Below are 144179 nucleotides of genomic sequence, written 5' to 3' on the forward strand. Positions count from 1 at the left end.
TCAAGTCCCGCCGGGGGAAGTAGGTGCCCGCCTCCAACCTCTGAAACAGTCCAGAGTTCCGGAGGATGCGGGCGTCGTGTGCCCGGCCGGACCAGCCGCCGTAGATGTCCAGGAAGCGGCCCCGGTGATCCACGAGGACATGCAGGACGATGGAGCAGTACCCCTTTCTGTTCATAAAGTGGGCTGCTCGATGCTCCGGGGCCCGGATGGCGATGTGGGTGGCGTCCAGGGCTCCCCCGCAGTTGGGGAACCCGAGGGCAGCGAAGCCGGCCATGGTCTCATCGACGTCGCGCAGGCGGATGATTCTTGGCAGCAGGACGTCATTGATGGCGTGGACAACCTGCAGAAGGGTGCAGAGAAACACAAGGGAACACATTACATACAGCCAGGGGTGAGTGTGCGCTCCCTTGGGTCCCCCCCCTTGATTCCCTCTGTCCACACACACACACACACACACACACACACACACACACACACACACCAGGGCCCCCCATGTCCCCCCCCACCAGTGGGCCTGTGCAAGGGAGGGATGGCCGAAACCCCTGGGCGACCCAGCCTGGAGTCTTGGCTGTCCCTGGGCCTGGAGTGGAGCACCCTCCCCCCATCCCACTCCCCCTGGGACTTACCTGGATGACGATCACGCCAACGGTGGATCTTCCCACCCCGAACTGGTGTGCCACCGAGCGGTAGCTGTCCGGTGTGGCCAGCTTCCACAGCGCGATGGCAACCCTCTTGTTGACGGGGATGGGTGCCCGCAGCCGGGTGGCGGTTCTCTGTAGCGCGGGGGTGAGCCAGGTGCACAGGGTCAAGAAGGTCTGTTTTCTCATCCGGAAATTCCGGACCCACTGCTGGTCGTCCCATAGTCCGAGGACCACACGGTCCCACCAGTCGGTGCTGATGTCCAAACTCCAGAGTGGCCGGTATACGGTGGGGTGCTGATGAGACAGAGTTGCCAGGGCCTCCCTGGTGAGGGCGTCCAAGGCGATCTCTGCCTCCTGGTCCATGAACAGCATGGCACCGGCCTGCAGCACGAGCTGCAGCCAGCGGAACAGCACCAAGAGGGGCCCGACCAGGCACATGGCCACCCGTGGCTCCATAGTACACAGAGCTGGGCAAAAAAATAAACCGCAGAGAAAAGCAGTTGGGGGCCAAAGGGGGGGTGTCCCCAAAAGTCAAAGGGCACCCACAGACCTGCGAAGGGTGTCAGTCCCTGGAAGAGGCCCCAAGGCACGGGAGCAGGAGACCAACGGCTGCCCGGCGAGACCCCTTTAAGCACGTGTCTGAACGGCGCTCTGGCCCCACCCCCGGAAAGGGCTGGTGGCCTTTGCCCTCTTCAAAATGGCTCCGGGCTTTCTGCTTTTCCGGAAAAGCGCGCCGCCAATGTAGACGCGCTTTTCCAGAAAAGCGCATCGTTATCGCGGAAACTCCGTGGCCAATGTAGACGCTCCTTTTCCGGAAAAGCTGAAAACGGAATGTATTCCGTTTTAAGCATTTCCGGAAATTCATGCCAGTGTAGACGTAGCCTTCGTGTGTGAGCTATGAAAATGTGTATTCATGAGGAAAAGATATTGAGCACTTATAAAAATGGAATATTTGGCTTGGAGGACACTTCATGTGACAAACACAAAATTTACAATAGAAACTAAAGTTATTTTATTTGGAGCATATTGTATCTAAATATTTAATTACAGAGGAATGTAATGATTATCAACTTGTTGAATGAAATTTGTTTCCATTTCTCTGCTCTGTCAATTCCAAACATCATTCAAACTGCCTTGCTGTTAATAACATAAGTGCCACATTCTGTAAGTGATGAAAAATGAAGCATTCCAACACTGAAAGGCACCTCAATTAACAAAGCTTGTTATATTTTTTTTATTTACAAGACATCACTTGCACAGAAGATTCGGTGTGAAGTGAGAATGAGGAGCACACAGTGAATACACTCATCAACATACAAATAATTATTAAAAAGAAAAGAAAATGATGAATCTGACATATGACAGTTAAGAAACATGGTAAATTCATGATCAACCCATTTCCTCTCATTTTCCAGCTCTGTAGAAAAAGCCAGCATCCTTCCATCAAGTGCTAAGAAGTCATCTTTATGAGCATTTTAGAAACTGCTTAACCAAGCAGAGTATCTTCTCCACATGGATAATCACAGGCCATATGAATTGTTTCTTACCAAGACAACCTTTCCAGCCCTTGATTGTGTGTGGTTTTTATTAGCCACCGAGACAATGTCCCTCAGCAACCTCCATGTTAAGTTCCTCTGGTGACAAACTTCCATTCAAGTCACAAGGCTCACAAAAGAAAACCTCAAGTGTCCAGCATAGAATTTTCAAAAGAGCCCCACTGTAAATATTACAAATTAGTCCCTCATTGTGTGCATACGTACGCATAGTAGAAAACTAGGCTTACTGACAAGTTTAATTTTTGGTAAGAAACTTTACTTCTGCTGTGGTTAGCAGGTTATTTTGCCATCATAAGTCTCCCACTAGCTAGAACTGATTGTGAATTCCATTACACATTAACCATGGGCATCAGTTTTGATGGGGAAAATGATGTCTTTGCATACACAATGAAAACTTTTATTGGAGAAGCATTGACTTTAGATAGATGCAGAATACTTCTCTGAAGATAGGACAGTATTCTCCCTTAGGACCTGACAGGTTAGAACTCTTCAGATCTGATATTTCCAATTCTTCTTCTTTTCTTTACAAAAAAATTAGTGCAGAATGGGTTGAGAAAAGCCAGCAGAATGGCTTACACTAGAATGTCACTTCTCTTACTGCACCACACCACCACAGTTATCATGGCAATCATCAACAATACTGGGATTAAGATCAGAGTCATGAGAATTTCATCCGGAGGATCTTCCCAGTGAACCTTTTCTGAAGTACAGTTTGAAAAGAATTGTTTATGAATTCCAGTGATGAAGCCCTGTGCGAGTGAGTTTGGCCAAAAGCAACTTGCAGCGTTGGCTTCCCGTTCTGTGCAGATACTGAAATTGTTGTAATACCTAGGGAGAAAGACAAGAAAATGGAAGTAAGTCTGAATAAAAATTATTTTGTTTTTCTTTAAAAAAAAAAAGTCTGCTCCCATTTTGCTTTTTTAGATATTTCAGATAGTTGTAAACAGATCATCCATCCCCTTGTCTCTTGTTTTTTCACCCGATACAAAAACTTCTGGAATCCCGGGGGGTTGGGGGGAGGTGGTTGTTGTTCTAAAGCATGGCTTATCAAATAGTAATTTTATTTCAGTAACTACAGGCAAAATTTTGGCATTTGCAATAAAGCATTTTTGAGATTGCCTTTTTATAGGCTCTTTGACAATCTGTTCACCCTCATGGTGTTTTTCATTTGATTTATGCAGTTTTAGTAGAATTGACAACAGTTATCATGTGTCTAATCTATACAGTTGCACCAGTGCTGAAGGAAATACATTGCCCTGAGTGTTCAGCACCTTGGAAAAGCAAGCAGTGTCCGACATGTCTGAGATGACACAGTGAGTCAGATGCAGTGTAGTTGTAGCAATGTTGTTCCCAGGATATTAGAGAAACCCCACGTACCTTGTCACAATGAGTCATAAGCAGAATTAAGAATACACTATTCCTAACTCCTAGACATCTGGTCAGGCTTCTAAACAGGCTCAGTAAAATCCTGGCTCCACTGAAGTTAATGGCAAAGCTCCCAGTGATTTTAATGTGGCCTGTAGTTCACCCTCTCATTTTAACTCATGTAGCATTAGACTGCACTTCCCTTGGCAGAGGTATCAACAATACCCATAAAAATCAAATGTGGCAACTGCAACAAACTGCAAGTGAATTATAAGTAATTCATGCATAGTCTGTTGCCAGGCGGGAGGCTGAGGCCAAGTGCAGTCTCAGCATGAGATCATGAACTGCTGAATAACAATTTCAGTCCTGCTGTGTGCGGACGCAACAATCAGAGAAAGAGCCAATAAAAATGAAATAAAGCCTTGAGATTTTTTTTGAAATCTTAACCTTTCCCACATCAGAGTTAGACTGTAATGCTTGTCTACACCCTTTGGAGAGATCTACTATACCCAGGGACACACGAAACTTAATTTCAGCTCAGTAGAGCATACAGAAAGATGTATATAATGTTTGAAAGTTAACCAAAGTTGGTATTTCTGAATGCAGGCTATGCTCAGAGCAAGGAAACAATAGACCTAATTGAATAATTTGATGGATTGTTGTGATGGGATCATGAGATAAGGGGATTTGAAAAGGAATAGAATGGTGAGAGGTAAGAGGAAATTAGGATGTTGAATTGTGTCTGGACAGCACATAGAGAGGAGAAGGAATGAGGAAACTGAATAATTGTCTGTTGTACTTTCCCATGTACCCTTCAATGATGGGTGACTTAGTAAAATTGTTTCTAAGGGAATGAAACACTACTTGATGCCTTCAGTGACAGCATGCTGCACTATTGTCTGTGAAGCCCTGCTCCTACCCAATATACAAGCACAGTAATTGCCTTTGAATGACACATTTCCTGCAATAGAAAAATAATGTCCCTGGGAACTGATGGTGACTCAATCGTTGGTTGTGTGGGAGCAAAGCTGAACCACTCAGCATCAGAGGCAAAGACTGCAGTCCACTGTATAAGAACAGACATTGCCTCTGAGGACATTGCCTGCCATGCTACTGTTATGCAGGCACAGAACACTGCATCGATAAGGTCTATGGTTACCGTCTTAAAGTCATGTGCATAAGAGAAAACAGCAGCCTGGTAAAAAGACACAGGTCAAAGCCTCAACCTCTTCTCCTTCCCGTTGGAGTTGGCACAGTTTTTAAAACTTTGCTTATAGCTTCCTATACAAATACTAGGTCATCTAAGGCCAAGATGTGCTGGCACATCACCAACTAGCATGAGAATGGAGAGCAGTGGTTCTCCAGCTGTTGAGACACCAAAGTGGGTTGCAACTCCATTTCAATGGGGTCACCAGAGACAACATGAGACTCGCTGAAGCCTGAGAGCCTGAGCTTGGGGAAGCAGAACTCTGGGCCCAAATCTTCAGAGGCCTTATGTTGCTGTGTATTATGCGTATAGGTAAAAATGGCTCTGCCTTGGGGAATTAGGCACCTAGGGGATTAGGCAGCATCTGAGCTGTGGTTTTGAAAATGTTAATGGCAACTTAATGGAGGAATAAGGTGTTTAATGAGGCAGAATAGTGGCTAAATACTTTGAAAGATTTGGGTCCCAAGCCATATGCATTGGGCTACACTCTGTCTTCTGCTAGACAGTACAACTTACTAATAATCGAGGTACGTGTGAATATAAATTACTCTATAAATCTAGAGTACTATATTCCTACCATCAAATTCATCAAGGTGGCTTACAAATTCTGTAGAAAAAATAACATTCTTTTAAGTTCTATAAGAGTTTTTCAGTGCTGTTGGCTGATTTCAGCAAAACAGTTACCCATTGCTTTTGTATCTAAGTCTAATATAGTCCAAAGAAATAGAACCAAACAGCTGCCAAGTTCCCCCACATAGAAAGATAAAAATAATTAGGTTTGTTGTAGTGTGTTCAAAAGACTGAATCCCTAAAAGCCAATCCACACCTACACATGTAATCTTAAGTAGAATTCTGCAGAACATTCACTTAAAACCTCAGACCTCAAAATACTAATGTTTTGCCTACATTATAACTGCATTTTAAAAACACAGTTTTGAAATACAATATACTTCTGATATCCCGAAATAGTGCTGCAATATAGATGTAGCTTTACTGCCTAACTAGAGTTCCCATTTAAAAAAAAAATCTCTATTACCTCAACCTGCAAATTAGACACTTTAGAAGATTTCAGTTGAATTCTGGTTATTAAAATGTGAGATTTCTTTATATGACCAATTGGTTTATAAGTATTTTTGAGAAAGTGGAGAGTATTAATTAATTAAGGAATGTTTAATTCTTACTCAAATTCTTACTCAAATTCTTATTCCCTTTGGGTATGTCTACACTACAGCATTATTTTGAAATATATTATTTCGAAATAGTTAATTCAAAATAAGATATTTTGAACTAAGCATCTACACAGCGCTTATTTCAATTTAGCTATTTCAAATTTGGCATTATTCCTCGTGGAATGAGGTTTACCAAATTCAAAATAAGTGCTCTGCTATTTTGATTTAATTTTGAAATAGTGGTCTGGCTGTGTAGATGCTAGTAAAGTTATTTCTAAATAACGGCTGTTATATTCTTTGTTTTGATTGTGAACTCTTTATGCCAAGAACTGACTTTGTGTTCTGTGTTAGTACAGCACAATGAGGTCCTGATTCATAAAATATGATTTCTATAATGAGGACACTGGTTTACTGTGGACCTGACTCTATAACTCTGATATAAGTAGTTGTACTGAAATCAAAGTGTCCAAATACATTTAGCTGAGAGCTACAACACACTTCACAGAGACTGACAAACCAAATTTACCAGAGCTCCAAAATCAAATTCTGCATTTCTTGTTTTGTGCTAAATACTTCCCACTGTTATATTCACGAGAATTTGTGTATGCTTTCATTAGAAACTGCATATTTTGTCACATTTGAAATTATTGCTGATACATGTTAGCAAATAGCTTTGCACAGCATGAAAAATGGCCAAATTCCTCCTTGGAACAAATTACAAGTTTTCATACATTTGCTATATTCGCAAAACAGTGGTATTGTTTTCAGAGCACAAATAGTTTTTCTTTCCCTGCACTTGAAGTGTTCTAGAAAATAAAGAATAATTCAGAACACAACTGTAATGTTCTTTACTTTTTGAAAGACATGTAAAAATACAGTTTTGCAGTGATTTTTGCCTGTGGTGAAATTGTAATGAATATTTTTACCTGCAGTCCCAGATTGCCATTTAACTTATTTTCCTTGGTGCTGAAATGTGTATTTGTCCTGATTAGTGTGGTCTGGGATATCCATCCAAAGAAATAGAAGATTAGGATGTGTATGTACAGTACTGTGTGTCAAGCCACATCAGAAAAATCCATACATTCACTTGATGGAAATACTGAACAAACTAGTAGAGAAATCCAATAATAAAATTCTACCACACATGCAGCATGTGTGCAGTTAGCTACCCTCTATGGAGTTTTCCCATATTTGTGACCACGGTATGCATCTCAGACACTTTGCAATAAGCTTAAGAAAGTGCTTTGTCCTACTTGGATAAGGTATTTTAAAATCTTTCACCACAATGTCACAATCTACCTTTCTACAATTAACTTAATTATTATGTTATGCCCTAAGCTCCTGGGCAGTCTTTAAATCAAGGCACTGAAATTAGATAGTAAAATACATAAACCATGAATTTATTGATTATATTTTCACTTGAATATTCACACATCACAGACCAAACTTCCAAAGTCCTGTCCCAGGATTCTTGAGGTTTAATCTAACTATTGCAATGGATTCTCTAGAGACAGTATCTTTCTTTTGTTGTTCTAAAGTGACTCATGTAGCAATTTTAAATTAATAGAGAAAGAAAATCCCTTCTTTGTATTCCTCTTGGGAGGGGGGGACAAGCCTCCTTATTCAAATAACCTTCAATTTACAGTATATAGTAATAGGAATAGTAGTAAGAATATTGTAGCGCCTCAGAGCCCCAGTCATGTGCAATAGTAAATATTACATCCTGAACCAAAGGCAATAGGATAACCTATAGGATAACCCCAACCAAGGCTATCTGTATCTCTAAAAACAGCAGCTTGAAATTTTAATTACTGCATTGATTATTATGGACCAACTTTCTTAATTAATCCAAACACTTCATGCTTCTCAACTAACAGTATCTGTTGCTCAGATATATGAGTAGAACCCTGAATGGATACAAAATGTTTTATCTGCATCTGCAATCTGTATCCACAAAAATGAATTAGAACTACCCACATCTATATCCACAGATGCAGATAGCCACAGCTATAAAGCGGATAACTGCAAATTTGCAGAGTTCAAGACACAAAATTTATATCCTCATCTGCATCTATATCTGCAAAAAATGAGATGCGGATTTGCAGGGCTGTAGATGTGAGTATCCATGTCAGAATCACAGTGCCTACCAGAAATGTCATTCTTACATGTCACATAACGAAAAATGGATTTCAGATCAGATGATCAGGTGACATGGCGCACATGTATGTCTGTTTTAACTCTTATTTGCTGCAGTGGAATTACATCAGGAATGAATTTGTGCAATAGTGTAACTTTTCACTTGGCACCATGGGAGAAATTAATTCAATCAAGAAATACAAGTATAAAATAAATGGCTAGTGGAATGATGTCAACTTGCTTTCTAGAAAAAGTTTGAGATTATCAGAATAAAATAGCTCTTTTGTTTCAAGACACTAACTCAATCATAGAAATTGCTAAACCAGTCTGAAAAAAATAACATCCCTTCAAAACAATATTTAGATAAAAATCTTACTTTTTATTCTTTCATTTTTGCACCTCTCTGCACTATGCATCCCTGTCAGAACTAGAACCAGAAGTGCTGAAATAATAATAACTATAAATATCGTACCATGAGACAGGCTGGTCTCATGTTATTTCCACTGCAGTGGAAGCAGGAAGTACCAAAAAAGCCCTCACAAAAAATCTTCTTATGTGATTTCCAGCCAAATTTTGCTGATTTAAAGGGTGTGAATACTTTGAGTAAACTCTAAATTAAGGATCCAGCCTTTTTGCTGATTATCTCCGAAGATATCCCCACCACTGCTCAAGGGAAGTTTAATTTTCTATTTAACATTTCCACAGATTTATGGGACAAAGAAGACACTATAAAGTGGGAGAATGCTTCTCTGCCTTTCATATGAACCATTAGCCAAGTGAACTTATGACTGCAAATGAAATGATTCCTTTTGGCCAAAAGGTGTGACCTCATACACAAATCCAGATCACTTGCTGGGCACTTCACATCCTTGTCTGTGCCTCGATTTCTCCATCTGTAATAATCCTGATCTTCTTTCAAAGGCACTTTGAGCTCTACAGTTCAAAAGTGTTATTGAAGAGCAAGATAACATTATTAGACTGTATTTCCCTGATTAAATCATATTTTCCATTTTGTATCATGGACACAGAATTCAGCAGGAAGAAAAATAAAACTCCATACAGCATAGGGAAGGAAATTACCATGAAAGTAAAAAACAGCCGAGATAGTGAGACAATCATAAATTATAATTTACTGCTATTCTGTTGAATTATGGATGACGTTATGACAGATTTACACGCTGAAAATAATAAATATCCTTTTGAGACTTTTTCAGAACTTTGAGTTGAGGTTTAGGTGAACAGGCTGCTAGGAAATGAAAAATGGTTGGATAAACCTATCTGAGAATCCTAATATATAAAATTTAGAACCAAACTATTATTGGGTACCTAATGATAAAGGGGAATATGTAAATATAGAAAGAAACTCTTCATTTATGCAACATCTCTGATCCCAAGTGCCCAATGTCTGTTGAACAGGAGCACCAGTATTCAGCTAAGGGTAGAATCAGGAAGGAAAATGTTGGATACTAGTTAAGTATGATGTACAGACCCACCGATGGGGGAGGAAAAGGGGGCATTTGCCCCGGGGCTTAGTGATTCCAAGGGATCCAGAGCTCCCGGCTGTCACCACTGCTACTGTGGTGGTGGTGGCTGAAGACTTAGGCCCTTTAAATCACTGCCAAAATGTATGTAAAGGAATTAACTTCAAGCCAGGGATGGTGGCTGGCAGTACCCAGTCCCCCAGTCTCCTTCAATTCCTATGGATATGTCTACATCACAATTGTAACTAATTTGCATTCTTGTTGGCAGGGATAGTACACATGGGTGGAATGGAAGACTGGCCTGTCCTCTCCCCCAAGATATGGTTCCTTATAGTATATGTGTATATGATGTGCTGAAGTCCTGCTACAGCTTTCATTCATTCACAGAAGGGTTTTTCCATTGCTGTAGTTAATCCAGATCTCTGAGATGCTAGACTAAGGGAAACATATTTCTATTGGCCTATCTGCATCTACAGTGGGAGCTACTTCAACTTAACTACAGCACTGGGGCAAGAATTTTTTTCACAGCTAGGCCAATTTCACTAAGTGTAGACTAGGCCTGTATGTGCTATACTATAGACAGACACTTGGTCATCTGGGGGCCAAATTACAGACATGTCTTTTGGGGGGGGTGTAAACTCTGCTCCCTTCCACTCTCCCCCTCCCCTCCCCCCAAATGCAGGTCTATTCCTGTCTAGCACCACAACAGGCACTAGCCGTCCAAAACAGGGCAGGGACGATCTGGCTGGCTGACTACAGAGGAGTAAGCAAGCTGCACCAATCTAAGGAGTGACAGAGTAGCAATACTGGCCAGGACCTTACAGTATCTTATGCCCAGTCCTCTCTGGGTCAGGCTTCCATTCTGCCCCTTGCAGTTTCATACCACCCACCACTCAGTCCCATACGTCAATGGCAAAACGAGTCCCTAGGGCTACGTCTAAACTGGCCCCTTTTCCGGAAGGGGCATGTAAATTTCACTAGTCGTCGTAGGGAAATCCGCGGGGGATTTAAATATCCCCCGCGGCATTTAAATAAAAATGTCCGCCGCTTTTTTCCGGCTTTTAAAAAAGCCGGAAAAGAGCGTCTAGACTGGCCCCGATCCTCCGGAAAAAGTGCCCTTTTCCGGAGGCTCTTATTCTTACTTCAAAGTAAGAGCCAGTCTAGAATAAGAGCCAGAATAAGAGCCTCCGGAAAAGGGCACTTTTTCCGGAGGATCGGGGCCAGTCTAGACGCTCTTTTCCGGCTTTTTTAAAAGCCGGAAAAAAGCGGCGGACATTTTTATTTAAATGCCGCGGGGGATATTTAAATCCCCCGCGGATTTCCCTACGACGACTAGTGAAATTTACATGCCCCTTCCGGAAAAGGGGCCAGTGTAGACGTAGCCCAGGTGACACAACGTTATTTCTTTTCAACAAAATGTTGGAATTAAAGAATATACAAAAATACTTTTGATGGCCTGGAATGACAAGCATAGCTGGTAAATCCCATTCCCTTGCCTTCCAGATCAAGGCTTGTTGTGCTTCTTGGGGCTGAGTCATGAGGTTATAACACTGCAGTGCTACAAATGCACTCCCCCTCCTTGCTTTACAATGATCCTATCTCAAAAGCTTAAGAGGCAATAGATTGATCTAGTTTGAATAAACAATTATTTTCTAAATTATTATCCAAAATATTTCTCTATCATAAGACACAAAGATTGATCATTAATTCTGCAGGGGTACAAATAATCCAAAGGAAGAAGTGAGTTGAGCTCTCTCATAAAAAACAATCTGGGGTTATTTTTTTAGGAGAAAAAACAAATCAAGAGAGAAATATGTAAAATATACTGTTTCAAGGCACTCACTTGTCAATAAATGAATTTGGAAAGCTTTATACCTTTCTCCCTAATGATGATATAGCCTGATGAGAAAATCAATACTCAGAAAAAAACCTATAAATAAAGATTCTGTGACTCAAGAAAGCCAAGTGATGATATTTTTTCTAGTCTATTTCAATTAAAAATACTTACTGGTGCTTGAAAACATTAATTTTCAGATACAGTGGTTTGCTGAATTCACTGTTGATACTTCAGGTATCAATAATTGTGGCCAGTTCACCTCTGCGTATCCTAAAAATAATATTTTCAAGGAAGTATTTTTTAATTTCTTAAAAAAAGAAATTAAAAGTCATCTGATTTCTCAGAGCGATTAAATCTTGATATAGATAAAACTACTTTAATTGAGTAGCAAGTGTCTTGACAATTTATATAAAACTATGTAAATATTTTTTACAATTTATTTATATAGTTAGTTACTTTATGTAACAATGCTCCTGGTCAAGTTGCCTGTGAGCTCAGAGCCATGACTCCTGGATCTAAAATCAGTATCCTGCGTTGCTTGAGATAAAAGGGCCAGGACCATTAGTTTAGAGACAGTTGCAGAGTTAAAAACTTGTGTATGTGGTCCTGCCAGCAGAGGGAAATAAGAAACACACTGTGTCAGCATGGGTTATGTGTGTGATGATTCAACATAAACACTATAGAGGTCTTTCACTGCTGAAACAGGGCAAATAATAGTTTCTCCTAAACAAGACATTTCAGCTTCCACATGCTCTATGCCAACATAAGGAGAAGACTAAGCTTGATGCTAGTTTTAAGTCATGATTTCCTGGGAATCGATGCTTTAAATACAGGAGAATGAAATCAAATAGCTTACAGATCATCAGTGTTCGCTTTCAAAACAAACTCTTTTGAAAGTTCATCTGAAATACCATTTTTAATGACAGAGCAGCCACTAGTGAACCTGTAGTTAAAATTACAATTAAGTTTCTGTTTCAAACTTCATTAATGTTGCATAAATTTCTGGTTTCGTCCCCTTGGAGGCTAGTCTGATTTACCCCAAGAAGAGAGTCACACTTTCAGGCTGGGTCCAACTCAAGTTTATTGGTTGCAACCAAGGTACGGCTAAGGAACTCAATGTTCAAAGCAGAGCCGACCCTGAGCATAGGCTAAGCATCCTTTTTATACTTTCTTTAACTTTCTTATCTAACTTGGCACGTCTTGATTTGTTACCTTAGCTTCGTGTTGCCGCGTTATTGGTTAGCATATTTCAACTCTATTCCATTCAGTAACAACCACCAGTATAGCTTACTTAAGCAATAGCAATTAGCAAATTTCCCTAACTCAAGTAATACGTGTACTCCAGTCCTTGAGAAATGGGTCTAAACAGCTAGTTCCCCTTTTTACTACAGCTTCTAAAACATGCGCAATTAGCTAAATGATATGTGCTGTTTCAAGCTTAAGTAATGGAAGGGGGAAGAAGCACACATAGTCTTTACTATATTTTACTACATTAACACTCTGAGGGATATTAATGCTGTTTTTTAACCAAGATCATCTGTAATCAAATACCCTATCCTACAGCAACATTCCTGCTCTCTGAATTTAGAAAGAACTTAACATTTAAGATTAAAGATAGGATTGAGGGGGCTGTAGTGAGTACTATTTAAGAAAGTCTGTTCTGATTCTTTGAGGGACAATATCAAAGTAATACTAGCATTTGACAAAGCACAGAATGCATGGCACTGAGAAGCGAGTGTTATTCAACTTAAAGTTGAAAGAAAGTAGAATCGTTTAAACAGACTTAAGATTTCAGACTAAAAAAAGAGTTCAAATTCTGGAACCTTGACCAGAAAACTGAATACAAAATCTGAAGACAGTTGAGAAAGGAGAGAGAGAGGTGAAGAGGAGGACAAGGATTCATTTAAAACTAAAAGAAAGCTGTCTGCTAAATCACATTTTTACCTGTTGAGAAAAACATTAGCCAATCAGAATGGCAGTAATTCTGTTCCTTTTCCATCTTGGAATCCCCTTGCAGATGAATTACTTGGGGATTGTTTGTTGTGGTTGGTTTTTTATATTGCGTATCACCAGAGTTACCAACAGAATTGCTGGGCCCCTAGGAGACTCTGGCTCTGGGCCCTTTGGCCCTTTCAAATCACCAGGCCCCAGGGCAGCTGTCCTCTTTTCCCCCTGCCTCTGTCAGCAGCCCTGCACAGCTCTTACATAAGCTGCAGGACTGCCAGTCCTAAAAAATTGAGCCTTCCATTTATGTACAAAACAACTTGCCCCCACACTGTCCACTTCTGGTCCCCAGCTTTAGCCTCAGCATAACACTTTCAGGAATAAGCATGGCTCAAATTCCACGGCTTAATCAATTTATCCTCTCTGTTCAGGCTGCCAATTAGCTCCTTTTATAGCAAGGCCGCCACAATTGTCTATTTGGAACTGAATGCAAATCACTGAACTACTTTTCCACAGGCCATTTCCATCTGAAGGCTGAAAATGGTAAATAATTTTCAGTGTAAAAGGAGAATTGTTCTATATTTGGAGCAGAGCTGGCTTTGAACTGACCCATCTCAAGCCTGACTCAGCAGGGTGTTGAGTGCCCTCACTTCTCATTGAAGTTAGTGGAAGCTGAAAGTACCTCTAGGAGTTGTGGTGCACCTTGCAGGAACAAGTGCCCAAGGAGAAAGGCTTAGACAATTACTGCATGCCAACATCATCTTTCTTTATTATTTCGTTAATCATGAAAGTTCTGAGCTGTTTATAGAATAAATACAGTACATCCTACACTGAAAGCCTGATCCTCAGCCCACTGAAGTCAAATGGACTCTTTTCATTTATTTCACTGGACTTTGGATCAGGCCTTTAAAGAACCTGATTACAAAGAGAACGCTAAATTGTGTCATTGCATTTCAGTGGACTTGCACTCTTCCATTCATGAAGTTTTGTCTTGTCTGTAGCAAAGATGCTTGCCTTTGCTACTATAACTGAATTCCACTCTGCTACTCCTCTGGGGAACATCATGTACAAGGGAGTAATCATCACCTGCTCCATTCTAGGTGGACAGAGAATGGGGTAGGCAGAATGCTTGGCTATTAGTAGCAGAGTAGAGAGGAAGGTGAAGTAATAACAGTGCTCACCTGGGACTCAAGATATTTGGGCTCCACCACAGACTCTCTGTATGATGTAGGTTCCATGCAGATTTTGTGAGCAAGTCACTTAAGGCTAGACTCTAAAACGTATTCTAGGGACTGAACATACAGATAGGTGCCCAAGTGCTTATGCATTTGCTCAACTACCACTGAAATGTATGAGGCACTTAGGGTATGTCTACACAGAAAAGTTATTTTGGAATAATGGCCATTATTCTGAAATAACTATATGAGCATCTACACAGCCATTCTGTTATTTTGAAATATTTTTGAAATAATGGGCGGCTTATTCAGAAATCTGCAAACCTCATTCTATGAGGAATAACGCCTATTCTGAAATAGCTATTTCAGAATAAGGCATATGTAGTTGCTCCATTGCTGCTATTTCGAAATAGCCCCTCACAAGGGCTATTGTAAGTTATTCCTTCATAGTGCCTCCTGGGGCTCTAAACTGAGATAGCACTTCTACATTAGGGAAGCCTGCCTTGGCCTAATTTTGAGGCTTACCTGTAGTATAGATGTGCTATTTCAAAATAAGTTATTTTGGAATAACTATTCTGTAATAGCTTATTTCATACTTGATGTGCAGTGTAGACGTAGCCATAGATACTTCTGAAAATTCTATTTGGTGCCTACCAATTCCTGTCTGAATTGGTAGCATCAACTTCCAGCCACTGGACTGTTATATCTTTCTCTCTGCTAGACTGAAGAGCCCAATGCTAAATATTTGTTCCATGTAGGTACCTTTAGACTGTAGTCAAGTCATCCCTTAACCTTCTTTTTGTTAAACTAAAGAGACAGACTTAAGAAGTGTAAGCAGGGGCTGAACTGCTGCTTGCTATCAGCAAGCTAAAAGGAGGAGTGGGTGTGCCCACTACAGTTGTTTAGCTCTACAAGGTAATTAACTGTTAACTGTTGACATGTAAATACTGCTCAGGAGAGAATCCAAGGTGTGGCTATGTAAATCCCATTCAGCCAGGGCTGATGGAGGGTCAGTGTTGGAATGGAATGTGGAGAATTGTATATAATTTGGGACTGTTGTGGGAGTAACTAATCATGCTACCCCTAAATGTGGGAACTGTAAAACATGCCATCAGTGCTTGCAGGAGAGACACCACCATCATGGTTAGAGGTCTTGGAAGAACAAGCCTCCCCCCTTCCAGAGTTGAGTGAACAGAGCTGGGGAAAAGGGTTAAAGGACTTGAGTCAGCCTGCTTCACACCTGCTAGGTCTGAGCTATAAGACTGGCCTAGCCTGCACCTTTCCCCCTTTGTTTTAACTCCCTGAGGAGTCTTTTCCTTTGCTAGTCCAGTGAAAGCTGGATTCATTTGGCAGCCCAGCTGGTGGCTAAAGAGTTGAAATCACTGAGAGCTGAAATCACTGGTTTGGCTGAGAGTTAAAATCACTGAGCTGAAATCATTGGTTTGGCTGAGAGCCAGACCTATTGCAGCCAGTGAAGTGGCGGCGACGCGTGGCGTGGAGCGGCAGCAGGCGAGGAGAGGCCATCAGCGATGTGGTGTGGAGTGGCGGCGGGCGAGGAGTGGTCATCAGCGGTGTGACGTGGAGCGGCGGTAGGCGAGGAGCGGCCATCAGCGGTGTGGCGTGGAGCGGCGGCAGGCGAGAAGCAGCGACCAGTGGCGGCAGCAGACGAGGAGCGGTGACAGGTGCCCAGCGGAGCATCCAGAGGTGTGGGACGAGACAGCTGGTGAAGCGTGGCAGAGTTTCGTATAAGGTGCCCCCTAACTATCCCCTCCACCCCCATTTCTACCCAGGTTGGGAGGTGAAACCCTGCGGGTGAACTTTGGGACTCTGGGTGGCACGGACCAGGGACAGAGACTTTTGGGGAGTCGGACTCTGTGGACTTCGGGCGATTCTTGGCTGGGGTAGGGGCTTGGCTCATGTTTGGGTTATGAACTCTGTGGTGTTTTCCCCAAGCTAATGCCGTATGAATTCTCTCTCTGTTTCATTAAATGTTTTTTTCCTACACTCAGACTCAGTGCTTGCGAGTGGGGAAGCATTGCCTCTCAGAGGCGCCCAGGAGTGTGTGAATTTCCCAGATCACTGGGTGGGGGCTCGAGCTGGTTCTTTGTGAGACTGACCCCAAGATATTGAACCCAGCCCTGGTTACTGCCAGGCCTACCCGGCAGAAGGGTTACAGAAGCTCAGTGGGTACAAGACATGTTTTTCAATCCTTTAGCCATTTTTGTGGCTATTCTTTGAACCCTCTCCAATTTATCACTGTGGGATCTGAGTGCTTCACAAATGTTGATAGTTAGCATCTACCAAAGGATCTTTTTTCTCACAGCTCCCCATTCTGTGCTGCACAAACTACAGGTAACAGGTTAAGCATGAAAACATGTAAGGTAGTCAGTACAGAAAACAAAGAAAGAGCTATCTCTTGCAGCTTTTACTATAAAAGGCACAGATTCAGATTAATGTTTGTATTGCTTCACCACAAAACTGTACTTAACAACCCACACATCTAAACATCCCCACACAGCATGAGAGACCAGACACTATTAAAGGAAGAAGAAATAAATAAAAACAGCTGTGGGGACTGAAGAGCTTTCAAAGATTCCCAGTTTCAAGTGTCTCCTTAGTTAAAACAAAATCAGACTGGGGAAATATGTTATGTAATAGCACACAAATGGTACAAGTTCCATCTCCCTGGTCTGGCATCCTTGGGACATGACTGGTCCCAGATGAGGGATTTTTCCAGTAGAGGAGGTTATTTCAACCCCTCTTTCCCCTCTCCCATTTCCTGGAGCTCCCCTGCAGCCCGACTGAGCTGTGCACCAGCTCCTGGAGCTCCCACGCAGCCCAGCTGAGCCGCACTCAGGCTTCCTCCCTGCCCCTCCAGCTGAGCCACTCACCAGTCCGGCTCCCCCCTCACAGCCCAACCAAGTTGCACACCGGAGCCAGAGCCCGAGCCCCCATTCACCTGCAGCACTCCAGGTCCTGGAACATCTGTGGTCCAGAATCCTGGATTTTAGAGGTATAACCTGTATTTCAGAATGTTACCTTTATAGCCACCATTACAATAGCCAATGTAATTTGTGTTTGTATGTAAATAAAATAAAACATAAATAATAAAATAGTAATCATGCCTAGCTCTTATAGAGCACTTACTATTCATAGCTCTCAAAGCAGCAGGTCAGTGTCATACCCCTTTTTACAGGTGGAAAAATTGAGGCTGAGAGAGATAAAGCAATTTACCAAAGGTTTAAGGTTACCCAGAAGACGAGAACCCATATTTCCAGAGTCCTACTCCACTGCTTCATCCACTATACCCGTGATCACCAACCGGTAGATCGCGATCTACCGGTCGATCTCAGAGGTTCTAAGAGTCGCTCTTGAGCCCTCTCTGAACTGCGCGCCTGCGCAGTACATTTAAATTTGATTTCCTCATTTGAGGAGCAGCTACTCACCTATCAACAACACAGATGAGTAGCTGCGCGGAATGGTGAGAGCTGGGAGATCGGGAGGGCTAAAACACCCTGGCTAGCTGGCTGTGGCTTTCAGCTGAAAGAGGCTGCCCCACGCTCCAGCTGATCGAGCAGCTTCTCCTCTACGCCTGCCCACGTGGAGAATGGGGCACCCTGGCTGAGCGCCATGGCCAACTGGCCATGGTGCTCAGCTAGGATGTACCACGCTCCATGGGCAGGCGCAGAGGAGAAGCTGCCCGATCAGCTGGAGCGCGGTTCAGCCTCCTCAGGGCTGAACACCACAGCCAGCTGGCCAGGCAGCTTCCCCTCTGCACCAGCCCACGTGGAGCATAGTGCACCTTGGCTGAGCGCCATGGCCAGCTGGCTGGGCAACCGCTTATCTTTGCTCCAGCCCGGCTGCCCTGTGCTCAGCCCAGGGAGGCTGCACCTAGCTCCAGCTGTGCTGGAGCAAGCTTCCCGGGCTGAGCGCAGGGCAGCCGGGCTGGAGTGAAGAGAAGCGGATTCAACCGAAGCAGCTTAAAACAACAGAATTAGTCACCATCAGGTATACCCTGGCAATGTGATGAGCTACAAGATGTTCAACCAAGACAAAAAAACTGCACATCCAAGCAAAAGAAATCAAGCCTTTGAACCAGCCTTTCTAACATGATCAGAAGATCATATATCGCTATTTCATGATACCATTTCAGCAAAGCCAGGCTCTGGAAGTCCATGCAAAGGTAATGAGTGCAAGCAAGGACAATCCATAAAGAGAAGCCACCCCTAGAACACAGGAAGGAGAAGCAAACGGGTCACTTCTGAGGCTGGGACTCTCGCCTGCTGACACCTGAACTCAACCACAGAATGAAGGCTATACTAAGCTAGCATATTTATTATTTATATATTAATCCCATCATGGTGCTTAGCATTATACAAAAAAGAGTCAGACAGGATCCTAGTCCTAAAAAGCTTAATAACATCACCATGTTCCGTTCATACTCCACAAAACATTATGGCTGAACCTTGAATCTGTGTCTATTCAGATTCTCTTATTCTTAATTACAGCAACAGCCAAGCTCTCTGCTTATATAATACAAATTAGCTTTCAACATGCGTGGTTAAGATTTTAAAAGAAAAAGCATCTGTAAACCCTTAGCAATTACGTGTTACATAAAACCTGAAATCGTGACTGCTTTCAAGTAGGAATAAGAAATCCTCCGGAAAAGGGCTTATTTTCTGGAGAATCACGTCTAGACTGGCGCTTTTCTCCGGCTTATCCCCAAGCCGGAAAAAAGCGGCAGCCATGTAAATGCAAATGCCGCGGGGGATATTTAAATCCCCCGTGGAATTTGCAATTCCGAAGTCTACATTAGCATCCCTTTTCCGGAAAGGGGTGCCAATGTAGATGTAGCCATCAAGTTTGATGCATTTTTCACCTAAAACCAGAAGTCATCTTAGACTCACACAAAAACCCAGCCCAAACTCAATGAATAGGTTATAAATCAGCAGTGAATTTAGTGTTTCATTGTAATTTTTGCCCAACTCCAGTTGGAAGACTGCTACTTCCCAAGACTCTCCACTGCATCATGGGATTAACATTGTGTATGTGTCGTATAGAATGAAAGTTATAAATAATTTTAAAAAAAACTGCACCCAAAACTCTCTGTTGAAAGAATCTCTCGTTTCTACTGCCATGTTTTCTTCCATGGTCCAAAAAATGGGGAAAAGTCTACAAAAATTAAGTGTATATTAAATAATCCTTGAGCATTTTGATTACATGAAATCATGATCATCTGTCAAAAAGAAGGCAGGAAAGGCAACCAGTTAAAGCAAATTTAACAATTAGTCATCCTAACACAGCTGTTTAAAACTCAAGTTTTCCCCATGTATTTTTTTCTCCTCTACCCCAGAACATATTGTAAAAAATGAACTTTGATGACTCGAAAAATGTATGGTATATAATAAAAGAAACAATTCAAAGAAACAATATACCAAACCTTTGAATTCAGTCACATCGAAGGAAGTGTACATGATTTCTGTATATGTGGGGTCATGAAAGTTTTTATCTAGATGGAAACCTATCAGTGTGCATCATCTCTTCAAAAAGTGGGTGGAAAATTTCAATTTATAATCAGGATACACACAGGTAGTCACAAAAAGAAGGAAGCTGGGGCTTGAAAAATATTACTGGTGAAAGTCTTACTGTTATCATGCTGAGTGGAAAGTCTAGCTTCAAGCATCACACTCCTGAAGATCAAGTTTTATCACCACCTAAAAGACACGGCCATGGAGTGGTGTCATGAGACATTCTACCCTTCTCTCAGTATGACAATATAAAGCCTGATGTTCCAAAAGAAAACATCCTCCTTAATAAATGGAGGTTAGGCCTTTTAGTTAAATAACTATCTTGTTTGTGAGATGGTATGCATTTGAAAGCACCTGGGTTTATCCAACTATTCATATTTTGCAGACATGTTTCAGTATAAGATATACTGTATAATGTTTCAGGGTATGTCTACATTACAGAGCTCTTTTGGAAAAAGGCATGTGTGGATGGGGAAGAGGGAGTTCTTTCAAAAGAAGAGGAAAGAGGAAAAAGCACAGGTGCCCACTCCATCCATAGTAATCACAGCTGAAATGCAAGATAGCATCCATTAGGTGTGGACACTATCTTTCTATATGCTTTTCCAGTGTGGACGCTCTCTTTTGGAAGACATTTTTTAGGAAGATCTCTTCCGGAAAAGCTTCTTCTGAAAGAAGCCTGCAGTCTAGACATAGCCTCAAAGAGGCATCACTAAGTTAGACAGTTGCACACAGCCTTCCTGTTGCTTTTCTTTACAGTGGAATAAGTTTTGACTCTTGAGAAGACATGTTGTGTTGTGTTAGTTTTAGGTGATGTAAGGCTTGTGGCCATGCAGTTTCAATGGAGCAAGGGAGTTGTGTGAGCAGCAAGAGAAATTGCTCTCTGCCTTGGGTCTCATTAGAGTCTATTCTTCAAGCATTTCTGCTGGACTGAATTCCTGAAAGAAGGAATAGCCCTGTATGCTATATGCCCATTGTATTTCATTACTGTTATATGTGATAAAAAAACAAATCACACTATAAAAGTGAGTTGATTGCGATATACAAATACCTTCACAGGGAGGAAATACTAAGTAACAAAGGGCTCTTTAGTCTAATGGGGAAAGGTATAACAAGAACCAACAGCAAGAAGTTAAAACCAGACAAATTGAATTAGGGAATGAGGCAAGCATTTATAACAGCGAGGATGATTAAGCATTGGAACAAGCTACCTAGATGCATGGTGGATCCTCCATCTCTTGATGTCATTTGATCCTGGCTGGAGGCTTTGTGAAAGATATGCAATGAAAGTATATCAGGAGTCCATGCTTATGGTCCACTGAACAGTTCTTTAATCTAATAGGTACCTTATTTTCAGACTGTGAGACTTCTGCTCCTACTGCAGTTTGAATCAGTAACACAACTAAATGAGCTAGATGATAGTTTCCACATGGCTGCACTACTAAAATCCTACTATAGCCACCAGAGATCACCACAATTTATTGGTAAAATATTCATTCATTCATTCTATTTTCAGTCTTCTGAAGACTGAGCAAGTAGGACTTCAGCAACTTCAGCATGGCTGATGCAGTACTCTGTCAATCTCATCCTCTTCCAAATGTATTCCAAGCAACGCTACTGAAAGCCTGAGAAATGCCTTAGCAGCATTTGCCCAGTATTAATACGCTGCATTGTTACAAGGATATCTTTTGTCTCATTGCTGCTTGCATACCAGCACATCTGAAAGTAAATGAAAATTAACAACAAGAGGAAGAGGGGTCTGACATATTTGTTGACGACATCTCCCAATCAGCAGGGTCAGATAGAACAAAACTGAGGGAACCCAAACAATGTGCATGAAGGCTAAATGTTGAGTTCTTATTGTTCCAATATATATGTTTTCCTTCCTGGTTAATTGGTGAATGTGCTAACTGCACAGAATGTTATCTGTAAAAGGAAAACATTCTACATAAAGATTGCAATGCAGCTGCTGACTGAATTCTCAAGAACCCTACCCAAATATGAAATAACGTATACACTTATCATTTTTCCCTGTTTGCCATGCTTTTTCTTTCTGAGATAAATGCAAAAACAGATGGCTATGTTGCAGAAGTAACATTTGCAGTTACATGTGCATAAACAGGTATTTGTTTACACAAACCTGTTTTGCCCATGCATGCAATTATATTTTACAGGTATTATACCAGATACCTCTCATCTTACATGTGAATCTGGTACCTTTTTTTCCAATATGGCCTTTTATATTTAAGAATAATATTAGGCAGCCTTTTAGACAAACTCATTGAAAGATTACAAAGAGGGAGAGTTTTTAGGAGCTGTAAAGGAGTAACAGAATCAAGTCAGCAAGGGACCTGATCATCTCAGACGACACAAAAATGTTTCATGGTATTAACTCTCAAAAAACAAGAATATTTTAATTGCTCATGATAATACAAAATAAGTGTTAAAAACAGCTTCCATCTATGGCCAACAAACGCTATCTCTTCAGATATATATTTGTTAACTACAAAAGCCAGGTCTGGGTCTAGACCAAATTGTAGCCCAGGTGGGAAGCATATTCAGTGCCACCCCCACTTGTTAAATTTTTGAATAATTGCTCTGGTATAGTGCGCCCCAAGCCCAGTATCCCAGGCAGTCACCTGTGTAGCCTGCTCCTAAATCCACTCTGACAAAGGCCTTAACCCTGCAAGCATTCCTGGGTTATAGCTATGCACATGAGTAGTGTTATTAAAGTCAATACTTAAGATTAAGCATGCACTCAGGTGTCTAAAGAATTTTGGCCTAAATTCCATTGTAAGTTCACTAGATACTGGGTGGTGTTTTTATACAATAGTATATCATGCTAATTAATATTGTCCCTTTGTTTCCTTGTACTCCTCCATCCATCTCTGCCTGTTGTCTCACGTTTTATACTTTGATTATAAGCTCTCTGAAGCAGGGGCCATGTTTTCGGTAATGTGTTTGTACCGTGCCTACCACAATGGGGTCTTAGTCAATGACCAGGACACCTATGATAATGCAAATAAATAACAACAATGTACATTTAACTTGTATGGAGTACTTGCTGCAAGCTATCCCAAAACACTTTAGAACGCAATACCAAACATCAAAAACTGAGGTATAAATTAAGCAATGAGTACTTTATAGCCAATACGTTAAAAAATAAGGATTGAATTCTGTTTTGGTTTGCTGTGGCACATTTGCAAACACACACAAACACACCAAGAGGGTGCATCTAGACTGGCAAGATTTTGCGCAAAAGCACCTGCTTTTGCACAAAAACTTGCCAGCTGCCTACACTGGCCGCTTGAATTTGCGCAAGAGCACTGGCGTTCTAATGTAAGAATTCAGTGCTTCTTGCACAAATACTTTGACGCTCCCGCTCAGGGATAAGCCCTCTTGCGCAAGAATACTTGCGCAAGAGGGCCAGTGTAGACAGGCACCTTAATTTTTTGCGCAAGAAAGCCCGATGGCTAAAATGGCCATAGGAGCTTTCTTGAGCAAAAGCACTTTTTGCGCAAAAGCATCCGTGCCAATCTAGACGCTCTTTTGCGGAAATACTTTTAACGGAAAAACTTATCCGTTAAAAGTATTTCTGCAAAATCATGCCAGTCTAGATGCAGCCAGAGAGTATAGTACTGAGCTGATAGCACAGAGGCTTACTGGTCAGTGGAGAATGAAAATATCACCTGAGGGAGAGGTGAGAATTTGCAGAGAAGAAATACTGTCATGGAGCATACAACATGCCATGAACCAGGAATGGACAACGAGAACAATCGCAGGGATCTCTGAAAGTGTTGGGTAGACAATATAAGTGCACGGTGTTGAGATGTCTTAGAAAACAGACAATGTAATGGCAATATTTTCTCTCCCCCCATTTCCCATATCAGTGAAATGAGTAAATGTCCGAGTTCAGGCTTGAAGCATGTGAGTTCTGCACTAGTGCTTAATGCCAAAGGTAATTTATAAGATTATTGGAAATAAACTGTTTTGTAAGTAAGTTGATCTGCACAGGATCTTGTTTGTGAGAAAAAGAAGCATTTCTCATGGACAATTATCTCTAAAAAACAATGTTCTAATACTTCTTTGCTCTCTCTGGGAGGGGAAGATTTTGCCACTAGCAAAATCTTAGATGAACCGTGAACAGAATTAATTTGCAGCCTGGCAGCAAGGTGATCTGCTAAGATCCAATTAACACTTTTTAAATCTATCATGTGCTATAATTTGTTATATCTGCTTTAAGAAATACAAAATCATACTACAGGCATTACAGCTGTCAACAGCCAGAACAGGTTTATCAGAAAGAGGTCCTACAAGTATCCTTATTAATTGCAAAAGCCTATTCTGTCTCCTAACTTTCGAAAGCCTCCTAGTACAGAATACACTTTCACATAGATCAGATTATACATCATCACCAAATCTGTCAAGCTTTAACATAAAAGCCCTAGTTCAAAACCTAACACCAGTCCTCTCCCAACCTGTCAGAGAAAAGTGATTTCCAACCATCCACAAGTAAACATTTTTCCAACTGAAGTAGCCTCTGAAGAGACCGCAGCTAGAAAGCGCCTACTGTTTACAAGATCTATTAGCCCATGAACCCCTTCCCCGGAGGTCAGGAATAAAACATTTTGCTTCAAACAATAGTGAATATCCCAAATGAAATTTAAAAGATAAAAAAGGCTTGTTGGGGTTGCAAGAAGTCTGATCAAGGTGCACATCTGGACTCATAATATTTTTTAGTCTGTTTTCTGGAGCTTTGGGGGGAAAAAGCTTTTACAATCAGAGCAGCCATCAGGGTTTCCTGTTTATCAGCTCACGGATATCTTCTTTGTGGGCAACAAAGGAGGGAAGCAACTGTGTCTCCTTGCTGCTCTCCATGCAGACCAGCTCTAAATCACTTCCAATATGCCTTATAAACCTCCGCAGAAAAATCACCGGTGCCAGGAGAGTCTCCAGCAGCTGGCGCACAAAGGGCTGCTCTCAGTTCTACTTGCAAAGTTGAGATCCTCAAGAAACTGCTAGACTTAGACTGATACATGCCTTTGCAGAGGCCAAGTCCAAATACTCTGAATGCTAATCTCTGGATCAAGGGCGCCATTTCAGAGGGTTTAGGGGGCTATAGCCCCCCTTCCTGAGTTTGAACCCCTGGATTTCATGCTTGGGGTCAGCTTAAAGCCAGGGGAGGCCCATGAGCCTAGGTGAACTAGGCAGTTGCCTAGAGCACCGCTGGCCCAGGCGCCCGATGATGACATCACGGCCATTGACAGCCGTGCAGGGGGGGCGCCAATTGCACCGCCCACCTGCAGCGCCAGCTGCCACAGCCGGCCTCAGGCCACTCCTCCTTAAAGCCCATGCCCTGACTCTAGAGGCAGTTCTTAAATGCAACAGTTCAGGCTGCTTGCAGCTTTGCCTTTGGGGCAGGGAGTTTGTTTTAAAAAGGAGAGGGAGGGGGATTAAGAATAACAAAAGGCTGGTTATTCAAGTAGTAGAATAATCTTTAGATCAGTGATCTCCAAACTTTTTACACCGAAGATCACTTTTTAAATGTCAGAACAAGCCAGTATTTCCCACCCCCATCCTTTCCCCAAGATCCCATTCCTTCCTTGAAGCCCCGCCCTCTCTGTTCTCTTCCTCTCCATCACTAGCTATCCCCAGCCCTTATACATTCTGGCTACGTCTAGACTACATCCCTTTTTCAGAAAAGGGATGTAAATTAGACGTATCACAATTGCTAATGAAGCGGGGATTTAAATCTCCCACGCTTCATTAGCATAAAAATGGCTGCCGCTTTTTTTCGGCACGGAGCTTTGCCAGAGAAAAGCGCCAGTCTAGACTCTGATCTTTCGGAAAATAAAGCCTTTTCTGAAAGATCCCTTATCCCTTATTTCAAGAGGGATAAGGGATCTTTCGGAAAAGGCTTTATTTTTCGAAAGATCAGCTTGTACTGAGCATGCTCCGCAACACTTCTGAAGCCACTGTCCTCAGTCTGCCTCCCCCTCTGCTCTCACTTCCCCTCCCTCCATCATGGCATTCACAGGTCCACCCTGTCCCTTCCAAAATCTGAAATGGCATCCCTGCTCTGGATCCTCACTGGTTCAATTAGCTCTGGTTCCAAAGGTACAGCTTTCACATGGCTAGTTATCTGCTACTCTGCATTTTTTTCTGGCCCCTAGAAATATTGAGTTCATGTTTCAACATCCTTAATACTGAGCTCTGTCCTGAGCACCCTGGTCCATGCTATCCAACATCTATTTCTCACATTTCAGGCATTCAACAGGTGCCTTTTCTGTCTCTGTTATTTAATTCTCCCTAGCCCAGACCTGTCAGATCTTTAGGCTTGTCTATTTGAACCCAGAGTCCATGTTATGAGGGTGTGAGTTGTAAAATGCACTATTGTGGTTAACTCTAGCTCCCCCCCCCCCTTGCAGAGCCTGCTAGTGTGCACTGATATAGTCCTGTTTAAAACAGGACCACATCATCGTACACTAAAGGTACACGTAGTATGTGCCAGCAGAGTCTACATGCAAAAGAGTACAACACACTGGTGTGCTTTACAGATCAAACACCCAAAAGTCAGACTTCAGTGTAGCAATCCAGCAAACTCTCACATACGGGGTAAAATCACTTAGTTGTGTTTCAGGTATGCTAGAGAGGTATAAGTCTAGCTTATGTTTGCCAGCTGGAAAGCACATACCCCAACCACGCAAGTCAGAGAAAAGGGAACTTCAAATAAGTCAAAGGATGAATGTCTATTGTGGCCAAACAGATAGAAACAAGCAGGGATACACTAGCTTCTACCTTTCCCTTCTTTCCATTGTTTGGTGTTATTGTTTTTAATTCAGCTTCTGACAAAGTAGTCACCGTCTCTTTATCAAAGAAGAGGAAGACTAATCAGGAGTACAACATGTTTAAAGAGAAACAGAGAATTTCATATTTCTGTATGAACATGAAAGGAAAGTCCATATGCCTGATTTGTAAGCAACAGGTAGCTGTGGTAAAAGAATGCTGAATTGAAAGACACTATGAAGCAAGCTGTGGTGAGAAATGTGAGAAGTGCACAGGAAAGTTAAACAAAGACAAATATACTGAATTACCACAGTCACTGAAAAAAGCAACAATCGGTGTTTTTTAAAGCTCATCACGTAAGTAATATTGCTGTTAAAGTGAGATGAGTGAATGTCCATGACATAGCTGTGTCATCAAAATTACTATCTGAGGCAGTGTTTTTTAAATACTGTAGGCTAAAAGTTGCAGAAATAGCTTGTCCAGAGAAGTGGCAAGTTTTTGCAAACATCAGCCTATCAAGAAACACAGTTACTGAGAGAATCTATGATATAGCTGACAATTTGAACAGTCAGCTCCAAGAATAAGCAGAGTGCTTTGCTGCTTGCTTTAGCTGTTACTGGTGAAAGTTCAGATGTAAATAACATGTCTCAACTAGCAGTGTTCATTCATGGAGTTGATGAGAACATGTGCATAGCAAAGGCGCTCATAGAATTGGTGTTGATGAAAGATGCAACAGCAAATACAACAGCAAATGACCTCTTCAATGACTTAGTGGAAGCCCTGAACAAACTGGATACAGACGGGAGAAGATCTGTGTGCCTGGCCACTTTCAATGGTGGACAAGAAAGTTGGGTTTGTGACAAAAGTGAAGGCCACATTGCAAAGTAGCAACCATAACTACCAGTTTAGAATGCATTTTACATTGAAAAGCTCTCTAAAGTAGAAAATTTTTCATCACATTAAAACTGAGAATTTTATTTGAGCTCAAGGTCTTTACCCCCACCAGTGCAGACAGCTGTCAGAGAAATGTGACATTAATCAAGAACTGTTAAAACACACTGAAATTCAGTGGCTAAGCCAGGGAATTGTGTTGAAATACTTTTTGAATTGTATAGTGAGATCCAACTTTTGATGGATCAGAAAGAGAAAGATGTCACCTCATTACAGGACAATGGCTTCCAGACTTTGCTTTCATGGCAGAGATTATAGAGCAGCTAAAATCACTCAAAATAAGATTGTAGAGGTACAACTAAGAAGTGACAGAATACTGTATATGACATCTGAAATTAAGTTTCAGCAGTGAAAGAGGCATAACCTGGCACATTTTCCCATCTTGAAATCACTATGCAACACTGTTAAAACAGTGTGATGAAACTACATGAAGGGACATGGGAAACATTGATGAACTGGGAAAGAACTTTTAAGTTTCTGATTTCAGGAACCAGAGTTTGTAATTTTCAGCATGCCATTTTTGTCAGTCTCAGAGGAGTAGTCATGTTAGTCTGTATCTGCAAAAACAACAAAGAGTCTCATGGCACCTTAGAGACTAACAGACTGATTAGGGCACAAGCTTACATGGGTAAATCCCACTTCATCAGATCAATTGGAACGGAAGTTAGAGGCAGGGGTATATATCAGGAAGGAGTTACTTTGTGATTGGTTTTTGAAATTCTTTTGTAGAAAGATGACAACTTTCAAAATCATTAATGAATGTCCGGGGTAAACACATTACAAATGTGTTTTACCATTCCTGATATCTGATTTCTGTCCATTTATCCTTTGGCATACAGATAAAAAAAAATCCAAATTCAACGGGTTTTAATCTAATCCTATAACATCTGTGGGAAAGCTGCAATGGGAAGAGAGGGGATTTGATCTCCACCCCTAATGACTGTTCCGGCTGAGTCCGTCATTTCTCAGATGTTTTTCATATCACCGCTGCAGCTCTGTATGTTTTCTTTCTATCTAGGTTGGCAGAACTGACAGTCAAACAGAGAGAGAGTTTGGCTTGGATTCAGATCAGTACTGCATAGCTGGATCTCCAGCTCTGAAGCCACCTGTGAACTCAATCATTGATCTGACCCAGAGGCAACAATACAGAGGGAGCCAATGATTAATAGTATTCATTTTAGCTATCATCCACAAATACACATTTTCAGATCTCCTTTAAAAAAAAAGACATTAAAGTGTTATCTGTTGAGAACATAGCTGTCATTACACTTCACTTAGTCCTGGCTATCACAAGTAATGAAGCTGTAAAGTTTTGTCAGTGGAAACAATGAAGAAACTGGGTGATGATATCCAGTGGTAGAACATAAATTATGGGTCAGCCAGGTATAGGCTTTGAGAAATATCTCTGCTGGAGTGATGAACAGAGAGAAAAAAAATCTTCCACCAACTGTGTGTGTGTGTGCGTGTGTGTGTGTGTGTGTGTGTGTGTGTGTGTGTGTTTTGTTTGCCTGTACATGACAAATGAATTTCAGGCTTGTAGCCAGAATTAATTTTATCTCAAAATGTAATTAAATTTGGGGTGAGGCAGAAGTGGTTATTTATATGAATGTTGTCATCCCATTAGGGAACAAAGATAATGCAGTCTGAGAATCAGATGACTAAACATACACCTTGAATATTAAATCACAAATATTGTCTACTCAAAACTTAAAAAGGAAAGTTCATGAGCAACACACGTGCCTAAATTTGTTTATACAAAATCTTCTTACATTGTTGAATAACTAATTTTTAAAAAATTGCAACCTGCTCATTAATAAAGAGGAAAAAGGGCAATATCTACCTGCAAAAGTTCAGGTTTAAAGAAACAGGATCATTACAGAAAAGGGGTTTAAAGGACATTATGAAAATCCCAGGGGGGAACAACTGAATATGGGGGGAAAGTGCTTATTTTTTTCAAATGTATATTAAGTTGTTGTGAAGTTGTAGGCCATACACTTTGCAGAATATGAGTGTGGCTCTCTCCTCTCCACTGTTGTATGCTAGCTGTATGGATAGACAGTAAAACCTCAGCGTTACCAACTGACTGGTCAACCACACACCTCACTTGAAATCAAAAGTGCACAATCAGGCAGCAGAGACCAAAAAAAGCAAAAACCGCACAAAACAGTATTGTGTTAAGTGTAAACTACTAAAAAGAAAGGAAAAGTTTCAAACAAAGATTTGACAAGGAAAGAAAACTTTATGCACTTGTTTCATTTAAATTAAGATGGTTCAAAGCAGCATTTTTCTTTTGCTCAGTAAAGTTTCAAAACTGTATGTTCAGGTGTAAACTTTTGAAAGTACAACCATAATGTTTTGTTCACAGTTATGAACATTTCATTTACCAGCAACCTCCATTCCCATAGTGTTTGAGGTGCTACTGTATGTAAATAAAGTTGCTGTTGCTGGATTGGTCCCAGGATATTGGAGACACAAGGCAGGTGGAGTAATTTATTTTATTGGCCAACTTTTGTTGGTGAAAGAAACAAGATTTTGAGATACACAGAGCTCTTCTTCAGGTCTGACCTGAAGTTGGTTCAGCAAAGACCTCACTCACTTTGTTTCTCTATGTGTAAATAGATAGTTGATTGAGGTAGTATTAAGAACTATTAACTATCACTCCAGTTTCCCCATCACCTCTTATTTCCCTTCCTATTTTTTCTAGAACCAAGAACATGCATTCTTCATTTTCCCCACTCAGTGCAGTAGAGATACATTCCCTTATTTCCCACACTGATACACTGCTGTGTTGAGTGACTGCTGTATTCTGATCTGACAGATATCTCTGGGGCTCAGTGCATAGTAGCTGAAGTAGGCAGATGAGCTAGTAGATGTTATTTAATACTATTTGTATGACCCTAGTGCCTAGGAACACTAGGAACATGGACCCAGATCCTATTGTGCTAGGTACAGCACAAACACAGAACAAAACCGTACCAGTCCTGAAGAATTGGCAAACTGAATGGACAAGACAACCCCCACGTGGGAGAACAGGTAGAACACACAAGCAGAGTGAACAATGTGAGGACAGCAAACAGAATTTTAGCCCCCTTGGCTATAGATATACATGATATATAAGTGGGTTTAGTTGGCAGAGGATCAGATAAAGGCAAAGGTGAGAGGACACAGAAGAGAATGGCAGGGTGATGATGGGAACAAGGATAGAGACAAGAAGGGAGGACATGGAAGTGAAGAGACAGAGGAAGAAGGGGAGGGTTGAAGCAAACAGCCAATCAGTACTGGGCAAATAAAAGGGGAAGGTACTCTCCCAGTCACATTTTGGGTCCAGAAGAGTGCTTTATGAAGGGTGTCCCCAGATGGCCCCAATTCTCCCCTAAACAGCAGTCCCTGCTTTCATGACTTCTTCCCCTACAGATTATAGTCTCCTACTCATTTCACATGCTCATTTGTGATAGACATGAATAGGGCCCTACCAAATTCACAGTCCATTTTTATCAATTTGATCATCATAGGATTTTAAAAAACAGTAAATTTCATGATTTCAGATACTTACATTTGACATTTCATGGTGTTATAATTGTATGGGTCCTGACCCAAAAAGGGACTGTTGAGGGATCACAAAGTTATTGTAGGGGAGGTAGCAGCACTGTTCCCCTTACAGCTGCACTGTTGGTGGTGGTGGTCCTGCTTTCAGATGTGGATAGCTAGAGAGCAGTGACTGCTGGCCAGGAGTCCAGCTCTGAAGGCAGAACTGCTGCCTATAGCACCACAGAAAGAATGATGTCATGATATGGTTTGGCCACCTTTACTTCTGCACTGCTGCCTACAGCAGGGGTTCTCAAACTTTGTGATACTGCGTCTCCCCTCTAAGTTGCTCGCAACCCCCCTATAAGTTGCTCGTGACCCCCTAGGGGGGTCGAGACCCACAGTTTGAGAAATGCGGGCCTACAGAGATGGGTGCCCGGCCACCATTCTCCAACTGCCCAGCTCCAAAGGCAGCACAGAAATAAGGCTGGTAATACTGCAACCCTCCTAAAATAACCTTGTGACCCCCCCTGCAACTCCTTAAGACCAGATTTCATGGGGGGGAAACAGATTTCATGGTCTTTGACATGTTCTTCATAGCTAGGAACTTAGTAGGGCCCTAGACATGAGGGTTACTTAAGAGACCACTAATGACTTTGGTAATTTTTAATCACTGATCACTCTAGTAACTTTTTTTATTGTTCTCTAATTCCAAGTCAGATGATGTAAACACTAAAATTGCCTCAATTCCATCATGAATATGTGAATATGAACCTTCCTGAATGTAGATAATTGACAGGGAAGCAGAAGCACGTTCAGCTGTATTGCCTAAAATACATACATACACTTATTTTGAACCATCATCATATAGTAGCCCAATATCTGTGACTCTGTAATGCTGAAATGCTGGCTGTTCCCTCTGGGTGGTGCGGTTGCCTCCCACCGTGGTGCTCGGCTGACTTCTGCACTGCTCAGCCAGGCCGCTGCGTGGGACCAAGCGGCTCAAGCAGCCGTTTGAGGTCTGCGCTCCCCATGCAGCATCCCCAGGCTGCATGGGGAGTGCGGCCCCCGAATGGCCGCTCATGCTGCTTGCTCCCACGTGGTGGCCCGGCTGAGTGGTGCAGAAGTCAGCCGAGCACCTCGGCGGGAGGCAACAGCACCACCCAGAGGGAACAGCCCGGGGACAGGGCCTGGATGAGAGTGCGTCTCTGACGTCAGGAAAGGGCGCCAGATTCAAAAGGAGGAAAGTGGAGCAGACACAAAGGATGCGGAGGAGACAGAGAGGAGAACGGAGGAGGTGGAAGACAGCGAGAGAGAGCATGAGAGAGATGCAGCAGGAGAAGGAGAAGAGAAACACAGAGTGAGAGGCAGGAGGGGGAGAAGAGAAAGAGAGAGAGATGGACAGAGAGGCAGAAGGTGAACAAGAGCAGAGAGAGAGGGGGAGGCAGGAAGAGGAGGAGAGAGAGAGAGAGAGACGGAGTGAGAGACTGGAGGCTCAGGAGAGAAGATCGACATGGAGGAGAGACCTGAAAATCACGTCTTATAGCGGGCTAATTGGCTAGTTTATAATAATACTGAATAGTAATCTTACATACATACAGTATTTCTCAGCCCAAAGAATCCCAAAGCCCTATGCACATACATTATTACTTGATCTACACTTAAACATTACATTGACATAAATATTTTTGTGAGGGGTATGAAAAAATGGCATCTTCAACCCATATGTACACAGCTGTGTTGATGGAAGAATGGTTATGTCAATGTAGCTACTATGAAGATTGCATTTACACTATGGGGTTACGTGGGCATAGCTTTGCCAATATATGTGTTGTCTCCATTGTGCGGGCATATTCAAAAGCCTCACAAATGTGATGGGAACATGTAGTAATTAAAAAATGTAATAAACTATTGATTGTGTGATGGCATGATCTATTTATCTATACCACTTCACTGGCTCTCTGCCTATTCATTTATTTCCCCAGGGGAAAAAAATCAAGATAAATGACTAACGCAATGTCTCACAGAATCTATGACAGAGCGAGAAATAGAAACCATATCTTCTTAATATCACAAAACCATTCATTTCCCTTCAAAATCCACCCTATAGAATGTTATAAAATGATGCTGGCTTTAAATGGTATAGAATGCACCGCTTTGCAGTCTGTCCATAGCCAATGAAATGTGTGCAATATAAAAAAGCATTTATAGACTCATAGGACTAGAAGGATCTTGAGAGGTTATCAAGTCCAGTCTCCCACACTTATAACAAGACTAAGTATTATTTAGAGCATCCCTGACAGGTATTTGCCCAATTTGCTCTTAAATAGGAATCTCAAGACTTCTCCACATATGAAGCTGAAAAGCATGCAAATTGGAGTCAGATAAAAAACTGTGGTAAGGCATAGCAAATCCGTGCTGCATCTAGATCTACAATATGCTGCAGAACTGAGCAATAGTCTCAGAGTTTATACCAACTGCTCTTCAAGTTTCATGAAACTTCTGAAATGACAATGAAGAACAATGCCTGCACCATTATAAAATAGATTCAACAAGTGTATTGCTGTCTTCTACATCTTGTCAAGTTAAAGCAGAGGACAGGACTTAGGAAAGAAGTGACCTATAACTTTACTTATTTGACAATATTAGTAATTAGTTTTAGGACTTTTATATGCTTACACAATTACACCATATGGAAATATAAAATATGGATTCCATTTCTATGACAAATACATCTATGGAAGTTTAAAATATAATCCAAGTTTTTTTTAGATCTAGCCTTCTCTTGACATGGAGGGCCACTAATGGCAACTGGCAAAAGGTTCACTGTTCTTTTCAAACAACTCCTGTCTAAAACCTGACCAACTCACTAAATCTAACCCACCTTCCTGAGTTTTATCCATAAAAAGCAGCATGTCCTTCAGCAAGAGATGTCACATCTCAGAAGAGAGGTTGCAAGTAGGGGTACATCTACACTGCAAGGCTATTTTGGTATACCAGAGGTATCCCTACATCTGATGCTACCCTGCATCTTTTGAACATGTCCACTACAAGCATTCCCCGGTTACGTACAAGATAGGGACTGTAGGTTTGTTCTTAAGTTGAATCTGTATGTAAGTCGGAACTGGCGTCCAGATTCAGCCGCTGCTGAAACTGACCAGTGGCTGACTACAGGAAGCCCAGGCAGAGTTGCTCTGCCCCGGGCTTCCTGGAATCAGCCTCTGATCAGTTTCAACAGGCTGAATCTGGACACCAGTTCCGACTTACATACAGATTCAACTTAAGAACCCCAGGCGTCCCCAAGTCAGCTGCTGCTGAAACTGATCAGCGGCTGATTCCAGGAAGCCTGGGGCAGAGCAACTCTGCCTCGGGCTTCCTGTAGTCAGCGCTGGTCAGTTTCAGCAGCGGCTGACTTGGGGACGCCTGGGGCAGAGCAGCTGGGGTGCTGCTGGGTTGCTCCAGTAGCGCCGCTCCTCGGCGCTACTGGACCAATCCACCAGCACCCCAGCTGCTCTGCCCCAGGCGTCCTGATTCAGCCGCTGCTGAAACTGACCAGCAGCGGCTGAATCAGGACGCCTGGGGCAGAGCAGCTGGGGTGCTGCTGGGTTGGTCCAGTAGCGCCCAGAGTGGCGCTGCGGGACCAACCAGCAGCGCCCCAGCTGCTCTACCACAGGCGTCCGGAGAAAAGCCTGGACTGCTGGGATGGGGGGCGTACTAGCTGCGCCCCCCTCCCCAGCAGACCAGGGAGACGCGGGCGGGGGACCGAGACGCACCACAGTCCCGCCGCTCGGGTCCTCCATGGCTTGCTCCACATCTCCCTGGTCTGCTGGTATGCTGGAGACCAGCAGACCAGGGGGACGGGGAGCAAAGCCACGGAGCATGCTGGCAGCGGGACAGCCACGGCGCGTCTGGGCTGTCCGCTGCCCGCGTGCTCCCCGGCTTTGCTCCCCGTCTCCCTGGTCTGGGGAGACGGGGAGCAAAGCCGGGGAGCACGCGGGCAGTGGACAGCCCGGATGCGCCACGGCTGTCCCGCTGCCAGCGTCCTCAGAGTCTTTGCTTCCCGTCTCCCTGGTCTGATGGTCTCCAGCAGACCAGGGAGACAGGCAGCAAACCCCGTTCGTAACTGCGGATCCGGCATAAGTCAGATCCGCGTAACTCGGGGACTGCCTGTATTGCGAAATATAGCAGACCTTCTATTTCAGCATCCCTGTAAACCTCATTCCACAAGGGATAAGGAATGTCTTGAAATAGTGTGTTATTTTGAAATTTGGCACTTTGTAGATGTGCCAAATTTCAAAATAGTCTATTTTGAAATAGAATTGAAATAAGGTACACAATTTGCATAGCGCAAATTGCATAGCTTATTTCGAGCTAAGGATGAAGCGTAGATGCACCCTAGCTGACTGCTGGTGGTGTTGGACAGCTAACACCTACCAATCCCAGGCAATATTCCTTCTCAATGGACATGGGAGGTAACAGAGTCACTCAGGGTGTATCTAGACTACATCTCTCTTTCGACAGAGGGATGTAAATTAGGCACTTCGAAACTGCAAATGAAGCCAGGATTTCAATTTCCCACACTTCATTTGCATAATCGCATCATGGCGCTCTTTCAAAAAAAGTGCTATTTCGAAAGTAAATCCAAAATCTAGACATGCTTTGAAAAAAGGAAGCCTTTTTCGAAAGATCCTGTAAACCTCATTTTTTGATTTACATCCCTCTGTCAAAAGAGGGATGTAGTCTAGACACAAACTCAGAGTATATCTACACAGCAACATTTCGAAATAACTAGTGTTATTTAGAAATAACTTAGTCCGCATCTACACAGCAGGCAGTTATTTCAAAATAATGTCGAAATACCATCAAGCTGGAGTACTTCTTACTCCAACTCCTGTAACCTTCATTGTATGATGAGTAAATTGGAGGAAGAGACCTCTATTTTAAAGTAAGTGCTGTGTAGATGATCCCATTTCGTAATAAGTTACGCAACTGACGTAGCTCAATTTGCATAGCTTATTTTGAGTTAAGCCCTGCTGTGTTGACATGTCCTCACAGAGTCTTGGGTACCGCAACAAGCATGACACCTAATAAAATTAAAATAGAACCAAATAATCAATGGGACCCTACAGTGAGTGGAGCGTTATTTAGAGTAACAGAATAGATAACTAAAAAGAGTGATCTGGTCACCTCCAGACATTGCATCACAATTTGAAAACATATCAACATGAAGCATCATGAATATATGGCATTGCTACAATCACAAAAGGAACACAGGAAGCTAGCTACCTACATAATTCATTTCCAAGATGTGGAACAGACCTGTCAAAATCAGTATTCTTGCATGGAAACCAGATGGGTTTCCAATTCTAGTTTATGAAAAATTCTGCTGCCTACCCAGATTCCTATATTCACTTACACTGCACATTTGTCCAATATTGCAGTCATGGTTCAATTGTATTACAGCACATTTTCCTTTTGCCAATGCAGACAGAAATAAATCATAACCGTGTTTAGGAGCCATAGTTCAGCCTTTGTTTCTATGAGGATGAAAGCAATAATGTGCTTTATTTTCTGTTTACATAGGCAAGAAAAGAATCCTCACCTGGGAGAAGTAAAGAAGTTAGTGTGATATTCAGAGACTGGACTGAGTCTCTTGAGCCAACAGTTAGAGGGGAAAATATTCTTACTTGTAAACTAAGCATATTTTATGTGGAAATAATTGAGAAAAATAAAAAATGGAACTTCATCATAGAATTTTCATACAGTCCCCTTTCAGAGTATAGCTGCATTTTAGGAATGTGTCCTCATGTGTTTCTCAGTTAGAATGGCTCATTCTATACAGCATTTATTGGGGGAGTGGGGTTTATCCACAGATAGAACTTAGAGTCATTTCAAGGCACAGAATTAAAATCTCGTGAGATTTTATAAGATATAGGACTCTTTTGTTTGTTTTTAAATTACACATTTCTAAGACTGTCATGCAGAGGGACTTTTGTGACAGAGAATTGGGTTTTGTCAGCAGCCAGCATGGTGTGAGCATGACTGCCCAAAAATTAAACTCATTGTCTAATAAAATAAATGATCAGTATTATTATCGCCCTTGCCTAACTGATTTGTAAACTGGTTTTCTTCACTTTGGAAAGCAAACACATGAATTGCAAAAGGAAAGTAATAGGGATTTGGTGGTAATTAGTAATTGCCACAATTGTATAATTGATGTAATGGCTTCCAGGATGTTCAGCAGGATTTTTTTAAATGTCCATGAGTTTTGACATCTGTAAAGGGAAGACGGGAGGACACAGGGTGAGACATGAACTTTAAAAGTTCATCTGGAGAAAGCATGTAGCTGCATGGCAGTCAGGTGGGCAGAGGTAATCAGTCCCAACACTGACACAAAGATCAGTGAGTGGATTCACAGAGTTAGAACCGTAATTCCCTAATTCAGCGTCAGGCTTGGCATGTTCAAGTTAACCCAGTTGGTTTCACAGCACCTGGAAGTCGGGCTGTCTATCCATGTCCTCCCCAGGATGTTACTGAAAAAGCATTGACTTCTGTTGCAATCACTTCTGCCCCCTTGCTCCTGTCTGCGTGCACCTAGCATGACCCATACCACCAGAACAGTATCAACCTACTAAAAAGAGGGGAAGATGCCAACACCATGGTCGTCTCTAATTGTTAATATCTGAGCATCAAACATTTCATTGCAAATGTATTGAACATACATGGGACTATATAATATGCAGCAACCTTTTGAACATCCACCTAATGGACACTCACATGGTTAAGAATATTCCTGCAGGGAGTTTCAGTCACATGGGCCATAGTTTCTGATTTGTAACATTTTTATCAGGATTTGATCTAAGGTTTCACACACCAACAACACATGTAGCTATATTTCTAATCTTCAAGGGTGTGTCTAGACTACATGCCTCCTTCGACGGAGGCATGTAGATTAGCCAGATCGGAAGAGGGAAATGAAGCCGCGATTAAAATAATCGCGGCTTCATTTAAATTTAAATGGCTGCCCCGATCTGCCGATCAGCTGTTTGTCGGCAGATCGGGGGAGTCTGGACGCGATGCCCCGACAAAGAAGCCTTTCTTCATCGACACAGGTAAGCCTCGTGAAACCAGGCTTACCTGTGTCGATGAAGAAAGGCTTCTTTGTCGGGGCATCACGTCCAGACTCCCCCGATCTGCCGACAAACAGCTGATCGGCAGATCGGGGCAGCCATTTAAATTTAAATGAAGCCGCGATTATTTTAATCGCGGCTTCATTTCCCTCTTCCGATCTGGCTAATCTACATGCCTCCGTCGAAGGAGGCATGTAGTCTAGACACACCCATAGATACTCACACAGATAACTGGTTAGAGGCATAAGAAGACTAAGCAATTTCCTATTAATTAATAGTATGCATTGGGGGAGCAAAAAAAAATCATGCTTAGGGTTTCCAATAAGCTAGCATGGCATTGTTCAAGGACATGCAAACGATGAGTGTGATTTCCTTTGCTCTATACTTCTGTACAAAATAATCGAGTGAAAGTCACTTAGGAAAACCAGTTAACCAGTGGCCTGGCCAGGCTGAAACAGCCATCCCCACCTACAGTGTGATGGTCCCAGCCTGGCCAGAGCAGCCCCTGCTCATGTCAGATGGGAGGAGCTCCAGCCCAGCCAGATAGCAAAAATAAGAACTTTTCTTGAGTTTCATTGCTAGTTATTGCATGCTTAGTTGTCTCCATCTTTTGTCTTTACTTCCTAGTCAACTATGTTCTTCTGAAAATCAGTCATTTTTTAATAAACTGCACCAGCTATAAGCCAGATGCTAAATTCTTACTTAGATTAAACACAGGCACAACTTTAATTGACTCTTAGGCTGTGTCCAGACTCCATGCCTCCGTCGACGGAGGCATGTAGATTAGCGAGATCGGAAGAGGGAAATGAAGCCGCGATTAAAATAATCGCGGCTTCATTTAAATTTAAATGGCTGCCCCGATCTGCCGATCAGCTGTTTGTCGGCAGATCGGGAGAGTCTGGACGCGATGCCCCGACAAAGAAGCCTTTCTTCATCGACACAGGTAAACCTGGTTTCACGAGGCTTACCTGTGTCGATGAAGAAAGGCTTCTTTTTCGGGGCATCGCGTCCAGACTCTCCCGATCTGCCGACAAACAGCTGATCGGCAGATCGGGGCAGCCATTTAAATTTAAATGAAGCCGCGATTATTTTAATCGCGGCTTCATTTCCCTCTTCCGATCTCGCTAATCTACATGCCTCCGTCGACGGAGGCATGGAGTCTGGACACAGCCTTAGTCTTAGGGGCAGAGATACTAAAATGAATTTGAACAGCTACCACAACAGAATCACAATTTGGCTTCAAGAACCTCACACTACTATAATGCAAATAATAATTCAAGTATTCTGATTCTTTGGTGATTGCTATTTTTTCCAACTCCTGATTCCTTCCAACTGTGAATGCAAGGTTAACTCATGCATGGTATCTGCTTTAGTGGCTTTATTAATCTCTTGTTACTCTCAAATTCTCAAAGGCACATAGGATAGCACTGGAGGTGCATTTTGTCCAACAATATGCCTAATACTTTCAGCAGCTTAAATCATCTTGTGTATTTAAATTCTGCAACTACAATTATAACACGGACTAAATAATGTAATCACAATTTCCCCACTTCTGTCTGACCTGTACTGGCTTCAGGTTTGACAGCCCATTAACTCTGAATTTCCCCTGAATACCTGTAAGCATTTGAATAGTTTATTCCAAGAATGGGACAATCCAATAGAGTTCAGAGGTATGCAGACCTTTCAAACACATTTTCAATTTACACACTTACTAAGAGTTCCCTTGCTGTGTAAAGTCAATCACATTTTTTCCCAAGCGGAAAGCAATAAAAATGCACCACTTATTTTGTTTCTAGTGAACTGGAATCATTTGCTATGTATCAGTGATGAAAGAACCACATGTTCCCCACCAGAAATTAAGCAATGTAAGTTATCCCATATACAATATATCTGCAATTCAGTCTTTTTCCTCTTTGCTTCTTTTGACCTCCCACAGAAACTCCCTTTATTCATATTTCATTATAGCTGCTCTACACTCAGTATTCACCACATGGTTTTCCCCCCATCTCCACGCTGTTTAAATAACACTAATCAGGGTCATGCCTACCCACGTTGCCCCAAATTTCAGGGTGTTCTATGCAGCTGTGTGCTGCTCATTAGCTCCAGCCACTCCCAGCTGAATCCCCTGGGGGCCTGCCAGCCCCCATCTTAGCCCCAGTCTGTGTAGCCCCCAACTCCATCCCCCAACCCACTACAGGCTCAATGCCAGGGATCTGGCAGCCCCTAAGCCACACCCTCAGGGCTCAGCACCCAGCCCCTGGCTCACGAAGTGGCAGCAAGCAGCACTCACAGGGCAACAGGACTTGGAGCATGAGCAACCACGCAGTGGGCAGCTGAAAAGAAGTGGTTCTTTCATCTCAGAAGCATTGCTTCTTTCCGGCCGAATGCATGACTGCTCCCTGTTCCTCCAGCCTGTGATTCCCTCCCAGCCTGTGACTGCCAACTCTCCTGGACTATACACCATTGCAGTAAATGGCATCCGATCCAGGAGAGTTGGCAATCCCAATCCCCTCAGCTTCAGGCCCCACCCTGTGTGTCGTGGGCACTGGAAGGTGGGGGGAGTACCAATGCCCGTGCTGGACTGCATAATGGATGGGCCTGACAGTAATGTCATGTGCCCCAGGGCGAGGATCCTATTCCACTTCCCTTAGGCTTCTGAAAATGGCATTTTTCTGGACCACAGTGTTTGGTGCTTTTACTTTCACCTGCTGGATCCTCTGCTCTGTGTTTTTTTCTAGGTCAGTGGCAGATAAGGGCAGATTTCCTCCACTGTTTTCAAATTTAATTTATTTAGTTTTTGCTTTTATTTAGCCTTATTGTTTCTCTGTATGAAATATACTTTTATATAAAGTGCTCTGGGGAGTTTAAACTGAGACTACATAGAAAATGAGGTGACTGACCAAAGTAAGCACAAGACTTTGGACCAAATCTTGGTGACAAATAAACCCATCACTCGTATACATACACTTGTGGGGTGAGTGTGACTTCATAACAGTACCAAGCTCAAAGTAATATCCATTCTGCTGGTAGCGAGGGTCCTAAATGAAGTTTAATTCTGCAGAGAGATGAGAATTCTACAGCATCAGTCACGGAGAAGAACCAGAGGCATGATAGTGTAGAAGTCAGTGCATGTGTTGATGATACTACAGTCTCTGTTACAATTCATTCCTTAACTCCCCACTTCAATTGCTCATTTCCTAGGACAGAGACAGAGACCAACAAATAATTTTATACTGAAAACTCAGCTGCTTTCATTGATTCGCTGCTTAAGTATGACTGGATTTGAATGGTTAAACTAAGATCCTGCATTTCATCATCAATACTCTGAGCCAGTCAGTTCCCCAAAAGGCATATTAAAAAAATCAAATGCCAGATTCACCTGCAGAGTACATCACTTTATCACAGAGTACATGCTGAGAGAGCTATGAGTTGGTAGAAATGTTCATGGGACATGAGATTTCAGCAGTTCAACTAATTGCAGTCTTAATAAAGTCGAAGGCCACGCCATAAGTAGGAACAGCCAGAAAAGGAAGAATGACAAGGGTGGACAGGGAATGTCCTAAGTAAGGCCATGTCTAAACAGTACCTTCAGAATACCAGAAGTATCCCAAAATAGCTACTCTGCATCTTTAAACGTGCCCATTATTTCAAAATATATTTCAATATAATGGACATTGTTACCCAGGCTAAGAGAATGTAACATTTCAAAATGGAGTCTGCTGGCCATTATCACCTCAGCAGTTTCTTCCCGCCAAAACCACATGGAGGGACCACCTCAGAAGGCTTTGCACTCTAGCCTGTGCCCATGACTCTAAATCCATGCACTCCTCTCTAATGTAATGTGTACGCATCCAAGTTGTGCACCCGACCCCTTTTTCCCTGGGCACACCGCCCTATTCTGTTGCACCCCTCGTGCTAACCAAGTTTCCCGCCTTAGCGTCTTTATAAACCCTCTCCTGAGAACTGCTCAGGTTGGTTCTCCTTGGTCTGTTTGTAGCTGCCTGTCGTCGTGTTGGTTCTTCATCATCCGTCATCCCTGAGGAGCTCTATCCGCATGTGGTCTGACTGGGATGGCCCGGGTCCAGTACTGACTGTACCCTCCTGAGGTGTGAGGGAAGCCTCCCCTTTAAGGATTTTGGGACCGGTATTGTGGGACTTTGGGACTTTACCATTTACTACTCGTCCATCAGTGGTTCTCCACCAAGCCGAAGGACTGGTGTCAAAGAATCCTGAGTGTGTCAGCCACGTGGAGACAAGGATCCACTTCGAGGATCATTCCAGAGCCCGGGATTGTTTTATCTTCGAGGGATCTCCCTGCTGACCCTCCCCTGCGGCTTCCAATTAGCCAAAGGGTAGCAGGTCGCAGGCACCTATCGCCGCCGCCTCTAAGAGTTTGTAATGTATAACCCTTTTGTATTCAAGAACCTTTCTGTCTTTCTTTCCTTCTGGGTTAGGGTGGGACAATTACAGGTATTGTTCTTTGTTCATGCATGTTCTCATTTTCTAAATTATATGGTTTGGCCCTAAATTTTGTGTGCAGCCTGATTTGTCCAACAGTGATTAGATACGTACCACCAGGTCGAATCTATCTTCCGGGGGGGGGGGGGGGGGGAACAGTCTTAGGCTTTAATTAATTGCTTAGGCTTTACCACAGCAATTGTTTACCTTAGTCTCCCAGGTAACAACATGCTATTCCAGCATCTCTGTAACTCTCGCTCCACAAGGGTTACTGGACTTGTCGGAATAGTGCTTTATTTCAAAATTTGGTGGTGTGTAAACAAATTGCATAGCTTATTTCAAGATAAGGGTGCAGTGTAGATACACCCTAGCAGTCTTCCCCAGCAGAATAAGAATTCTTATACAGACCAACGGTAAAGTAAAGCTGCTCCGACCTGACATATATTCAAGAGGAGGGGGTCAGGGAGAAAAACCTTCTGGAGCATAGGGAGCTTAGTAAGATGTAATTTACAACTTTCTGTGGCCAACTGGTCTGAATCGGACACCAGATTTCTAGGACATGATTAGAAACGATTCCATATGATGAATTTTGATCACACCAAAGTAAAATGTTTTCTAAAACGTAGAAAACATTTATTTTTTCATTTCTATTTCACCAGAGTGCTGGTGTAATTCACACCAAGATTCACTCATTAATCACCGGCTGTGTCTACACTGGGCCACTTATTCCGGAAAATCAGCCGCTTTTCTGGAATAAGATGCGAGCTGTCTACACTGGCCCTTGAATTTCCGGAAAAGCAACGATGCTCTACTGTACAAAATCAGCTGCTATTCCGGAAAAACTATTCTGCTCCCACTTGGGCATAAGTCCTTATTCCGGTACACTGTTCCGGAAAAGGGCCAGTGTAGACAGCCCAGTAGTCTTTTCCGGAAAAAAGCCCCGATCGCGAAAATGGCGATTTGGGCTCTTTTCTGGAAAAGCGCATCTACATTGGCCACAGATGCTTTTCCAGAAAAAGGGCTTTTCCAGAAAAGCAGCCTGCCAATGTAGACGCTCCTTTTCCGGAAAAACTGAAAACGGAATAGTATTCCGTTTTAAGCATTTCCGGAAATTCATGCCAGTGTAGACACAGCCACCATGTAGAGTTAGTCTGCCCAGGAGTGATGCGAACACACCCACCTCCCACCACCCTTCTTAAGCTGGCCTGTGGGAATTACTGTTCATCTCTCCTTTCTCCACAGGGGAAGGCAGGGGCAAATGGCTTGGCTCTAAATATCTAAAGGCTGAGCCATTTCTCTCTTCCCTCCCCCTACCTGATCCTGCTGCTATTCAAGGATGGGGATTGGGGCAGAACAGCTGACTGGTTCCCACCTGCTGAGAAAGAGGGAGGAGAGGATGTTTCTTATGTTGGCAATTTGGCTTTTGTTTAATGTCTCGCCTATACTGAACATACAGGATCTCTTAAGAAGCCAAGTATTAGACCAACTTATGGCCACAATTTAACTGGGGTCTGGATGGGCTTTGCTATATGGCAAACTGACAAATCACTGTCACCTTCTATCCAGCATCAGAAACCCAGTCTAGGGATTTACAGTACATTAATCACAATTTTGTTGAGTTCCAGTGCAGCTGGTTGGCTAAGAACAGGTTTGATGTGAGGTCCAAGTAACCGAATGGGCTTCTTGAGTACAGGGCCTGCATGGTGAGGAGGGTACACCTCAGTGTCTCACACAATGTGGGGCTCATCTCAAATTTCTGATGTCATGAGACCAATGGACCAATCCTACGAGACATAACGGGGAGGTCGATAAAGGGCTTTCAGGTCGGTGTGGGAGCGTCCAGACTAGCGTGCTGAGCCGACAAACAGCTGATCAGCTGTTTGTTGGCTCAGCGCGGCAGCCATTTAAATTTAAATGAAGCCGCGATTATTTAAATCGCGGCTTCATTTCCCTTTGCTGATCAGCCTAATCTACATGGTTCCATTGATGGAGCCATATAGTTTAGACACACCCTAATATGGGAGTCTCATTGCTTCCCTGTCTGCAACAAACACAATTTTTACCCTCAGCCTTCAGGTCTATTGTTATTACCTGGCTGACATACCCAAAGGAAATATCATTTTGGGTTAACAGGTATGTCTGTTATGCTTGCAAGATGACTTTGGCAATAGCAGCACAGGATAGAAATAACAGATAATTATACGTTGCACTGAAATACATAATACCTGATTAAATCAAAAGATAACAACCAAATCCTATGTTCCTGCATTTCAATCCAACAGCAATAAAAATTAGCAAGGCTGACATCTTCCCTGAAGAATTGGTTATTAGACTGAAACACTGGGAATTACACCTCAACACTGTTTGCTGTCTCTTGAATTATTATTACAGGTTGAACATCTCTAGTGCAAAACTTTCTGGGCCAGAAACATGTATCATCTGGAATTATTTTAGTTAGCCGGATGTCCACTTTTCATGGGCATGGGCATGGGCATGGGCCAAATTTCCAGCAGTCCCATAAAGTTTGTTTACATCTACCAGTCCTGGCTCTCAGTGTTCTGTGCTGTTATTTAGCTCTAATTTACCCCTACATTTTCTTTAACTGCCCAGTAAGCAGTGGAAGTGTTGGTAATGCTGCTAGACAATATTGTTCTCCTATTATACGGAAAATTCTCTGGTTCGGAACAGGTCAGGTTCTGAGAGTGCAAGGTTAGACAGGTTCAATCTCACTACTACTGCATTTAGTGACTGCTACTAGAAAACAAGCTCCCATTCTATCTGATTCAATGAAACCTGGATTGGCCTGCCGTCTTCAAAGGGCAAACCCCAACCACATATGGGAATTCAATTAAACAGTTTTAATGGCATGACAAGACACAAAAATGTTACCCAAGTGTATTAAAAGAAAAAGACAGAAGCTGCTGACTGGACATCTTACAGTATTCATATGATCTTGTGATCAGTATTCTCATTATGGAAATAATAGGTAGATGACAATAGAAAAACAATGTATAGACTTCTGAACCCAGAGGTGTTTTTATGGTCAGGGAACAATAAAGGTATTTTGTGCCATAACTTCCCTTTGAACTTCAGTGAGCAACACAATGGTTAAATTATTTCATGTTCCAAAATTATTTGATATTCCAAACTAGCCCCTATACCAAGTAAGAACAGAAAAGTTTGCATTTCACTTTTCAGAATTAGGGATTTTTAGCAAACAGGTGTGCCACAATTTGTTTATATAAAACCAATTGGCAGTATTTTTTTTTTTCGTTCAAAGACTTAAAGTTAAAAGGTTAAAAGTAAAGTTTACTGTAAGTTAAGCAGCCAAATATTGGAGGCTTCCAGAAGACTTTGGATCTGTTTAGTGACATATTTGACTAGTGATATGTAAATAAGTAGATAATTGCTATATCATAGTACTGTGCAAACTATATGAAGACACAAAATAATTTCACAAGCCAACAGAGGTGGGCCAAAATCAGAACCCCAGAAACAAACATTCTCAAACTTTAAATAGGACTCCAAATTTTGCAAGCTCAGAGCCATCCTTACAAGCTTTATGGTGGTTTACTGTTATGGAATATGCAATGCAGCAATATTCCATCAACATGCCTAAAAGAGTCTCTGACATTGGATATACAGTAGTTTCATTCCACTGATCAATGTGATGTGACTCATTTCTACCATTAGAAAGGAGATCTGAAATCAGGCCTCATTAGATATTATAGGCTTATCAGTAAAATGTTTGAGCTACACAAGACCATCACCAGAAATACCATTTCTTCACAATCCTATGCAGCTTCACTCCAAATAAAAAACTGAATATCCTAACTATCATCCAAGGTTTTTCTGTCAGATGAGCTAAATCAGGGACAACAGTTAATGGATGGTTCGATGGTGGCTTTTTCATACCCTCTATAGTGTAAGATCATATCATTCATCAGACTACCAGTTAAATTGCTAAAGCTGAAACTGAATTTGCTATTTCTTCTATGCACTGAAACTTGAAGGAGAGCATTCAGTCTTGACAAGAAATTGCCAATAAATATTTTATCCATCCAATATGATTTTAAAGAGTATTTTTCCACCTTCTTTTTTCTGTAGCTCATACTTGAAATTCTTTCTTACACATTTTTTTTCCTTCTTGCGTATTTTATCATTTTACATCAGAAAAAAACTGATATTTTTCTGACACTGTGTTGTATACCAGCTAAAATGAATACAGCTATTGACAAAGGTAGCGTGTGAAACAAAATTAATCTGATATTGGAAAGAGATATGACATGTTAGAACAAGAGGTTTTCTATGGCAATTAAGCACCCAATACTTACTGAAAGTCAATGTGAATGGAAAGCATGAGTCTCCTTGTAAGAATTCCAGCTAATTTAAGGCAACATAAGAGCATCAGAATGTGATTCAAAGGAGCTTATTTCCTCCTGCAGATCATAACATAGTTATAATTCAGATGATATGCTGGGGGGGAGGGGCAGAATGACAGTGTCTCTTTAAAGATGAAAAATGGCCTGCCTGATGAATTAAAATGCTAAATTATTGCTCTACGCCTTATTTTACAAAAAAAAAAAAATTTGCATATCTACTTTTCTTCTATGGAGGCATCACCCTTAATTTGTTGCTTTTTGTAGCATGCCAGAATGTCCTCATGATAAAATGAGTATTACTGCAAAGTGCTAAGCATCTCTGCAATATCTTAGCCCAGAAGAGACTTTGATAGAAATGTTAATTTTATTGATGCAGAAATTATGCAATTACATGATAAATCAAAAGGATACTTCCTCGCAAAAGTGCATTATCTGTATTAATGGCTCCCGAACATACAGTGTTATGTTCAAAGTTGAAAAACATACTTATCCATACCAATGGTATGCACCCTGTGATCCTGGCAAGCTAGGCTAACTTTCCATGGTAGTAACAGGAACAAGAGACAGAGATCTCCAATGAGGCAGTCTGCCCAATAGCAAATCTTTTCAACACTTGTCCACTTGACAAGCCTGAATCTCAAGGACACCCCAAAGGTTACACCAGAAAGGTACATTCTCCAGAGCTTCCCTTGGAAGGACACAAGGATTCCTCTGTGTATTTAAGACACTTTTCTTCCTTTTTATTTAACGAGGGAAGTTCAGCTAAAGTCAAATTGCAATTTCTTCTATTGCCTTCCGAGCAACTTATTGCCCTCTACATATCCACTGAGAAGACTTGCTCTTTCACATCTTCCACGGGTTTGGCTTCCTTAAGCAAAAGAGCATTTGACCAGTTTCACATCTTCAACCTTTTTCACAATAAAGCCAGCCCAGGGGAATACTTACTCCTTTATTTTTCTCTTCATTTTTTCTATTTTTACATTTTTCAGTTGAGCAGAAAATATAGTGCAGCCATCTAACTGCGTAGTTGTCTCAAACTAAGTGCTCATTTTTAGCCTGGGTACACAGCACATGGAGTATATGTACATCAATGGCTATTAGCCAGGATGGGCAGGAATGGCATCCCTCAGCTCTGTTTGCCAGAAGCTGGAAATAAGCAACAGGGAATGGATCATTCGATGATTCCCCTTTCTGTTCATTCCTTCTGTGGCATCTGCAATTGGCCACCGTCAGAAGATATGATACTGGGCTAAATAGATCTTTGGTCTGAGCCACTATAGCAATTCTTATGTTAGCAGAGGTAAATGAAGAGGCAGGAAAGCCAGAGCAAGAGGTGATTTAAAGTGATCTCAGACCTGGGGGAAATGTTCCATTCCTGTTTAGTTTTTACATTACTGGAGCTAGTTCACCTGAACCTGAAACTTCAAAGATTCTGAGCACTGGCTGTTCCCATCCATTTCAATTGGCTTTAGGGATAGCCCACTGAAATCTCTGTTCATCTTTATGTATAGTGATGACTCACACTGGGCAGAGCCATGAGAGATAATAAAACAAACCCAGGACCTAACTGGGAGAAGCCATGCCTGGCAGCAGGCACCAGGAAGAAACCTTGAGCACTACCTTAGGGCAGGGACTACACAAACAAATGATAACATGAAATACTGCTGTAAATAAAAAGAATGAAGTAGCTGTATTTTAAAAATACACCTTGTATTAATAACTTAATGAGAAAACCAGAGAACATTTGCCTTAAATATGCTGAACTCTGAATTAACTATGGATATAATAGGCAGTTGTTAAATCAATATCAGCAACTACAAGCCTATTCATTAACCTCTATTAATATAGTGTAGAGTGGGTGCTGTTTGAGTCAGAGACTGTGCTTCTTTTACCTTTGTGTGGCTTAAAGCCATCTTCACACACTCACAACCCCACCTACGTAGCTGGTGTGGGGTACATTTATGCACACCCATGCATCATGAGCAGGGAGAAACTAGAATATAGATTGTAATCTTCTGTTACAATCAGGTTCCTGGGACATTCCTGTGACAGGGTAGCCATGGTTTAGTCTATGCAAAAGAGAATCAAGTAAATGGGGTTTCAGTGTGAGACACTATCTAGAATATAAGTAATTTATAAATATTAAAGATATGGTACATCTGCTTTCATCTCATAAACTCATAGACTTTAAGGTCAGAAGGGACCACTATGATCATCTAGTCTGACCCCCTGCACAGTGCAGGCCACAGAATCTCACCCACCCCTCCCAGAATAATCCTCTCACCTATATCTCAGATATTGAAGCCCTCAAATACTTTGAAGACCCCAAGATGCAGAGAATCCTCTAGCTGTGATCTGTACCCCATGCTACAGAGGAAGGTGAAAAACCTCCAGGGTCTCTGCCAATCTACCCTGGAGGAAAATTCCTTCCCGACCCCAAATATGGCGATCAGCTAAACCCTGAGCATGTGGGCAAGACTCATCAGCCAGACACCCAGAAAGTTCTCTATAGTAACTCCTATCATCCCTCCATTAACCTATTCCCACTGATAATGAATGGACAATTAGTTACCAAGATCATGTTATCTCATCAAACCATCCCCTTCATAAACCCATCTAGTTTAATCTTGAAACCAGATAGATCTTTTGCCCCCACTACTTCCCTTGGAAGGCTGTTCCAGAACCTCACTCCTCTAATGGTTAGAAACCTTAATCTAATCTCAAGTCTAAACTTCCTACTAGCCAGCTTATATCCATTTGTTCTTGTGTCCACATTGGTATTAAGCTTAAATAATTCCTCTCCCTCCCTGGTATTTATCCCTCTAATATATTTAAAAAGTGCAATCATGTCCCCCCTCAGCCTTCTTTTGGTCAAGGTAAACAAGCCAAGCTCCTTGAGTCTCCTTTCATAAGACAGGTTTTCCATTCCTCGGATCATCCTAGTGGCCCTTCTTTGTACCTGTTCCAGTTTGAATTCATCCTTCTTAAACATGGGAGACCAGAACTGCACACAGTATTCCAAATGGGGTCTCACCAATGCCTTGTATAATGGCACTAACACCTCCTTATCCCTACTGGAAATACCTCACCTAATACATCCCAAGATCGTATTAGCCTTTTTCACGGCCATGTCACAATGGCGGCTCATAGTCATTTTATAATCAACTAGGACTCCGAGGTCCTTCTCCTCCTCCGTTACTTCCAACTGATGTGTCCCCAGCTTATAACTAAAATTCTTGTTATTAATCCCTAAATGCATAATCTTACACTTCTCACTATTAAATTTCATCCTATTGCTATCACTCCAATTTACAAGATCATCCAGATCTTCCTGTATGATATCCCGATCCTTTTCTGTATTGGCAATAGCTCTCAACTTTGTGTCATCAGCAAATTTTATTAGGACACTTCCACTTTTGGTGCCAAGATCAGCAATAAAAAGATTAAATAAAATTGGCCCCAAAACTGATCCCTGAGGAACTCCGCTAGTAACCTTCCTCCAACCCAACAGTTCACCTTTCAATATGACCCGCTGTAGTCTCCCCTTTAACCAGTTGCTTATCCACCTCTCAACTTTCATATGAATCCCTATCTTTTCCAATTTAACCAATAATTCCCCATGTGGTACTGTATCAAATGCCTTACTAAAGTCGAGGTAGATTAGATCCACTGCATTTCCTTTATCTAAAAAATCTGTTACTTTCTCAAAAAAGGAGACCAGGTTGGTTTGGCACAATCTACCTTTTGTAAAACCATGTTGTAATTTGTCCCAATTGCCATTAGCCTCAATGTCTCTAAGTACTTTCTCCTTCAAAATTTTTTCCAGTATTTTACATACTACAGATGTCAAACTAACAGGCGTATAGTTACCCGGGTCGCTTTTTTTCCCTTTCTTAAAAATCGGAACTATATTAGCAATTCTCCAGTCAAATGGTACAACCCCTGAGTTTAGAGATTTATTAAAAAATTTTGCTAATGGATTTGCAAGTTCATGTGCCAGTTCCTTTAATATTCTTGGATGAAGATTATCTGGGCCCCCCGATTTACTCCCATTAAGCTGTTCAAGTTTGGCTTTTACCTCGGATATGGTAATGCCTACCTCCATATCTTTAGTCCCATTTGTTGTTACCATAATCCCTAAGCGCTTCATTAGCCTCATTAAAGACTGAAGCAAAGTATTTGTTCAAATATTGGGCCATTCCTAGATTATCCTTAACCTCCACTCCATCCTTAGTAATTAGCGGTCCTACTTCTTCTTTTTTTGTTTTTTTCCTATTTATATGGCTATACAGGCAGTCCCCGGGTTACGTACAAGATAGGGACTGTAGGTTTGTTCTTAAGTTGAATCTGTATGTAAGTCGGAACTGGCATCCAGATTCAGCCGCTGCTGAAACTGATCAGTTTCAACAGCGGCTGAATCTGGACGCCAGTTCTCACTTACATACAGATTCAACTTAAGAACCCCAGGCATCCCCAAGTCAGCTGCTGCTGAAACTGATCAGCGGCTGATTCCAGGAAGCCTGGGGCAGGGGCTTCCTGTAGTCAGCCACTGGTCAGTTTCAGCAGCAGCTGACTTGGGGACGCCTGGGGCAGAGCAGCTGGGGTGCTGCTGGGTTGGTCCAGTAGCGCCGCCGCTCCTCGGCACTACTGGACCAACCCAGCAGCACCCAAGCTGCTCTGCCCCAGGCGTCCTGATTCAGCCGCTGCTGAATCTGACCAGCAGTGGCTGAATCAGGACGCCTGGGGCAGAACAGCTGGGGTGCTGCCCGGTTGGTCCAGTAGCGCCCAGAGCAGCGCTACGGGACCAACTGGCAGCGCCCCAGCTGCTGTACCACAGGTGTCCGGAGCAAAGCCACGGAGCACGGGGGCAGCGGGACAGCCCAGACGCGCCGTGGCTGTCCTGCTGCCCTCGGGCTCCGTGGCTTTGCTCTGCTTTGCTCCCCGTCCCCCTGGTCTGCAGACCAGGGGGACGGGGAGCAAAGCGGTGGAACACGCGGGCAGCAGACAGCCCAGACGCATCTGGGCTGTCCGCTGCCCGCGTGCTCTGCGGCTTGGCTCTGCTTTGCCCCCTGTCCCCCTGGTCTGCAGACGAGGGGGACGGGGCGGGATGGGGGCAAAGCAGAGCCAAGCCGCGGAGGACGCGGCCAGCTGACAGCTGTCAGCTGACCGCGCGCTCTGCGGCTTGGCTCTGCTTTGCCCCCCCCCGTCCCCCTGGTCTGCAGACCAGGGGGAGGGGGGGGGCAAAGCAGAGCCAAGCCGCGGAGCGCGCTGCCAGCTGACAGCCCAGACGCGTCTGGGCTGTCAGCTGGCCGGGCGCTCCGCGGCTTGGCTCTGCTTTGCTCTGCTTTGCCCCCCCCCCCGTCCCCCTGGTCTGCAGACCAGGGGGAGGGCGGGGGGGGGGCAAAGCAGAGCCAAGCCGCAACTTTAACTTAAAATAATTCCAGGCCTCCTCCACTTTAAGATCCATAATTATTTAGTCCAATCAACTTCCCTAACTAATTTCCTTAGTTTATTAAAGTTAGCCCTTTTGAAATCAAAAACCCTAGTCTCAGATTTATTTTTGTTTATCCTTCCATTTAATTTGAACTGAATTATCTCATGATCACTCGAGCCAAGGTTGTCTCCTACAACCATTTCATCTATGAGGTCCTCGCTACTCACCAAAACCAAATCTAAAATAACATCCCCCCTTGTTGGTTCAGCAACTACTTGATGAAGGAATTCATCAGCTATCACATCTAGGAAAATCTGAGCCCTATTATTATTACTGGCACTTGTTCTCCAGTCTATATCTGGAAAGTTGAAATCTCCCATGATTACGCAGTTTCCATGAGTATTTACTTCATTAAAAACATTAAAGAGGTCTCTATCCATATCCAAATTGGATCCTGGTGGTCTATAACATACCCCAAGCACTATCCCAGGGGAGGATTTGATAGTTTTCTTTCCCAATGTGATTTTTGCCCAAACAGACTCTGTCTTCTCCATTCCATCACTTTTTATTTCTTTACAAGCTACCTCATCTTTAATATACAATGCGACTCCACCACCTTTACCCTTATTTCTGTCTTTCCTAAACAGCACATACCCTTCAATACCTGTACTCTAATCATGCCTAGTATTCCACCATGTTTCTGTTATTCCTATAATATCTGGTTTCACTTCCTGGACCAATAGCTCTAGTTCCTCCTTTTTGTTCCTAGGCTCCTCGCATTGGTGTACAAACATCTTAATTTTTGCTGTTTGGCCTCATTCACATTCTTTACCCAATTTGGCACGGACGTTATACCTCAAATATGACCTATTAGACTAGTATCCACCCCACCCTTCCTCATGTTCATTCTCCTACCCCCAGTTATGTCCTTTCTTACTTTGTTTTCCTCCCTCTCAGTGTTAAAATCTGGCGTAGAGATTACCTGGGCATCTCCCAACCGTCTCCCCCAAATTCCTAATTTAAAGCTCGTTTAATCAGTTGAGCCAGCCTCCATCCTAGAAGTCTATTTCCCTCCCTACTTAGGTGAAGTCCATCCCTAGAGAACAGTCCTCTGTCCATAAATGCCTCCCAGTGACCATACATCCCAAAGCCCTCCTTATAGCACCACTGCCTAAGCCATCTATTGATCATCATAATCCTGTCACATCTTAGTTGCCCTTCTCTAGGAACAGGCAGAATCCCACTAAAGATCACCTGAGCCTCAATTTCCTTGAGCATCCTCCCCAGCCTAGCATAGTCTCCCTTAATTCGTTCCAGCGAGAATCTAACCGTATCATTTGTTCCTACATGAAGGATGATCAATGGATTCCTTCCTGCTCCCTTAATAATCCTCTTCAACCTCAGTTCCACATCTCGTATCTTAGCACCTGGCAGACAGCACACCCTTCCATTCTCTGGATCATGCCAGATGACATATCCATTAAGTGCTGAATATAAATCTCAGATATCTAAAAGGAGTGGTAAGAGGTGGATTTCAGCAGAAGAGAATAGTAATGGAGCCAGCAGTTTATATAGCCATTTTTCATACTTCTTTGTTGCTGCAATAAAAAAAAATGCAGGATTTGGTTCTTTACTCAGACAGAACTCCAATTAACTTCCAAATGTCATTAGTGCTTTCTTTTGACTTCAGTACAAGCTTTGCCTCCATGCTGCCATCGCATTTTGCAGGATTTGGCCCCAACGATTGACTCCAACAAAATAAACAATCTGGTGTCCAGATTGAATCTAGTAGGGAATCACCACATCTTTGGTAATAATAGAGATGCTCCTGACACTTGATGCAATTTACTTCTTAAAAGACTGACACCCTTAAAAGATAAATAATAAAGACGAGAGCACAAAGCTTACGTGATAAATTCCGTTAGATTGCACCATTTTTTAGAGTCCACTCTCTTCATCATCTCTTCAAAGGATTTTCCACATTTGGGCAACTTTTCTAGCATGAGCGATTCATTGCAAATAATCACGTGTTGATGTGCTCCTAGAACAAGCCAGATAGCACTATAAATCCCAATATACTGAAAATAGTAAGAACATTAAGGTAGAATTATTTTCTGCACAACTCTTTGTACCTACAAAGTACTAATCCTTCTATTCAGGAATCTCAAAGAACTTTACAGGCATGGATGGATTTAACTTCACACATCACCACTCCAGTTTGTTATTTATTCCATTTTGTGAATTAGGAAAATGAGCACAGAGACAGGTAGGACCAAATTCGGATCTGGTGTGAGATGGGAATTTGGAATCACTTATACTATAATGCTCTGAATTGTGCCTCAGGTCACACAAGAAATCTGTGCTAGAACCAATAATAGAATCTGTCTGCTCAGGCTAAAAGTCCTATGCTTTAGCCAATAAAAATCTTACTTATCTGTATTTCAATGTTTTTATATATCGAACCTTTTGTACTCTAGATCAAGGGTCCCTAATTCCTGCCTCCCCAGTAATCCATGTCCTTGTGGGACAGGGTGCCATGGTAACGGACAGGCCCACTGGGGCACCTGGGCCAGATTGCACAATTGCTCTGATAGGGATGGCCCTTGGGCTGGGAGTTTGAGACTCCTGCTCTAGATATATCAAATTATTTTATTAAGGAATTGGTTAGATCTAGTGACTGGGAAGACAAAGGCAGCAGTGGCAATGATCTTGATAATTCACATAACCCTCAGAATTAGAAAAGTTTTTTTTTATTGAGAGGAAGAATTTTGTCCCTGATACACTTGGATTTGGAAAAGTACCATGAGTGCTGCAGTTTCCAGTGGCTGCTAGACAGTGGTGGCCCGTCAATACAGGCAAAGTAGGTGGTCACCTAGGGCGCCAAGATAAACGGGTGCCGATCGCACGTTTCACCTAGGGCACCAGTTGCCGGCAGCTCGTCTAGGGCTGCTCCTGCTGCTAGAGATGGACAGTAAAGTCTCATCTGGAAGCCAACTCTTAATAATGCAATACATTCCTTTCCCTACCCACTTGTATAAAACTATTGGAATAATTAAATATAAAAAGGAATAAATAGTGATTTAAGTGCAATATCATCACTAACTGTGAGGGTAAATCTTGCTGTGGGATTTGAACTCCTGCATGTCCTTTTAGGCTAGAGGTAGACAACTAAGCCACATTATTTTATATTGCCTTATCTTTAGGAACCCTACATAGAGGGAACTATCCTATTGCATTTGCAATCTTATAGTATTTGTAAGCCTTATTGGTGAAGATAAAATGAAGTGATTGACCTCAGACAATGTATTAGAAAAGGCAAGCTTTAACACATTAAACTAACTGTTCTGCTGTAGTCATAAAATAATATTTTTAATTGCAGGAATATTTGAACATCTCATCTACTAAGGACTTGGAAATCAATTTCATAAATAAAAGAATGGTAGAAGCAGATCTAGGGTGGGATAAAAGACTCTTCTCTCCATGGGACTGGTTTAGAGGGATTGTCCAGCATTAGTTGGCACTGATGTTATAAGCACACAGCCATGAAGAAAAGGGAATATTAAACTGGACTTGCAGTTTTGGCAAGCCCTAAAACATCTTTGTTCAGAGTTCATGATCTGTAACTAGGCTATTATATATGAAAGCACTTCTACTTTGCAGAATCTCAAGAGTTTGAAATGCTTAGGCCTTCAGAGCATTAGACAAGTCTTTGAGTGTAGACAAGGGATTAGCAGCTGTCAAGGTCCCAGAAGGCCTATAAGGCAGGTTAGCTGTGGCTACCTAGTGAAAGCCAAGGCCAACAGGAACATGGAATCAGAGAAGCGCCTACGTGGCTGCCATGTGGATGCAGGTAGGGCTTTTCCTACCCAACCCAGTTTATTTGTGTGAAAGAAGCCCAAGGGAAGGACTAGCCAACTGTTGGAGGAAAGTCAGCATTCAGCCTAAGAAGATACTGTTGTCCTGCTTACAAACTCAGAAAAGAGAGGAACTTCAATCTGGACCTGATATGTAAATCAGGAAGTGTAAAACTTTCACACTTGTGCCTTTTTCCTTCTGCAGTCAGAAAAAAAAAGAGTCTTTATTTGGATCCTGTTTACATCACAGGAAGGGAGCAATCCTTTGCATTCTCTTTGTTATTGAGTTACATTTCAGGAATGGGATCCTTACAGTGCTAGGAAGAACCTGCCACCTTGCTCCTGAGAGAGACGCTTTGTCTATGTCTTCAGAGAACCTGAACTCCTGCTTCCCTCGATGGAAAAATTCTTTAATGCTACTAAACCCAGAGTTTCTTAAAGATTGCCTCTAGTTTGGACCTTTCAAATCTCTTTTATCTACAAGTTATTTCAATTACAATTTTTATGTTAACAATCTGGGCCTGTCCCTAAGTATATTTTACCACCAAGTCCAAGTACTTTTTAAATTTAAAAAAAAAAAAGCCCTGTGTATTACTATCTTAGATGCAGCGTCAGACTGGAACATTGCTAAATGAGAATGGCCAAAGTACTGAAGTCTTCAATTGTTGAGACTTTAATCATGGATCCATTTGTAACAGGATGCATAAAATTGAAGGTATAAAGACTAAACAGACTAATTACCACTAAGATGGGGATGAACTTAATTACAAAAAGGAATATCTTCACTGAGAATGAAAAGTATATTTGTGTAATCCCCTGATGTGTGTTATAGGTCCCCCATCCATAGATAATAGGAGGTTGTTACAGTGACAGCTAAAGAGACTGGTTCTTTAGCTTGAATTGTAGCAGTTCATCTTTTTAGCTTTGGGGGCTCCTTGTTCAGTCCCAATGCATCAGCCAAGATGGCAGTATTACATTTGCTTGTAGCACTGCATTGCTTTCCAAGGACTTTCCAACAACAAAAGCCCTGTAGTTCCTATCTTATTTCTTTCACCACCTTCAGTTATCAGCGAGAGATTATTGAGGGTAAGGCTTTGTCTGAATTAGAAAAATTCAAATTCATAATTTATCACTGGTGGTGGTTATTGTAGAAGCTATGAAGTTGAGTTTAGGATTTTGACTCTGTCATATCATTCCACTCTGATTTGGGTTAGACACAATGGTGGTAACAAATGCCTGAGCCTTGTCTACACTTGTATTTACACTGTTCCAGCCATCTGCGGAACAGCACTGGTGGTAAAATGTGCATCAGAATTTTGCTACTGTAAATGAATACTAGCCCGGAGCAAACTCAAACACTGATGTTACAGTATGTGTCTGGCAGCCTAAGACCAGCTGTGATATGTTCACTAAATCTGTGTAGTGGGAAAGTACTAGCAGCAGGTTATTCTAAGTGAGGGGAATTTAACTAGAAAGACAATTCGGTTTTGGCCTGATAAAACTTAAATTTGTTGATTTTTCAGGACACAACACCAAATCTTGCTATTTATTCAGATTCCTAGGCGGAGTGTATAAGCGAGTTCCATTTTTTTTCTTGCGGGGACTAGCATTTTTGATTGCTTTGTTCAGAGAGTAAATATTTTTAAATGTATAATTTAAAGAGAAGTTGAATACAGCCTGATGGGTGCGTATCTTCTAAAACTAATCAGACACAACTCATGAAAGAGTATGATCACACAGTCGTTTCAGTCTGATTCTCTGACCACAGCTTTTTGGTTCCTAAGCTTCTTGGATAAATCAGACCCATAGAGCATTTTAATGTTTTCCTCATCACTATCTGGAAAGGTTAAAAACTAAGACATGTTGACAAACCTGTAGATATATTCCAAATTAAAAGCAAACTGATAATGGATGAAGGGGTCTAGAATTGACTAGATAAATCTACTTGCTTTGTGTTTGTGTATGTATAATATTTTAAAAGCTGTTGTTAACAAAAAAAACTAGTATGTTTGAGTTTTAAAACTTTAAAAAGCTCACCTGTTAATCCAAGTGTCATTAGACCATTAACTAGGAGGGGAAAAGAAAAGAATGATTAGAACTTCTTGATTTTATTCCATCATAATGAAAATTTGTATAGTATTAGATCTAATACACAAGTAATATTGATCACAATTAATGATTCAACAAAACATTCCAAGTCCCTATATAACTTTAGTATGTCATAAGGGTTTATTTTTATTAGAAGTGGGAGGGGAAGATTACCATTTGCTTTACATTTATTAAAAAAGAATCTCCTCTTATCTGTCTTTTGATCTACACAAATCACACATGCATTTTAAAGAACTAAATGATTATTTCCAGGCAAGTGGCTGTATTCTGCTCATATATATACCCTATGCAACATCACTGAAGGCAACTGAATTGCACAGTGTGAGAGAGCAGAATATTCCTCAAATTGCGTAGACACAAACTCTACCTTTGTTGATACCTGCTCAACCCCCAGACCCTTCAATTAGAGTTCTTATGCACACATAGCTAAGAACAATTCAGCCCCTATTATAGAATAATCTTCCTATGGTCAAGTCAGGGAAGGCTCAGAAACCCTGGGAACCTGGCGCAGGCTGCAAATTGTGCTATGTGTGTGGCAAAAGGCTCGTGTTACCCAAGTTGTCACAGCAGTACAAATGCAGAAGTTGGGGGCCCACAAGAACACTTCAAAACCTTGCCTCTACAGGCTCTGGTACAAAAACATCCGTCCCCCAAAAAAATCCTAATACCCAGATTTGGGGGAATCCGCTGCCACCATCAAGTGTTTCTGAATCCACAAATAGGGGTAGACACTTGAAACCAAACCCAGGGTACTCTTTTCTCCAAAAGAGCTTGAAAAAGAAAAGAGAAAAACAAGCTGCAATCTGTGGTAGCTGATCCCTCAGTCAGGCATGCAGATACACACTGACAGACCTTCCAGGACACAAAAATCAACCAATACTGGCTAATTAGAAAAAAGAAACAAACTTTTATTATCAAAACAAAACTACAGGTGAAAGCATATCAAAGTAGATAGATGGAAAGAGCCACCAATTGATATAAATACTCAGGGAAAGTCCTTGGGCTAAAATCTTAGTTACAAAAGAAAAAGACATTATTTCTACATCCCTAAACAAGGAAAATAATAAATCCTGACAGGCTAGCTAGACTTTTCCCTACTTACACTTTGTAAGAAGTCCATTCGTGGAGAGAGAAGCATCTCCCATCTCCCTCAGTACTTGGAAGAAAACGCTCTGCCTCTCAAACACCGAACAGAGAGATTCCTACCTGCATTGTTATTGGCTGACCACCGGATACCTGGCTAGGTACAGGAAATACTAGTTAACCTCTTCGTCACCGGGTACTGGTCAGCACTTCTGATTATGACAAAAGTTATGCTTGAGCCTTGGGTCAAATGCAAACATGGGGGCCAACAGCTTCCACTGGCCCTGGGCAAGGTGGGGGGGCTATTTCCATGCTCCGGGATGGGACAGGACCTTGGTTATAAAGGGGTGGGGCCAGGTCAGCCTGCCTTCCACTCTGCCCGCTGCATGCCATGCTGCCTCCTCTTCCCAGCCAGTCACCCTTACATTTCCTGATTTCCTCTGGAAATTTCTATCAAGGATCTTTAAGTATTTTGTAGCCATAAATGAAATAACTGTCACTGTACCATTGCAAGGTAAGTCAGGACTTAGCTTACGTAAGAAGGAACAGGTATAAGAGGTAAGAATATAGCCACATTTCACATGTGGCCTAATCAAAGCATAGAGAAGTTACTCGACTTTCACAGTGTCACATAGGAAGAACAGGGCAAAACCTTCAATAGAGCATAGCTCCTGGCTCTCAGTCTCATGTTTCAAACACAAGACTATCAGCCAAGTGAAAAGGAATTTTAATAGTATTTTTATCTCAACTGATACTCATAACACCTTTTTGCCTCAGGAGTCAGTATTGTGCAGATCTGCAGCCCTAATGCTCTCTTTGGCTGCTGCCTCTGTGGTTATTCCTACACTGCAGTTCTTTTTCAGAAAAAGGTGCCTTTTCCCAATTCTTTTTTTGGAAGAGGCTTTTCCGACATTTGGCCCATCTACAGGGGACCAAATGTGGGGAAAACCTCCTCTTCTGGAATATCCCTTCTTCCTCATAAAATGAGGAATACGGGGCTTCTGAAAGAACGCGCCCGCTTTTTTGGAAACTGATCTGAAAAAGCAGACGCATTCCCTGGACGCAGCAGTTTTTTTGGGATACCTCCAGTACCCCAAAAAACTCTGTAGTGTAGACATAGCTTGAGCTGAACATACTCATCCTTTGTCTGTGTTCTGTGACCTACTCCTCTAGCCAAGATGCATCTCTGGTCTCATATCCTCCTGAGATATCAAAAGTCCAACATCACAACCTCCAATCAGTCTGTAACAAAAAGGATCTCCTGCCCCTCTCTAGGGATGTGTTAAGATCCCCTCACTTCTTTCATGGTCCTCTATCTCAGGAATTGTCTTACAAGAGCTTCTCTTGCTCCCACCAGGAGAATTGTGGCATCTCTGTAGACTCTCCATCACCTGAGTTCCCTCAGACTCCTTCCAAGGTCCCACTATCTAATGGATTATTACCTACTTCCACCTCTTCTAGCCAGGAGGAAATCAATCAGTCACCCCACAGGTGCAGAGCATGCCTCTGACTGAGGATTTCTCCCCCTTCTCTAGCAAATGACTGGAGAAAACTGACCACAGGCAGGTTTTGAGATGTAAAAGAAAAATGGTATGGAAGGAAGACAGGAGAAAGCAACATGCAATAAGGAAACAAGAGTTCTTTTATTACCACACATTTAAAAATCATATGCCTTAAGGCTTTGTTTTCACTGCCAAACAAAGATTTGTTTTTACTGTGGGAGGAGTGATATGCATCCTACTGTAAAACCCTAGAGGAGACAAGGCACTGTAGTTTTTACAATGATATAAGAGAGATCCCACTAGATCCCACCTCCCCAACTTCTGATTGACCCTCTGATCCATGTAGCTCATAGTAAAACTACAGAGTCTTATCTCTACTAAGGTTTTACAGATAGATGGGCAGCTAATGCACATTAGTTAGCCCCTCACATATCCTCAGCTGCACTGTGGATTTTTACTGCACATGTTGCACTCTGATCTTGTACAGGGAATTTCTACTGATGTCAACAAGAGTTTTACACTGGGATCCAGGCCTATATAGAAATGTAACCGTGTGGCTGCACAAGAGGAGAATTTTTGTCCTGTAATCATGCAAGCGAAGCTGTCATCGCTGGATATTGGTGACATTGATAAATTGCTCATAGTTCATTCTTACAATAAGCTATCACTAGAACTCTTTCATAGGAGTGTGGGTTTTTTCCCCCACAGTATTATTTGCAGAGTACCTCAATTGCCATATAAATTTAAAATAGCATTTGGATTTTATGTCAGTCTCTATTAAAGATGCCCCAAAACACTTTTCAATAATGACTTTCATACCTTTTGAAAGTTCATAAGACAGAAAGTTATTACAGTATTTCCCTCTTGCCTAAATAGTTCTTCAGGAAACTGCAATTTATATCAAGACTCAATGATTTTAGATAATTATAATATTTCCCAAAGGACACGTGAAGTACCTCTTCTTTTATCTGGCTTGCGTATGCACCTCTTTCCTCAATAATGGTAGCACTGTTTAGTGTGTCCTTTGATGTACCCACACTAGTCTTTGAAATTTGTCTTGGCCACTCCAAAAAATTACTTACTCTTTAATCCCATTTTTCATTAGCTGAAAGACAGGAGCAATTTTATTTCTCTATCTTTCTGTTATCACAGAAGTTTTAATATATTGCCATCAGTTCTTATATTTATCCCACTTTAATTCCCAAAAGATTCCAAAGCATTTGAAAGCCACTGATACAAATATATTCTATATCAGATATGTGATATGTGACAGGTTTATCAGTAGTAATGCAGAAAAGGTAGAAGGGTTCAATAAATATTTCTATTCTGTACTGAAAGGAGTCCTGAAAGGAATATTTCCTGAATGTTCTCTTCTGATCTTCTGCAAACATCCAGATAGGGAACAAAATTCACCTTGCAGCCCACTGTGCCAGGGGCTGTAACCAACAGAGAATCATCCCAAGAGAGACAGCAGTGTTCATAACTCTGCCCTCAGCGAGAGTTCTGCCAAGGAAAACAAGCTTCATACCATGACTGGACTCCACAGACACCCCACAGACACCCCTCTAACTTTTTCCATCTCTGTGCAGAATACATTTTGTTTTGTGCACCATGGGATGTGCAGATATGCACCACCACCCTTGTGATGACTTTTCAGATCTGTTTCACACCACCCCCAGACTGTGGCCTGAGTTACATGAGCAACTGGATATAGCCAGTGATTTTACAATGCTTTGCCCTGCTTAATTTTCATTTACCAACAACATGAAGATGTTAAGCTGTAAATGGAGATGCTACACCTGGTAGGACTGAATCATAATTCAGCAAAAGTCTGTTGAATAGATTAGCCCTACAGCCATAGACATGCAACATGCTAAAGAGAAAGCTGAACAGACTCATTGAAATGAAAACTGATGACTGATATTTCCAACATGAGCACCCAACCAGACATCCTAGAAGCAGCTCACCAAAGAGCAAGACCTTTAGGGCTACTAATGACTGCATTGTCATTGCAAATTGGTGTCACCAAGGAGCCCATGAAAAGAAACTTGGCCCTCAGGTTAAAGAACATCTAAGGAGGAGGAATAAGCAATGGCAGGAATAGGGCCTGAGAGAATCAACATGGGGGAAACCTCATTAAGAATTAAACACCTTTTTAAATCACTTTTTGTAACACAGATGGAGCTCAGTGTGAGACAACTCAATATGACAACTGTGGTGTTAAAAGTCACTGCAGGTTGCACGTCCCAAAACTGGAATTCTCTGATCCAGCAACATCGGTGATCCAGCAGGACTACGGTAGCCTAGTAGCAGGAGGGCAATCCAGGACGGGCCAGGGTGAAGCAGCAGGACAGGGCAGGAGCTGGGGCTGGCAGCAGCCCCCAGCAATGAGGCTGGAGCAGGCAGCAGCCCCCAGCAGCTCCCAACAGGCTGCAGCACTGGGACCAGGTCAGGGTAGCCCCCAGCAGTGTAGGATCAGGCCGGCGACAGGCTATGGCTGTGCAGGGCCAGGGCCAGAGAGCCAGACAGCCCATGGAAGTGGGGCCAAGGCCTGCAAGCTGCCACAAGGCTGGGACCAGAGCCCCTGGCAGCCCGACCAGGGCCATAGTCCGCCCCCAGCAGCCCACAGCAGTGTGGACTGCTGGAACCCGGCAGGCAGTCTGGCCGGGGCAGCAGCAGTGGGGCCTGCAACTCAGCAAGCTGCCTAACAGGGGCTGGAGGTAATCTCCTGCCTGCCTCCATTCCCCCACCCCTCCCCGTTAGCTCAGTCAGCAGCTGGGGGCTGTGGCAGCGAAACTTCTCTAGTCGGGCAAATTCCCTGGTTTGGGACCAGTCAGGACCTGAGGGTGCCGGATAGGAGATGCCCAACCTCTAGCGATTTAGCAGGTCTTACCTAAGAACTGTTTAAAGGGCCCTCATTTTCAGAAAGAGCTGAGCTTGCACCTTCTGAAACTCAGACCCCAAACTGTCCAAAGTTGGGTATCCGAAAGCCAACGTACCCAAAATCACTAGTTACTTTGGAGGAGTGGGCGTTACACAAACACACCAGCAGTGGGTTGCACAAACTGTGTTACGGGAGTCTGACCAAAGTTACAAAAATATGTTCCTGTTTGAAACATCACCCTGGTCTAGCAACAACTTCCTCTCCGGTCTTTGGTGATTGGACAACTCTGTGGAAGAGCGAGCGAGTGGTGTCTTAGAATTAGAGTTGGGAATCCAAGAGTCCAACATTAGCTGGACAATTGAATTTTCCATCCCAGAAGCAACTCAAAATGACACTAATGGTTCAGCTGACTAGAAGCACCTAAAAAGAATACCAGCGTGCATTTTACAAAAACATATGATCACAGGGCCTGATGGTAGCTTCAACTTTGGGCCCAATATATCACTAGCCTGCACCTTATTTACAAGAGAACAAAGTGCCCACCCTGAAGAGCTTATACTCTGGAGTCTCAGTCCTGGAGGTTGTTCTGTGGAGGTAGGCACCATTGCATGCATGGTGCAACAGTGTGGGGAAGCCATTGTGTGGATATCACTGAAGAATTAGAGCCTACATTAAAATGAAAGGAAGGGCATGTCTACACTACAAAGTTAATTCGAACTAACAGATGTTAGTTCGAATTAACCCTGATAGGCGCTACACTAGCGCTCCGCTAGTTCGAACTTAATTCGAACTAGCGAAGCGCTTAGTTCGAACTAGGTAAACCTCATTTCACGAGGACTAACGCCTAGTTCGAACTTACTAGTTCGAACTAAGGGCTGTGTAGCCCTTTAGTTCGAACTAGTGGGAGTCTAGCCCTTCCCAGCTTGCCCTGCTGGCCACTCTGGCCAACACCAGGCAAACTCTACTTCCCGCCTCCTGGCCCCAGAGCCCTTAAAGGGCCACGGGCTGGCTACAGTGTTTGTGCCAGTTGCAAGGCTGCCAGCACCGTGCCAGCAGGCCCTGCACCTGACACCCCATGAGCCAGCCACCTGATGCTCCCCAGCCCTCCCCCTCTTGCCGGGACCAGCCTGGCGGCTCCCAGGAGCCTGCCCAGGGACGCAAGAGGAGGGCGCCCCCGTGGTCTAGTGCGGAGATCGTGGACCTCATCCAGGTTTGGGGAGAAGCCTCCAATGTCCACGATCTCCGCTCTAGCCACAGGAACGCGGCCGTCTACGGCCGCATGGCTGCCAGTCTGGCCGCCAGAGGCCACCACCGTAGCAGGGAGCAGGTCCGCTGCAAGATTAAGGACCTGCAGCAGTCCTACTCCCAGGCCTGCCTGCCAGGGGCCGACCCAGAGGCCTGCCCCCACTTTCTGGCTCTGGACCGCATCCTGGAGGCTCATGCCGTTCCTGCCCCCCGGGTGGTGATTGAACCCAGAGCAGAGGGACCACTCCCTGACATGGAGGAGGAGGAGGACGCCGAGAGCCAGGAGCCTAGCGGCAGCCTGCCCAGGACCCCCGAGGCACCCCACTGAGCCGCTCGCCTGTGTCATCCAAGGCCAGAGAGGCCTCCACATGTGAGTACCATCATGCTCCCCTTATGTGTACGGGGGGCTAGAGGAATAGAGAGCACAGGGACCGTGCGCCTGGGCCTTACCCACCACGGAGCAGCAGCTGGGTGTCATGCAGAGGCCCTGGCCTTGCAGAGGGGGGCTGGGTTTCACCCACCTGGGCCCCAGGGAGAATTGACCGCTGCTCTTGTTTCACCACAGCCGCAGCACCTGGGCCTGCAGGGCGCACCACCCCGCCTGCAGCAGCCGCCCGCGCCCGGGCCAGCAGGAGAGCCAGGAACCAGGAGGAGTACCAGCGGCGGCACCTCCGCTTCCTGGATCACCAGCTCCGCACCCAGGACCAGTGGGTCCAGGAGGACCTTCGGCTGCGCCAGCGGAGCTTGGAGGCGCTGGAGGAGCAGGGCCGTGCCCTCAGAGGCCACCTCCAGAGCCTCCTCGACCGGTTCCCGCTTCCTCCTGCTCCTGCTCCCCCTGCTCCTCCTGCTTCCTCCGCAGCCCCCATCCCTCCTGCCCCAACCTCCACACCCATTCCCCCCCCCGAGACCCACCGCACCTGCAGTGCTGCAAGACAGGAGAGGCACGCTGACCCCCACCCCTGAGCTTTCCATTCCCTTCCTCCCTTCCCTCCCCTTCCAGCTCCCTCCTCCCAGGTTTCCCCCTCCCCTCTCCCACCCTCCCACCTCCCTCCCTCCACCCCACTTATGTTAAATAAAAAGAGATTTTTGTTGGCAAAACAGGTGTCTTTATCTGACATTAGGAAGGGGTGTTAGGGAGGGGAAAGGGAAAGGTGGGGAGGGTGGAAGAAGGCCCCATTGGGGCATGCAGGGAGAGTTCAGTCCTCCTCCTCCTCCTCCACCAGGAAGCTCTCCCACAGGGCTTCCCAGATCCGGACAGCCCCCCGGTGGGCTTCCCGGACAGCAGCGGTGCGGGGCTGAGCGTAGTGGCCAGCCATGCGGTCAGCCTCAGCCATCCAGGCTGGCAGGAAAGCCTCCCCCTTTCTCTCACACAAATTGTGCAGCACAGAACATCCTGCCACTACAGGAGGTATATTGTGCTCAGCGAGGTCCAGACGGGTGAGGAGGCATCGAAAGCGGGCTTTCAGTCGCCCGAAGGCCCCCTCCACCACGATGCAGGCCCTGGTGAGCCTGGCATTGAAGGCCTGGCAGGAGGGATTGAGGAGCCCCGTGTAGGGCTTCATCAGCCAGGTCTGTAGGGGGTAGAGCACATCCCCCACCAGGCAGACGGGCATGTCCATGTCCCCGACCCTGATGTGGCGGTTGGGGAAGAAGGTCCCGGCCTGCAGCCGCTGGCACACGGAGGAGTTGCGGTACACCTGGGCGTCGTGTGCCTTGCCAGACCAGCCCACATTAATGTCCGTGAACTGTCCCCGGTGGTCACACACGGCCTGCAGGATCACGGAGAAGTACCCCTTGCGGCTGACGTACCGGAAGGCCTGGTGTTCCAAGGCACGGATGGGGATGTGTGTCCCGTCGATGGCCCCCCCGCAGTTGGGGAAGCCCAGGGCGCCGAAGCCCCAGATGACGGCGTCCGGGTCGGCGAGGTGGACCACCCTGCGGAGCAGCACCCGGTTGATGGCCCTGACCACCTGCGGAGAAACACAGCAAAGCTTGAATCAGTGGGGCACCCGGGTGGCTGGGAGTGTTCGTGCCCTGGCAGTGCCCCGTGCCCCACTCCCGGAAGCAACCCCCCCGGGCGGCGTGTAGTATGGCCAGGAGAGACCGGTGCGGGGCACTTTCGCCTCCTCCCTCCCCCCCCTTTTTCCCTGGGGTGGCCCATCCCCTCCTTGCAGCCCCCCTCCCCCGCTGTCCAGTGGCCGATGAGTGCCGTACCTGCATGAGCACCGCTCCGACGGTGGATCTCCCCATGCCGAACTGGTTCCCGACGGATCGGTAGCTGTCCGGCGTGGAGAGCTTCCAGAGGGCGATGGCCACACGCTTCTGGAGGGGGATGGCGGGCCTCATGCGAGTGTCCCTTCTGCGCAGGGCAGGGGCGAGCCACTTGCAGAGCTCCAGGAAGATGTCCCTCCTCATCCTGAAATTCTGGGTCCACTGTCGGTCTTCCCAGCGCTCCAGGACGATGCGGTCCCACCAGTCACTGCTGGTGTCCAGATGCCAGACGCGGCGGGGCACGCCGGCGTCCGGGCGCCACCGCGGCTCCTCCACGGCCCCCAGGGCGGCCAGGCGGAGAGGCAGGGGGCTGACGTGCACCAGGTGGTGCCAGGCAGCCTCCAGCCATTGCTGGCAGGCTTGCAGCAGCAAGTCCAGAAAGTGCACCAGAAGGTGCAGGGCGAGCTCTGGCTCCATGTTGCCACCTGTGGTGGCATCCCCAAAGGGAAGCACCGACACAGACGGGCACAGAGACCAACGCTTTGCTGTCCCTCGGCGAGGTTGGCAAGCAAGCGGAAAAGCTGAGAACCGGCTGTCCGGGGGGGGGGTCCCTTTAAGCACGAGCCTAAGATAGCCTCAGACAGCAGCCACATAACGCAACTACTGACCTGATGCCCTGCCAGAACCGGTTTCAGCCCCCCTTAAATGTGCCCCTGCGTCCAATCAGTGTGGACGCGCTAGTTCGAATTAGCAAAACGCTAATTCGAACTAGTTTTTAGGTCTAGCTGCGCTAATTCGAATTAGCTTAGTTCGAATTAACTAATTCGAACTAAGTTAGTTCGAATTAGCGCTGTAGTGTAGACATACAAGAACAGAGGTAAAGCAGAGGGTGGCAAGGGTACCCAGTGGGACATTTGCCTGCCTATATGTGCATATATTGAGTATTTGCCCCCCCAAAAACAGGTGAGCACAGGTGAATGTGTACCACTGCATCCACCTCAGCTTTGAAAAACGTGGTCTCTATTTAGTCCTTGTCTGCGTAGTAAGATAAGAAAATATATTGGTGCATGGATGTGGAGGAGAAGAGATGTTCCTAAGGCAACCTACCCTCAAATTAAAAATTAAGATGAAATGTCTTTATTTATGACGTGTATGAAGGTTACAGTAGTGGGAGGGAAAATGACCTCACAACAAAAAAGGTTGCCTCCTGCCTCCCATAGTTTTAATAATCCGAACTATAAGTGCCCATGCATGGTTCAGAAAGTCATCTTTTGTTCACATTGTTACTAATTGTTTGTGCTTTGTAAGAGGAGCAGACTATTGAAAAATAGAGAAGCAAGAGAGAAAACAATCATAATGTACTGTGAAAAAGAACAAAGGAAATGAGGCAAATGAAGCCCAGAGATCTGGGCAATGGAAGGAACACGACACAAAGGAAGGATGCAGGAAACAAACAGAAGCTGTAATAAATATAGCACATGAAAGAAATACCGCAGGCACAATTTAAAATAACTTTGGTGAGGTGGGGTGGAGGAACCTACATCAAGGAATGAATAGGGACAAAATGGAAAAAGGGAAAATAAATCTGTGCAGGCAGGTGTAATGAACTGTGCCCTAAAGGAGATCCCTGCATCTCAGCTGTCCACCACCCCAACTATAAGCTTATATCCACACTAGACTGCAGCTTGGGTTCTGGGAGGGTTACTCTAGCACAGGTTCAAGGGCTGCGCAGGGGAAGCACTAACAGCTGGGAGATAATGAGAAGTTGGTAAGCTGACTCCCCATAGGCTCAGTACTTTAAAGAGGGATCAAGTATTTCTTATAGTGAGTGGTTTGTGCTCACTAGAAGTGGGATTTCTGGGGGAACTTGGCTATTGTCCTACTCTGCTTCGTATAATAAATAAATAATAATAATTAATACCTAGCTGCTGCATAGCTCTTTCATTGATAGAGTCAAAAAGGCTCTACAAATGATGCAGGTCAGCATCATTTATCTCCATTTTACAGACGGGAAAATGAGGGCACGGAGAAGGGAAGTGAGTTAGTGTTAATTGTTTGTAAGCCACATGAAAAGAATGCAGCCAGATATGGTGTTCCCAATTTACTATTTTGGCTAAGTCAAAATCTGGATGGACAGATGGAAGGAAGGAAAGAATTCCTAAAACCCACAAAGAATTTAGTGGAGATCTAGATTTAAATGAAAAACCATTTTGCTTTGACCTTTGCCCTGCTACCTGGCCCTTTCATATACTTCCCCCAGTCAATTTTTGTTCCTGTATGAAAAACAAGCATACTAAGTGATGTTGTTTAATATTTGGCACTAAACGTCCAATGAAGAGCTATACTTTGTCAGAGTTTGAAACACCATTGTCTGGTATTTGAATTGGGAAGGGAATTTAGGCAGGTTAATCCCTGGGCACTGGCATTCTACTTCCACAGAACAAGGAAAGCATAAGGTGAAGTAATTCAGACTTCTCTTATCCATCCATCAGTGCAAATCAACATGGAACACTTCTAATGTTTCCAGTAGCTCAAGTCTCCCCGTCCACTCAGAACTTCCCAACCTTTTCTGAGACTGCCAAGAAGCATGCCACTTATTCTGAAACCTCACTTCAGTTGTGTGATCTGAAAGCCAGCAACACAGCCCTACCTGTGGTAAAGCACTTAACTTGCTGTTGGCAACATATAAAGACTTGACAATTTCTGATTAACCAAAGTCTCTGAAGCTTCAGGAGGTAGGCAAGTTAGTTTGTACAGGATAAATTTAAAAAACAACTAATGGTCTGGTAGCACTTTAAAGACTAACAAACCATATAGATGGTATCATGAGCTTTCGTGGGCACAGCCCAGATCTTCAGATGACCGGAGTCTCTGAGACAGGCTTTCTGCTTCTTGAAACTGTTTTACTTACATCCACCCTGCAATAAAGGATCTTTGGCACAGACACAGAGGGCCAGATCAGCTGACCTGGGGTCATGGGGATTTTGTCTGCAGGGCTAAAAAACTATGGTACAGGCAGTCACCGGGTTACGTACAAGATAGGGACTGTAGGTTTGTTCTTAAGTTGAATCTGTATGTAAGTCGGAACTGGCGTCAGCCGCTGCTGAAACTGATCAGTTTCAACCGCGGCTAGATCTGGACGCCAGTTCTGACTTACATACAGATTCAACTTAAGAAACCCAGGCGTCCCCAAGTCAGCTGCTGCTGAAACTGATCAGCGGCTGATTCCAGGAAGCCCGGGGCAGAGCAACTCTGCCTTGGGCTTCCTGTAGTCAGCTGCTGGTCAGTTTCAGCAGCAGCTGACTTGGGGACGCCTGGGGCAGAGCAGCTGGGGTGCTGCTGGGTTGCTCCAGTAGCGCGGCTCCTCGGCACTACTGGAGCAACCCAGCAGCACCCCAACTGCTCTGCCCCAGGTGTCCTGATTCAGCCGCTGCTGAAACTGACCAGCAGCGGCTGAATCAGGACACCTGGGGCAGAGCAGCTGGGGTGCTGCCGGGTTGGTCCGGAGCGACGCTGCAGGACCAACCCGGCAGTCCCCAGCTGCTCTACCCCAGGGGTAGGCAAGAAAAGCCTGGTCTGCTGGGTGGGGGGCACTAGCTGCACCCCCGCCCCCAGCAGACCAGGGAGACCTGGGAGACGCGGAGCAAAGCCACAGAGCACGCAGGCAGCGGGACAGTCCGGGCGCGCTGTGGCTGCCCCACTGCTGGCGTGCTCCAAGGCTTTGCTCCCCATCTCCCTGGTCTGCTGGTCGGGAGACGGGGAGCAAAGCGGCGGAGCACGCCCGCAGGGGGACAGCTCAAGCGCGCCTGGGCTGTCCCGCTGCGGGCGTGCTCCAAGGCTTTGCTCCCCATCTCCCTGCAGACCAGGGAGACGGGGAGCAGCTTTTCTCGCCCCGGAGGATGGGGGCAGCGGACCGCGGCTCATCTGGGTGTCCCGCCGCTCCCGTCCTCCGGGGCGAGAAAAGCCCCGTTCGTAACTGCGGATCCGACATAAGTCGGATCCACGTAACTCGGGGACTGCCTGTATAGACATTCCAGCTCAGGCTGTATCCCAGATTCTGAAATCCCACGAGGAAAATGGGTCCAAAGACCAGGCTCCTGCAGCCCAAATCCTGTTAGCCCAAATCAATAGTTCTGGACCCTAACTATCTGTGCTGTGGGGGATTTGTCGTAGTGTAGACAAACCCATGGGTTAGACCACCTCCTCCAGCATGGCTATAGTGCCCTCAGCCCCGCCCATGAAGTCAGACACCAGGATCAAAAGCAAATGTCCCTGGCTGCACTAGTTCAGGAGCATACAAGCTGCAAAGCCTGGTTCAAGAGGGTAGAGTGCAGGTGATACACCAATCCCAGAGGATCTCCCTATGCAGGGAAGCTTCAGTGGGCCCTATTGCAAGGTGTGGGGAACTGACTCTGCAACTCCGGAGGGATGGGGACGTGGAAGGGCCAGTGCTGGGGGCAGCCATCCCTTAACGCCACACAGCGTGCAGCATGCCACCCCACCCAATCACCCTCAGCGCCACATGGAATGTGCGGCACAGCACTCTGGCTGTGCACTCTTCAACCATTGCCTAGGCCAGGAGTGGGCAATAATTTTTAAAAGGGAGCCACTTCATAAATTTCTGATGTGGTCCTGAGCTGCCCCAGAAGGGGCAGAGCTTTGGGCAAAAGGGACGGGGCAAGGAGACTTCTTGTCCCCCCATCCATACACACACACAGACCCTGATTGGCCTGGGGAGGGAGAGAGCATGAAGTCTTCTCCCCATCCCCGGCACTTAGAAAGAAATGCAGGCTGTTTTAAAACAGCTGGCATTTCTCTCTAGCCGCTGCACGCCCTGGCAGGGGGCAGAGACTTTGCACATTCTCCTGTCTTCAGGTCTTGATTGACCTGGGAGTGGAGGAGCGACAGGATGGCTGCAGGCCAGATTCCCTGCTTTCACTGCTGTTGTTCCCAGTGTAGCGCCGCAGCCCCTGAAATATCTGCTTTATATCCACAGATATCTACGTGTGGATATAAATTCGGTATCTATGCAGGCCTCTACCCATTCTTACTGTTTCAAGGAGAGACTTTCAAAGGTTACTAGTAAGTTCTAGACACAACATTTCTATCTAGTTTATCATGGAAGCTTTGCACCTACATCTCCAGTTTGGCAACAAAAACCTCAAACAGAGATGTTAAATTAGGGTTCCATCATAACTTTTCTGCCTTATTCAAATTTAGATTGTCATTGTTACAGAAAGATATATAAAGTGGCAGTCTTCACAACACTTAATATACAACTTTGTTAGTCTATAAAGTGCTACCAGACCATTTGTTGTTTTTTAAGTTTATCCTGTACTCGGCTACCCCCTGAAGTTTCTAATTATTTAGTGTCAGTAGCACTTGTGTGAAGTAAACTCACAACATGTTCTTAAATGGATGACACGAACAATTATACAGAGTCATTCTTAGGCAGACATTTCTCCTCCTGAGAACCACAGATCAAATCCTTCCCTGTTACAAAAAGAAAAAAAAGTGTTTGTTGCAAAAGTGTATGTGAGCTTATGGAATCAGGAATTGTTTGTGGCTGACTCCCAGCCTCACACACAGGGAAATCTATGGAGCTCTCTCTCAGGGTGTGTCTAGACTACATGGCTCCATCGACGGAGCCATGTAAAGTAGTTTACTCGGCATAGTCAAAGAAGTGGGGATGTAAATAATCCCTGCTTCATTAAAATATTACTGGCCGCAGCACTATGCCGATGATCAGCTGATCCAGCACAGCGTGGCAGTCTAGATGCGCTGCGGTCAACAAGGAAAGCCTTTGGGGACCGCTCCGGTAAACCTCGTAACACAAGGCATACCGGAGCAGTCGACAAAGGCTTCTCTTGTCAACCGCATCGCATCTACACTGCTGCGCTGTGCCGGATCAACTGATCATCGGCATAGCGCGGCGGCCATTTTTATTTTAATGAAGTGGGGATTATTTAAATCCCCACTTCTTTGACTATGCCGAGTAAACTATTTTACATGGCTCCATTGAAGGAGCCATGAAGTCTAGCCGCCCCCTCAGAGACTACATCAATGCAAGTCTAGCAGTGCAGACTTGCCGAGAACTAAGCTAGTCAGAAGATGATCCAGTATAAACCTCTTAAAGGGCAATCAGAAAAGCTTTTCAAATGCTCCTAAATCACTAATTATTGAATTCACATCTGTGTACAGGTCCCTGCATGCTACACACAAAAAATCATTCAATAAGAGTGCAGAGTGATGTGGAGAACCTTACAGAAGCTCTTAGCACTGAGATGAGTTTTTCTTTAGCAGAAAATATATGTATGCAGGTGAGTGGGGAATTATTCCTTCCTTTGCTTAGCACACGAGACCTGAGATCAATGATCAGTGTTTCTCATAAAATATTCTGGGCTTGATCCTTTGCTTACTGCTGTTTTACCTTGACATACACTGCAGCTGTCTACTGAGCACCATAATCTGCAAGTGGTTGTGTTGCAGGAGAAACTTTAAATCTTAACTTAGATCTTGACTCATCATAAACTCAATTCAGCTTTAAGGGCCATAGAGGAGTTTCTGTCTACATGTCCATGTCTTACCTAGAACAGTAGGGTCCTGCTCCTGATTAGTGCCACTGGATTACAAATACTCTATAATTCTTGAGTGTACATCAAGGGTGGGCAAAAGCCTCTCGGTGAGCTGGATCTGGCCCACCTAGGGCTTTGATCTGGACCACGAGGCCCCACCCCCTAACAAGTGTGCACTGCAGGTGAAGGAGTCAGCCCTGCCTCTCCCCTCCCCCCCGTGCAACCACTGAAGAGGAGGCAGCGCTGAGGTTAAGGCTCCTAAACAGCGCCTCAGCCATGCGGCCTGGGGCTGGCCCAGGAGGCGCTGCTACTGCGGCTACATGGTCCGGGGCCAGCCCTGGAGACTGGAGACACTGCTGTCATGACACCTCCAGCCTTCAGGCCCCAGGCGACGTGGCCACAGTAGCGGCACCTCCAGGGTCAGTCCTAGGTCTCCTGGCTGCAGCAGTGGCACCTCTGCCCTCCAAGGCAGTCTGTGGCCACAGTGCCTCAGGGCCAGCCCTGAACCAAGTGGCTGTGGCAGCAATGTCTCCTGCCTCCATGGCCACATGGCTATAGCAGCGGTGCCTCTGGGGCTGGTCCCGGGCTGTATGACCATGGCAGTGGTGCCTCCAGCCCCAGGATGTGTGGCCACGGTACAGGTGCCTCTGGCCTCCAGGGCTAACCCGCAGTTGCATAGCTGTGGCAATGGTACCTCCAGGCCCAGCCCTGAACTGCGTGGCCACCGTGGAAGCAGGGACTACCTCAGGGGCAGCTGGGACAGTGTGGTTGCAGCCATTGCTGCAAGGGGGCATGAAGCCAGGTCAGGTTCATCCTCATTCCCAGATGCTCCCCACCCCAATCCTGTCACTTCCCTCCCCATCAAGACCGGGAACCCCCATCATGCTCTGACATCCTCCCTTGTTCTTGCACCCTGTCATGGTCATGAGGGATGGCCAACAGCCTGGGGATTAAGGGGTTAACTGTACCTAGCCAGGTAGCAATCAGCCAATAGAAATGCAGATAGGGATTTCAAACTGAGACAAAGGAATTTGGGGGTTTTCCCTTCTTTGTCTCTGTGCCAGTTTGCTCTAGACAGAAGACCTGTCTCTCTCTCCAAGAAAAAGACTCTTCATAACCAACCAATTAGCCCATCATAAGACGGGATTTTTAGGTCTCTCCTCCACGTTGGTCTTCTTTCCTGAGCCTCCGGTCTCTCGCTCCGTCTCTCTCGCTCTCTCTCTCCTCCTCTTACTGCCTCCCTCTCTCTCTCTCACCTCTTCTCCGCCTTCTGCCTCTCTCTCCATCTCTTTCTCTTCTCCCCCTCTGGCCTCTCACTCTTTCTCTGCTCTCCTCTGCCTCCGTCGGGGATGCATAGTCATCCAGGCCTCTCCCGCTGGGTGTGTACATAACTGCCCCACCCCCCTTCGCCTCCTGCCATGGCGCTCGGCTGACTTCTGCGCCGCTCAGCCGGGCCGCCACATGGGAGCAAGCAGCACAAACAGCCTCTCTCTCTTCTCCTCCTACTGCCTCGCCCTCTCTCTCTCTCAGCTCTTGTCCGCCTCCTGCCTCTCTCTCCTTCTCTCTCTCGTTCTCTTCTCTCCCTCCCACCTCTCACTCTGTGTTTCTCTTCTCCTCCTTCTGCTGCGTCTCTCTCACTCTCTCTCTTGCTGTCCTCCACCTCCTCCATTCTCCTCTCTATCTCCTCCGTGTCCTCTGTGTCTGCTCCACTTTCCTCCTTTTGAATCCAGCGCCCTTTCCTGACATCAGAGACACACGCTCATCCAGGCCCCACCCCCTGGCAGTTCCCTCTGGGCAGCACTGTTGCCTCCCGCCGTGGCGCTCGGCTGACTTCTACGTCGCTCAGTCGGGCCGCTGCGCGGGAGCAAGCGGTGCAAGCAGCCGTTTGGGCCCCGCGGTCCCCATGCAGCATCCCCAGGGGTGCTGCATGGGGAGCGCGGGGCCCAAACGGCCGCTTGCGCCGCTTGCTCCCATGCGGCAGCCCGACTGAGCGGCGCAGAAGTCAGCCGAGCGCCACAGCGGGAGGCAACAGTGCTGCCCAGAGGGAACTGCCAGCATTTTAGCGTTACAGAGTCACAGACATTGGGTACAATATATATGATGTGTAAGTAGGGCAAAGTTTAGATAAATCTATTAGGTTTTATTGTTTTCTGTGGTGGGACTTTGGATCTGATGTCTGTGCTGTTACAAATGAGTTTTTCTCTCCTTTGTAACTAAGTTTTGGCCCATGGGAGTCCCCATGAGAATATTAATTGGTGACTTTTTCCATCTAGTCATTATGCTTGTAAGAGGAGTATTGTTTTGATAATAAAAGTACTTTCTTTTTTATTAACCTGGTATTGGTTCGTTCTGTGTCCTGGAAAATCTGTCTGTGGGATCTGCATGCCTCTGACTAGGGGATAGCAGCCACAGACTGCAGTTTGTATTTTCTCTTTCTTTTTCAAGCTCTTTGGTGAAAAGAGCTTGGAGTGCCCTGGGGTTGGTTTCAAGTGTCCACCCGTTTGTGGGTTCAAAAGCACTTGATGGTGGCAGCGGATTTTTATCCCCAAAATCTAGGTTTTTAGGATTTTGGGGGGAAGTTTTATACCAAAGTCTGAAGAGAGGAGGTTTTGGAGTACTTTTGCGGGCCCCCACTTCTGCATTCATTGTGCCAGAGTGGGGAAGCAGCCATGACACACCCTCTCTCCTGGCCACACACTCCACCCTCCCTTGTTCCTGTTCCCTCCACCTGGCCAGGCACCCTACTTCAAGCCTGCTTCTGAACCCCAGCTCCCTCCCAGATTCTGTACCCCATTCCTATCCTACTTGCTGACAGCCCTGTCTCATGCACTGTACCCCTCATTTTTGTCCCTACCCCAGAGCCTAAGGAGGTCCATAAAATCCACTAACTGGGAAGCCCTAAACCTCCATCCCTCCCTTCTCTTCCCTTCACCTCATGAGGCTGGGCCACCAGAGGAGTGAGGTGTTTCAGTTGGGACCACATCAGTGAGCACTGGAGGTTTTTGGAGGATTTTTTTGCTTCTCACTTGTGTGGTCCCAACTGATTTTTCTGTGGGTCAGTGACCCCCAACCCAAAAAGGGTTCCCCACCCCTACCATAAATAAAGAAAACATTGAAATCTTTTGTGTTGGACATAATATTTTACTTTATTTAAAATGAAGTTTGATAAACTAACATGAGAAAGTTAAAACGCTTAATCTGTTTCATAATTTAAATTAAACTGTTCTTACTAGCTGCAGCTGGTTCAGAAAATAAGGCCACCGTACCCAGCAGGGTAGTTCTCAACCCTGCCCCTTTCCTCCCGAGACCCCGCCCCCTTCTGGGTCGGGACATGGCCACTTCCGAAATTTGTGAAGGGGCCCCCCTTCCAAAATTATTGCCTATCCCTGGTATATACCCACCTTATGGAAAATTTCTACAGAATTCAATTGAAATGAGGATTTTCCTATAGGCTTTTTTGGAGCATCCTATCTCTTCCAGCTAATAGTAAAGAATAATTTAAAAACTATAGAAAGAGATTATTTTGTATTAAATTCTATAGGTTTTTAGAATCTTCTAGAGAATTCTATTGGCTTCATCCCTATTATATTCTGTGCAATTTTTTCAATAAGGTATGTCTGCACATTTGATTTTTTTTACACCAAAATGTTCTTTAATAGATCCATTGCTTTAGTTTTATGGTGGCTTTGCAAATTTATAAAATATAGTTTGAATTGGTACAAAAATACCAAAAAATCACTGGACAGTTACATTTTTTGGTAATCTTAACTACCAATTAAATTTTCCGTTTTGTTTTTTGTGACTGGAACACTAAAAGTTGATTATTTTAAGTGCTACCCCTTTAACTATTTCAGCACTGCCTAAGATAGAGATGCATTTTGCCCTATGTGCACCCTCGTCTACATGGAAAATCTTTTCATAGGCCTTTACAGAACACCAATCAATGTAATATCAAGATGCTAAAATCCTCAGTGAGCTGTCACAGCAAGTACGTCCTGCTACAGCAGATGCCAGCAACAAAAAGGTTAAGCAGCACAGTTATATTAAGCCCATACCAATTAGAAGGAAAAAGCCAATGGCTTGAAAAGGCACCATACATTTCTGATATGTTTTTTTCAAGCATTTGAACTTATACATCTTCACCACACCTTGTAAAGTAGTTTTTGTTGTTTCCATTTTACAAGCAGGGAAATGAAGGCAGAATACATTAAGTGATTCACACAAGACCACAGCAGAAAGTCAGTGTCAGGGTTGGGATATTCATTCCTAACATCCAGTTCTGTGCCAGGGCGACTAAATCACAGCTCCCTCTGTCTCCATGAAATAGATTATGGCCAAACGAAGTGTTATAGATGTGAACATCTCTATCTAAAAGATGTACATGAGGTGTGGCTGTGCCACATTATGGCTAAGGTGCAACCAAAAATAAAGGCAAAAGCTAAGGTGGAGTACAAAGAATTTCATCAGCTATTTAAATTATTCCTAGGGAGGTATTGCTTCCAGTTCACTGATTGCAATGGAAGATTATCATTAGACTCTAAGAGAGTATATGACCCTTAGTCTACTAATCTACAATGAATCACATGATTTCCAGGAAGCAAATATTTTTAGCATGTGTGATGCTACATAGTCTTTAGCCAAAGAAACATGAAAACACTAAAGCAAAGGTGATGTGGCATAAAGTTTACTTACAATCAGGAAATATAAAGGTCAACCCAATACTGGCTTAACTCAACATCTAGCCACCTGTGAATGGCAAGTACAGTATGAGTCCCTCAAGGCAAATAAGGACTTTAATCACAGGAACTACAAAGAAGAGCCAAGTGAGCTTACATTTTTTTAAGCCTTGGGAAGGGGAAGTGACCCACTTATGTTTCACACACGAGGGTCACAGCACACTCCCTCCTGAGGAAGTGTTTATAGCACGGGACACTTAAAGACATTTCAAGCTTCTTTTTCCCCTGAGAAGCAGAAACTTTCAATCGAGATCCTGATATCACAGGAGATCAGAGAAATGTTTTTTCCTTGCAACAAAATTACCACCATGATTAACTCACCCAGCCCCACATTACTTGTGCTCTTCTTGCAGCCTGCTCATGCTCACCCGTAACAGGCTAAATGTCCCAATGTCGATGTGACTTCATCTGAATCAATTTTTCAGTAAAGTCCATATTGCCATAAGAGACTAATTGTGCTTGAGGTCCTTTCCAGCCTGAATTCCCGGTTGTCGGTCACAGATGAGTGCATAAGACTTTTTATGGGAGAACAGTACATTCACCCATCCCAGTCACAAACCGGGGTGACAGTACCTTAATTTTTTTTCTGGTACCCTCATATCATAACCCACGATTGGGGTGAGGTGCTCAGGAAAAAGGAATTCAGGTCAAGGTTCCCCGTATACTACAGTAGCAGCTCTCTGCTGAGGACAGAGACTGGGAGAGACTTGCTGCTCTGTCCTCATCTGGGAGCTGCTGCTGCGGTGGAGGGAGAAGTGCCCCTCCCTCAGCCAGGCAGCTCCGTACCCAGAGTCCTGAGTCCCTAGCTGGGCGGGGCTCATTAAGCAGCGGTGAGGCTGTGCTGCCACGCAGCTTAGAAGGAGCCTTGGTTTGGATGGGTTGCAATATGACAGTACCTATAAGAAATGTAAGAGTGGGGTGGAGTGTGGAGGGCTCAGAGCAGGAGGCTGAGGTGTGGTGAGGCTTGGCGCAGGGCCCTAGGTATGTGGGTGGAGGTGCAGGAGTCAGGGCAGGCATCTGGGAGTTTGGGGGACACTCAAGGCATCAGGCTGGGAACATATAGGATGCAAAAGTCAGGGCAGATGGCTGGGGAGGAGTGCAGGGAGTAAGGTAAGGGATGGGGATATAGGGAGGAAGTATGTGGTGAGGCCTGGGGCTGGGTTACCTTACCTGGCGGTTGGATGGATTCCTGCTCCACTTGCACTTGTTCGCTTCCAAGGGAGCTATGGGCTGCCCCATGTGGGGGCACTGATGCAGGCAAACAGGCCGCAGCAATGTGAGAGACCCTGGTCTGCCACTTCCTTCCCCTGGATTCTTCCCAGAGCCCCCCCAGCAGCTGCACATGCCAGGGACTGCACATGCGCTGCCCAGTGTACATCAAGTGAGGGGCAGCAGGACAGCACTGGATGTACCAGGAGCCCAGCTGGGAGTGTGCACGCCTCCCCTACAGTGTGCCCCCAGCCGGCCCCTTTCACACCTGCCTGCCTCACGAGGCTGCCTTCTGCTTCTCATGGTATGTAAGGCCACTAGCTCTAGCCCGTAGCTAGAGACCAGCAGGAGCCTGACAGGGAGAGTGCACCATAAGCCGTACTGCACGCCTTCACCTGCAGCAGAGTACCCCAGCCAGCTCTTACTGGAGCGACTCACTGCAGTGCACTTCCTTATTTTCACCTCTGGTCACAACAGCTGCAAAGTAGCAACAAGATCTCAGACCTTGGCACATACTTTGTTACATTGTAATTTATATAGCCTCACACATTTATATAGGTATGCATGGAACTTGAAAAATAAATAAAATAATGGGTCTCTGCCCCAAGAGAAGAGTTTTGTGTAAACTCAAGATCTTATCTCTCTTGCCAACAGAAGCTGGTGCAATAAAAGATGTTCTCTCATTCACCTTGTCTCTCTGAAGGTACGTCTACACTAGCCCCCTAGATCGATCTAGGGAGGCTAATGAGGGTGACCGGAATTGCAAATCAAGCCCGGGATTTAAATATCCCGCGTTTGATTTGCATGTTCCTGGCCGGTCGCCATTTTAGAAATTGACTAGCCCAAAGTAACTGCCCGCGTCTACACGCGGCAATGAAACGGGATTCCGATTTAAAGCCCCTAATTCGAATTAGCTGTTAAGCCTCATTGCAGAAGGAATACCAGCTAATTCAAGTTAGGGCTTTAAATCGGAATCCCGTTTCACTGCCACATGTAGATGCGGGCAGTTACTTCGGGCTAGTCAATTTCTAAAATGGCGACCGGCCGGGAACATGCAAATCAAGCGCGGGATATTTAAATCCTGGGCTTGATTTGCAATTCTGGTCGCCCTCATTAGCCTCTCTAGATCGATCTGGGGGCTAGTGCAGATGTACCCTGACATATTAAAGTGACATTTGAGGTTGGGGGACTTTGCAACAATTCACATTTGAATCAAAGGGAACGTAAATGCATGAAATGACTTGAGTCCAAATGAAGAATCCAGTTCTGCCCTCAGTTACACTGGTGTCACTCATTAATATCAGTGGAATTGCCACGCGTCTGGCTGAGGGCAGACTGGGGCTAATGGGATTGAGTTTTCCTCTGGAAGGGAAAGTGATGATGTTTTGAGTTTTGTTTTTTTAGATAAGACACAGTTTTGAAGATCTATATTTTCTTTAACTTAAAAAATAACAAGTGGCCTGGTAGCACTTTATAGACATTTTGAACTTCATGATTCATAAAATACCATTAGTTCATTTTAAAAATTCAGTGGTGAAAACATTACAGACAAAGAGAGATTATGTGGAGGATTAATCTTACCACTTTTTTCCTCTCTCTCCCATATTACCTTATGCAAAAGAACTACATTCCAGATTTATTACAGTTATGACTGTAAATAATAAAACCAGGACCATTCACGGTTAAGTGTTCCCTAAAAGTCTTCTAGCATCTAAGTTATACATACAGAAAGAAGATGCATTCATTTGCATTTCACCTTTAAACTGTAGCTTTCTTTGCTTTTTGTCAATTTACCTTTCTGCTGTATTTTATCTCAACGTGTTATTAAGAAAGTATAAGGAAAGTAACATGTACAACACTGCCCAGCCCCAGTGAAAAAGACATTCATTCACTGGAAATTGTGGGAAACAAGGGTTGCATTAGGGGTATGCCACTAAACATGCATGGGAACAACAACAACAACAACAACAAAACCCACCCACACTATATGGGAAACATAGTTCTTCCCTCGGATCCCTGGAAATAATCCAAACTTAGTGAAAGTGTGAATGTGTCCCCAATGCCATATATTCCAGATCCTAAAAATCAAGCTGGAAAACAGAAGTTAATCTGCTGTCAAGAGGCTTGTCTACACTATGGAGAAGATCAACTCCCCGAAGGTCAATGTTCTAATGTTTGAGTTAGCAGATCTAGTGTAGAGCCCCAAATCCAATGCTGAGGTCAGCCCTGTACTCCTCATTCTGTGAGGACTAAGAGAAGCCAATGGGAGTGTATGCGCCCATCAACCTCCCACTGCAGTGGCTTGGGTTAAGGAAAACCGAGAAGCATAGCTGGGTGGTATGTCTTAAACTGACCTGCCTGGTCTACTGTAGACAAGCCCAAGGACAGGCTCCTATGAAAACTTTGAGATGGAGTCTCCTGAGTGCAAAGGTAGCAATATCAGATTGATCCAGAGCAGTATCAGCAAACACCATAGCTACTGAACAGCAAGGCTGTGTCTACATTGGCACCCTTTTCCGGAAAAGAGATGCTAATGAGACAAGTCGGAATTGCAAATGCCACGGGGGATTTAAATATCCCCCGCGGCATTTGCATGAACATGGCTGCTGCTTTTTTCCAGCTCGGGGCTTTGCCAGAGAAAAGCGCCAGTCTAGACGGGATCTTTTGGAAAATAAACCCTTTTCCGGAAGATCCCTTAATCCTCTTAAAATGTCCCTTAGTCCGAACTCCGTGCCCGCGGCTACACGCGACACAGAGTAGGTAGTTCAAATTAGGATCTCTATTTCGAACTACCGGTACACCTCGTTTCACGAGGAGTAACGGTAGTTCGAATTAGACATCCTAATTCGAACTACCTACTCCATTCCACGTGTATCTGCGGGCACGGAGTTTGGACTAAGGGACATTTAAAAATGGTGGCGCCCGGGAAGATGCAAATGAAGCCCGTGATATTTAAATCCTGGGCTTCATCTGCAACTTCGAATGCCTACATTAGCCTCCCTAGTTCAAACTAGGGGGCTAGTGTAGACAAACCCAAACTAAATTTTATACAATATCCATACTGTCTTCAAACATGTTTTCTCCCCAAACTCACAGACAGCACTAATAGGCGTACAAAATCTCAAATTTTAAAAGAAAATGTCTGTCTGATTGTAATAAAATATCTGTTTGTATAGAAGTCAGAAATAAAAATCAGAATTAAGTTTTTTTTTAAAGGAAATATCAGAACTAATTGTTATCCTGTTATTCCTGCCTTCACTTGGAACTTCTATTTTACAGCTGGGCCACAGATAATAGGGTTGGTACCAACTGCTTTGTTTAAAATAGCCAGGAGACTTTTCATAATTCTTTATCAACAGCAATAACTGCATGCGCCTTATTCTAGCCTTGATTGCTTTCTTAATCCATAAACTCTCTGGTCACTTGATTGAATGCAAAGAAGTTTCAGATTGGCAAATGTGATTTAAAATGGAATTGTTGACGCAGCCTGATCCAGGTGTTTATTAGCTCTGTTCACAATGCAAGAGTTTGTTTGATACAAATGCTATCATTAAGGCTGCAAAGCAGTATTTGTAATCTGTGCTTTCACTTGCTCTTCTTGGGCTGCTATTTTCTATGCTTGATCTCAGACAAAAGGTGATATTTTTGGTAGAAGTTTGAAGAAAGCCCTTTTAAGGCTTTGTGGAGTTATATGAGGCTGAAGAATAGGCAGCAAGGTTGCTTCCCCATCCCTCCAGTAAAAATAAATCAACCATATAGATTTGTTGGATCTGGAAGGGCTCTTGAGAGGTCATCTAGTCCAGTTCCTGTGCTGAGGCAGAACTGAGTATACTTAGGCCATCCCTGACAGGTGTTTGTCCAATCTGTCCTTAGAAACCTCCCGTGATAGGGACTCCACAACCTCCCTTAGAAGCCTATTCCAGAGCTTAACTATCCTTGTGGTTAAAAAGTATTTCCTAATATTAACATACATCTCCCTTGCTGTGCATTAAGCTTCCTTCAGTAGACACAGAGAACACTGTTTTCTTTATAACGGCACTTAACAAATTTGAAGACTGTTATCAGGTTCCTCCTTAGTGTATGTCTGCACTGCAATTAAAACCTGCAGTTGGCCCATGCTGGCTGACTGACTCGCAGGGCTCAGGCTGTAGGGATGTTTAATTGCAGTGTCAATTTGCAGGTTCAAGCTGATGCCAAGTTCCAGGACCCTGAGAGGCAGAAGGATCCAAGAGCACAGGTAAGAAACTAAGAAATCTACACAGCAATAAAACAGTCCCTCAACCCAAGTCCCATGAGCCCAAGTCAGCTGGCATGGGCCAACCGTAGTGTCTAACTGCAGTGTAGACATACCCTCAGCCTTCTGTTCTCAAGACTAAGCATGCCCAGGCTTTTCAACCTTTCCTCACAGATCAAATTTTCTAAACCTTTTATTGTTTTTGCCTCTGGACAGTCTCCAACTTGCTCATATCTTCCTAATATGTGGAGCCCAGGGCTGGACACAGTTCTCCAGCTGAGGCTTCACCTGTCCTGAGTGGAGAGGGACAATAACCTCCCATGTCTTACAGAAGATGTTCCCGTTAATACAGCCCCAGAATAAAAGCCCTTTTTTTCGCAACTGAATTGCACTATCAACTCATATTCAATGTGTGGTCCACTGTAACCTCAGACCCTTTCTGGTTCTCTAACCAGCAATCTTCCATTTTCTAGTTATAGGCTTGATTTTTCTTTCCCAAGTGTGGTACTTTGCACTTGTCTTTATTGAATTTTATCTTGTTAATTTCAGATCAATTCTCCAACTTGTCACGGTCATTCTGAATTCTATTCCTGTCCTCCAAAGTGCTTGTAATGCCTCCCAGCTTGGTATTACCGGCAAATTTTATGAGCAGACTCTCCACTAAATTATCCGAGTTACCAATTGTAAGCAGGGGAATGGTCCCACTATTGTGGGGAACTGTCCTGGCTTCTATACCACCCCGGTGAAATGGACCAGCGAAGGGATCTGAGTCCCCGCTCCTACTTCCTTTACCCCACGGCCTCCCTGATCCTGAGGGCTCCCCCTCCACTCTCCTGAGTAGCAGAGCCCTTGAAACCCCAACAAGGCTGGGCCCAGGTTTCCTGGGGCTTAATCCATGACCTTGTAGTCACTTGGGGCAGGGGCTAGGGTGTCCCCACTCCGAGGTGCTCTCTTCACACTGCATGCTTTCTTGGCCCAGTGATCACTTCATAAGGTTCAAAGCAAATACAATTTATTAAATATCAACTGATTCAAGAGAAAAGAATAAGAAAAATGAAAATGGTTAAATGAGAACACACAGTCCTGTTCTGTAGCACGGGGACATCAAAACAGCAGTCTGCAGAGTGTAAGGGCAGTTAACAGTCTCTTCCTTAGAGGCCCCTTAGAGGCCCTGGATGTGCTGCAGGGGGGCTACAGGCTGGACACGCTTGCTCTGCCAGTGACCACACAGCCTCAAGCTCTAAGTGGCCAGACTCCTCTCCCAGTCTGACCTGCTGGGCCTCTTGGCTGGTGATATCTCCCTGCCCAGAGCCTCTCCCCACACTTTGCTGGTCCCAGCTGCTCACCACACCCAGCTGCAGGCTGTGCTGCTCTGCCAGTGTCCAGCTCCTTGCGTTGCTTCTCTGTCCCTTTTGGCTCTCTGAGCGCTGCCAGTCTGCTGCTCAAGACAGGGTCTGCGCTCCTTGGGCTGTATGTGCCTGGCTCTGTTGCTGCAGGACTGCCCCTCAGCACAGCTTGCACTCCTTGGGCTGTGTGTGCCTGGCTCTGTTGCTACAGGACTGCCTCTCCACACAGCTTGCTCCTCTTAGCTGTCTCTCAGCTCTCTCCTTGCTCAGAGAGACCCAGAAAAATCCTAGCTCACAGGGAGGATGGGGCCTGGCCTCTTACTTTCCTCACTGGCCTGCCCAACCTGTCAGTCAGGCCGAGCTGGAGTGTTGGCTGCTTTCCATTGTCTCTGGGATCTGTCAGTCTCATGGACCCTTCCCCTTTTGATACTGGGAGCTGGCGAACCAAAAACTCCCACAGAGTTTTAGTAAGGGGCTAACTATCCCCTTACACAATGAAAATATGGATGAGTAGCAGACCCAGGACATACACCTACAGTAACCCACTAGATTCATACCATAGTTTGAAAGTGCACCATTGATAGCTACTCTTTGAATAGGACCTTTCAACCAGTTTTGCAAACGCTTTATAGTAATTTAATCTAGATCACATTTCCCCAGTTTATTTATGAAAATGTGACATTGGTCTATGTCCCAGCCATAGTAAAATCAAGATCTATCACATCTTCTGCTTTCCCCATCTCAACTATGCCATTGCCTTATTCTCCCCTGTCTTCTAGGCATTGGCAGCAGTGGGGGGAAGTGGAGCAATGTGGATTCATTCCCCTGGCTTCCAGACACATCACTCAGGGAAAGGGCACGACCACCCCTCACACTAACAAGCAAGCAGTGGAGCTGAGGGAGCAGAGCCATGTTGCTCCACTTCCCTACCTCCCCTTTCCCCTCCCCCCACAATTTTGCCGGTGAGTGCGAGAGGTTTGACTGCTGCTTCAGGCACTACACCTCCACTAGTCCCCCAGCCTGCATTGCTCAGGGCAGGGGGCTTGGAGGAAGACAAGAGCAGAGATGGAGCAGGAACAGGCCTGGGATGCAGGGTCATTGTCCCAGCACTCTCCCAGTAGCACAAGGAGGAGTCACATGGCTGGTGTCCCCCTGCCTCCTCCCCCGCGGCCTTCCTCACTAGTCAACCCTGCTTCTAGGGTTGCTGTCTTAAGGCTGGCATAGATACAAACTTGCACTAAAATACCTCAGCCCGTTCTAATTCTCAGACTTTTTTATTTCAGTGCAAGTCTGTATGGACAAACATCTTTCAAAATGAAGTCATATTTTGTAATAAGTGCCTTGTTTTTTTACTGAAATAGAACTCTTATTTTTAAATCAGAGGGCACTCACACACAGACTACCACCAACGGTGTAATTTAAGGGTGGTGGCATTATTATGATAGCAATATGTATGTGGACAAGCACTATAGGGAAAATCAGTTTGCTACAAGAGAGGTGAGATGTAAACAGAGCCACAGATTGGCCACAAAGGGTATTTAGCAAGTGGCCCTATTGCACCACTTTATTTTTTTCTTATTATAGTGGCAGTATTGGAGATTGATTTCCTTAAAACTAGGGCCATCAGTGAATAACCTCTGTGATCAGCATTGAAGTGGCAGAAAGAAACAGCCTCTTAAACAAATAACAGTTTGGCACTGTAATGTAGGAATATGGCTTAAAAGGCAGAACCACCACAGCTAGCACCCTTTTTATTGAGGGCATCCAGTCATACACCAGGAATTCATGCTCAGCAATATTATTGTAAAATTGAGTGTGTGTGTGTGTGTGTGTACGTGTACGAGCATGTATGTGTGTGTGCAAGCATGTGTGTGTGTGTGTGTGTGTGTGTGTGTGCAGTGGGGGGGTTTAAATCACACACACTGGCTGGCTGTGTCTAGACTGACAAGTTTTTCCGCTAAAACTTGAAAGCTATCTACACTGGCCGCTTGAATTTCCACAAGAACACTGACTTCCTACTGTCTGAAATCAGTGCTTCTTGCAGAAATACTATGCTGCTCCCGTTCGGGCAAAAGTCCCTTTTGTTCCCGTTCGGGCAAAGCTTTTGCGCAAAAGAGCCAGTGTAGACAGCTCAGATTTGTTTTGCACAAAAAAGCCCCAATCGCGAAAATGGCGATCGAGGCTTTTTTGCGCAAAAGCGTGTCTAGATTGGCACGGACGCTTTTCTGCAAAAAGTGCTTTTGTGGAAAAGCGTCCGTGACAATCTAGACGCTCTTTTCCACAAATGCTTTTAACGAAAAACTTTTCCATTAAAAAGCATTTGCGGAAAATCATGCCAGTCTAGACATAGCCACTGAGACAGTTTCATATCTATGTAAAGAGAAGAGTCAGAGCCAAGTGCTGCTCTCACTTAAACTGGTGTAAATCAGGAATTCAGTGGAACTTCATCAGAGTAACTGCAATCAGAATCAGGCTGCCAATTTGTGTGTGTCTATCTCCTATCTTTAATCTGCAATGTACCTCTACTCAGTCTTGTAGGTGGTGTCCTTCTTCATTTCTGGGACCAGCATGGTTTTGCTTGAGTATTTGATGCTCTCTGCTGCCACCCACAGCACATGCATGTACATTTCTGAAGAGCTTTCTCTTATGAACGCTACATTTTTTTCTAATCACATTCATTGTATCAAGAATGAGCCTGTACAATGGGATCCGGGCAGGCTGTAGGAATATTCAGGTTACATGGTGGGAGGGAGAGGAAGGAAGATGGCAAGGGTGAAGTATTGTAGGAGCTGTGCCATGATCTAACAAACTTGGAAGCAGGAGCTGCATCAGCATTTGTCTGCTTTGCTTCAAAAGTGATAGCACTCATTTCTGCTGCTTATTTTGTCCCTGTTAATTGCTGTTTGGAAACATGCAGGATCCCTGACAAAGTAGAGCAGTGATTTGGCAGTAGCAGTTGGTCTGGTCTGTTTCAGAATGAGATGTTCTCTTTTTAAAAGTACACACAGACTTGTACTTATGTCTGACTGACACATTGGTCTATTGTATTCAGTGTAGTTCCCAGGCTGATTTTCCCTCCCTTTATCTCAACCCTTCTAGCCACATACAATGGACCAGATTAATCTGTAAGATAATAGGTAACTTTTTTTCAAAGGTAATCCATTTTTTTAAAATCAATTTTTCATCCCTTTATCTTTCTCACTAGAATCCAATATTACAGGGAGTTGAACATGAGGGCACTCTGTATTTACAAAATTCACAAAGTACCTTGCAGGAATGAGTCCTTCTTATATAGCTACAGTAAAAATTAAGTGTGGAGTTGTAATCCAAAGCATAAAATACAAGAGTTGGACCCTAAAGCAATATTCTATTTCCAGATCTGCCACTGATTTGCTGTGCAGCTCTAGCAAAATACTTAGCTTCTCTGTACTACAGTTCCCAAGCTGTAAAATACAGTGATAATGATACTTTCCAATTTTATAGAATGTTTTGAGATCTGGGCATGAAAAGTACTAAAGATCATGATAATTATCACATTTCTACCTTACCATGTTTTGCTGACGCAGATACTAGTACAATTTACAAAAATTAAGTTTCAATATAAATAATAACCTTTTACACACATATATATAGCCCCTTTCATGTTTACATACAGACATAGCACTACTGATAAGCAGCCATCTTTACAGGATGGAGAAAGAGGAGAGGTTTGGCAAAGGAAAACAGAACAATTAATCATATAAAATATGCAGAGTGGTCAATTAAAGGCAATATCCTCACTGATTCTAAGATGCATATATGTATTACTTGTCAGAAGAATCAGTGAAAACTGCAATGGGCTTACACTTGCTACAGTTACTGACTACTATTTATAATAGATTCCTCATTGTGAGTATTTTAGTAATTATAAAGTTTGTTTTAAATCAGGGAATTAGTTCATTCCAATTAGATCTTTCTTGTTCATGCAAAATCCATCCCTTTGCTTCTGATTGAAAGCAAACCATTGTCAACTGTAGACCCCCAGGAAATCAGTTCTTCAGTGAAATTCAGATATGTGAGCAACTTGTCTAGTTTAAAACCTCTAGTCTGTTAGTGCCTCTGGTGAGAACTCTGTGTAATTGTTGAAGATACACAAAAAGTAGTCTTCAGTCTTCATTCTCTGAGAAAAATCCTTAGTAAATATGTTTCACTTGTGAGAGTCATGGCAAATCCTAGGACTGGATGATTCACCTACTCAGAAATAACCGATTATTTCCCTGTTTTCAGCAGTGAAGATATTACCCATTAGGTATCACAAAAGTTTGGATTCTGAAATATATTTGAAATGGAAATGTATACAACATTTGACTTCCTAAATAGATTTCAAACCATTTTAAAAGAACATTGCACCAAAGTGAACATTTTACTTTTTTAAAAACAAAAATAATGTACTATTAGCGAGCCATTGTTCCTGCAAATAGTCTGAATTGGATGTTCCACTTATTTATTGGCCTTTTCATGTAAAGATCCCTAACTTCTGTTCACACATGTTCAGGGCTGTCCTTACCCATACATAGCTAGTAGGGCACCTGAAAATTTGGGGCACCAGTAGGTCTTAATGTCCACCTACCTCATCTTCCTAGCCCTGTTCTGTGACTGCTGCAGCCTGGTAAGTCTAACACGAGAGAAAAGCTAGTTAATGTAAAAATGAAAAAGCCTTCCTGACCTATTAATAGAACACTGATCCTGCAAAAGAGCCATTTAAGTGGCAATGAAGCTATTTAACAGGCATTTGGAACCCTCAGGTATATACTGTCAGTTTCTGAACTTACTCTGTTAATCTGTAGGACCCAAGTTTAAAATTTGCTTTAAAAATATTTCATTAGTGTGTTACTGAAGATTATAAAAATCACATTTCCACAAAATGTCATCCCCTCCCCAGGCTGTTGTCGGGCATAGGGGCACCAGTTTAATAGTATTGTGTAGGGCCCCCAAAATCCTAAGGACAGCCCTACACACGTTTTTATCCCCTATAAAGTACAGTATTTGGAATACCATTTTAAATACTCTGGGCCTGATTCTCCTTGCTTACATCAAGTAACTGCATTGTCATCACCAGAATTATACAGGTGTAAATAAGATCAGAATAAAGACTGTCAGTAACTTTAGATATGACTATAAGGTGTTAAATCCCGAATTCCTAAAGTTAGCTACAGGGGAGAAAATGAAATATCAATGACTAAAAACAAAGTGTAAATTGAAGTTAAAGAATGTGAAAAATCTGAAAGGTATCTTCACACTTTTAAGTAACTGTTGGAGCAAATCCTAAATAGAATCAGCCAGTCTCCTGACTATAAAACTTCCCTGCTTTCCAAAGAGGGCTGGGGGCCCCACACTGAAGCTGGTGTGAAAAGGATGGCTATAATTCAGAAGGTAGTCAATACATTCTGCCTGGAAAGTTAGTACATATAATATTTATTGCTGGACTCATCTCCTGGCAAAACTGGCTTATGAGCTGTTGTCCTGGTGGTCAAAAAGGAAGCCTGAGTTACTAACTTGCAGCTCTCATTCAAGGAAAATGACCACTGTGCCTGAGTAAGGACTTCAGGAATAGATCATAAGTTTGCTCCAAATCTATAAGAAGCCAGCATTCACTTCAAAGGTGATTATTTTGAAAGATTTTACAGAAAAAAATATATGCTACCTTAGCTAAAATCATTGCACAAGGAAGAGGGGCAGGGGAAACATACAATTCCTTTGTACTTCAGTTCAGTTTGTACTTCAGTTCAGTTCTCAATACTTTTCAGGATTTGGCATCTTGTTTTTATATTTATTCACTTTTCTTCACTGGATTTTACTACAGCCATTGGCTGCATGCTTGAGGAGGTGGTTCTGTACCTATCACAGTATCACCCACACCTTGGGTGAAATGTATACATCTCAGACTGTAATTGATACAGCATGTATGGAGAAAATAAGGAGAGGACTAGAGAAACAGTTTCTCCCTTCTCACCAGGATACTACCAGAGATCTTTCCTCACTGCTTGATATCACAGGAAAAGACTCCTGGTCTTACAAAAAAATCCTTTCCCCCAAAAATCTCTTATTTTATTAGTTGCCTTTCTCTAGTCTTTACTTTTAATATACAGCTCCAACAACTGAGGTGAAAAAAGACAAATCAGACTTAATCACACAAAAATGCCTATGACAGCAGTAAAACCACCAAGCTTACCAAACACAGCCCTGCACATCTTCCTTGAGGACAGCCACAAACTCAATAATGCCTTAAGGAAGGGCTTCTTTTCAGGCTGCCTTACTCAGAGTGTTACTGAATAGCTTAGGGGAGGTGGGAGTTAGGAAGGGGAAGGTTATTACGGTTGTGTGTGTGGGGGGGGGGGGTTCCCCTGGCATGTAAGAAACCCTTATGAAATCACCTTTCTGGAAGGGCTGTGCTTCTCCAGCAGAATCAGGATTTCTGGAAAGAGGGACATTTACACTCAGCGAAAGATGCCTGGCAACATCTATTCCTTTCTCTCTGGCAAACCAATACGTTAACCTCTTTTCTCCCTGGGCTGATATAATACATGCTTTGCGTTCTTTAATTCAAAACCCCTTCCGAGGTCAGCAGAGACTCCAAAATGCTAGCAAAATCGGAGCGCTACCAACTTTTCATGGAGCCTTTTGCCCGACATGTCCTGGGCATCATCTTGCAAGCCAACTACTTACCCCACAGCGCAAAAAGGAAAAGTTGCCCTAGCCAGAAAGCATGCGTCTCCATCCCGCAACCAGGACTCAGAGCCTCTAGGGGGAAGCGCCCGCATGGGGAGGAAAGAGGGCGGCAGGTCTGCAGCCACCACAGCCGCCAGCACACACACCGCGGCTCAACCACAAGCTCGCCTATCAGGCGACCCCTCTTCATTCCTTTGCATCAAAGCGGCAGCAACTGGGGGTGGGCGCCCGAGCTCTCCCCTAGCTCCGCTCCTCCTCCCTGCCCTGAGATGCGCTCATCGGCCTCCCCGCACCAATCAGCGCCAGCTTCCCCCCCCCCCCTCCCCGCCAATCCTTCCTCCTCCCCCTTTCCCCGGCGCGCCTTGCATTGGGAAGGAGGAGAAGGATGTTGTGGCTATTCTGGGGGCAGCCGATGGGAAGTTTGGCTGCTGCTGAGAAGGAGCAGCAAGGAGGAGGCCCACCACGGAGGGGGGGCTGCCTGCCCTGCTGGGTGGGAGGAGAGTGAGACTGACCAGCGAGAAGCTTTGCCTGTCTGGGGGTTGTTATCTGAGCCTCCGGAGCGCCTGGGTGTCTGTGTGTGGTTCCTTGGGTGATAATCTGCAGCGCTTCTCTGAGCCAGGCTGGGTCCGGCTGCTGAGGGCTGGGTGGGTCTGTCTCCGCTTGCTTTGTGTGTCCAGCTGTCTCTCTGCACGACTCGTGGCCTCGAGCCAGTCTCCCCTGCCAAATAAAAAGGGGTCGGGGTGCCCATTGATCAGCAAAGGTCAAGGTGCCATAGTCGACAACCTCCCGGGTATAGGGGAAAGTCTCAGAGGGGTAGCCCTGTTAGTCTGCAACTTTTAAAAAAAAGAGTCCTGTGAAAACCTGTCTACACAGCAGGGCAAAAGTTGAATTAAGCTACACAACTTCAGCTACTTCCATTTGAAATAGCTTACTTCCGCCTTTGGCACTGTCTACACAGCAGGAAGTCAAAGGAAGAACACTCTTCCTCTGACTTCCCTTACTCCCTGGCTATGTCCACACTGCAAGATTTTTGCACAAACATGGCCATTTTTGCGCAAAAACCTGCAGAGCATCCACACCTCAAATGTGCTTTTGCGCAAGTAAATCAGCAGTAAAATGGCAGAACAGAGGGCTTTTTCCAGCATAGATAAACCTTTTATGAGGCATAACTCCATTTTTAGCAAGAATTTTTGTGCAAAAAGGCAAGTATGGATGCTCCACAGGGAAAAAACATAGGTGCTCTGATGGCCATTCTGCGAATGGCCATCAGAGCTTTCTTGTGCAAGAGCATCTATGCAGTGTGGATGCTGTCTTGCGCAAAAGCACATTGCTTTTGTGATGTGGTTTGAGGTGTGGACGTGCTCTTGCACAAGAAGTTTTTGCACAAAAAGTCTTGCGCAAAAGGCTTCTTGCGCAAGAAGCCTACAGTGTAGACATAGCCCCTGTGAAATTAGGGCTACAGAAGTCAGAGTAAGAAGTCCTCCATCTTGACATTATTTCAAAATAATGGCTTGCTATGTAGACATATTTTGCTTGCTATGTAGACACAAAATAATGTCAGTTATTCTGAAATAGGCTACATCTACACTGCAGCGCTATTTTGGGATACTGAGGGTATCCTGCAATAGCTATACCGGAGGTGTCCCAAAACAGCTCGCTATTCCAACGTCCCTGTAAACCTTATTCCACGAAGAGCAAGGGACGTTATGGAATAGCGATTTATTTTGAAATAAGTGCTTTGTAGACAGCACCAAATTTTGAAATAATCTACAGGCAGTCCCCGGGTTACGTACAAGATAGGGACTGTAGGTTTGTTCTTAAGTTGAATCTGTATGTAAGTCGGAACTGGCGTCCAGATTCAGCCGCTGCTGAAACTGATCAGTTTCAACAGCGGCTGAATCTGGACGCCAGTTCTGACTTACATACAGATTCAACTTAAGAACCCCAGGCATCCCCAAGTCAGCTGCTGCTGAAACTGATCAGTGGCTGATTCCAGGAAGCCCGGGGCAGGGGCTTCCTGTAGTCAGCCACTGGTCAGTTTCAGCAGCAGCTGACTTGGGGACGCCTGGGGCAGAGCACCCAAGCTGCTCTGCCCCAGGCGTCCTGATTCAGCCGCTGCTGAATCTGACCAGCAGTGGCTGAATCAGGACGCCTGGGGCAGAACAGCTGGGGTGCTGCCCGGTTGGTCCAGTAGCGCCCAGAGCGGCGCTACAGGACCAACTGGCAGCGCCCCAGCTGCTGTACCACAGGTGTCTGGAGCAAAGCCACGGAGCACGGGGGCAGCGGGACAGCCCAGACGCGCCGTGGCTGTCCGCTGCCCGCGTGCTCCGCGGCTTTGCTCTGCTTTGCCCCCCCCCCCCGTCCCCCTGGTCTGCAGGCCAGGGGGATGGAGGGGGGGCAAAGCAGAGCCAAGCCGCGGAGCGCGCGATCAGCTGACAGCCCAGACGCTCTGGGCTGTCAGCTGGCCGGGCGCTCCGGGGCTTGGCTCTGATTGGCCCCCCCCCCCATCCCCTTGGTCTGCAGACCGGGGGGGGGGCAAAGCAGAGCCAAGCCTCGGAGCGCGTGGGCAGCGGACAGCCCTGTCCGCTGCCCACGTGTTCCGCCGCTTTGCCTCCTCTCCCTGGTCTGCTGGAGACCAGGGAGAGGAACCCCGTTCGTAACTGCGGATCCGACTTACTCGGGGACTGCCTGTACGCAATTTGCATAGCTCAAATTGCATAGCTTATTTCAAGCTCCAGGTGCAGTGTAGATGTACCCTTTGAAACATATGGGCTACGTCTACACTGGAATGATTTTCCAAAAATGCTTTTAACGGAAAACTTTTCCGTTAAAAGCATTTTTGGAAAAGCATGTCTAGATTGACAGGATGCTTTTCCGCAAAAGCACTTTCCGCAAAAGCCATCTTCGCGATCGGGGCTTTTTTGCGGAAAACAGTACTATGCAGTCTACACTGGCACTTTTGCGCAAAAGTCTTTCGGAAAAAGACTTTGCCCAAACGGGAGCAGCATAGTATTTCTGGAAAAGCACTGACGATCTTACATTAGATCGTCAGTGCTTTTCCGGAAATTCCAGTGGCCAGTGTAGACAGCTGGCAAGTTTTTCCGCAAAAGCAGATGATTTTGCGGAAAAACTTGCCAGTCTAGACACAGCCATAGTATCAAGATCTTTCTGGGCATAACCCACTTCTTCAGATGAGATGATCTACATAAAGAGGAAAGTTTGGACATTTTCTCTCTTCTTTTTGGCACATCACCCCCAAGCTATTTGGGTCAGGCCTTATGTCAGGGGCCCCTTGTTTGCTGCATAATTGGCATGACCTAAACTTCTGCTCCTGAGAGATCTTCCTCCACACCTCTTCTCATCATGGTTTTGTTTGTTTGTTTGTTTGTTTGTATGTTTGTTGACATCATGAATTATAGCAAATGGTAATGTGCTATTTAACATTTTATAATTATAGATTGGCAGCAGCCCCTATTTGACAAAATATATATGCCAAGACAGAATAGCCGGTAGCCTTAAGCAAGTGTTGAATGTGTTTTAATGCTGCCATTTCATCTCCGCATGACCGTGTCCAAAGGGAAAACCATACATTTTCTCATTTTTTCAGTATTTAAACTCTATGTTACTCAATCCATGAGCATCTGAAGTTGGCTTCCTGATTTAAAACTGCCAGGAGGAGAAGCAACAAGAACCTTCCTGGAGAGATTAGCAAGATGAAAAGCATGTATGCTATTCAGTTTAATACATGGTCAGAAAGTATTGCTAGATAAGCAGAAAGATTGCTTCTAGGGAATTACATTTCAATAGTGCATGAAGTCGCTGGCATTGATAAGGTCAAATTACCCACAGCATTTAGAATTTAAAAAATAAACCCTAATGTTATTATATAGTGTGTATTGTGTGGGTGCCTGTGTATACATTTATTTTTTTATAACGACTATGTGTTTGTAATGTTTCAATTAATTGGAAATGCTGCCAGGGAAACAACATTTCAAAACAATTTGAAGAGCGCAAAACAGTATTTGGAGACATGACAGCATGGTGCTATTCATTGCAGGTGTAAGGCAAAGTGAAATTTGCTATAAACAAAATGCCAAAATTTTATTGTCCAGATTGAGAGAAATGGAAAATGGAAAATGGAAAATGGAAAATGGAAAGAAAGAAAGAAAGAAAGAAAGAAAGAAAGAAAGAAAGAAAGAAAGAAAGAAAGAAAGAAAGAAAGAAAGAAAGAAAGAAAGAAAGAAAGAAAGAAAGAAAGAAAGAAAGAAAGAAATGGTTTCAAATTGAAACATTAAGCAGATGTCCCCCCTTTTCAGGCTTACTTCCTGAGATATCATAGAATCATAGGACTGGAAGGGACCTCGAGAGGTCATCGAGTCCAGCCCCCCGCCCTCAAGGCAGGAGCAAGCTCTGTCTACACCATCCCTGACAGATGTCTATCTAACCTGTTCTTAAATATCTCAAGAGAGGGAGATTCCACCACCTCCCTTGGCAATTTATTCCAATATTTGACCACCCTGACAGTTAGGAATTTTTTCCTAATGTCCAATCTAAACCTCCCTTGCTGCACTTTAAGCCCATTACTCCTTGTCCTGTCCTCAGTAACCAAGAGGAACAAATTTTCTCCTTCCTCCTTGTGACACCCTTTTAGATATTTGAAAACCGCTATCATGTCCCCCCTTAATCTTCTTTTTTCCAAACTAAACAAGCCCAGTTCATGAAGCCTGGCTTCATAGGTCATGTTCTCTAAACCTTTAATCATTCTTGTCGCTCTTCTCTGTACCCTTTCCAATTTCTCCACATCTTTCTTGAAATGTGGCGCCCAGAACTGGACACAGTACTCCAGCTGAGGCCTAACTAGTGCAGAGTAGAGCGGCAGAATGACTTCACGAGTTTTGCTTACAACACACCTGTTGATACAACCTAGAATCATATTTACTTTTTTTGCAACAGCATCACACTGTTGACTCATATTCAACTTGTGGTCCACTATGACCCCTAGATCCCTTTCCGCCATGCTCCTTCCTAGACAGTTGCTTCCCATCTTGTATGTATGGAACTGATTGTTCCTTCCTAAGTGGAGCACTTTGCATTTCTCTTTATTAAACTTCATCCTGTTTACCTCTGACCATTTCTCTAACTTGCTAAGGTCATTTTGAATTATGTCCCTATCCTCCAAAGAAGCTGCAACTCCACCCAGTTTGGTATCATCTGCAAACTTAATAAGCGTACTCTCTATCCCAATATCTACATCATTGATGAAGATATTGAACAGTACGGGTCCTAAAACAGACCCTTGCGGAACTCCACTTGTTATCCCTTTCCAGCAGGATTTAGCACCGTTAACAACAACTCTCTGACTACGGTTATCCAGCCAATTATTCACCCACCTTATCGTGGCCCTATCTAAGTTATATTTGCCTAGTTTATCAATAAGAATATCATGCAAGACCGTATCAAATGCCTTACTAAAGTCTAGGTATATGACATCCACCGCTTCTCCCTTACCACAAGGCTCGTTATCCTATCAAAGAAAGCTATCAGATTAGTTTGGCATGACTTGTTCTTCACAAACCCATGCTGGCTATTCCCTATCACTTTATTACCTTCCAAGTGTTTGCATATGATTTCCTTAATTACCTGCTCCATTATCTTCCCTGAGACAGACGTTAAACTGACCGGTCTGTAGTTTCCTGGGTTGTTCTTATTCCCCTTTTTATAGATGGGCACAATATTTGCCCTTTTCCAGTCTTCTGGAATCTCCCCTGTCTTCCATGATTTTTCAAAGATCATAGGCTAAAGGCTCAGATACCTCCTCTATCAGCTCCATGAGTATCCTGGGATGCATTTCATCAGGACCTGGTGACTTGCTAACATCTAACTTTCCTAAGTGATTTTTAACTTGTTCTTTGTGTATCCTATCTTCTAAACTTACCCTCTCTCTGCTTGTATTCACTACGTTAGGCACACCTCCAGACTTCTCGGTGAAGACCGAAACAAAGAAGTCATTGAGCATCTCTGCCATTTCCAAGTTTCCTGTTACTGCTTGTCCCTCCTCACTGAGCAGTGGGCCTACCCTGTCCTTGGTCTTCCTCTTGCTTCTAATGTATTTATAAAAGGTCTTCTTGTTTCCCTTTATGCCCGTAGCTAGTTTGATCTCATTTTGTGCTTTTGCCTTTCTAATCTTGCCCCTGCATTCCCGTGTTGCTTGCCTATATTCATCCTTTGTTATTTGTCCTAGTTTCCATTTTTTATATTACTCCTTTTTTATTTTGAGATCGTGCAAGATCTACTTGTTATGCCAAGCTGGTCTTTTGCCATATCATAGTGCAAATAAAATCCTATGGTAAAACAGTAGCTCAAATATAGAGGAGGGTATGCTAACTTAGAGGTAGTGAAACTATTTTAAATTCATAAGCTATCTAGCCTAGCTATTTAAACTGACATTTTCAGCAAGTTAAACATAAAGGAGTAATTCTTAGCAGATGTGTTTATGTCTACCTTGTGAGCAAAAAAGCTTTAGGATTAGCATCTTCGATGTGATGTCGTTGTAGGTATAGATGGGCTTATAGTTAAAATCCTGACACTCTCTAATAATGTTTCATGCCCATCAACAACTCAATCAAATTTACCTTTTCAGGAAAACTGAAGTTTATATTTTGCAGTTATGGTTCAGTAACAACATGATAGTAAAATTCTATATTATGCTTTGAATGAGAGATCTTGTAAATGCCAATTATCCATGTATAATTTCATACTCTTTCACTGACAATATGTGATAGCAATGCCCCCCAAAGTACAATTTGTTACAGTTCCCTGAAGCACTGCATTGACAGAACATCACCACATTGTTAGCCATCCGGGATTTTCAAACGCTCCAATAACATTCTGGGAAGTGTAACTTTTAGTCCTATTACTCAATAAAACAATGGTAATGGCATAGCAATTAGGTCGTAGTTCCAATAACAAACTTCCAAGGATCTATTAAGAGTGGGACATATGGAGTCAAATAAATGGCAGGATTTATGTATTTATTTCATGATCACCAGAACACTTGTCACTGTGCCAGGAAAGGTAATGAAATATCATGCTTCGGTGCACAAGGTTAAGCTGATCCATTGTGGAAGGCAGAGAGAAACTGATTATACCTAATATGTTGTAGAAGCCACAGGCTGCCATTCCCTTAGTCAAGCTACTGGCCTCTGAGGCTATGGCTACACTGCTGTTTTTTTGCGGAAGAGGATATGCAAATTGCACTCTCATTTACATAGCTTCTTCCAATTCTTTTTGCGTAAGAGGTTTTGCCGCTAAAAAGCCCCATGTAGACGGGGCCATTTGTCAGAAAAACTCCCTTTTTCGCAAGATCCCTTATTCCTCAAAAATCAAAGTTTACAGAGCACAATTTACATATCCTCTTCCGCAAAAAAATGGCAGTGTAGCCGTAGCCTGAAAGAGCAGTATTGTAAACTAGAAGGATTGGTGATCTCATGTGGTACTTTATGGTAAATTTCACTTCTCTGTACCTTAAGGCCAATATATCAAGGTAAAGTTGACTTGTTTATATCCTAAGGGTCAATATATCATTTTCTTTGTATCCAAAGATACATTGACATTTTTAAGACAGATTTTAATTGGACTACTAATTAGAGTGAGGGCTGGATGACTGGACCTAAGTTCACTTCATAGTTATTTTAACTAAATTAGGTCAGTTTACATAGAACTTCTAAACTTTCAGTTCCTATTTAATGCTTCTGAAAGTATGCCTTTTCTTGTAAACCAAGAGACTCAGGGTACGTCTAGACTGCAGAGTTTTTCCGGGATACCTGAGGTATCCTGGTAAGTTCTGCTGCGTCCAAGGAATGCGTCTGCTTTTCCTAAATACATTTCGGCAAGGCGGACGTGTTTTTTTGGCATCCCTATAAACCTCGTTCTACGAGGAAGAATGGATGTTCTGAAAGAGGTTTTTTCCCAACATTTGGCCCAGTATAGATAGGCCAATTGTCAGAAAAGCCTCTTTCAGAAGAAAAGCGTGAAAAGATATGCAAATTGCGATAGACTTTTTCCAATAGAACTTTGTTGTCTAGACACAGCTATAAATAGGTCATTAAAACTGTGTGCTCCTCTGAACTCTGCGTAATTTAACACAAATGTTTTACCCAAATCTTTTACTCCAGAGAAAGGAAGAGTGTAAAAGCTATAAAAATATCAAACACAATGCTACATAGATTATTTCTATGTCCAAAGACAAAGTCTTTGAAAAATATTTATATGCAGACTGTGACAGCATTTAAAGATTAGGTGAATTTTAAGTAAAACAAATTCTATGGTTCTAAATTCTTCTTTCTTGAATGATTTGGGATGAGCAGAGAGAAAATTAACATGGATTTGTATGTTAATATCTCGATATCCAGATGGGAAACAGAAAAAGACTGGGAAAATACCCACAAATGCTCAAGTCAATTTGGTATCAGATCCTGAAATGAGAAACATGAGAGCATGAGAACATAAGAATGGCCATACTGGGTCAGACCAAAGGTCCATCTAGCCCAGTATCCTGTCTGCCGACAGTGGCCAGTGCCAGATGCCCCAGAGGGGGTGGACCGAAGACAATGATCAAGCAATTTGTCTCCTGCCATCCTTCTCCAACCTTTGACAAACAGAGGCCAGGGGCACCATTCCTTGCCCCTGGCTAATAGTCTTTTATGGACCTAACCTCCATGAATTTATCTAGCTCTTTTTTAAACTCTGTTATAGTCCTAACCTTCACAGTCTCCTCTGGCAAGGAGTTCCACAGGTTGACTGTGCGCTGTGTGAGAAGAAATTTCTTTTATTAGTTTTAAACCTGCTACCCATTAATTTCATTTGGTGTCCTCTAGTTCTTATATTATGGGAACAAGTAAATAACTTTTCTTTATTCACCCTCTCCACACCACTCATGATTTTATATACCTCTGTCATATCCCCCCTCAGTCTCCTCTTTTCCAAACTGAAAAGTCCCAGTTTCTTTAGCTTCTCCTCATATGGGACCTGTTCCAAACCCCTAATCATTTTAGTTGCTCTTTTCTGAACCTTTTCTAATGCCAAAATATCTTTTTTGAAGTGAGGAGACCACATCTGTACACAGATCCCTGCACCTGTGCAAAGTTTCACTAATTTCAGAAGACTCTTGATGCCTAAAGTTGGCTTGTAAATCCAATATGTAAGTAATTATAAAAGAGTCCTGGTTTTCAGTGGTGCTAGTTTGTGAACTCTCGGCACCTGTGAAAAAACAGGCATTTTATTGAAGGTGACAAAAGATGATCTGGCTGCCTAATACTGGCCATAATTTGGAGGAAAAAAACTTATAATATTTTTATTATTTTTGATATCTTGAAAAGTATTGAAACTGATGCTTAAGTGTGCCAGGGCTAAGCCCTGGTACCTCAAGGCTTGGCAGTTGAGTCCCAACACCTCTGGGCTTGCTACATATGTTATGAATGTTAAAATATCACTTGAGCCTCGACACTTCTTTCATTACAAATTAAGCACTGACTAAGGCAAACAATGTTAGAGACATTTAGATGCCAGGCATAATAAAATTAACAACCATGGTTAGTAAAAATGGCTTCACAAATATAACTTCTGATAGAAAAGGAAAACAAAACAGATGGGTGGGGAAAACAAGATGACTTGCACGTCGGAGACAATCAGTAGAGCCGACAGCCTCGTTGGGCCCCTGGGCAAGGCAGGGGGAAGCCCTACTCTGCGTCCCCAGAGAGGGCAAGGTCGTAGGCAGAAGGAGCAGGGTTAGGGCTAGGTAGCCCACAGCACTGCCCGGAGACCACCGCACCTCCCCCAGACAGCCCTAGTGCTTCCCAGAGAATGCCGTATAGCGCTCTGGCAGCAATTTAAAGGCCCCGGGGCTCCTGCCACCGCCGCTGCAGGCCCTTTTGTATCACTGGGCTCCAGGGAAGTTGGCCCCTCCTCTCCCCCCATTGGCAGGCCTTCCAGTAGTAAAAAAAAAGTAACTTGGGAGGCTAGTCAGGTCTTAGCTTGATTGCTCAAACAAGAGGGGAAAGTGTTGCAGTATATTAAGATTTTCCAGCGTATAAAAATGAGCCCATTGTAACTTTTAGGCACATGCAAAAATAATCTTTCAAACCAAATAGATGCATTAATCCTTTCACACAAAAGGTCAACCACTAGTGATTGCAAGGACTCTAAAAACAGCCCCTCTAACCCCTTCCTCATCTACTCCTCTTCAGATCACCTCAGAGGAAGAGTCTAGATATTCTAGGCAAAGAGAGGAGTCCAGCAACATTCCTGAAAGTCAACACATGCAACTTTTGTTTTACCGGGTGAGGGAGTGAATTCCAGAGTCAAGCGCTGTCCAAGGAAAATGTGTGCTCCCAAGCATTCTAATGTAGTTAAGTGAGTGATGGACCATGGCAGCATAGAATATGGGACAGCTCATCAGACAGAATTGTATCTCTTACTCGTCACAGATCACTGTAAAGCTTTGAACAAATTACTTTTCTTCCCTGTGCCTTGCTTTTCTCAAGTCTGTAATGGGAACAGCATCCAACACCATGAAGAGTTTTGAGAACTATAACTGACCAGTATACTAGAAATACTAATTATTACAAGTCTTTGCTGATCTACATTATTTTAAGATATATGCAGTGAAGAGGGTATTTACAGTGCACCTTAGATCTAGAGCATATCAGCTAAGATTTGTAGTTATTTCTCACTGGTTTTTACTCCTGCAGCAAGAAACATCCTACATTTTTTTCTTTTGTATGTGTTATAAGCACCATGATCCTTTCTGCAAGTTGTACAGTTATTCTTCCTTTTGTACATCAGACAGAAACTTTAAAAACAACAACAACAGCAACCACCAACCGTGGCTCTGACATAGAAATCAAATCATGTTTTAATTTTCAAAATGATAGCCTAATGAAATACATTGAATTCTATTTCATCTTCAAACAAATAAATCTAAAATTCATTCATAATTTTTTAAGATAGTGAATAAACTCTTTACTATCACATGTGCTGTAGTTCTTGGACTTTTTAAACAGAAAGTGCATTAAGACCTGTTATAATAGGCTACCAGAAAGCTTTTTGGAATGCCAGTGAGAAATTTGCAAACTGTTTCCGCAAATGATTGACATCTGTTAGAATAAAAGGGAATAAGTCACCAAGGAAAATTGAGGAAGCATGAGGGAAAATGTGTTAACAATAAAAATATTCTGTAATTACACAGTAGCTTTTATCCAAAAGACCTTAAAACAATTCAGTCATCAGACCATCTTGATACCATTGGTAAGGAATATAAAAGGATCATTTCATTGGCTTCTGTAATGCATCTGGCTCTGTGATGAAACACAGTACACAGTAACACTACATGACAACCTAGAATGAAAAATAAAGCCAACCCAAATTCAATATGAACTCAAGATTTCTAACTTCCAATTTGATAGTAACACCATTCTTGCTTCTGAATAATTCTACTTTCCTAAGATCTTACTAAACCATCTTGTTCTGTGATTTTGCTATCAGTTCCTGTATTTACTTATATGAAAATGGACAAATTAGCCTTCTTGGATACATGAAAAACACATTCTCGGGCTGTGAACTAAGCAGGATAAAGCTGCTTTGATGAGAATCTTCCATTAAAAAAGGGAAGAAAGACACGGAACTATGTAAACATAAGGGCATTACCAGTGCAAATAAAGTGATTTGGAAACACAATGTGCAGTGCAAATAGGAAAAAAAGATGCATGTCTACATTAAAGTGATTTCAGCTAGCTATTACATTCACACAGTTGTGATTCTGTGGTAACAAATAATCCTCTTTTTTATCACTAAATCTTTACCTCCTCAAGGCAACAACAATTTGTGCACAATTTACACTTCTTTACTCAAACCAATGAAAACCATCTCAACTTCCCCAGCATTTGCCACAAGATTTCCCTGACATCTTTAAGCAAGAATAAAATCCATTTATAATATATTATACAAAGGTCTAAACATTTCAGCTTCTGTGTAGACAATGATCGAAAGTGATTTTCCCCAATGTTATTCATTAGCGCTATAGAAATCAAATAGAAAATTCCTTTTTATGTTTTCTTGTTTGAAAAACTTGTGTATTAGCTGTCCTTCTGTTGGTGAAGGTATGGGGTAGGCAATAATTTTTTAATGAGGGCCACTTCGAACATTTTTGAAGTTCTCACAGGCCTCCTCCTAAGGGGCAAGGCCTCACATGGAAAGGGTGGAGCCTCATGCAGAAGGGGTGGGCCTTTAAATATCATGAGCTGAAAGGGCTCGGGCCTCCCCTGTGGTTCCCAGGCATCATCAATAGTAATTCCTGCTATTTAAAGGGCTCACTGCTCCCGGCCTCGCTGCTAGCATGTTGCCTGGGAGCCAGGGATGCTTGAGCCCTTTCAACTGCTTCTATTTAAAGGGCTTGTTGCAAGACAGCTGCGGGGAAGGTGCGAGTTCTTTAAATAGAAGCAGTTGAAAGTCTTGCAAGTCCCTGGCTTCCAGTCATTGGGCTAGCATGGCGCTGGGAACTCTTTTAACTGCTTCTAATTAAAGGGCTCACAGCTCTGGTGCCTCTAGTGCGTTGCCAGGGAGCCAGAACATGCAAACCCTTTCAAATGCTTCTATTTAAAGAGCTCGCACCTTCCTCGCAGCTACCAGGTAACACGTTGCCCACCAGGGGGAAGGTGCGAGCCCTTTAACTAGAAGCAGGTAAAAGGACTCACTCATCTCCGGCTATCAGGCAATGCGCTAGGGGGCAGGACCTGGAACTGCTTCACGAGCTGGATCTGGCCCACTGAGAGGCTTTTTCCCTCCCGTGGTGTGGGTAGACCTCTCTGAGCACAGTTAACATTAATCTAGCTACATCCTCACTGGAGGCATGTCTTCGCTATGCAAATTTTAGTGACAAGACTATGTTGACACTGCCCTGTTGCTAAAAGTCAGCAAAGTGAACGTTGTTGTTGACACATTTGCAGACAAAATACTTCAACCCACCAATGAGGCAGTTTTGGCTTGTGCAGCAGAGACAAATAAGTGCTCACTTGCCACCACAAAACTTTGTCATTCGTGGAGGATGGCAGGGGGTTAAGCACCCATGAAAGACAAATGTTTTGTTGATCAAGTGCAAGAGTAGACATAGCCTAGGAGTTTGGTCAGCATTGCTACGGAGTTCAGGAATGTGGATTTTTTTCATACTGATTTTTTTCCATTTTTTTCATACCAGGTCTACACTATAAATATACATTGGTATATCAAGGGTGTGACAAGTCCATATCATAGCAGTAGACACTCTAGTAAATCTTATTTGTTGTGTTCTGGTCCCTAGGGTGACATACCAACTTAAATTCATAAGCATTACAACTAACCAACTTTACATGGAAAGGAAGTAAACTACCCTACAAATTAGTAGAAACGTTAAATAGCTCAATTAGATAAGATAGGCCACTGTTTTAACTTCAGTAGTGCAAAAAAAAAAAACCCCAAACCCTCCAATTCACCAGAGCTATCTTTATCAGAGTCTCTTGAGATTTCTAAAAATAGAGGAAGGATATGAATAATAGACAAGTGTAGGCTAAGGAGGTGTTGTACTGATTACTCTGTTTCCCTCTTAGATATTCATTGTTTTATTGGCTGTAGTCCAATGGCTATAAATGCAACAGGTTACTGCCTATTAAGTAACAAACCTGGACTGTCTGAAATGAAATTAAGCCCAATAAATTACAAGAATTTAAAAGTCACAACTGGAAAGTAGAACACCATGCTAGTAGGGAGGCAATGTCTCACAGAATTTAATTGTGTAGTAAGTACTTGGTCCAATCCTAAATCCTGCAAGATTAGGCCCAAATGGAAAGCCAAACAGAGAAGATTAGAGGTCTGGGTATGACCTCTAAATGGATACAAAATATGACCTGAATTTTTTTGTAGATCAAGTCATCTTCCTCTTCATCCAGGGAAAGTCTAATTATAATTACAAATGAAACTTCTTATGTTTCTGAAATTTCAGACTCTGTTTGAGCAGCCAAAAAACCCCCAAAATTACCCCACTTTCAAAAACATGACTAACCTACATGTATAAAACATGCACAAACAGTTGACTCTGTGAGACCAAGATTTAAAAAGCCAACACTTAAAAAAACACACACAAAAAGACACTTTGAACCATTCACAAGATATTTTACAAACGCTTTTGCATGTAATAGAACTCTCACTACATACCAAAACCTCTGATATAAATTGTCCCTTTAAGTGAATACTTGTGAATATGATTACACAAAGGTAAAAGATATTTCAATATTAGTTGAAAGTAATACAATCAAGTACTATGTTTACTCAACACTGCTCTCTTATATAACTTACCCTGTATTAGCACCCTAGGCTTTACAACATCCTCTGACTCACTTCACTTCACATTTTGAAATAAATGTCCATCATCTCCTAGGGTGAAAATGAAAAAGCCTCATGCATTATTCCACCCACGTCCTGAATTTTTTCAGACTAGCACAGAATGAATATATTCTTTAACTTTCAGCTCCCTCTGCTGTGCAAACAGTTTAAAGATAGAGCTTTCATGTTTCATTTTTAAAACAATTAAGTTGTGAACTGAATGCAAAAGGTCATTGACATGACAGGCTTAGAGACAAAAGTCCACAGGATAGCATAAGGAAATGCTCAAATGACTCTTACTACTTTTTTCTTCATGCTGTTCACCTGCGCATGTCAACCAGCAGTAGAAAGTATAGCTCAGGGCTGCCCTAGTACCAAAGACGCAAAGTGCTGCAGACAGTGCGAAACCAGGCCTAATGATTCAGCCATGTGACTGGGGAGCTGTCTTGTCCCCCATCAATGGAGAACAGCCACTTACCCCACAGAAATAAAAAATGCCACAGGGCCATTAATGTAATTTTCAATAACTCTTGGAACACTGCAGAAGTACCAAGAGACTCAAAGAAAGCTAGGGCCATGCCAATATTTAAATGGAATGACCCAGTAATTGTAGGCCTGTCAGGTTGACATCAATCCTAGGAAAGATAATGGAGCAACTGACACGAGATGCAATTCACAAAGAATTAAGGGAGAGCAACATACTTCATGCTAGTCAACATGGATTTATGGAAAACAAATCCTGTCTAACTTGATATCTTTTTTGATAAAATTACAGTTTGATAGCTAAAGTTAGTAGTGTAGATGTAATACACTTTTGTAGGGCATTTGATTCAGTACAGCATGACATTTGACTAAAAATCTGGAATGGTTTAAAATTAACATGGCACACATTAAATGGATTAAAACCTCACTAACTGATAGATATCAACATGTAATTGTTCATGAGGAATCATCATCTAACAGGTGTGTTTCTAGTGGGGTCCTGCAGGGATTGGCTCTTGACCTATGCTATTTAACATTTTTATCACTAATCTGGAAGAAAACATAACATCTGAGAAAGTTGGCAGATAATACCAAAATTGAGAAATTGGTAAATCAAGAGGAGGACAAGTCATGAAGGCAGAGTGATCTGCATCACTTGGAAAGCTGGGTGGAACTAAATAATACACTTTTTAAATGTGACTGTATACATCTGGGAACAAAGAATGCAGGCCATCCTTACAGGATCGGTGACACTATCCTGGGAAGTGGTGACTCAGAAAAAGATTTGAGGGTCCTCGTGGATAATCAGCTGAACATGAGCTCCCAGTGCAATGCTGTGGTCCCAAAGGGCTAATGTAACCCTTGGGTGCATAAACAGAGGACTCTCAGGCAGGAATAGTGATTTTATATTATGTGATAAGGTCCTTGCCCAGGCTGCTTGCCCTGGGACCTCTTCTTGGGGCACAAATCAACTGGAGACCTTTTATTGCTTATGCCAACTTCCCAACACCTTCTATTTACAGAGCTTGGTTTTCCCACCAGCTAACTCAGCTACCTTCTCCTTGTGGCTGAGGCATGCACACATTCAGCCATATGCTGGTTCCTCCCCCTCCACTTCCCCTCTGGCTGCCTTATCTAGCCCTCTGGCTAGTAAGGCCCACAGCTGCATCCATTAGCCCATCAGGCCTGGGCTTGTTCAACTGGTTGCATTGCATTTTCAGCCAGGCTGTAGTGGCAGAGCTCTGGCTTAGCCAGCAGTCTGTCACAATTACTGGTGCGACTGTTGCTAGAATAGCGCATCCATTTCTGGTGTCCCTAATTCAAAAAAGATGTTGATAAACTGAAGAGGATTCAGAAGAGAGCACAAGAATGATTAAAGGATTAGAAAGCATGTTTTATATTCATAGACTAAAAAAGAGATCAATCTATTTAGTTTAACAAAGAGAAGGTAAATGAGTGACTTGATTACAGTCCATAAATATCTCCATGGAGAACACATATGTTATAATTGTCTATTAAATCTAACAGGACAGGTAGGACACAGAAAGCAGAACACATAGCAGCAAGATTGTGAGTCTCAGTATAGAGAAATTGGTACTTTGTACCTCAAAGTGGCACCCTAGAACCTTCATATTTTTTAATAATGGAGATTGCCTATCTCCTAGAACTGGAAGGGACCTTGAGTCCAGTCCAGTCCAGTCCCCTGCCTTCACAGTAGGACCAAGTACCACCCCTGATGAATTTTTGCCCCAAATCCCCTCCACAAGGATTGAACTCACAATTCTGGGTTTAGCAGGCCAATGCTCAAGCCACTGAGCTGTCCCTCCCCCCCAATTATAGTTGCCACTGTGGTATAATTATGATATGTTTTGTATGAAGTATGCCTTGTGAGGTATCATTTTAAAAGTCTTGATCTGCTGAACACTAATATACCCTGTTGGATCACTATGCTATCATTGGATAGGAAGTTATGAAGTTTTGATGTGTGTGTCTTACTGAAATACGTTGGGACCACTCACAACCAGCCTTTCAGGTACAACAATGAAGTAGCAAGTTGTGCGGATGGCCCACGGAAAGGGTATTCACTTTCCCAATGACCATCTCTTACAGAGTATGTATACAATATAGACTGCTTGGCCGCTTTCACAGCAAAAGATTTTTCCAGCAAGTTGGATAAAACTATAATAGAAGGGGAAATGACATCATAACTTGGCCTCACTTCCCTCACAACTTAACACCTGGAAGAAATATTGAGAAGACAAAGACTTTGGACTGGTGATCCCGGACTGACAGAGAGTCCTGCCCTGTGTACTGAGGAACAATGTCATCTGTCCAGGCGAGATGCTACTTGATTCTAAGCCTGTTAAATTTGTAGAATTTATTTTATTTCTTAAGTAACCAACTTTGATCTCTACCCTTACTACTTGCAATCACTTAACATCTATCTTTCTTTTGTTAATAAATCTGTTTCATATTTTACCTCAAGTAATGTATTTTGGTTGAGGTGCCTGGGAAATCTTAGCTCAGTTTACAAAGACTGGTGTATATCAACTCCACATCAAGGGAGGAGAAAATTGAGTAATGTACTTATGCTAGCCAGGCTTCTGGCCTGGGCAAGAAGGTACAATTCTGGGGTGCAAGTTTTGATGTGGGGAGAATTGGCTGGCTCCACTTTATTGTTAGCTCATGAATGACTGGGAGAAGCTTTCATGTAACTCAGTTGCATGGATCCCTGCCTGTCAGTCTGTGTAAGTGTAATATCTGCCGTAGGTTTGTAGCTTGCCAACAGCGCCACAGTGTGAGAGGCATCCCAGGTTGGTGGGATGGAGGACATTCCCACAGTCCAGGTTGCACTCAAGGAATCCCACCACAGACACAAGAGAACATGAATGCACAGTACCAGATGTGTAGCCACTAAGGTGCAGTTTCCTACCATCCTCTCAGCAAACTGCACATATACCCTTTCTGTATGAAAATCCTTACCTTGTTGGGTCCCATTCCTTTTGCACTGCCATGAGGTCTGCACAATGACATGGAGAAAATCAAACCGCACACGACAGCTACTGTACAGGCTGTCACTAGGGAAGTTGTCTTCTGGGGAAGGTCACCAATGAACTGTGCTCCACAGAAGCATGACCAAGTGTGACAGGTTGTCACCCTCAGGTGCAGTCTGAGAGCATAGAAACTGCTATGGGCTCTAACCCCCATGCTGGGCAGGCCTCTGTCACACTGCTTTGAGATTCCACCAGCCTCACCAGGCCCTGTTATCACCCAAGGTAGCTGAGTTACTTGAGTGCTTTGCCTAAGCATAGTCCTGATTACAGGGGCAAGGAAACTTTTAATCTTTAAAAAAGAGTACTTTTCTGCAAAGCGTTTTAGTCATCTAAGTGTGAACAAAAAAGTTTTAAAGAGCTCTGAGCACTAACTCCTAGTCCTCTAAATTATGTTTAACTTCCTTCAAAGCCAGAAAGTCAATGTTACTACTTCTTCATAATCTTTAAAATATTCAACATAGAAAAGTATTTCTAAAGTAAACATTGTGCACACTTTTTTAAAAAAATCAACATTTTATAGCTTTTTAAAATCTATGCTATGCATTTTTCCTTTGCAAATTACCTGTAATGAAAACTGATTCAATCATAAAATACTTGAAAATATGAGTTAAATATCACCTATGCAAAGGTCATGATATAGACTTTAAGATGTAGCTAAATGCCAGAGATAGTATAAATATTTGACACCAAAAATCAACCCAGCAAGCTGATTCAGTCCTTCCCTGTAAAGGGATGGTTGATTTTTCTTCCAGTTGTTAATTTGTGATATGTTCCAAGAAAGAAAGAAAAAGCTCTGTTCTCATTATTGTGTGTGGCTTTTTTCTCTGAAATGAACATTCCTCAGTACTTCAGCTAATTGACTTCTTATCTAGAAAACACATTTAAGGGCTTAGCAATGGAAACAACCACAATACAACTTCTTCCCCTCATTGTTCGTACAAGAGCATCCGTTCACAAATTCTGCAAGATGCTTCATGTCCACAGAGAGTGTACTTTCGGTAATCTTAGAGCTTTCATTTTTTGTCCTTTTAATTTCATTTTGCCCCACAGTAATTTAGTACATTTTTCTCAAATTTTTATTGCAGAGTAGTCAGAATGCAACTTTCACTAAGTTGGAGTAGTGTTTGCATTAGTTACACAGTAGCTGCTATCTAGGACTATACAACTCCCTGGCTTGTTTCAAACCTAGTTGATCATCTAAATATGTTATTTGTTTTTCTTAAATCAACTAATGATTCTCAATAAATGTACTTATTAGCTGGTTGTAAAAATTTGGAATGTAAGTGTTTTCAATTTGCCATGATTTTAATTCACCATTGCTTTTTTAATTCAGGGTAGATAGCATTAAGAATTTTGCAAAAAAATCTGATTTTTAAAATCTGTGACTTGTCCACAATATATCCCAGGATCTTCTATCACCCTTCTCCACCTAAACAGTCTCACAAGCAGTTCTTAAACTTCCCTTTTCTTAGTTGAGCCTTTAGCATATCTTACTGGTGACAACTAATGAGAAATAAAAACACTCAGCTTGAATCTCAGGATACGTCTACACTACAGAGGAATATCGAAGCTGCCACTGTTGATTCTTCAGGGTTTGAATTAGCAAATTCAATTTGAGCTAAGAGGGGTGCCCCGCAACACTGCTTTCACGAGGAGCAAGGGAAGTTGAAGAAAGAGTCTTTTCTCTTTGACTTCCTGCAATATAGACAGCACCAAAAGCCAAGTTAAGCTACTTCGACTTCAGCTACGCAATTGATATAGCTGAAGTTGCATAGCTTAATCTGACTTTGTCCTGTAGTGTAGATCTGCCTTCAGTTCCTACAGTAAGAAACAATCCCTACCTTAGAAATACTTAAAAGTCCTAAACAGAAGTGATTGGCACTAGATCCACACATCAGGTCAGTGGCAATTGTTTAATCAGTTGTTTAATCTAAAAACTATTGAAACATAAACACAGAACCTGACAGTACCATTTTCACCACTATTTCACAAAGTAGAACTGTCCTTTTTTAAAAAAAAGTAATCAAAATGTCTTAAAGGAATTTTGGGTTAAAATGGAGATTGGTTCTTGTTTCATGCAAGCCACAACTTTAATCCATTCCTGTCCTCTAAGGGCAATGGCATACCACTTCATGCTTGTGATACTAAGGCACACAATCTCACATTGGTTCCAGAGTGGAATAATCTGTAGTTTTTTTGCAATATAAATTCACAAGGTCACCAACCCTCACATGATGCTTTTGTAGTGATGCAGTGGAATCCCAAATTGCAGAACAGCATTTCATGTACCTCAGCTGGATTGACTCTCTCTTAGGGTGTGTCTACATAGCACTGTAACTCTTCTTTCGATGCTATTTCAAAATAGCTTATTTCATCATTTGGTGCTGTCTACACAGCGCCAAATTTTGAAAAAAAGCACTATTCCAAAATGTCCCTTACTCCCTGTAGAATGAGGTTTATGGGGACGTTGGAATAGTGAGCCCAAAATAACAGGGTTGCTGTGAAGACACGGGATAGCTATTTCGAGATACTCTGGTATCCTGAAATAGCGTTGCAGTGTAGATGTAGCCTTCCAGGAAATCACAGCTTCAAAGCAAGGTATAGCCTCATGGGGTATGTCTACACTACAACCCTAGTTCGAACTAGGGTGGTTAATGTAGGCAACCAGAGTTGCAAATGAAGCCCGGGATTTGAATTTCCCGGGCTTCATTTGCATATTGCCGGGCGCCACCATTTTTAAATGTCCGCTAGTGCGGACTCCGTGCCCGCGGCTACACGCAGCACGAACTAGGTAGTTCGGATTAGGCTTCCTATTCCGAACTACTGGTACACCTTGTTCCATGAGAAGTAACGGTAGTTCGGAATAGGAAGCCTAGTCCGAACTACCTAGTTCGAGCCGCGTGTAGCCGCGGGCATGGAGTCCGAACTAGCAGACATTTAAAAATGGCGGTGCCCGGCAACATGCAAATGAAGCCCGGGAAATTCAAATCCCGGGCTTCATTTGCAACTCCGGTTGCCTATATTAACCACCCTAGTTCGAACTAGGGTGGTAGTGTAGACATACCCATGAAGAGACTAGGAGGCCATGACCCCCCTCACACACTTTTAAAAGTGGCAGGGCACTTTTCACCAGCCATAAGGGCAAGGAACAGAGAAAAGGAGCAGAAGGGAGCAAGTGCGGGACAGGGTTTTGGAGGGAGTGGGGCACTTCAGTGGTGACAGACTATCTGCTAGTTAACATTACATCACTGCTTCTGAAGTAAAAAGCCAGAGAAACTGTTGTTAAACTTATAGATTCACAGGAGTACAAGGACTAGGCAGAGACTACGTACTAGGTGGGAAAAGCTAATGAGCGAAGAGTGTGAAGTCAGAGTTAGCTGAAAGCCATCTTCTGTTCTCTGTTATCTGAGGAGGCTTGGGAGGAAAGCCATGCTCACACTGCAGTCATTGAGCATGTGGCTGCAATAAAAAGACCTAGAGCATGGCCAAGGCTGGCCTGGATTAATTGACTGGGGCTCATGAGGCTTAGGCTTCAGCGCTATAAAATAGCAGCGTGGTCATTCAGGCTTGGTGTGGAGCTCAGACTCCGAGACACAGTGAAGGAAGAAAGTCTTATAAGGTGGGCTGGGTTGCAACCACAGCCTCACAAGCCTGAGTCGTCTGATCTGGGCTTCACGTCGTGGTGTCAAGGGCTGTTTATTGCAGTGTAATCATGCAGAGAGAAAGGTGGCACGTCAGGGAAACCAAACAAGTGATCAAGCAAAAATGTACCCGCTATGCACAATATGAATCGGAGAAAAAGCAGGCAGATTTGTTGTTGTTTAAAATGCAGTAAATGTAAAGCAAACAAACAAAAAACATAGGGTTTTGGCCAAAATCTAATGATGAAAAAGTTTGAATAACTTTTTTTTCTACAGACATGTTAACAAGAAGAAGGTGATCAGAGAGGGTGTGCGGCCCCTACTGGATGAAGGAGGTAACTTAGTGACAGATGATGTGGGGAAAGCTGAAGTACTCAATGCTTTCTTTGCCTCTGTATTCACAGACAAGGTCGGCTCCCGGACTAATGCGCTAAGTGATGCAAGATGGGATGAAGATGAACAGCCCTTGGTGGGTAAAGAACAGCTTAGGAAGTATTTAGAAAAGCTAAACGTACGCAAATCCATGGGTCTGGACTTAATGCATCCGAGGGTACTGAGGGAGTTGGCAAATGTCATTGAGGAGCCTTTGGCCATTATCTTTGAAAAAACTTGGAGGTCAGGAGAAATCCCGGATGATTGGAAAAAGGCAAATGTAGTGCCCATCTTCAAAAAAGGGAAGAAGGATGATCCAGGGAACTATAGGCCAGTAAGTCTTACCTCGATTCCTGGAAAAATCTTGGAAGGGATCCTTAAGGAATCCATTTTGAGGCACTTGGAAGAGGGGAAAGTGATTAGGAATAGTCAGCATGGATTCACAAAGGGAAAGTCATGCCTGACCAATCTGATTATCTTCTATGCTGAGGTAACTGGCTCTGTGGACGTGGGAAAGTCAGTGGATGTGATATACCTTGACTTTAGCAAGGCTTTTGATATGGTCTCCCACAATATTCTTGCCAGCAAGTTAAGGGAATGTGGATTGGATAAATGGACAGTAAGATGGATAGAAAGATGGCTAGAAGGACGGGCCCAGCAGGTAGTGATCAATGGCTCGATGTCAGGATGGCGGTCGGTTTCTAGCAGAGTGCCCCAAGGTTCAGTTCTAGGACCGGTTTTGTTCAATATCTTTATTAATGACCTAGATGAGGGGATGGATTGCACCCTCAGCAAGTTTGCGGATGACACTAAGCCCCCCCCCCCCCCCGCCCCGCATAAGGGGACAGTGATGGCACTCACATGTCGAGGCCTCCTCGGCCTCAGATGACGCCAGCGACAGGCTTGCTGGGATGGGGCATGCTCCCTCCAGGCTCCTGCTGCTCCTGGCTTTCCTCCTCCTCCTTCGTGTTATGGGCAGGGCCCTCTGCCCCAGGTTTGATGACCACCTGGGGGGCACGGACCATCTGACCCCCCAGGATGCGGTCCAGGGCATCACAATAGGGCCAGGGGTCTGGGTCAGCCCTTGATTGGGAGCTGCTCCCTGAGGCCCTGGCATAGGCCTGCCACAGTTCTTTTATTTTCATGAGCACCTGCTCCTGGGTGCGCATGTGGCCTTTGGTGGCCAGGCTGTCAGCCATCCGCCTGCAGATGGCCGCATACCTGCGTCTAGTATGGAGATCGTGGACATTGGTGGCCTCCCCCCAAACCTCAATGAGGTCCATGATCTCCGCACTAGACCAGGAAGGCGCCCACCTTTTGCGGCCCCTAGCAGGCTCCTGTGAGATGCCAGCCTGCTCCTGGGGAGCGGTGGAGGGCTGGGTGCCACTGGATTGCTGGCTCATGCTGGGCCAAGTGCACGGACTGCTGGCTCTGTGTTGGCAGGCTTGCAGCTGACACAGGCACTGTGGCCAGAGTCTACCCCTTTAAGGGTTCCGGGGTAGGGAGCAGAAGAGTTTTCTGGTTGTGCCCAGAGTGGCCACCAGGGCACCCTGGAAAGGGCTGGAGGCCTCCTATTTCGAAATAAATGTCTACACAGCACTTATTTCGATTTAGCTATTTCGAATTTGGCGTTATTCCTTGTGGAATGAGGTTTACCAAATTCAAAATAAGTACTCCGCTATTTCAATTTAATTTTGAAATAGTGGTTTGGCTGTGTAGATGCTAGGAAAGTTATTTCGAAATAACTTTGCTGTGTAGATATACCCTCAGTTGCTATGGCTTACACTGACTTCCTGTCTTACCAACAGTTATGCAAATTCTACCACCAACTTAGCACATGTTTCCTTGGACTCACCCATCTGCCAATGGATAACTTATGCCCCCTAGCCTCTTAGTCATTTACTCCGAGTTTGACTTTCTTTTTTTATCTCCAAAAATGCTCACCAAATTCCCCAGCTCTATCTAATCTATCTGTCTAGGGATTTATACTGCACTCAGCTCTCTCCTTCACCTTCAACAACATGCCCCCTGACAAATCAAATCTATCTTAATGACATGCCTTCGGGATGAGGGCATGTTCACACATTTTGCAATATACTTTGGGCTCAAGTAAGATGATCTATTTAAATGTCACATACTGTTGAGCTCTTCCAGGATATACAGGACCTAGAATTTATCATCTTCTCTTTGAAGCTCCAGCTCACATGAGATTTAGAGGCGTTAGCCAGTTTCATAAAGTTTGACGGGCTTATGGGGAATTCAGCCAAGATCGTAATAAAAGACAGGTCCAGCTGATCTTCCAGATCAGCACCTGGGAGGGGACCCATTGCACATGGGTCTAATTCTAGTCTGTGTGAAAGGGGAGGCTCAGCAGTTCCAATAGCATTGTCTTCCCCCATTCACTGTGGAGTTCATAATCTATGACAAAGGTGTCTCGTCTCCAAAATGTGGGGGCAAAGGGGCTTCCTTAATTTTTTTTCATTAAAATGTTTTTCAAACAGCTCTACTATGGATTGGAAAAGCTCAGCTTGGTGACAAACCTTTAATTCACTGCACAAGGAATCTCCTTCACTAAGCCCAAGGGTGTATGATTTAAAGCAGTATTTCTCAACCTTTTTTTATAAAATACCCCTTTTTTAAAACAAATTATAAGTACCCCTGTCTCAGACACGCAGTTTTCAGACACACAATTTTTTTTCTACCATTGCAACACATTTGTTTAAAGAACTTAATTGTAGCCAGGCAGGTGATGAAATTTTTGGGTGTAAAAAATTCAAAAATAATAAAGCACTGTCAAACTTAAAACAAAAATTCAGTTTTCTCCAAATTTCAGTTGTGTTGATGTATCCCCCAGACTTCTCTTGAGTACCCCCTAAGGGTACTCGTACCACTGGTAGAGAAACACTGATTTAAAGGGTGGAGTCACTCTTCCACAGTAATATTCTGTTATGCTGGGGAGTCCAGAGCTAGCTACTGTCAGAAGAAGCTCCGTCAGCAAAGAACTAGATCTCTCTGGAATCTGGGGACTGAACTCCTGACCCTATAACAGAAAAATGTCGAGGAAATGCCACACTGAGGGGAATATCACGGAGATTTCCTTCTGCTTCCTGTGTTATTGTTAGGGTTTATTGAGGGGAAAGAGCGTTCTTCTCCCTACACAGGAGAAGACAACCCCCCTACTTTAAACTTTCATAGCCCCTTTCATCCAAGGATCTCAAAGCATGATATGAGAATGAATTCCTACCACACAGGTTAACAGTATTTGGGGATCTGTTTCCTGTGCCACTGAACTCCAGGCTCCTCTATAGTGAAATACATACCACTAATTTAGAGAAATAAGTAAAGAAGAATACCAAATACAACTAAAACTGCCCGGAGAATTTTATGAGAAAGAAATAATTACCCATGTTGGAATCTGAGCAAGATTTCCACTCATCCAAATGGCCAGGAATTCAATTTCACATCTCAATAAAAAAAATCAGCAACTCAAAAGAGAATATCCTCCAATAGCATACTGATCCTCAGCAGCGCCCTGGGCAAGGGTTCCACTACTGCTTGAGAAGGAAGAGGTTCCACCAACTGATGGATTATCAACACCACATCCTTCTAAACCTATATCCTTTTGACCAAGTGCTGACCCCATCCAACAGAGCTTAGCTTATGAGAGATCCCACTACAGAGGAACATGGGCTACAGCACACATACTTAGGAAAGAATTATTTCAATTTTAAAAAAACTATTGAGTTGGATTTTACTTTTTGTGTTTCTTTGTTGGGGGGGTTGTTTGTTTTGGGAGTTTGGGGGAGGGGGCAAATGGTGTGTTCAAAAATGCATCTGAGAGAATGTAAAATTACAAGTGGGTTTACATTGTACTGACTAGGAAGGGGAAAACATTTTTCAAATATTTTCCTAGCTGACATAAAATGAAGAGACAGTAGCTTCAACTACAAAAGAAAAATAAGCTATCAATACAGGTAAGAGACCAGCCAGATTGCTAAGTAGGTTGCATTTGTCTTTTTTACAAAAAAAATAAAGGCATTAGAGACAACAATTAAGTTTGCTGAGGAAAAAGGATTGTCCAAATCAATCATAATTAACAGACAGTGCCTTAAAAGACAGACAGAAAGAAACAAATAGCAAATGAGAAAACATACAAGATAAAAATAATATTAAAAGGAAAAGAGTAAAATATTGACTATAGGTTGAAGAAGCAATATTTAAGCTCACTGGGAAGGAAGAAAATTTTTGGAAGTACTCCACATAACTAGCATTAATGAGATAAAATTAAGAATGTTAAAGGTTAAGTACAGTAGGATCTATAGAGATTTTAATAATTTTCTAAAGTGTAATGAGTGAGACTCCAACCATTCAGACATTTAAAACTAGACTGAAAAAATACTGGAGAACACAGCGTAGGGAACAATCCTGCACTGATAGGGAAAATGTGCTATGTGAATAACTGGGCCTTTTTCATTTCTTACTTCTATGGTTTTAGGGCATGCAGCTTAATGAAAGTCAAGATGAATCTCTGAGCATCAGGACAAAGAACTCAGCAGGAAGAGCATAAAAGATACTGGATATAAAAGCTCAATATAAAAGGACACTGGTAAAAGGACACTGCCTGGTATTTTTAAAAATGATTTTATACAAATTAGTGAAGACTGAGGAGGAACTCTAAGTAGGTGTGGGGGAATGTTATGTGTGGTTTCTAAATCAATATAGCAGATTCAGGAGAGCTTAGCAAGTTAGGGTAAAAATTACTGCTTTTCAAAACTGATACAATCAAGGTTGGCCCAAAGATTATAAACAAAAACTAAATATTAAAAACCAAATCTATAGAATAACTTGAGGCAAGACCTCAAGAAGTGTGGTTTTAAATCACTCTCCCAACCAGAATTATCAACATTTCACATCTTAAACTCAGAAATTACATATTTCAATTTTAATTTGGCAAACTAAAGTGAAACAGCCAAATTAAGACATTTTCTTATACAGTAGAATCCCATTTATCCAAATCTCCTTTATCCAGCTCTCCATATTAACTGAACAGCCAGCGCACACACAGAAATATGGGAAATTCACATCTCCAATATGGAAGCGCTACTGTAATTGTTTGTTTTTTCAGCCTTGTAAAATGACTGTGACTACTCAATGAAACCATGTAATATTGTACATAGCCATAAGATGCTGGATGATGCCAAAATCATACAGCCTGTGCTACATGTTGACAATGATCAGGAAGCTGAAGATTCTGCTGAGAAAGAACTGACAGAAAAAATGACTCACTGCGATGCTCAAACAGCAAGAAGCATTTTTCTTCAGTACTTAGAGCAACAGGCTGATACCGACTTCATTGAACAGTTGTTGATTAAGTGACTCTGTGATAGCACAAGGAGGCTGAGAATCGCCCATCTAAAACAAAACAGACTGTCAATTTTTTTCCAGACGTGATAAACCACGATTTTTTTCCAGACATGAGTGCTGCTATACCCACCATTGTGCTGTATTCTATAATGTTTTGATACATGTATATTGCATGTTACTAATGTTTTTACCATCGATATTGCTGTTGTTGCATCTTAAAATGACCATTTCTCCATTTTTAAAACCTAGTCCTGTTCACTAGTAAGGGTTTTAGGTATGCTGTAAAGAAGGAGTCTATATTTTAATGCCTGAGTTCATCTTTTCTGTATTTTTTAAAACCAGCATTCTTTACTAGAAGTAACAGTTCCTGTACATTGTAAATAATGAAGGGAGCTATGCCTTAATGCTTTGTAATGAGCATCATTTTTTAAAGTGCAAAAGGTACTGTTTGTGATGCTATGTGTAAACAAAATAGAAATAGAAATGGTGTCTTGTATAACATAAAGCAGATTTCATAGATAGCCCCTGTAATGTCCAGGGTTAAACAGTAAAGAGTGTAAAAATGATAACTCATTAAAAACTCACATCTGTTTTCCTGTTAATAAATTAACAAAACATTGCTTACAAGAAGTAACAGTTTGTATATACTGTTACTAGATAAGAAGAGGAGGAAGGACTCATTAATTTAAAAGCTTTCCTGGAAGAGGTCAGTTAGTTTAAAAGCAACTCCGCATCTTAAAGTAACAAATAGAAAGTTCTTTGCTCACTGTCCTGATTATCTGAATTTTTTATTATCCAATCTGGTCCTGGCCTCCACTTGGATGAGCTAAATGAGATTCTACTATATTTTTCCCCTTCACTTTTAAGTGAATATATATTTTAATTGAAGTTACTGGTGTTTATTAGTGAATCTCCTATTCAGAGAGAATAATTTTGGGCCTGGGCACTGAGGATATTTTTGACACTTACTGATGAAGTGAATTAGGAGCAATGATTCATTTACTTTAAATGAAAGAACAAGAAATGGTCACATTCATGAACCGTTTATGCCACAGGTATACTACATTTTGCATCAGTTCTGAAGTTAAATCATGCAACTTCTGTGCAACTCACATGGAAAAGACATTCCATACAGGTTTCTTGACAGTCCATGGAACAGTTCTCTAGGATACTGATAGATGAGGAAAATAATGTGCTACATTTAAGTACTTTAAAAACTTTTTGGTCTTACAGATTTGACAATTTGTACAATTGCATATTTTCTTAATACTATTGGAAATCCTGAGAAGCAGGCAGTATTTGGAGACATATACAAGCTATCATTTACCTTTTTTGTACTTCTCATTGTCTGCTGCTTCATAAAAACCAAGAAAATCATTACAAAAATTGAAACTAAATGGCAGCAGGGCTGGAGGAAACAAACAAACATCACAAGAAAAACATACTGATGCATTAACAAAAAGGTAGAAATGGTAAGACAAGACAAGCAAGTCAGAGTAACTCCACAGCAAATCTAACTGGTAAGAGCAGAAAAAAAATAGTTATGAGGAAATTCAAGAATCAGAAATCTATTTAGACTGAATAACAGAGGAAGAAATAATCATGTCACAGAATACAAATACCATTGTGTGAAGAGCCCGAAGGTCCAACTGATACTTACTTACCCGAACAAAGCAACAGCTGTCAAGATGATGAATGCCAGAACTATTCAGTACCGTTCAGAGACTGGTTTAAAAAAAAAAAAGTACTCACTTTTTATCAGTTCTCTCTCAGACTCTGAAAGAATGTTTGAAACCAATCAAGAAATCAGTCTATTATGCACTAGAGAACAACACTATGAGCATTGAGTCCTGGCAGCTTTAAAATCCATGAATACATGGAAATTCATTAATGATCAGGAACCTTTGAACTTGTCCACTAAATTTTGAAAGGAGCTTCATATTGGAAAAGACTAGATTGAAAGGAGATTGTCTGACTTCATTTCACATTTCAAAACCAGTATTTATTGAAGAAAACAGCTTTCTGTTCTGGAAGCTTAAGTTATAATTAGAGCTATACTTTTGTCATGATGAAAAAAAGGCAAAAATTATTGAATTATAGCTTTAAAACTCAGAAGTTCTGAGCATGTTATAATAGTGGTGCTTTGCCATGGAGAGCATGTACTTCATTTGAAGATCTCAAAAATCTTTGTAGATGTTAATTACATTACAAAATGACCCTCATAGGTGCTTGGGTAAGCCAAGGCACAGAGAAGTTAAGTATGTACAACAAATCTGTGAGAATTTCTGCTACGGAGGTGTAGTGAGGGTGTTATGTGCCCGGAGGTAAAGGCAAAATTTGTGACACACTCACTCCCTACCCCACCGCCACTGAGTGGCGGGGCCCAGAACCTGGCACACGGCTGAGTCCAACCCTGGGAGGGAGAGGGAGCTTGTATCATGTCTTCCTTACCTCCTCCAGTTTGGGACTGGGCCCCCACATGCACTAACCTCCTGGTGGAGATGGAGGAGGGTTGGGCTGGGGACACAGAGGTGGGGAGGATGCTCTCACTGGTGGTGGCGGGCGGATGAGGAGCAGGCAAGCCGAGGGATGATGGGGAATGGAGAAGAACTAAATTGGCGTTCCCCTAGCATGGCACCCGGGGGCAAGTGCCCCCCTCCAGTACACCACTGTTCTGCTAACAGAGCCCAAAAAGCCCACCAACCAAATTTATTCCAATTCCCAGATCATGTTGCCCAAAACAACCATTTTTTAAAATACAAACAACATGAACAGTCCATGGACAATGATAACAATGACACTAAGAGCAGCACTATCATACCAATGCCTTCCTTAATAAATTCTTATAATCTCCCACCAGTTTATTTATACACACACAGTCTTTTTTCACTTAGGAGCCAAGAGTTTTTATTTTGCTTTGGCGAATTCACATTTTCACTGAAAGGCCAATGGGCTTTGGGGTGATACAATGTTGAAGGAGCTCTCACTTCCTTTCAGCTGCTAGTGTCAATTCTGGAAAAGTCTGCTAAATTTCTTCAACTTTTACCATTATATCTGATTCCTTTCTACCACATATGATCCTCTTCTTCCCAGCACAACCCTACGTTCCAAATCTATTTTATGGCTGTGGTGAAGGTCATAGCAGAAATGCATGTTGTTAAATTTAGGAATTAGTATTTTATCTGAAACAATGTAAAAACAGATGGGCAAGGCAAAATAAACTTTAATATATATGATGTGAGCTGATTTCTGCAGGTACACCCAATCACAGTCCATAAAAGGTTCTCCCTTTTCTTTGGCTAGAGAAACCCAGGTAAAACAGCTCTAAGAGATAGGGATGGATTGGTTGAGCCAGGTAGAAAAGCTGCTTTGTGTTACAAAGAAATTGAACATAGGCTTAGTCATGCACATTCCTTAGAACCAAAGAGGCCATGAGGTGGGGAAAGATAACCCACCGAGCGGAGGAACTTCCAGGCCAGAGTACAAGGACAATGCATAGGAAAAATGGGATATAAGATTTCTGGTAAAGTATTTCAGCTGGGGATCTGTAAGTGTACTACTTGGCTGTGTCTAGACTGGCCAGTTTTTCCGGAAAATCAGCCGCTTTTCCGGAAAATCTTGCCAGCTGTCTACACTGGCCCTTGAATTTCCGCAAAAGCACTGACGATCTCATGTAAGATTGTCAGAGTTTTTGCGGAAATGCTATGCTGCTCCCGTTCGGGCAAAAGTACTTTTGCGCAAAACTTTTGCACAAAAGGGCCAGTGTAGACATCCCAGATTTGTTTTCCACAAAAAAGCCCCGATCGCGAAAATGGTGATCGGGGCTTTTTTGCGGAAAAGCACGTCTAGATTGGCACAGACGCTTTTCCGCAAAAAGTGCTTTTGCGGAAAAGTGTCCATGCCAATCTAGACGCTCTGTTCCGAAAATGCTTTTAACGGAAAACTTTTCCGTTAAAAGCATTTCCAGAAAATCATGCCAGTCTAGACGTAGCCCTTGTGTGTAGATTTGCCATTGCTCTTGACCTCTTTTGTCCCAGGTGGGCAGGACTTGTTTATACATAATGAATAAAACTTATAACAAGCATATACTCTGAGGGTATGTCTAGACTACATGCCTCTATCACAGAGGCATGTAAATTAGATTACCCAACATAGTCAATGAAGCGGGGATTTAAATATCCCCTGCTTCATTAAAATAAAAATGGTCGCCTCACTGTGCCAGCTCAGCTAATCATCGGCACAGCGCGACAGTCAAGACACGGATCGGTCGACAGGGAACGCCTTTGTCGACCGCTCCTGTAAACCTTGTTTCACGAGGCATAAGGAAGCGATCGACAAAGGCATTCCCTGCTGACCGATCCACATCTTGACTGCCATGCTGTGCCGATGATCAGCTGAGCCGGCACAGCGTGGCAGCCATTTTTATTTTAATGAAGCAGGGGATATTTAAATCCCTGCTTCATTGACTATGTCAGGTAGTCTAATTTACATGCCTCTGGCGATAGAGGCATGTAATCAAGACATGCCCTGAGTGTCTGTCTATGACTGCCAGTTGGAAAATGGACCTCCACTATCATGCCAGGCTCAGGGTCTAGAATTGTATGCTCATGGCATGTGTTCAGTTGTGAATTTGATCCTCCAGCTTTCTTCCTCTCTCTCTCTCCCTCCATAAAGGCCAAATATATTTTAAAATACTATTTAGATTGTGGTAGGGTTTTTTTTACATAAAAGTTGAACAAAAATGCATGATAGAACCTGGAATTATTAAAAAAAACACTTTGTAGACAATTTAGTTCCTATAATACTTAAAGAAAATTCAAAATCTTTTACAGGTGTCATATACCCTAATCAACAAGTTAATGTTCTCTCTGTTAGTAGAAAACAACTGCCAGAGTTTTGTTTCATTATAAGAATGATCAGGGAAACCATGAAGGTTCATGAGGAAAATGTGGCTGAGGCTAGGTGATAGGAATTATTGTAACTTCGAGAACTATACAGACTGAAATTCAGCTTTCAACCACAATTTCAATACCCTGCCCATGCTGACCAGATGCCTCCATCATACTTGAAGCTACTTACAAAACTGCTTTTTGAAAATGATTTCTTAAAGGTGGCCCAATTTGTAGCAGGGGCATAACAAATTAGTGAACTCCAGTTAATTTCTCTGGATTCTGGGACTGAGTTATAAGCTAACTTTGGGATCTCAAACTTTTTCATAAGATTGAACATATTCCAATAAATATTATCTTACCATCTTCCCTCTCCTCTCTGTGGCAACTACTACAATTATTTATGTTTAAAACTATATCAGGGAAGTAATGTGTGCGTACCAATCTTTAGTGTGACATAGCACCTAGAATCAAGGAAAGCTACTACCAGGGAAACACCAGCAACCTGTCTCTGGTGCTTGAACCATAGTTCTGAGACTTAGACCCACCTTGTGATGAGGACAAACTTGCTATGTAATTTTCACGCTTTAATTTAGTGTACTTTGGCTGCAGGTAGCCCTATCTACTCACTTCCTTGGAACCCTAAACCCGTAGGCTGTTCATTGTTCATTGATCTCAGTACAGTTTTATTTGGGGGGAAAAAATAATCTGTTCAGATAAAAGTAAACTGTAGTTCTGTCACTATGCTTCAAGAGGTCACAACTGAGCTATCAAACTCAGGACAGACCGTGAAATAGGGCAAACACCCCAAAGAGGTGTTTCTTATAACAAGATGGTAACAAAAGTGAACTTCAATAGCACCACACTGGTTAACAGGAAGTCAAATGTACAGTCTCCTTAGGCATTCCCGCCCGTGGCTCACCACCGAGATGTTAAGGTATGTGATTACTGAAAACTAACTTTTCAGTCCTATATACGGTCCTTCCAATCCTAAGAGCTCAGCTACTTAGCTAAATCAATATTTAATTCAGATCTAACTCAATAATAATGCTGATGACAATCCTTTAGTATTTAAAAACTAAGGGTATGTGTACACTACAGCACTAATTCGAACTAACTTAATTCGAATTAGTTCATTCGAACTAAGCTAATTCGAACTAGTGCATCTAGACCTAAAAACTAGTTCGAATTAGCATTTTGCTAATTCGAACTAGCATGTCCACATTGAGTGGACCCTGAACCGGGGTTAAGGATGGCCGGAAGCAGTGCCGGCAGGGCATCAGATTAGGACTTAGAGCGTGGAGCTGCTGTCTCAGGCTAGCCAAGGGCTGTGCTTAAAGGGTCCCGACCCCCACCCCAGAAAGACAGTTCTCAGGGGTTCCCTGCTCGCTTGTCTAACTCAATGAGGGAGAGCAAAGCAGTCGTGGCTTGGAGTGCCCTTAGTGCCCACACTCGGCACATCACAGCACTCGGCCATCAGCCCAGCTGCACTTGCCGCAGGCTGCCATCCGGGGAGGAGGGTCAATCGGGGGTCTGCAGGAGAGCTTCCACCCCGAGGAGCCCACAGAGCCACCCCAGTCCTCCCCATCGGGGGCTCGTACCCCATTCCTCCCTCACCTCCTTCCACTTAACCCTCCCTAGCCCCCATTCCTGATGTACAAAATAAAGGACACGTGTGTTCAAAAATAGAAACTCTCTTTATTGAACAAAACTGGGGGAGACTGGGAAAAGGAGGTGGGAGAGGGGAAGAGAGAGGGTGGGAGAGGGGAGGGCAACTAAAATGATCAGGGGTTTGGAACAGGTCCCATATGAAGAGAGGCTAAAGAGACTTGGACTTCTCAGCTTAGAAAAGAGGAGACTGAGGGGGGATATGATAGAGGTCTATAAAAGCATGAGTGGTGTGGAGAGGGTGCATAAAGAAAAGTTCTTCATTAGTTCCCATAATAGAAGGACTAGAGGACACCAAGGGTACGCCTAAACTACATGCCTCTGTCGGCAGAGGCATGTAGATTTGTTTGTTCAGCAAAGGCAAATGAAGCCGCGATTTAAATGATCGCGGCTTCATTTACATTTACATGGCTGCCGCGCTGAGCCGACAAATTCCACCTCATTCCACGAGGAATAACGGGGCTGCCGACAAAGGGCTTTGATGTCGACAGGGGGAACGTCCAGACTAGCGCGCGAGCCGACAAACAGCTGATCAGCTGTTTGTCGGCTCAGCGCGGCAGCCATGTAAATGTAAATGAAGCCGTGATCATTTAAATCGTGGCTTCATTTGCCTTTGCTGATCTGTCTAATCTACATGCCTCTGCCAACAGAGGCATGTAGTCTAGACACAGCCCAAATGAAATGAATGGGTAGCAGGCTTCAAACTAATAACAGAAAGTTATTCACAAAGCAAATAGTCAACCTGTGGAACTCCTTACTGCAGGAGGCTGTGAAGGCTAGAACTATAACAGAGTTTAAAGAGAAGTGAGATAAAGTCGTGGCGGTTGGGTCCATGGAGTGCTATTAGCCAGGGGGTAGAAATGGTGTCCCTGGCCTCTGTTTGTGGAAGGCTGGAGATGGATGGCATGAGACAAATGGCTTGGTCATTGTCTTCGGTCCATCCCCTCCAGGGTACCTAGTGTTGGCCGCTGTCAGCAGACAGGCTACTGGGCTAGATGGACCTTTGGTCTGACCCAGTACGGCCATTCTAAGCTCAGGGCTCAGGGTCAGGTGGTCTCACTGGACCACCTTGATTTTCATGCACACCTGCTCCTGGGTGGCCAGGCTGGCAGCTATCTTGCCCTAGATGGCCACTTTCCTGTGCCTAGTGCGGAGGTTGTGGATGAGGTCCAAGATGTCTGCACTAGTCCAGGTGGGCGCCCGCCTCTTGCGGACCTGGGCAGGCTCCCGGGAGCTGCCAGCCTGGTCCCGGGAAGAGGCGGAGGGCTGGGTGGCAGCGGGTGGCTGGCTTGAGCCGTGCCAGGTGCAGGGTCTGCTGGCTGGGTGCTGGCAGGCTTGCACTTGGCACAGGCACCATAGCCAGCCCGTGCCCCTTTAAGGGCTCCGGGGCCGGGAGGGGGGCAGAAGAGTTTCCCTGGTGGTGCCCAGAGTGGCCACCAGGGAAATCTGGGGAGAGCTAGCCTCCCACTAGTTCAAATTAAGTGGCTACACAGCCCTTAATTCGAACTAGTTAATTCGAACTAGGCGTTAGTCCTCGTGGAATGAGGTTTACCTAGTTCGAATTAAGCGCTCCGCTATTTCGAATTAAGTTCGAACTAGCGGTTTGCTAGTGTAGCGCCTATAAAAGTTAATTCGAACTAACGTCTATTGGTTCGAATTAACTTTGTAGTGTAGACATACCCTAAAGGTTTTAAAGCAAAATAAGAAAAGAGTTGTAAATGTTTAATAGATTATATATATACAAATGATTGCAAAAGTCTTTATATCAAGTTTGAAACTGCTATCTTGCAAAAGTCTCTCTGGAATTACCCAAAACAGATTAAGGGTCAATCTTGTTCAAAGCTTCCTTGTTAAAAAAAACCAATCCAGAGGAATAAAGCAGAAAATGAAGACAAAATAAAGATATTTCACTGGTCTTTTTATATCTTCTGCCATGTGCATGGAATTTTACTGTCCCAAACAAAGTCCACAGTCCAGATTCCTGGAAAATTATTGTGCCAAGATAGAGTCAAGGGTCACATGAGCATATCACATGCCTTTAAATGCATCGATGGCTGAGACAACTATTGCCCTTATTCTTTATGAGGGATCATAAGAAAGGCTTACTGGGCGGGATGAATTTTTTCAATGGCCCATTGTAAGCCAAGAATCCTTAAAGGGCCATCAGAGCATAGCTCTCTAGCCTTAAATTCTATCTGGGTATTACCCAGGAACACAACTCATATGTAAGATACCAATACATAGCCAATATTTATTACTTCAAATACAAAGATGATACATACATATAAATACATAATCATACTTAGCAGATCATAACTTTTCCATTTTCACCTTACATGGCATACTTTGTACACAATTTATGGAAATTGTGCAACAGTAATGATGTAAATGGTTATAGTCAATCATTTATCAACACAAATTCCAAGAAAACAGTGAGGCTACATCTATACTGCCCAGTCTTGCACAAGACTAGGCAGTATAAACGTAGCCTTCTTGCACAAGAAGCCTGCAGTGTAAATGTAGCCAGGCTGTAGAGACTCTATCAACATGCTACATTAGCAAATAGCACTATAAAATATGCACATACACTGTTTCCCTCTTTCTTTATTCCTGCACTATAACTAGGCAGACATTCTATTTCACACAATGTAACCAAGAGCTGACCACATTTGTACAACTACTAACAATGAGTTAAAAGACTTTATAAAGAGCCCAATTACCGTATTATACAAAACTCGATGCTAGTATCTCACATTTGTAGAAGCCAGCTCTGACAGCTATTTTTATACATTATTTGGATGGAACAAATTGAACATGAGTGTCAGAAGCACTACAAAAGGGGATATCAGCAATTTTTCAAAACAGTGATAAGATAATGATGCTTTCACATGGAAGAAAATAAGACACTAAATTAAAAGCTGAAGACATTGCTACAGACAGTTGGCAAGTGTTTACTTTTAGAGATGGAGTCACGTGATAAAGTTTGGGTTCAGATCCACAATTTGCAAAAGTTCAGGGGACTGGTTCCATGTTCCTGATTCAAGTGAGAAGTTTGGACCTAGGTGCAGACTTCCTTATAGGTTAAGGGCATTTGGATATAAGACCTTAATTTGGATATGTCACTATTAATTTCTAAAAGGCCTATCAGCAGATACATAGTAAATATTTTGCCCTAAGTGTTGGCCAGGCCATTCCCCAACTACAGAAAAATTCCCAACTATGCTCTCAAATTGGAGAGTGTGTACCTGGCTTTTTAAAAGCAACCAAGTTCAATCTGGGCAACACAGACTCTAGGCAGATACGGAAAACACTAAAGCATGAACAAATGCAAACACCAAATAAAGTCTAAGGTGTTGTTACACTGGCAGATGTAAAGCACTGTTGGTTACAGTGCTGCTCACAGAGCACAGCAGTTAAACTGCTGTTGTGTATCCATACTGTCAGGCTACATCTACACTGCAGGCTTCTTGCACAAGAAGCTTTTTGTGGAAGAGATCTTCTGCAAAAACTACTTGCACAAGAGTGTGTCCACACTACAAAGGCGCATTGGAAAAGCGATGTGCTTTTGCACAAGAGAGCATCCAGACTGCATGGACGCTCTCTCAAAAGAAAGCTCCGAGTGCTATTCACAGAGGTTACGTCTACACTACGAGTTTTCTCGGCAAAAAATATACTAATGAGGGACTCATTTGCATGAGTCGTGATCTTATTTGCATATTTTCTGCCAATCCTTTTTTGTGCTGGGATTTTTGTGGAAAAACAAGCAGTGTGGACGTTTTCTTTTTGCACAAAAGCCCCTTTTCCCACAAGAACTCTTGCGCAAAAAGGAGTTATTCCTCGTAGAAAGAGGAATACCTACACCACAAAAAAACCCTCTGTTCTTTTGATTTACTGTAAATTTACTTGTGCAAAAATGCACTTGAGATGTGGACAGTCCATGGGGTTTTGCGCAATAATGGCCATTTTTGTGCAAAAACCCTGTAGTGCAGACGTAGCCTCAGCTGCCAATGCAGTAGTATGACCACGCTTGTGGCACTTGTAGCAGTGCACTCTGGGCAGTCATCCCATCTGTCACAGAGGCTTGTGGGAAGGTTCAGAGGGCAGGGGTATTCCAGGGCATCCTTGATGCATCGCTTCACATCCCAGCAACCCCCATGCTTCTGTCACAAGCAGTGGCTGCGGACCTTTTGAATGTGGAAAGCCACTTTCATGGAACTGTGTGATGAGTTCGCCCCCACCTCATGGCACAAGAACACTTTCAGTCTGGATGGGAGAGGAAATGTCAACAAACATGAAACTAAACTAAATGTAATTCCAAGAAATGGTTCCAACAATACTTCCAAAAAGCGACACTCTTATTCCTGTCCTTTTCTTCCTTTCAGTAATTTGAACTGTTAGATGTAATTGTTGGCAAAAAAAAAAAAGCCACTTTATTTTTGGGATCTTGATATAATATGATATAATACTACAATAAAGATTATACGATACATATTTCCAGTCTGCATTTATCTGTATCTAGAAATATGGCCTAGTACATAAACAATGAAGATATTGTGGTTTACAGTCCAGAAAGCACATTAAAATCTTTGCAGTTGTTTGAAAATATGAATATTACTATGCTATCCCCTATATTACTTGTCAGCAATGTTATTAGAAACAACAACATACAGTTAGCACTTCTCTTTCTGGACTGTGAATAGAAACTCTTCTAGATCTAATAAAATTACTGATATTTATGAAAGTAAATGCAAGAAAATAGCTTAGATTTTATTTTTTATTCTCCAGGTCTCTTCTGTTTGCTATCCACATACCTACACACACAGACTCCCTGCATTTGATAGATAGATAGATAGATAGATAGATAGATAGATAGATAGATAGATAGATAGATAGATAGATAGGATTTACACAAAAGAGATATAGATATAGATATAGATATAGATATAGATATAGATATAGATATAGATATAGATATAGATATAGATATAGATATAGATATGCGGACCATACATCCCATTTTTTCCAGGAAAGTCCTGAATTTAAATGCTCTGTCCCTATGACCCTGTTAAGTAGGGAAATGTCCCGAAAAGCCCCACCAGATCCACCATCCAAGTAATGTGTGAGGGCACAGAAGGCCATGAGGAGAACTGTGGCAGAGGGTGATAAGGGAGTGGGCACCAGGGAGAAAGAGGACAAGGAGGACAGGGGCAGTAAGGGGAGGGGGAGGCACCAGAGAGGTGCAGGGCTAAGGGAAGGTGCAGGTGCCAGAGGATTGTGGGGGTGATGCAGAAGGGCAGACTCATGGAGGGGAGGGATGGGCACCAGAGGACAGAGGACAGATAGATAGGATTTACACAAAAGAGATATAGATATAGATATAGATATAGATATAGATATAGATATAGATATAGATATAGATATAGATATAGATATAGATATGCTGACCATACATCCCATTTTTTCCAGGAAAGTCCTGAATTTAAATGCTCTGTCCCTATGACCATGTTAAGTAGGGAAATGTCCCGAAAAGCCCCACCAGATCCACCATCACCATTTTTCTTCCCCACTGGGACAGCTTTGCAGACACTAGCATAGCACAGCCGCAATGCCCCCCTCCCCAGCAGGTAGGCGACATCCTGGGTTCTTTGACAAAAGCAGCCAGGGCCGCTTCCAGTGGCGCACAGTTTCTGGGTTGGGTTGGAAGCTGGACCCCGGAGCATTGTGCAGCTCCAAGCTCCTGTGCAGTGCGCACTGCCACCCAGAAACCCTCGGGGACCGAGGTGGGGACCGAGACCACACTTTTAAAAATAGCACTGCTGGCAGCCCCAGCTCCAGCTGAAGTCAAGTGGCAGCCACACAAGGCAAGCTCCAGTTGGGGCAGCCTAACTGAACAGGCCTTGTGTGGCTGCCATTGACTCCAGCTGGAGCCAGGGCCACCTGTGGGGACCAAGACAGAAGTACTAAAAAATTAGCACCATGGGAGGCCCTAGCTCCAGCCCCCACAACCTGGAAAGCAGAAGATGAGGGAAGGGGCAGGAAGAGAACTAAGGGAAAGGGGGGTGAGGAGAGGAAGGGGCTTGTGCTGAGGCGAGGGGGGGCAGGACAGGAGAAGAAAGGGGCAGGCACCAACGAGCAGGGTGGAGGAGAGACAAATGCCAGGGGGCCAAGAGGAGACAACGAGGAAAAGAGCAGGAGAGAGGAGAGGAAAGAAGGTGTCAATGGGGGTAGAAGAGGAGAGGGGATAGGGTGATGCTGGGAGAGGGGAAGGGCAATGGGGGCAAGAGGGAGGAAGGGGAGAGAGGAGGAGTGGGTGCTAGGAGAAGAGGGGTTAAAAGGAGGGGTGGACATGAGGAAGGCAGGGGATGGAGTAAGTCATGTGTGAGGGCACAGAAGGCCATGAGGAGAACTGGGGCAGAGGGTGATAAGGGAGTGGGCACCAGGGAGAAAGAGGACAAGGAGGACAGGGGCAGTAAGGGAAGGGGAAGGCACCAGAGAGGTGCAGGGCTAAGGGAAGGTGCAGGTGCCAGAGGATTGTGGGGGTGAAGCAGAAGGGCAGACTCATGGAGGGGAGGGATGGGCACCAGAAGACAGAGGAGAGAGGCAGTGCAGGTGGGTAGAGGAAAGCGTTAGGAGAGAGGATGGGGAGGGACAGCTACAGATGATCAGAGTGAGGCTAGAGGAGGAGTGGATACAGGGAAGAAAAGGGCTGGTGCAGGAGTCAAAGAGGATGGGGAGGGAGGCAGATCCCCAAAGAGCTGAGGGGAGAGAGAAGGGCGAGAGCCAGGACAGCAGAGGAGAGTGAGGGGTTGGGGGCCAGCAGGCACCAGGGGAGCAAATGGAGCAAAGAGGGGAGGAGAAGTGGCAGCAGAGGGAAAAGGGAGAGGTTTATAAGATATTTATTAATAACTTGGATGCCACAGTGGCACACATCCAAACAAGTGCACATGAACTTAATACTAGTGCACAAGACAAAACTCACTCTGCTCATGGGAGGAAAGTCTTAGAGGGAACACTGCCCCTGGCCTCTCCCCCGGAGTTAATGCAATGCAAATTGGGTTAATACAATTGCAGGATAGTTGCATGGGGCGGGGGTCTGTGGGGGCCAAACCCATCCCTATTGGAGAGAACAGTGAGAGGAGTTCTTAGAGGGTCATATGATACTCTTTACTTCTGGTCATGTGTCCATCTTGACCCCCGGAGTACTACCTCCAGGGGTGGGATTTCTTGTAGTGGGGGCTTGGCTAACAGGGGTCAGGAGGTGTGGCTAACGTGTCCCTAATTTTGGTTCAGAAAATATGGTCACCATAGATATAGCTATAATTACACAAAAATAGATACAGATATATAGATATAATTACACTAGCAGATTTACCCAGCATTTCTCAGGTCTTCAACTGTAGTAATGATTAGAGTATTTTGGGGGGGTTATTAAAAGGAAAACATACATGCTGTATTTAAATGATTGTATCAGGGAGAGGGTTAGGTGTGAAGGGGCTCAAGGCAGGGGGGCTGGTATGGGAGGCATGAGGGCTCTGGGCAGGGGGGTAGAGGTGCATGAGTCAGGAAAGGGGGTGGGGCTTCAGGGAAGGGGTGGAGGGCATTGAAGTGAAAGCAGGGGGTGGGGGCCTCAAGATTCAATGTGGGGCAGGGCTCAGTGTAGGGTGTGGGAGTGCAGAAGTCAGGGCAAGGGTTTGGGTGTCGGGAGGCTGAGGGCAGGAAGTGCTGGAGTTAGGGCAGAGGGAGGGCTCATGGTAGGGGTTGGAGTGAAAGAGTGAGGGCCGGGAGCTGGGAGGATTGGGGGCTCAGGGCAGACAGTGGAGAATGCTGAAGTAAGGGCCGGGGATGAGCGACTCAAGGCACAGGGTTCAGGGAGGGGGGGGGGCCTCAAGACAGGGGGCTGGGAGGTTACCAGGGCCAACTATGGTGGTGAAGGTGGTGAAGCTCCGACAGCAACTCCTCCCAGTGGGTCAGGGCTGAAGGAGCCAGCCCCCCGTCTCCAGTCTCTCTACTTTTAGACCACATGCCAAGGTATCCAAGCACCTTCTCCTGGCCTTATTTCTCAGTGTGCCAAATCTGAGGAAGAGCAAATGCTAATGTTACAATATATTTTTATTCATGATTGCCTTTGATTAAGTTAAAATATTAAATAGAGATTATCAGACTGCACAGCAATGAAACAAACCTGGCTCTAATGGCTTCCATTTGTAAACATTCAAATGCTTTCTAATTTATCTACCACTTTGGTTGGAAAAAGTATGTCACCCCTTAAATGGACTCTACAATCGCCTCATTCATTTAGTTTTCTTAGCATTCAAATATTCACAGAAAAAGCTTTTCCCTAAGTTGGCAAAAACTACTTAATTCCCCCTTCATCTTGTTTCAAAGCCCATTAACTATGGCTAACTGTTAGCACTTACTAGTTTTCAAATGGCTGTGAAAGCTGCAAGGTGCACAGTAATCCACCAGCCCCACTGCTCTTGTTATTGAATCAGGATTTTACATGATTACTATAATCAACCTAAGTATGTGCTCCCATAAAACCTTAACTCTGCTTCTAACTATAAACACTCTGTTTTCACAGGTACATTTATTTACAGTTCTTTCTGTTTCTCCCTCCCATTCTAACCCCTACAAATATGTCAGGTAGCCTTTTGTTATGGATTAATGTATTGACCACTTTTAGACAGCTTACTGGAAAGTGGTAAAGTATATAAACGGAGATAATATAAATGACTCAATAACACCCACCTAAAATGATGTATCTGAAGGAATTAACACATAGTGGTAATTAGGGCTAGAGTGTCAATTTGCAAAACACAAGACATAAAAGTTAGAGCAGTTAAGCATTCAAATAGCAGCAGTGTTGCTGGGCAAGAAATATTGACTTGTTGTTTATGTGACCTCCCACATGACTTTTGTCAGGTGTGGTCAGAAAAAGTTAAGCATAAGGGATGAAAAAACATGATGTGGTCCATGCTTAGTAAACAATGACTTCCCTTTATCTTCCCTGAAAAAAATTGCTTTGTCAAAAGTCATTTTATACTGAAATGTAAGCACAATCCAAATTCTACAGACCTATGTCCACATACATTCAAAATATTCATTAGCTAATCTTTTTTAAAAATAATTATCTAAGTGTAAGGGGACTATTAGCTCCTTACTAAAACTCAGTGGGGGTTTTTGGTTGGCTAACTCCCAGTATCAAAAGGGGAAGGGTCCATGAGAAATCAGGGCCCTGAGACTGACAGTCCCCAAGGACAATGGGAAGAGGCCAACATTCCAGATCAGCCTGATTGACAGGTTGGACAGGCCAATGAGGAAATCAGGAGGCTAGATCCCATCCTTGGTGTGAGCTGGGATTTTCTGGGTCTCTAAGGGTGTGTCTAGACTACGGGGTGGGGTGTCAAAAATAGTGGCCTTTTTTTTTCGAAAAAACTTCCCCTGTGTCTAGACTGTCGCTGTGTTCTTTCGAAATTAAATCAAAAGAAAGCGGCATTTTTTTCAACCGCGGTAAACCTCATTTTTATGAGGAACAGACTGTGAACTGTCCTTACACTCAGCAGACTGCTGTTTGTGATGTCCCCGTGCTACAGAGCGGGGCTATGTGTTCTTTTTTAACCTTTCTCATTTTTTCCTTATTCTTTTCTTTTTAATCAGTTGCTGTTTAATAAATTGTATTCACTTTGAACTGTATGTAGTGATTAGTGAGTCAGGAAAGCATCCAATGAGAAGAGAGCACCCTGGAATGCTATCCCCTGCCCTATCCCCTGCCCTAAGTGGCTACAACATCGGGGATTCAGCCCCAGAAAACCTGGGCCCAGCCTTGTTTCGAGATTTCAAGACGTCTGCTACTCAGGAGAGTGGAAGGGGAGCCCTCAGGGTCAGGGAGGCCTTTGGATAAAGGAAGTGAGAGCAGGGACTCAGATCCTTTTACTGGTCCATTTCGCCGGGGTAGTGTAGAATCCAGGAAAGTTCCCCACAATAGTGGGGCCATTTCCCTGCTTACATAATAATAAGTTATTGTAACTCATCATATTATAGTTCATATCTAAGTAAGATTAAGACTTTAATATGTACCATAATAGAGGGATCTAAAAGAGTACTGAGGTATTAAAACAAGTGTAGCATTTATTTTTGTGAACATTCCACTACTATGATAGGTATTAACAAGGAAACCTCAGTCCTATTAACAGCTCACAAGCTCTCTTCCGCAAAACTGTTGAAGCAGAACACAGGCCCAAAACAATGAAATGCTATGGAAGCAGGAATTTTATGAAGCCTTGGAAATGGTAAAGGTTGAACTGTAGCAACATTTCAACCAGGATGGAATGAAAACTGCAGCACACAGGGAGCAAATTCTTACTGAATCAGATCAACTTCACCTTCCACAATAATTTGATAAATCCAATGAACCATGTTCGGCGATCTTGGAAATTACTGGAGATGGAAGATTTTTGAAAGTCAGCATAAAAAGCTGGAAAATTATCCTGCAAATGTGTATTTGCATGAAAAAGTGTGTTCTCACGGGGAATATAAATCACATGAGAGGACAAACTTATAGTGGTGCTCCAGGAACAGATGACAGAAATAGCTAAATGCATCAAAGATGTTAATCCAAAAGCTGTTTCAGTTCATTGTATGAACCACAATTTGAATCTTATTGTGCAGGAAGCTGTTAGTAACTGTGCCATGATTCAAAGTTCTTTGAGCTTGCTTCATGATCTTCATGAAATTATTAATTCATCACCAAAAAACCTTGCAATTTTTGAGAACCTCTAAGCATCCTATTTCTCCCAATCTGATTCTTTACATTCACTCAAGCCTCTTTATCCTACTTGCTGAATAGCAAGAAGTCAAGCAACTGAATCAGTACTGTACAATTACAAAGCTATTTATAACACTTTAGAGCAGGGGTCTCCAAACTACGGCCCGCGGGCCGGATGCGGCCCGTGAGGCCCTCTCATCCGGCCCGTGGAGACCTTTTTGTCTACGGAAAAAAAATTACGTGAAGAACAATTTGAGAACAAACTTGTCCGATGATAATCTCAGGTCACTGTTGATGTTAGGGACAACAAATCTAAAGCCAGAAATGTCTGCTATTTTGGCATCCAGGAAACAATTTCACCATTCACACTAATACAGGTGTTCATGTGTAGTGTATCAATGTGTTATTAAATAATAACTGAATAAAATAATATTAAATAAATAATTAAAAACAACATCCATGTTTTGATTGTTTTTTATTTGGACCTCAAGTGTGTAATCGGCCCCCGAACTGCTGTTTGATAGTTAATGCGGCCCTCGGGCTGAAAAGTTTGGAGACCCCTGCTTTAGAGGAACTAACTGCCACTGAGAGAACACAGAAACGGCAAAGAAAGCACCTGGATTTGAGCTATGATTACACACTTTGTCACGAATCATGGGTAGTGTGAATGGTTGAAATGAGTGAATTAACAGTAAGTGAGATGAAGAGAAGCCATACTAAGGTTCGAGTCAGTGCCACCGAAGGATTATGGACTTGTTTACAACTATGAGAAAAAGGACTGTGTGTAACCAATGGATATCACTCCACATGGATTGATTTCCCCTCCCCCAAGGGGTTATATACCACACCAATTTGCCCTGCAGAGCGGAGTTCATTGATTTGGCATATTGGGGTGACGTGCATGTTGAACTCCCACCTCAACTAAATTAATCAACATTACCTGGGATTTGGCCAGCCCCAGATGGTAAGTGGTATGTGTGAGTGTGTCTGTGAGAGTATGTGCTAAATTGGGTTAAGAATTAGACTGTTAATTATTAAATTTAAGCATTGCTCTTAATCTGCTTTTAATGCTTTTTAATTGCTAATTTATATATGTATAAATATAAAACTTTTAACACTGCTCCTGAATTGCTTGCAATAAAACTTGTTAAAGGTATATTTGGGCTGCTGTGGATCTATTGTTTTGTGATGCTGATTAAATGCTTGGTGTGCTGCTTGATAAACCATACAACAGCGCCCTCTTGTGACATATGGTGGAGAATGCAGGCACAGGCAAATGAATCCACAGTAAAAGCACTGGTGTGTAAAAGAATTTGCTGTTAAAGTAATAAGGAATGGGTTGTTAAAGTGATACTTAAAGTGATACTTATTGACTATGGGTGGGGCTATCTGTCTGAAGAAAATACCCCAAGTCAAGTAAAATATACCTCAGGAAAGTATAGGAGAAGGACAGTCTTCTTGGCTATACACTGGGGAGGGGAGGGGGGGTCTTGGGACACTATGGTGACTAGGCCTGTGCTGGTTCTTTTAATCCTTGGAAAGTATAGGAAGGAATCTGCCCAAGGGGCGGCCCGTGGCTATAGGCAGACTCGGCCGCCGCCTAAGGCGCCGCCGCCTGGGGCGCCCAATGATGAGGTCACGGGGGCACCCGCCGATGATGTCAGTTCATTGACGGTCCTGCAGTTAAAAAGATTAACCCTGAAGCAAGGTAGAGCCCCTCTGGAACATATCCATTGTGATTTAATTATTGAGAGCCTACAGCAAAAGTTAGAATTCGCCACCAGGCAAGTGGCTGCAGTTGCTTCCGGGAAGTGGGACAACATCCCTGAGGGAAAAGGAGATCCAGAGGAAATTTGGGAAAGAATAGGAATAAAAGTAAAAGAGCTAGAATTTTGCAATTAATATAAGATGGCACAAACAGTATTCCACTATGCTAACTTCCCAAATAAATGAAAAAGAAATCGAAAAATAGAGAAAGCAACACAGGCTGTCAAGCACTAGAAAGCTGCTCTGCTGGCAGACCAATAGGCTGTCCAGGCATATGATTTTCTTGAACAAGTAAAGCAGGAAAATAAGAAATTGGAAAAGGTTGTTGAGAACCTGGAAAAGAATGAAGCCCCATCCCCTGCTGTAAACAACAGACTGCAAGCACTTTCACAGTGCCTGAAAAGAGGGGACAGAAAAAAAAAGGTAGCCCTGGCAAATGTAAAAGATTAAATGGGGCTTACTGCATTGCAACCACAAATATGATGAAGCAAGCCCAAAAGAACGAAGGTTAGTGTTTCCGTTATTCCCTCATATAGGGTTTTAAGGGTACATGACAAATAAGACTAAAAAATTCTAGTAAAAACAAACTGGGCACATTGATGCAAAAATTCAGAAAAAAATCCTCATGAAAAGGAAAAGAGGCAAACTATATCTTTGGAACAAATATTGCAAAAGTTTAAGCACAGCCCATGGTCTGACAATGTCTTATCTTATGTTTATAGCCAGGGCGGCCCGAGGTAGTCTGGCGCCCCGGGCACAAGCGTGCGGCACCGCCCCCGGATGCACAGCGCATGCGCAGGCCCACCCGTGGGGAGTGAGCCTGCCCCCATAGGGTGCGCAGGCCCGCCCCTGGGGCACACAGCGCATGTGTGGCCCGACTACAGCTGCTGGCGCGCAGCCCGGGGCCCCCCCCAAGGCGCACGGCGCAAGCGCGGCCCAGTCTGGCTTGGCCGTTGCTGCTGGTGCGCACGCGAGGCCGTGTAGGGCCCCGCAGCCGTGGGGGGAAGGGCGTTGTTGGCCAGCGCTGCAGGGATGCAGGCAGGAGCCGGGTGCGCAGTGCCTGATGGCAGCTGTAAGGGATGCCGTGCGCCCCTTACAGCTGCCATCAGGCGTCCCCCATCAGTTGGCACCCTGGGCAGCTGCCCGGCTCGCCCATGCCTCCATCCGGCCCTGTTTATACCATGCCGACCTTAAAAGCAAATTGGTGAAATATTTACGGGGTTACAAGCCCTTAGTCTCAGTCAAAAGAGATAAGACTGCTGCAGTCTGGCTGTTATGAAAAACCTGGACTGAAGAGTTTAAAAATTATCATTAGCTGACTGCAGAAATAAACATTTGGATTTACCCAAAAAAAGGAACCAGAAGGTGTGGGGACTAATTAAAAAGCCCACTTTTCTTGCTAAATTAGTAAGGGACAAAAACCTGTGTCCATGGAATGGGGCCATTCAGCAGAGAAAGTATGATCAGGCACAAACAAATAAAAAGCAAATAAGTGATAGTGGGAAGCAAAAATGGTTTAAAGCCCTGAGGGGGCATAGTGGCAAGAATAAGGGAAAGCAGTAAGTACAGACATTGGAAATGTGAATTCTTGAAAAATTACTTGGAATGGTAATATTTAAACAAATGAAGTTTTTGGTTGAAGGGTGAACAAGTGATTAAGGGGAAAAAAGTGAGAAATCAACTGTGGAGTGTGGAAGGAATTGACCAATTGTAAAAAATGCTAGAAGGAAAAGTGTTATAAGGAAAAAAAACTCCTTTGTTTCTTTGCAGCCTCTTTCCTGAGGAATGTGTAAATAATCCAGGCAAAAAGTATTCTGATTTAAATAGTTGGCTATGGACACTTTTGTTAAATCTGCTAAAAGGGATATAAGGGGTTCTATTGAATCTTAACCGGTCAAATGCATAAAGGGAATGCAATCTATGCAGTGTAGATTTGAGAATTTGTTTTGTAGGTTTCAAATGAATTGGTTTTGTTTTATTTTGAATAGTGCCCTTTCATTTAAAATTGCAAATTGACAAAACAGCTTTTGCCAGACACAGATAACTAGAGCTGCTTGTCATCTAGCATTTAACCCTTAAGGTACCTCAATGCTTTATAAGGTTCAAAATCTTGTTACAGGCCAAGTTGTGGCTGATATTTGGGACAGCCAAAACCCCCAAAATTAGGATGGGTTCTGGATTTATTTTTGGGGGGGGAGGAGAGGGAGAGTAACAAATCAGGCTATTACTTTGATAAGGGAGCCAATATCAAGAACCGTGAGCCTTAAAATGGTTCTAAATAATCAGACTGTTGCTTTGATGAAGATACATAATATCTGTAAGACACCTCATGTACTCCAGAGAGAAGCCACAATGGGTTTATGTTTTTACTGTGTGGTTTGAAAGCAAAACTTAAAAGTGAAAAAATGACCAGAACTTTGGAAGTTTACTGTGTCCCTTTTCAAGAGTGAGTCTGGGTTAATAACTTTGGATCTGAAAACAAGCCAGAAAGTGTGTGTGAATGCAGGCTGCCTGGCTGTTATGGGCAGTTCTAATCCTCCATAAAGTGAATAGAAGTGGTCTGCTAGTCAAAAATTTCAAGAGGCAGTAAAGCACACACTGTTCTCAGAAGTAAACTGTCCAAATAAAAGGCATGGTATATAATAAAATGTGTATACATGAAAATAAATGTAGAGTTAATAAGTAACCCTGCAACATTCTATATATGATTCTCTTTCAGGAAAAGAAAACCTTTTGAACTTGCTGAAATGGTAATTGGCAAATACCTAGTGCTAAGTAAAGGAAAATCACTATAAAAGTAAATCTTCTCAGTTACTACCTGTACATAAATTTGAAGCTTCACAATAGACAGACAATTAAATCCTGGTCTGCTGTATAAAAAGGAAACTGAGGCATGCCACCTCATTAACTTAATAATTGAGCAGTGAAATAATTTACCCGGAACCCTCCCACGGACTACAGGTTGAATCTCTCTGATCTGGGACTCTCGGTCCAGTGACATTTGTGGTCCAGCAGGACCATGGATGCTGCAGAACCAGAGAGCTCCAGAGCAAATGGGCCCTACCAGCCCTGGAGCAGCTGAGTCTGGCAGCCTTGGGGCAGTGGAGTGTCAGCAGCCCCAGAGCTGGCAAAGGAGCTGGAGCTTGGTGGCCCAGGGGCAGAGGAGCCTGGCAATTTGCTGACAGATCCAGGCAAAGCCTGGAGTCTGTCAACAGAGGGGCCAACCTCCCTTGGTTTGGCAAAATCCCTTCTTCAGGACCAGTCAAGTCCCAAGGATGCCATACCAGGGGGGTCCAACCTGTACTTTAGAAGCCAGTTTGACTTGCTCACCGCTATAATTAACTGAAGGTTTGACTAGTCCACTTTGTTATTTCTTAAGATCAGGGCTCGACAAATACATTCGCCCGCTCACCCGTGGCGAGTAGATTTTACCAGCTGGTGAGTGCAGGGGCAGACTGGCCCGGTTGGGCCATTGTGACGGGCTGGCTGAAGCCCGCACTAAGGGTGGCACAGCCCCATCTGATCCGCCGGCTGGCGGAGGAGCAGAGCACCGCTGAGAAGGGGAAAGTGCGGCGATTTTTGCCACGGGGCTGCCTGCGTGAAGCTCTGGCACGAGGAGATGGGGCAGGATGCCAGGACATTGGCATGACTTGGCCCTATGGATTTTAAAGGGCTGCAGCAGCTTGGCTCTGGCCGCATGTCCCTGGGAGCTGGCTGCGGCGCATGGCATAGCCAGGGCCCGCCCCACCGGCTCCAGTCCTGCCATGGCCCCAGCCCCCCTTTGTCTCCGCGTCGCCCTTTCTCCATGCCGCCCCTGCTCCCCTGCACCCCAGATCCCCTGCTCTCCCTCTTCCCTGTGACCCTTTGGCTCTGCGCCGCCCTTGCACTCTGCACCCTGCTCCCCCCAATCCCTGCCCCCCCAGCTCTGTGCTGCCCATTCCCTGCACTGCCCCTAGACCCTGATCCCTCTGCCCCTCCCATTCCCCACATCCCATTCCCTGTGCCTCCACTGCACCCTGCTCCCCCCAATCCCTGCATCCCTCTGGCTCTGAGCCTCCCATTCCCCGCGCCACCCCTGTACCTCCCCACTATTCACTGCACCCCTCTGGCTCTGTGCTGTCCCTGCACCCTGCTCCCCCTGTGGGTCGGGAGTGAGGGGTGCTTGTCCACAGGGAGGGGCTGCACAGGGCAGGGAAAAGGCTGCTGTGACCCAGCAGCGAGTGAAAGGGGGAGTTCACTTGAAGCGCCTTTGCCTTTATGGAAAAAAATGAATGAAAATGCTATTTGCTATTTATAGGGCTAAAACGAAAACAAACAAAAAAAAACCCCATTGCAAAATGCAAACGTGTAAAAGATAACAAAAAAGGGATGAGGGGGCAGCCAAAAAATGTTTTGCTTGGGGCAGCAAAAAAACGTAGAGCTGGCCCTGGGGGAGGGGAAGGGGCTGGGCTGGGCTGTGAGGAGGTGAAGAGAGGGGACAGGAAAAATATGGAGAAGGGGCTTGTGCTGAGGGGAGGGGATGGAGAGGAGGAGGTCAGGAGAAGAAGAAGAAAGGGGAAGGCACCAAGGGACAGGGGTGCAGAAGAGACAAATGCCAGGGGGCCAAGTGCAGACAATGAGGAAAAAGGCAGGAGAGGAGGTGTCAGTGGGAGTGGGGACAAGGTGATGCTGGGAGAGGAGAGGAGAGGAGAGGAGAGGAGAGGAGAGGAGAGGGTAAGGGCACTGGAGGCTAAAGGGAGGAGGGGGACGTGCTGGGAGAAGGCTAGAAAGAAGGGGTGGGTATGAGTAAGGAGGGGATGGAGCTAGGCATGTGTGAGGGCACAGGGGCATGAGGGGAAAGGGGGCAGAGGTTGGTGAGGGGGTGGGTATCAGGGAAAAAGAGGGCAAAGGGGGAAGGGGCTGTGAGGGAAGGAGGAGGCACCAGGAGGGTGCAGGTGCCAAAGGATTCTGGGGGTGAAGCAGAAGGGCAGACACCTTCAGGGGAGAGACCAGCACCAGAGGAGGGAGGCAGGGCAGGTGTGTAGAGGGAGGTGTTAGAAGAGGGGATGAGGCGGGGTAGCTCACATGATCAGAGTGGGGCTACTGGACGAGTGGGCACAGGGGAGGAAAGAAGGGCTGGTGGAGGTGGGCAGGTTTCAGAAAGGCTGAGGGCAGTGAGAAGGGCAGGAGTCAGGACGGCAGAGGTGGGTGAGGGGTTGGGAGGCAGCAGGCACCAGGGGAGCTGATGGAACAAGGGGAGGAGACATGGCAGCAAAGGGAAAAGGTAGAGGTTTATAAGAGATGTATTAATAACTTGGGTGATATTTATTAATAACTTATTAGTAATTACTGTTCTTATTCTTATTAGGAATTTATGCCATTAAAAAACAC

The 144179-nt window shown here is 43.7% G+C and overlaps 1 protein-coding gene across 2 annotated transcripts; it reads right to left on the reverse strand.

Annotated features, from left to right (window-relative positions):
* Window positions 1-1639: 1639 nt before the first annotated feature.
* On the reverse strand, window positions 1640-92643 carry RAMP3 (receptor activity modifying protein 3). 2 transcript variants are annotated; one of them, XM_006133274.3, is made up of 4 exons: window positions 92396-92643; window positions 58594-58623; window positions 54611-54743; window positions 1640-3025 (listed from the first exon to the last, which is right to left on the reverse strand). In XM_006133274.3, the coding sequence occupies exons 1-4, from the start codon at window positions 92586-92588 to the stop codon at window positions 2770-2772; spliced, it is 612 nt and encodes a 203-aa protein (XP_006133336.1). In that variant the 5' UTR covers window positions 92589-92643; the 3' UTR covers window positions 1640-2769. The 2 variants fall into 2 exon arrangements, with proteins under 2 accessions (XP_006133336.1, XP_025045542.1); XM_025189757.2 differs by lacking the exon at window positions 92396-92643 and adding an exon at window positions 91902-92389.
* Between the last annotated feature and the right edge of the window lie 51536 nt (window positions 92644-144179).

Source organism: Pelodiscus sinensis, chromosome 2 (genome assembly GCF_049634645.1).
Source record: "Pelodiscus sinensis isolate JC-2024 chromosome 2, ASM4963464v1, whole genome shotgun sequence".
NCBI classification, from domain to species: domain Eukaryota; kingdom Metazoa; phylum Chordata; order Testudines; family Trionychidae; genus Pelodiscus; species Pelodiscus sinensis.

Bases quoted from the DNA above. Each gene is read 5' to 3' on its own strand.
- RAMP3 (XM_006133274.3), bottom strand. From the start codon at position 92,588: ATGAAGAGGGGTCGCCTGATAGGCGAGCTTGTGGTTGAGCCGCGGTGT. The intron at 54,744-58,593 runs GTGAGCTTTTTA...GGCTTGTTCTAG, and splicing joins AATGACACTTGGATTAACAG to GAGCACATCAACACGTGATT. The intron at 3,026-54,610 runs GTAAGCTTTGTG...CTTTCTCCCTAG, and splicing joins AATCTAACGGAATTTATCAC to GTATTACAACAATTTCAGTA.